We start from the raw sequence: 144,179 nt of genomic DNA on the forward strand, positions 1-144,179 counted from the left end.
TGAACGAAAACAACATCTTTTGAATTTTCCACCATACTACACTCTTTCTTGTGTAAGGGAATATTGGAAATGACATGTTTGTATATTAATGAAATGGAAATATGTTAATCAACATTGTATTACAATGGATTAAATAGAAATGACACAATGTTCTGTTCATCTACATTCACATCTCCACTTTCAGAGTAGCTGTTCAAAAACATGACATACAATACCCATACTCCGAGAGCCAAATTTTCTTCAGCTGCTTGTGAGCTCAGGTCTTGGAGCAACAGTACAAGGCAGAGAGCTGCAAGAGAACAAGAGGAGAATTCAGCATTTTACCTAATTGATCAAAATAATCCAGATTTACATGGGATAAACTTCCATTGACAATTACACCATGTAAATCTGGATTATTTTGATCAATTAAGCAGAACATTTGGTACCACCAAGTCCCAAGAATGCTATTCTGGGCTTATATCACATGTGACTTTTAACTGTTCCATCTGAAAACTGTTTTGCCTCTAATAATTTATATGTTAAATACGAATTTAAGCAGTTTTCAGCTAGCCTCAGTTTAAGAGACCATTGCTGTTAGCAGAATTTATTATTTACATAGCACTATCATTGTCAATATGTCCCATGCACAATTCAAACCAAACCTACAGGATTTTGAATTTTTCCTCACACATTGGCAACTTTTTATGCAAGCTTCAAGAAGAAGAAAAATAGTCCTTTTTACCATGCACATAGCTAGCAGATTACAGGGATAGAAGAAAAAACACTCATCAAATTATAATACCTTTTATTTTTTATATGAACTACCAGTACTTGTCATTATTGTATTCATATTTACTGTCTACACATCCTTGATTCAACTTGAATATCACTACACTGTTAAACTGCTTAAATCAAAGTGCTGCCACTCTGAATATTAGTGTTAAAGACCTAGTTTATCATGCTAAATGGATGCCATTATTTGTCTTTCACCTCAGAGGGCTTAGTTTATTACCTTCTAATTGGACTAAACTAATTGCCCTAGAAAGCTCTTGTGGGACACTTACTTGCAGAATTTATTGTTGTTATGCATGTGTATTATAACATCATTGGTGCACAACTATTTGAGATTCAGACATTTTCACTGAAAAGTTAACCTGAATTATGATTTGCGTTACTGCAGTTCGAGTCCCATCCACTCACAAAATCCTGTCATTCATAAATGGTGGTGCTTCCAGCTTGGATTGGCCAGCTCATCAGGGTCTATAGGCTTCAGTTTAAGGAGCTGCTAACATGAACACACTGTAGTATGGACAGGCTAGAGCTGCTAGGGTGCTGCTAGTTCTTTAGTCCTTGCTTTCTCACAATTCCACCCATGTGTACCGATAGGCAGGACAAGTTTTCCCACAATTCACTGTGCAAATTTTGTAGGGTGGCTCTGGTCAGGGCAGCACAAAGCACCATATGATAAGAGCCTCTGTACTCGTAGTGCCACTTGTGTGGCCTCTGCAGCTCAACTGCAGACACTCTCAGTTGACTGGACTAACTTAGGTTTAGAAAATATAAATTAGCTCCTCAGTAAAGTTGTACTCTAAAAGTAGTCTTACATTTAATTTCCTACTTTGAGGGTGCCTCTACACTAGGAACTAACTTAGAAGTTAACTTCGAAGTTAGGCACTACATTGAAGTAGCCAGCAGAGTGTCTACACCCATTTTTCTCTTATGTCCAAGTTAACTTCAAAGTAGCGAGCCTAGCTTGAAAGTCCTTACTCTATTCCCGGGAATGGAGTAGTACCCTACTTCGAAGTTTAACTTCAAAGTTATTTTAGTAGTGTAGACGCAACCTTAGTGTTTAATAACTTTAACCAAAATAATGTACTAAAATATTATCCTATCTAGTGCAAGTTGAATCATAACCATTATAAATTAGTAAACATGTTTTCCATCTTTTTTTATATGATTAGTCATTTAGCTGCACGACTGGATTGATAATTAAACAAATATATTTGTATTTTGGCCAATGCTCCAGGAATTGAAACAGGAGACAAAAAGGAGTTTTCACCAGAAAAGCTATTTTTCACTTGCTCTGTTTAGACTGGGATAGAACTAAAACAGCTTAATTTAAATTTCAAACTTTAATTAACCTGGATCTTTATGCAAATGAGTAGTCCAATTACTAAGGACAATCACATGCAGGTTTGCAGGAGAGAGAGTACGCTTGCATCTGTTTGTCCATCCGGAGCTAATTCCCCTTGAAGTCAATAGGAAAACTGTCAGTAAAGAATATCTAAATGGGTAAAAGCAAAGTACTGTATACATCCTGTGCATGATGCTGTTTTAATTTTAAAATTATTTATAGTTCAGTAGCATTTAGTGGCTCTTGCTAAGATTAGGGCCCCTGCATGCTAGACATTGTTCCTACCAAGAAGTGCTTATGTTTTTTAAAAAAAAAGCCAGAAAGACAGTGTGGTGGAAACTAAAGCTGAAATGAACAGCAGTATAGTGGCATAGCTGGAAAAAGCAGTCAGGTTACCCGAGTTCCAGGGTAGTGCCCCTAGTCATTGGATCATTCTACTTTTCTGCAAATACAATGCTGGGTCTATACCCTGTCTACACGTCTAGTTTGCATTTCAAAAGCAGTATCTTGACGTGGTGAGTGGCCGTCATTAGGCAAATGAGGCACTGAATATTCATATCAGCACCTCATTAGCATTTTTGATCTTCTGCATTTACATGCCCCTTCTGAAAGGGGGTAGTGTAGATGCAGCCAAAGTGTCACATATATGCCTTTCATAGAATAGTTAAAATAATTAACCCAATAGGCTTGTGAGAGATATGAGGACAAACATGTGATGGTTTTACATGTTAAAATTTACATGCATTACCTATTTCTGTTGCAGTTAGGGTTTTCTTTTCTTTGCTAATTTGTATAGTAGATTTTCTTCCACATTTTTATACTGTTTTCTCCTGTATGTTCATCCCAACAGGAATACAAACAGCATTCAAAGCTGATGCCAAAATTAAGATGCCCAAGTTTGAAAATGTTGCCCTCTACTTACAGTGGAACCAATAGAACTGATGTCTTAAATGTGTTGGTCCTATAGTTATCTAGTGCCTTTTTTGTTAAAAAAAAAAGAGCAGCTGGTACACAGACGACAACCCCAACCACCTACTCCCAGCCAATCCCATGGCTGGGGCTGTCCAGTGCTGGCAAGTACTGACACAAAAAAATTCACTGGCCTTACCATACAGTATAGAAACCGCCCCTCTCCCCCACATACACACTCCCAATGCCATGGGAAAATCTACACAGAAACATTCAAGAATGAACATAACATAGCTCAACCTATTGAAGCCCAACTGCAGAACAAAATTTTGAAGTGGGACATCCAAAAAATGAAATGGAGAGAAGGAGACAGGGACAACAAAAATAATTTGGAAAGAAGTCTGGGAATATGCGCAGTCAACATTTTTAATAAATAAAACTTGTGTGGTCCATTTTGTGATTCCACATTTCTGAGGTAAAGAATGAAAATATCAAAAATTAGCATAACGTTGGTAATGCAGCTATTTTAGTTCTATTATCACTGTAAGAGACTGTGCAGCATGCATGACGTGACTTGTTGAGATACATGACTTGTTGGGACGTGTTGCTTTTGAAAAGCAAAAATACAGCTTGTGTACTAAGAAGAGGCAGTTTGGTGATGGATAAGATCTGGAAAGGCAAAGCAATTAGCTTAAGAACGAAGCTGGGCATCTTGAAAACATGTGTATTCAGCAGCCTGTTGTATGGATGTGAGACACAGGTGATAACAAAAGATTCAAAAAGAAGAATATTGGCATTCGAAAGGAGTTGTTATAGAAAGATTCTGAGAATAGGATGGATGCAGGTCACCAATGAGGAATTATATAGGAAGATACAGCTGAAAGAGAACCTTCTGCAGAAGGTTGTAAAACGGCAGCTGCAACTATTTGGACATATTTGCAGAATGAACGATGAACGAAAAATCAAGACCCTAGTATTTGGCATAATGGATGGTTCAAATAGGAGAGGCAGACCCCACAGAGAATGGATAGATGATGTAGTAGATTGGTGCAGAGCTAGTCTATAGAAACTAAGCCGCTCTGCACTGGATAGAGAAAGATGGAAGGAAATAGTGAGAAAGGCATCAGACACCAACGGGTGCTGAGCCCACGGTTATTGACAATGATGATGAGTTTCCCTGAACTCCTCAGTATGTTTGGATTGTACAGAATTCACCGGATTTGCTAGCATCAGACGATTGTATTATATTTTCTGCTTGAGATTAATAAAGAGAACCATGTGAGGATCAACATGGACACGTTGGTATTGTTAGTGCAACAGGAATCCATGAGATGGTGCATGACTAGTTCAGTCTAAGCATCCCAGCCTGTTAGGCTCTTTGCCAATGTCTACATACAACAGCATCTCCTTAGAACACATGAAGGCAGGATCTACATACCATTGAACTGAGAAAGTAACTCATCCCAAACTCAATATGGAGCTGAAATTCCACACTAACCAGTTGGGTAGTTGCTCTGGCTTGCTGTGAGATAAAAGATGAAGAAGGAAAAGAAAGACAACTAGAACAGCTTGAGAGAGATGAGAATCCTGAAAGCATCCATCTTCCAAAAACACATGAAAGACGGCAGAGAGCAGTGAAAATTTTCTAAACAATCTGAAAAGACACCTGGAAAATATTTTCAGCACAATCTAAGCCAGTGTAAGAAGAGGATGGTACAACTTTTTTATAGACATGTATTTATTGTTATAACACAAGTTTTTGGTGTTGCTTATAAAGGTATTGTGATAGCAAAAAGTATTGTATTATTAGTAAGAACATTAAATTTACAGCATAATTAACCAGTGGAACAACATACCGAGGGACCAGGTGGATTCTCCATCACTTGCAATTCTCAAGTCAATATTCTGCCTTTCAGGGAGGTATTATAGCTGAGACAAGTTCTGAGCTTGATATAGGAATAGGTGAGTTTCTATGGCCTTTGTTATTCAGGCAGCTAGAACAGATGATCACAGGGTGGTCCCTTCTGGCCTGAAAATCTATGACTCTATAACTCAATTTTAAATGTGATTTTTTAACTTGACAGCATGCCTTTATCTCATTTTTCCCTTTCTTGTATCTCTTGGCAAAGCTTGTGCCCTTCTTTGGATTTATTTCCTAAAATAAATATTTCAGTGCTCTTCTGCTTAAAAAACAGATGCAGACAAATATTCACAGTAATTTTACAACAAAAACTCAATCTATATACCTAAAGAGGTAGACACATTAAAAGGGAAACAGATTTCAATAGCTGTATATAGTCTACAACAGATGTATTTTGATCATCACTCACAAACACGTTTTTAATATACTCATCACCACAGACTCTTTTACAAGAAGAAAACTTTTGAGTACTTGGGTATTTCATATACCATTTATTTTGATTTGTATCCAGCACTTATATAACAGAGTACACATAATATGCTATTATTGATACAAATATTAGATTAGTATCAGTCCAGTGATTTAAATAATGTAGAACCACTAAATTGATAAAATCATATACATAAGTCTCTCCAGTATTTAGAAGTAAAGAACATAAATCAAAATGTAAATAATCTTCTCAGCTGCAGTGCCTATTCAATGGAATTGGAACATTGTCTGATAGATTTCTGTTTCCAAGTTCTTTTTAAAGCAAACTTGATCTGTATAAAATTTATCAACACATGTTCAAAAAATAGGCTCTTTCTGAGGAATTAATTAGATTTTTTTCCATTGGACTTTTTGCACAGATTTTATACTTGTTAAAGTTGCTGGGTAGACTGTCCTGGTGAATTAAGCCCTCTGTTTATTCACAGAATTATTCATTGTCTGGTGGGACTACATGAGAAGGTGAGTATACAAGTTAATCTTCCATACCCATTCAGTCTTGACCTTTCTTTTGGACTCTCAGAACTTCTGATGATGAAGTTTGTCCCTCTGAGTCCTGAACAACCTCATGTGCCATAATCTTTAATAGAATCAAACCCACAAGCCACTGAGGTTAATGAAAACAATTGCTGTGACTTCCATGGGTTTGGATCAGGCCCATAATCCATTGGACGGCCCTGAAATGCTGTCTGTCTGTCACTGCTCACATGGGAATATATTCAAATCAGCGACTTAGATGGAAGAATTTTATATACCTCCCACTAACAATCCCTTGAGCCATGTGGTCTTCTCATAAGCATAACTTGGATTCATTACATTCTTTGAGCCTCAGCATCCTTGCTGGAAATGCAAAATGTTCAATTCTATCCTTGTATTTAAGGAAGGATTCAGATACCATGAAATGATTAAAATGATTCTTAAATTTAAACGTTCACAATACCACAGAAACAAGATTTTTACTGTTTGGAAAAAAAACCTAGTGAGGACTATTAAGCATACACAGTTTTCACTGTGGATGGAGCCATCGTAAATCCTCTTCAATTATTTAAGGCTGGGTTAAATAAGAGTGTGACAAAAATACAGGGTTAAATACTCCCCTGTATACATCATTCCCTTTGAGATTACTGGGGGCTTTACCTGTATAAGAATGGCAAGATTTAGCCCATGATAGTTGTTGTCTTATGTTATTTTGTACAGTTATGCCGAAATGCAACAACCCTGGCACAAAGCCTCAAGATTAGCAGAGGGAGCTAAGTGAGATTGGTGGTGGAATTTACACATAGGAACACCTACAAGACCACAGAAAAGGAAGCAAGACTGTTAGCACAGTCTTCTGCATAGTTACTGACATCTCTACAGCTACCCCACAGCTCTTCCAAGGTGATCTTAGGTCAGGGGATTAGATCTGGTCATGCACGGTCTTGGTCTGCTTTGGTTTGGCCCCAACAGCCCCATCCATGTTGGTCTATTCCAAATTGGCACAAAAACCCTGCTACAGAGTTCTGTGGTGTACATGCTCTCTGTGAAGCCACCACACACATTTTCCCTCCCTCCTCCCCCGGCCCCATCAGTCATACTGTGTATTTTAAATGGTGCAGAAAGCCTTGTGTAGGACTTCCACATCTGAGTGACTTATACCCTCATTGTACTGCAGTACTGTTCACCTCTGTCGTCATTTTGTTAGGTATTGAGGCAAAAAGATTACCTCGAGATTCATTAGACACAGCAACTCTATAGTGTATATGCAATACAAACACTACCTTAAGATGTTATTTTCTTAGCCTCTTTTGTTCCAGTTAAATTCTGAGTTTTTAAACAATTAGTGAGAAATACACTTAAATTTGAAAGATGGTGTCAAATCCTTAAGCATTGTCCCTGCAATTCAGTCCAACTGGGCAGATCCAATTAGAAGCAAAAATTTTGGGCTCTGGTTGTGGCTGGACTTGTGCAAGTGGGCAAGGTGGGGAGAAGACAAAAGCAGAATTCCTCCCCCCGGCACCCCTGCACTGCGGTCTTGATCCAACTCCCACTGGGGTTCCTCCTGTGGATTCCAGTGAACTCTGAATCAGACACCAAACTAGGACAGCAAGACAGACGCACTATCATCCCTAACCCCAACTCAATAGTAGAAACAGAGCTCACTGGGCAGAGAAGCCCATTGTCCTTCTCAACACTACTTTCCTTATAACTGCAAGTGATAAACAAAGCTAACAGAACTGTAGGTTTTATTGCTGCTGAATTCAAGCAGACAAGTTACATTCACCAGTCATGGAACCTGCAAGTTGACTATTGTGGCAGTTTATTTTTGTTTAAATATAAACAAACAAGTGTACATAGTAATTAGGTATAAGATCCAAGATTTTAGTCTGTGGTGTAACAAATTTGGGCATATCATTCGAGCAGGTCTAAATTTGCAAGTGGCCCCTATTCTTTTAACCAAAATCAAGCGTCAAGCGTTCTGGAACCTAGTGGTGCTTGAATTCTGGAGCTAGTCTGAGGATCTCTAGTGCAAACCTCTTTATCCAGCCCTTCTTTGCTATGCTTAGCACAGAGCTACCATAGTCACTTGATTTGACACTAATCTATCACAACAGGAGTATAAAAATAAGCCCTGATGATGATAAAGTTTCTTTTGTATCCTCAGAATACTGCAAATATAAGTCACACATTCTGTGCACAAGATAGGCCAGACGGGAATGAGTGTCAATTTTTTTTTACAGCTTCCTTGAGCAGACATAGTTATGCTGATTACCCTTCCTACAGTCTTTTGCTTGCCATTTCCCTCGCCTCTGTACCAAAACACAATTCTTTCCTCGCTTTGAAAGGTAAGGTGGACTTCTTCTCCAGTTTGTAAAGGTGACAGGTTCTCCTGCATTCCACTCCCAGTGGCCAGGATTAACTTGGTCATTCAAGCCTAATATGAATAAAAAAGATGAAGTCAGTGATATGCATTTTGCCTGCAGTCTGAAGGCTCCTGCTATAAAAGGAGGCAAGACTTCTATTCCTCTAGTGAGAAGTAAGAGAGCACACAAGGACTGCAAGTGAAATATAGTGTAACTTCTGGTAGGATAACTAGTACCATCTGAGCAAGGAGATAGCATCTTTTCTCTCAGTATTATCCATCCCAAAAATCTCTCTCCATTTCTCTATACTTTGGGTGCATCTACACTAGCCGGCTACTTTGAAGTAGCTGGAATAACGTCAAAATAGTACGTGTCGCGTCTACACATGCCGTGAGCTATTTCAATGTTAAAATCGATGTTAGGCGGCGAGATGTCGAAATCATTATTCCTATTTGTTCAATGTCAAAGTAGGGCATGTGTAGACGATCCATGTCCCGCTACGTCGAAATAGCGGGGTCCTCCATGGCGGCCATCAGCTGAGGGGTTGAGAGAGACACTCTGTCCAGCCCCTGCGGGGCTCTATGGTCACCGCGTGTAGCAGCCCTTAGCCCAGGGCTTCTGGCTGCTGCTGCAGCTGGGGGTACATGCTGTGTGCACGGGGTCTGCAAGTGGTTGTCGGCTCTGTGGATCTTGTGCTGTGCAGGCCGAGTGTGTCTGGGAGGGGCCCTTTAAGGGAGCAGCTTGGGGCTTTGCTGGCCCCTTATTTCAACGGGGAGAGCTTGTGTGTGTGGACGCTCCACATTTCCTTCCGGGGCAGCTCCTTTCGATGTTCTCCATCGCTACTTCGACATTGAACATTGATGGCACCAGCCCTGGAGGATGTGTAAACGATACACGTTGCAGTAGCCTATGTTCTTACGTCAAAATAGGCTACTTCGACGTAGTGTGCCAGTGTAGACGTAGCCTTTATGTCTAAGTTTTTTTCTTGTGCTATTTATCTTAATTTCCCTGGTAAGCAAATTCTGTTCAAGAATGCAACTTCAAACTTTATCCCAGCCTCCTTGTGGAAATATATTTCTGCCAGCCTTTTAACATTCATACAGGACTTGTCCAAACTAACAAAATAATTCATGCTTGAAAACATGTCAGCTAACAATTTTAATCATGGTATTTCACCTACTGCAGGTAGAGCTTAACACCTTTAAAACATTCATTTTTTTTCACCACAAACAACTATTATTTAAAATAGCTTTAGCTGACATTTTCAGACATATCCTAGTCTGGACAAGGCAAGATGGAAGTACGTGAACTCATTAAATTTGTTGGGCCTTACCCCCTTTTTTTTTTTTTTTTTTTTTACTAGAGCCTTAAAGCACTAAGATCAATGGAGTAGCTCTAGCACAGAGGTCAGCAACCAAAAGAGCAAAAAGAGCTAGTTTTCCAATTCAGTAAAAAACTCAACACTTCAAGAGCCACGACGCATGTGAATATGAGACAGAACTTAATAAGTAATATCAAACCATACTTTTTGTAGCCCTATTTTAAGAACAGCACACACACAATGATTTGTAATGTAACACATTTACCGCAGGACGTTCACAAACTTTCTATTTCTTCATACTTCATGTGTGTGTTTATTCCACTGCCTTCCTAACTTTCACTCCTGAACCTTCTGTCTCTCTGGAGGATGCTAGGGGGATTTAGCCAATGTTTCGAGATCACACATTGTTTTCTGTTTAGATAGGAGTTCATTTGGAGGCTTTTAGATGTTCATGATTTACTGAAAATAATCAGGAGGTCATTTTTTTCTTTGCAATTACAGTGTCTGGAGCTGCAAAGAAGTCCTTAAAGACCTGCATGCAGCTCTGGAGCTGCAGGTTGCAGACCCATGCTCGAGCATAAAACTCATTGGTGGGAGGGAAGGATCAAGACGAAATGTCTCTTTGCAATATGGATGTGCAGAAATGGACAGGTGCCTTATACCTTCCCTTTTATATATTTCTTTGAAGTATTCAATAAAAGCAACTGAAGAAAAAGGACAATGGACCAGCTGGACAGTTAAGCTGCATTCCTGTGTTCCCAGCTGAAGCCCACAGAAAGGCACTACAGTAAACCCCTCGAAACATGTGGCTTCAAGGTGCGTGTAAGTCACTTTAACATGAAATAAGCACAACTTGAAGCTGCTCTGTGGCTGTCAGCCTGCCTAGCTGCCCGTGGCTACAGGCAGCTAGGCAGGCTGAGATCCCTTTCTCACTGCCTTTCCCCAACTGTGTGGCTGTCAGCCTGACAGTGGTGCCACTGGGGGAAGGTAGGGAGAAGGTTTTTAGCCTGCTCAGCTGTCCGTAAGCAGGCTCAAAACCCCTTTTCCTGCCTTCCCCACCACAGTGCAGCTGGGAAAAGGCAGGGAGAAGCAGCCAGGAAACTGATCAGCCCTGTTGGACTGGTCAGTTTCCTAGGACCCGCAAGCTGTGGGGAGCTGGGATCCAAGTGTCAGCCTGGTTCCCAGCTTCCCACCCCGACTTGTGTGAAAATTTGAGTTACGTGGGGGTTGCTGGAATGCAACCCCCACATAACTTGGAATTTTACTGTAGTGCTCTCCAGTAGACAATCAGACTTAAAAATATTTTATATACTCACCTATCCAAAAGGGTTTCCTTCCACTGAAGTTCCACAGCCACTGCATGTGTTGTTTAGTGACCACACTTGTTAGACTTCCAAGATATCTAGACTCAAAAAGAGAGGACAAAATACTCAGAATTATGCAGTGAGATGTCTTTCCAATTGACTTTTCCATACTGAGTGTTTATTCTACCATAAGACACATATTAACATCGTATATTAAAGCTCGATGTTTGGAGTAAAGAATAGTTTATTTTAAATAAATTTATCAAAGATTTACTTTTAAAACTTATGTCCACCTGGCAACAAGAATTTGAAAATAGGGGGTTTAGTTTCTAATGTAAAATTTAAATTGACCCTGCTGTCACTAATCAATTACATAAATAAACATATAGTTATTTGATACTCATATGTGATATTTTAAACCCGAACTTTAATTCAGTCACATGAAATACTTTAATATGGCCTTAGAAGTAAATGTAATTATTTTGGTGGGTAAATTGTTTTGCAAGCAAAAATTGTCTTGTAGGTAAAGTCCATATACCCTACAAATACAACCATGTTCAGAAATCTGGTCACATTATGGCTCCATTTTGTAGTCCAAACTATCTTTAAACCATGTCCCAGGACCAATGCTAAAACCTTGGGTAAATAAAGATTAAATCCCATTTACATTTCAAAATGGAACTGTATTATAACTGAATCAGGAGACCATGGGAGTATAAACATTGAATCATAGGGTTGGAAGAGACCTCAGGAGGTCATCAAGTCCAACTCCCCTACTAAAAGCAGGATCAATCTCAACTAAATAATTTCAGTCAGGGCTTTGTCCAACTGGGACTTAAAAACCTCTAGGGATGGAGATTGCACCACTTTCCTAGCTAACCTATTCCAGTGCATCACCAACTTCCTAGTGAAATAGTTTTTCCTAATATCCAACCTAGAGCTCTCCTACTGCAACTTGAGACCATTTCTCCTTGTTCATTCATCTGTCACCACTAAGAACAACCTCTCTAAATCCTCTTTGGAACCCCCACTTCAGGTAGTTGAAGGCTGCTGTCAAAGCCCCACTCACTCTTTTGTAGACTAAATAGACCCATATCCCTCAGCTTCTCCTCCTAAGTCACATGATCCTGATCATTTTTGTTGCCCTCCATCGGATTCTCTCCAAGGTGTCCACATCCTTTCTGTAATGTTGGGGCAGGAGGTGGACAGGACTGAATGCAGTACTCTGGATGTGGCTTACCAGTGCCAAATAAAGGGGGATAATCACTTCCCTAGATCTGCTGGCAATGCTTCTACTAACACACCCCATATGTCATCAACTTCCTTGGCTACAAGGGCATACTGTTGACTCATATTCATCTTCTCATCCACTGTAATCCCCAGGTCCTTTCCTTGCTCAGCCAGTCACCCCCAGCCTGTAGCAGTGCATCAGATTCTCCCATATAAATGCAGGACTCTGCACTTGTGCTTGTTGAACCTTATTAGATTTCTTTTGGTGCAATCTTTCAATTTGTCTAGGTCACTCCGGACCCTATTCCTATCCTCCAGCATATCTACCTCTCCTGCTAGCATAGTGTCATCTGCAATGACAATCCATCCATCCCTTCATCCAGGTCATTAAAGATATTGAATAAAACTGGCCCCAGAGCCGACCCTTGGGGCATTCTGTTTGATACTGACAGCCAACCAGACATCGAGCCATTGATCACTACCCTTTCAGCCCAACAATCTAGCCTGCTTTCAATCCACTTTATAATCCATTTATCCAATCCATACAACTTTAGCTTGATGGCACAAATACCGTGGGAGACTGCATCAAAAGCTTTGCTACACTCTTGGTATACCATGTCCACCACTTTTCCCATAGCCACAGAGTCAGTTATATCATCATAGTCATAGCAGAAATTTTTAAGACTTGTTTGATTTACAGTTCTTTTCACTTAGTTCAATCAGCAATTTAGCTGACTCTGCTTACATATGTTTTAAACCTTGGAACCAAATAATTTAACAGCAGTATAATTCCTATTTTTAATTGGTTCATGAAAATTCATTAAAACTAAATTTTTGGCAGTAGAAAGCTGCTTCACTGAGTTCCATAAACATGTGATATACACCCTAGTGAGCATAGCAATAAAGAGATAACCTCTTATTTCAATCCAAACAATAAAAGCACCTGATTGTATCCAGAAAAAAATCACTTTTATGGCTATAATAAAATCTAATCTAATCCCAAGAGCGGTCACATGCAAATACTGACTAAAAATCATGCTTGTATGAAGACATTTCTAATAATAACATGCAGGCAGAGTTCTAGACACCCTAAGAAAATGAGAACAGTTCTGAAGGTGCACATATGATAATAGCATTAACCTAGGATGGGCTCCAGTCAGTCAGGAAATGACAAGATAATGATATTTATGGAGCTGCTAAATGTAACTCTAACCAAATCCTAATTAAAAAGTCTGTACTGAAGAGGACATACTCCTGTATTTAAAATACAACACTCATTTGGTTGCAAATATGTACATTTGTAATTTTTTCTGTGTTTTAGAATCCATGCCATGCATTCAAAAGCATCCATGACTCCAGCACAATCCGTCCAAACTAAGGATTTTTTTTTTTAACAAAATGGTGCCTTCTAAGGATATTCACAGCAATCTGCAAGACATTCTACATAAAGGATTTGCTGAGTTTAGATCCTTTCTCCAGTGCATTAGGAAAATTTTGTACCATTGTACCAAACTAAAACTGCCCAGTAGCCAGTTGATCCAGATACAGGAAGGACCCCTACAAAAGAGTGGGATCCTCGGGTGATGCAGAGCAGCTGTAACAGACTATACATCACATACTTGTTTGAAGTAGAGGAGCAATGGCTGGGACAACCCCATACTCAGCTAGCCCAGGCTGTCATGTGGTAATTTAGGGACATTAGCACCAACAGTAGTTAACACAGCCAAACCAAGAACAAGGGAGTTCCAAAAGCACTGAGCAGTAACTAAAACATGGTCTTAGAGCTGGTATTAATTTTTTGGTATTATGGTAGCACGTAAGAACACCAGACACAGCCGGGCTTGATGCTGTACATACAAAGAAAAGAGATGGTCCCTGCCCTGAAGAGCTACCATTTGAATTCTAGCTAGTAGTAAGTGCTAAAGCATGGAGAATGTAAATAGTTCTCAGGCCAGTGGACTAGAGGCCCTGATTTTCCTGGACAATCCAGCCCCTTCATGCCACTCAGGCAGTGCAAACTGCATGGCCATAAATGTCCCCTAGAAAATTCCCCTTGTGGAAGGAAGCTCCCTAGTGGCCTAAATCAGAATGGACTCCTGTGCAAGCAGAGCCATGCTACACTGCTGCTCAACTGATTCAATGTCCCCATCCTCCTAAGCTGTTCTAACTGTTGACGGGTCTGGGCCAGTGTTGAATTTGGGAACTGTAAAGGAGCTCTCTTCCCTTCATGTCAAGAGGAACTTGGAGGCAGGAGAGAACTGAACGGAGAGAATCATATTCATAAACAGTTCTTTGACAAGTGTTGAAAATACTTCTCTTACTTGAAAGGAAAGTTCCCTTTCCATGAGTAACTCTCTTTTTTATGTATTAAACAGTCTTCAGAAACCCATGCATTGACATGTCTACATGGTCTATTGGAGAATAATATTATGCCATTAGCATTGCAAAAATGATGCAAGCTCGGCAGGGCATTAGCTATTTTTATATAACACAATGAATCTGTTTCAAGGGAATCATTTTATTATGAATTTTCATGACTTGTTGCTATTAGAGGGGCTGGGCAAACCGGTTCCTAAGCCATCCAGAGTGGAGATTCTAATGGGCAAGTATCATGATTGTGTCAAAACCCAATGCTGAGAATCCTGTCACTTTGTAACTAGAGCCTAAATCTGATTGTCTTCAGGTTCTTTCCTTCCTAATGGCCAGTCCCATCAGGATGTTGATATGGACAATCCTATGCACTGTTAAAGTATTATGCTTTATACTATGCCTTAGGATCTGTATTTATGTCTCCTAAGTGGGATCCAAATGTGCTCCAGTATTTTCAGCTGAGATGGCGGCTATTAATTTGCTTGCACTGTCTCCAGTTACAAACGGAAGGTATCCAGTGCAAGGATGTTTTTAGAAAGGATCATTAATTCAGCCATTCATTCCCCATCCTGAGGTGTGGATGACATATAATTTTTGTACTAGTATAAAAACTACTTTTGTTAGGGGTGTGATTTTCTTTAGCATTATAGTTATAGCAGCACAACTGCTTGAGTGGATACTGATTTTTTTTTGTGGCTGGGTATAATTTCATCCACAGTAAGTGTGAACAACTATATCAGTATCACTTCAGAGGGGTACCTGTGTTTGTATCTTTGCAAAACAAAGCGAACAGTTCTGTAGCACCTTAAAAACTAATAAGCTATATCAGTATAGTTAAACCAGCAAAACATGTTTGTTTAGCCAAGACCTGAGTGTGTCTTCCAGGGACTTCTTAGAACCTATTTATTTAGCCAAATTTGGGTTTTCAACCTTTTTTCCCATTTGAGGACCTACAAACATTTTCAAATGGAGGTGCAGATGTCTTTGAAAATTTTAGATATAGTCTGTGGACACCCAGAGGGTTTGCAGACCCCAGGTTGAAAACCACTAAGGTAGATGCTATAGAGTACCTTTTTTTTTCCTTTAAAAGGAATTAACCTTACTTGGAATCTTACTGCCACGAGCCAGCAATACTGTAGCTTAACTTTTTTAAAGAAATTGTGCATCTACCAACAGCTGTTTCCATAAAATTGGGAAAAAGTAAATAATCCACAGAAAAGTTTTCTCAGTTGAAAACAGTGTGGTGAAATGATGTTTTATACATGTTCTGTAACTGGTTATTTCACTCAAATTCAAGTTAAAGCTAAACTCATTTTTGCTCTAACATCACCAGTAAAATAACAAGGGGCCATGCTTGCATTACTTTGGGAATGAAACTGCTGATCTGTTCCAGTAACAGAAATAAGAAAATAGAAAAATAAAGCCAGCACCTCAAAATGAATTTAACATCCTCTGAGACTGGGACCTGCACATCTGTAAGCCATTTGTTTGGGGTGGTGGTGGGGGTAGGGGAGAGAAACACTCATTTAACAAGATAAAGCATCTTCAAACTGAATTTTCTGACATTAATTAAATGATCACAACTCATGAGAGGCTTTTCTGGGTTTTTTTGTTTCGGTTTTTTTTCCTTTTCCTTTTGCTTGTTAGTTGGCTGATATAGTATGACTCTTCCTCTTGGAGTTCCATACCAACTCATACTCACCTCATTTAATTATCATATTACACACAGTTTTCCAGTGGGAAAGAAGTCCCTGCAGGTTGACTTTCCAGAGAACAGAGATCGGACTAATATCATTTAGGGACAGTTCTCTCCCAGCTAATGGAATGTTAAAGGGATTTCTGAGAGAAGGTAATCAGGATCTGCTGGCCTGACAGCTCTGGTTGGGATCTTATTTGGAAATGGAGAGGAAACGGGTCGTTATACGGCTCACATTACTCACCAGGCAAAAAAAAGTCATTTGCCAATATAAGAACATAAGAACAGTCATATTGGACAGACCAAAGGTCCATCTAGCCCAGGACCTTGTCTTCCAACAGAAGATTGTCAAAAGAAAACTGCCTCAAAACAGCAGAGAGATTAGTCGAGGAAGTAGAGCTCTCTCTAGCTTTTCCAGTGTGGAAGCAATAGGGTTGGGCAAGATCTCTCCCTCCCTTTCACTTGCAGGTTGGGAGGAAGTATGCTGTATTGCCAACCTCAAGCTTTCAAAAGATTACCAGTGTCAGATCCACTGAAATAATGAAGTTAACAAAAATGAGGTTTCTTTTATTGGCCTTCTCATTTCTGACCATTTAGGGCACATCTGGGTCACACTCTCCCAGCTTTTTTCTATAGCTAAGAGGCCTAGAAATTTTCTTTTTCAAAAAGGGAAGCTAAGACTCTGTTGTAACTGGAACCGGGGTCCAGGAACTGGAACTTTATGACCACCTTGAGACTCATGATAAAAACTGCCAGAGATGGTCACACTAGGTGACTTTTTAGTTAGGATAAGTAAATGGTTTGGATGTAATAAGAACTATGGCCTAGTCTTTGCTAGTTGTCCAGAGCAGACTCATTTGAAAGCCTGGAATCAATTAAGAAGCAGTTTTTTCTCTATGCTCCTCCTACGGTCTTATTGCTCAAAAAACATATACGCCAGTTTAGTCTCCATTACCCTCTTTTCAGCGCTCATTCCTCTCTGTGGTACCCTTTATTTTACAGAATAGTTGTGAGGCCCAGAGGAGTACTTGTTAGATCCAATCCACTTTCACTTCTCATGCAGTCTACCACTTTCCACAATTTGTTACCCTCCAGCAGAGCTGTAGTACTGCCAGAATTGCTCTAGTACCTGAAATCCAGGGTTGAGCTTTGCATTGGCACTTTAGAAAGCTGTGCTCTGGCAGCTCTTCCTGGGCATTATCAAAGCCCTGGGATAAGTCTGCATGGCAGCTGGGCGGTATGATTTGCAGCAGAGGTGAACAGAACTAGTGTGCTAAAACAGCAACATGGGTATTGTAGCACAGCCAGCTGGCCACCCAAGTTCAGATTCACGAGGTCAGGTGGGCTTTGACTTGGGTGGCTAGTTGATGCCACAACACTCATGCTGCTAAATTCAAATGAGGGCCCTAAGACCTTCCTTGTCCCACCTCTTCACACTCTCCCCACCCCCAAACCCTCAGCATTGGGAAGCAAGCTCAGAGTCCACTGACTGCATCAAGGGAAAATCGACTCATAGTACTTTAAGGTCAGAAGGGACCATCCTGATAATCTAGTTTGACCTCCTACATACTGTAGTCTACAAAACCTCACACCTCTACTCTTAAGATAGGCCCTAAATTCTGTCTGAGTTATCAAAGTCCTCAAATCAGGCTTTTAAAACTTCCAGTTATAACATATCTGCCACTTACACTAGTTTAAACCTACAAGTGGTCCATGCCCCATGCTGCGGAGGAAGACAACGTCCCCTGCCACATATCTCTGCCAGTCTGATCTGGGGGAGGGGAAGAATTCCTTTCCAACTCCAAATCTGGCCATCAGTTAGAAGTATGAAAGAAGTAGCTCCAGTAACCTGAATGAAGCAGGCTAGGAGCAGAGAGGGAGTAAAGAAATGGGCCACAGAGGTAGAGAGGCAGATGGAAGTGGGGTAGTTCATTCCCTGAAAGTCCAAAGGAGAATTCTGCTAGAACCTTCTGGTTGCTGCTGCCCCTGCCGTTACGCTTCTGTGGAGCAGTCAAAGGAATAGAAAGACTTGCACAGCCCCATCAAAATCCAGAGCCAAGTGAGGGGGAAGGAACAGAGGAAGTGCGCACAGGGACAGGTTCTAGTCCCCAGCTCTTCCCCAGCCATATCTTCAGGAGTGACCCTGGTCCAAACCATCCCTCACTCCAGTCATACCACCTCCCTCTAGTTAGCCAGTCGTAGCCCTCCACCCCTTGCCATCCCATGTTTATGTCCCTGGCCTCTCCACTGTCCTCTGTGACTTGTGCTTTTCATCTTGACGCAGCTGACTCAACAATTCCACCTCCATTACCCTTGTCCCAAAGCTTCTTATCCAGGTTGGAATCAGCACTCAGAGGGCTGCTATGGACACAAAAGGATCCTGAAGAACCAAGCTAAGGATCTTGGGGAATGACCCATCTACTTCCGTAATGCCCAGGCGCTTTATTCCAGGAGTGGGGACCCACTGGTCTGTGGGCCACACTTGATTCGTCAGGGTTAGCTGGTAGCAGGCTGCCAGACAGCTTGTTTACCTCAGCATCCAAGGGCAGGGAGTTCCACAGCTCCTAATGGCTGCAGATTGCTGTGCCTGAGAATGCTCAGATGAACAAACTTTCTGGCTGTCCACCAATAGTTAACCCTGAAGAACCATGTGCAGACCACAGGATGGAAATTCTCCACCCCTACTTTACTTCCTCCTCTCCTGCTTAAGTCAAGTTCTGTTTTTTTTAATCACAAAACTGTGAGCCCAATGAATGGCTGCTGGATGTGTAAGTAACTTAAGTCTCTGTGCACAGAAATACAATTTTTATAGGACTAACTGAGCCTGAGGCTCCCCTAAAGTAAGGATGAAAGCTGTGGTCCCACCCTGTTCCCATATTGTGAGGCTTACAGGATAAAGGGATGCAGACACAGTAGGTGAAGAGAATAGAAATGGAGGAAGAAATGCACCACCATACATATGCTCTCTTGGGCTCCAGCACTGTAAAGCTTATCAGAACATCACTGCTCTCCCAGATTCCACTGTAGGTAGAGAATGAACAAATTCACCCTCCTCACAGGGTTATGCTTGGATCAGACAATGCTAAAATCATGAGTCAACCACCCACACCCCAAAAAACAAAAAAATCATAAGATTATTTGGACATTTCATGCATTTAATCCATTTAATATCAGGTTCTCTTCATTTGCCTTCCAGTGTGAAATGAAAACTGGATAGGCTCAAACTTATCCCACAAGTTGGAGGGCTTGAAATGTTGTTTTTAAATACAAGCCAAAATTCTCATGGCTTCAGATAACTCCAAGAACAAGTCATTTAAGCAGAAAACCACCACCATATATGGTGAGACGCAATAAAATTCTAACAGCTGGCAACACGGTTATTGTTGGTCCTGCAAAGATGTAGTAAGCACAAAAATAGTGGGTCACAAGATGGATGGTGAAGTATATCAGAAATTGAATCTTCACTCTCCACTCCAACTCCTCATTCAGTGATGCTGTTCGGAGAAGTGTCACAGCTGCAAACACAGCATTGCAAGAATGGAAATCCTGAAGGAGGAGGAGGTAAGAATCCAACACAAACAAACATTTTGAGATTAACTTTTCTTGGATTTTTATGTTTATATTAGTCCTTGGACTGGGCCAGAACCCTTGGCTGTGAAGCATCAGTGGAACGGGCATTAACAGGATCAAGTGACCCGAAGAAGCAGCTCCATGAAGGAGCATCACCCAACTACCAAACAAAATGATTAATTTGAAAAAAGACTTACTGTTCTCGGCAAACCCGAGCAGCTGTATTCCAAGTGACTTTCTGATCTGTGACCAGGAAATAGCAGCTGCTGCCATGATGGCTCCATCCAGATGCGCATTTTTTCATACTAACATCCTGAAACAAATAGATTGCTCATGCTGAGAGGCTATATCTATATTGGCTCCTCCTGTTCAAAAGGGGCATGCAAAAATGGCCAATGAGAAATGCAAATGAAGTGCTGATTTACATATTCAGAGCCTCATTTGTATAATGACAGCCTCTCGCCGTTCCAGAAGTGCTGTTTATGAAAGCCAAAACAGCCGTGTAGACAGCGTTCCTTTGAAAGGAAGCCCTGCTTTCAAAAGCACCCTTCTGCCTGAAAAAAATTAGGAAGAAGGGTGCTTTCAAAAGAAGGGCTTCCTTTCAGAAGAACCCCATCTACATGGCTGTTTTGACTTTCGAAAATTACACTTCCAGAATGACGAGTGGCTGGCATTATGCAAATAAGGTACCATATATGCAAATCAGTGCCTCATTTGCATTTTGATTGGCTGTTTTTGCAAGACCCTTTCAAAAGGGAGGGGTCAGTCTAGACGTAGCCAGAGTGACTTGTTACTAGCATTAGCCTTCTGAAAGTGCTACCTTACATGCCTCTTCAAGATCCAAATAAACACAAGCATTTGTTTATATTAATAAAACTGAGGGACTTGTTTTTAATTCAGCATTTTCAACTTTAAAATATGCATGCAACATTCATCTAGTGGAGTAAGCATGCACAAGGTTGAAGCAATTACACTACATTCTGGGCTTTAACTTCCCATAGGGTGTATCCCAAAGCACCTCATGCTTTCCTCAAAAGAGCTTCAGGCTTCAGCTGTGGGATAGGAGATGACATGTTTCAGGCCTCACCCCCATGTGATGTGCAATGGCTCAGAGCTTAACCCCCTCAGGGTGTGCCAGGGCATGGGGCTTTTGCAGTGCTTCAGGACTCAGGGCTTTAGGTTTGTGGGGCTAGCCAGGGCTCAGGGTGCCTGTGGCAATGAGGACTTGGGGCTTTAAGCTACAAGGCTGTGGCTGTGTTCTTGTATCTTGTAGGTTTGAAAATACATAATGGAGCTCTGCTCTGCACAGCTCCAGGTGAATTTTAAACCCAGGACATATTAGTGGCAATTTGACCACTTAGCTGTTGCTAAATATACCTGGTACCATACTTGGAAAAATGAAACTCCAGTGCTAACTTCTATGTGCTATGCAAAGGCTGCTAATGCCAATGATTCTGTTGCACAGATGATGCAGTGGAGGAGTTAATATTAAAAATACATATGTAAGTTCCTGCTTCAGTATTGCTACTTCAAAGCACATCAGAACAGTAGCAACCCAAGCTGGTACCACTGGCTTGCCCTTTTGTCATTCAATAAAGTCAAAGATGTTTATGTTTTAAGGTAAGAAGGGACCATTATGATCATTTACTTTGACCTCCCAAACAATAGGCCATAGTATCTCACTTAGTAATTCTTGTATGAACTTGCACATACATTTTAGACAGGCATTCAACACTGATTTAAAGACTTCAAGTGACTGGGAATCTACCACAACCCCTGGAAAAAATGTTCCAATGATTAATTGCCCTCACTGATAAAATTTACACCTTATTCCCAGTTTGAAATTGTCTAACTGCAACTAGCAGCCACTGGACTGTATGTATTTGCTAAATTAAAGAGACCTCTGATATTGATTCCCTGTATGGGTACATAGAACCTATGATCAAGTGAGCTTTCAACCTTTCTTCAATAAATTAAATATATTAAGCCCCTTACTTCTCTCACTGTAAGGCATACTATCCAACCCTCCAATTATTTGTATTGGATCTTTTCCAATATATATGACAGAAGCAGCCAGGAGCTCCACTGTGCTAGGCACTGTGCATTAGGGGTTTGCTACACTGCAATTTAACCCTAACCACTGACCCATGCCAGCTGATTCTGGTTTGCAGAGCCCTATAGGCCTTTCCACAAGGTATTTTAGTTTATTGTAACAGAGGTTTCGAATTTAGTTGATACATTCAGGCTCCATTTTGGATGAGTTCTACAGTCATTGGGTCCTAGAACGGGCTCCAGCCCAAGCCCAAACACTGACTCTACAATTAAACATCTCCCATAATCCAAGACTCATGAGGCTGGGTCAGCTGGCCAGAGGTGGATGTTTAGCTGCAGTATAGACATAAGCAAAAAGATGATGACATACTCCTTGTTCCAAGAGTTTACAACCTATTTCAGACTGTATGACCAATACAAGATAGAATTAGTTGCCATCTCACAAAGGCCAGTGTGGAGTGACCATTGGAGCCAGCCAGTTTCCTTAGGGATTTAGGTCCTGATTTTCTGGTGTGTCTGAGATATGCTCAGAGTAAATATAAGGAGGTATGCATAAGGATGGCTTTAAGGGCTTTCTAGATGAAGAATTAGTGCATTGCATATGGGGATGTAAAGCTACAGCAGTCAAACCTTTTGCACACTAAGCCTACATCTACAATAGAGGGGTTTTGCTGACAAAATTCACGGAGTGTCCACACACAAAATGCGTTTTGTTGACAGTACGTTGACAAAAGTTGGCAGTTTTGTTGACAGCCTTCTGCCTCTCTCCCATGAGGCAGAATGCCTTTCTCCATGGAATCTGTAGACAAAAAGCTGTGTGGATGATCTGGGGGCCTTCTGTCAACAGACAGGGCTTTGGAGTCATGGGGCAACCTGTCTTCTGTGCTTCCGGTCAGCTGTTCTGTCAAGACAGGGTCGGACAGTCCAGCCACAATCTGTCAACAGAGTGGATCGCTTTTTCAATCCATTTTTGTGTGTCGCTGCTCTCTGTTGACAGAAGTTTTGTCTTCTGACATCTGACGAAGTGGGTCTTTGCCCATGAAACCTTATGCTCCAAAATTTCTGTTAGTCTATAAGGTGCCACAGGACTTCTTGTTGTTTTTGACGATACAGACTAACATGGCTACCTCTCTGACACTTGTCTTCCGACAGTGACTTCTGTCAACAGGTCACTGTAGTGTAGCTGTAGTCTAAAGGTTATGTTTACACAGCAGCCTTATTTTGGAATAAGCTATTCTGAAAGAGATCAATGAAACAGTGGCAGCTGGCAATAAGCTGGGTGCATGGATCCCTAGCCACACTGCATCCTCTAGTAGACAGGAAGGGGATAGAATGGTAAGCCAGTATTGCAGTACTCAATGATCCTGCAAAGGAAGCCCAGGTAGCCAGGCGTAGGGCTGCTTTGCACCACCAGAGCAGAGCAGAGCAGAGCAGAGCAGAGCAGAGCAACCCTAACAACATTGAATTAGCCCTTTATGCTTCATGTCAGATATTTGCATCATACCAACACGTCTGTTGGGGTTGCATGCATCTGACAGACTCACATTCCTGAGGCTTAACGATGAGGCAAAGCTGCTGCACCTTAAGACATTGAAGAATGTCATGTCAAGAAATAGTATTTTGACCATTTTTTGTTAAGCCTCCTTGAAACTTACCACAAAGAAACGTTCCCTTTACTCATCCAAAATGTAGCCTGAATGTATCAATAAAACAAAATCTTTATTACAATAAACTAAAATCTTGTGGAAACGATTATACAATTTCACATTGGAGAAGCTTTAAATTAAATGCACGCAAAAGGTAGACAACAGTTACCTTGCTCTTTGAAGTCCATAACTTCCATGAAATTCCATCACACTGAAATAAGCTTTGGGTGCTTTCTTCTAAATGCAAGAGCCCCGCTAAATCAGGAGTGCAGCTCTTTGGAAATGAGAGGATGAGGTCCTGAAAAAGGAAATGCTATTTGCACATTACAGCAAAAGATTTATTACTTCAAGAGTTTATGCAATGCTTAGGTGCCAACTTACTCAGAACCCTGGGGATGCTCAATAACCACTCCATCCCTGGCCCTGCCTCCCCCACGTTCCATCCCTTCCTCCAAGTCCCCTCCCTGGGCTCTTCCCACCCCTATTCTGCCTGTGGCCATCACCATTCCACCCCTCCCCTGCCTCTTTCTGTTCCTGCTCCTATCGTCCCTCCCCAGTGCCTCCTGCATGCTGCTGAACAGCTGATCTAAGGCAGGTAGGAAATTTGGAGGAGCAGTTGCTTGGTAGAATCTGTGGCAGGTGGAGGTGCTGACCCATGAGATTAGCAGGGGGTGCTGAACACACAGTATTTTTTTCTCTGGGTGCTGCAGCCCAAAAGCACCCACACACTCTGTGCTTGTTGTGTTATGCAAATACTAAATTGATTGAGTTGTTAATTTAGCCACGTACTGGGTCTAAAGAACCAGAAGCATAAATTGTGGAGGCAGGGATGTGGTTGGACTGGAGATCTAAGGTATTAAATCCTCTCAGATAACAACTTGAGTTAGAATCTTTGGTGAAAACTATGAAACAAAAGGTTTTTGTACCTGTTGAATAGAGTGTGATTCAGACATCAAGTCTGCCTTATCAGCTTGTGGAACTACTGTCTTCCTGGAGGAGATCATGTTTATCTTTGTCTGACCTTGATCAATTATTGACTCATTTGCCTTGTTTGCATTAGCTGATGAGGTGTCATCCTCAACTTTGAGAGACACCAACCCATGATACTTGATGTTTAAAGTAACCAAAGACAAACAAACAAAAACACAGAGGATTACTGCTCATAAGCAACTTCAAAATTCTCCTCAAAAATGGAAAGGAATTTTCAAACACAAATTATTGTCAATCACGGGGAAGAGACCCAAAATTAAAAAAAAGACAGTGAGAAAGTGAAGTCAGTATTAACTACATCAAATTATTAAAGTTATTGTACATGCAGCTAAGGTAAGACACAATAAGGAAATAATCATATAAGCAGCCTACATTACAACATTCTTACTCTAAAAGCCAGATTGGTGCCATTTCTTAACACAGATGAAGGATGAACCTGAAAAGACCAGACAGAAAAGTGAATTTGGCATAACTACACAACATAGAAATAGGTTTCTACCTGAAGCTTTAAATTAAAGTCTTATTGGAGTTGCCGAAGGTAGATGATCTAGGTTAGCAAACACTGCAGATTTTATTCCTGGTTTTAATTTTTTTCCCCTACAATGGAGGCAGACATCATCTGAATGGGCAGTTAAACCTGAGGCCATGTCCTACATTACAGGGACTACAGCAGCATAGTTAGTGCACATTAGCTCTGATGGCATAATCCCATAGGAGAGACAACATAATGGATAAGAATTTTCTGTCACTGAGGCATTCCATCTCCCTTAGAAACATTAGCTAAACCCATGGAAACATTATTCCATCTACCAAACTGTGTTCACGCTGGGAGTTACATTGGTACAACTATAGCCAGGCCTGTCCTAGGGGGATGCAGGGCCCAGGACCCAAGCACCAAGTTTCTAATGTGAAGGGAAGTCCTCCCCACACCAGCACCACCCAGGTGTTTCCTACTCTGCCACTTCCCCATGGACCCACCCTGTACTGCTTCTTCCCACCTTGACTCCATGCTCACGCCTCCCAGTTTTGCTCCCTCTCTGAAGTGAGCTGTGCCCTTGTTCCTCTGTGCCCTCCTCCTCCCCGCCAGCACCTCCTGATGGCACGCAATATCTGATCCACAGCAGACAGTAGGCACTGGGAGGAAGGAGGAGGTTCTTTAGGAATGCTGCTGGTGAGTGCTCAGCACCAACCAACTTTTGCCTTACCTCCCTATGGGACCCCCCAAAGTGTGAGGCCTGGAGCAGTTTCCCCTATTTGCAATACACAAGTGAATTTTCAACCCACTGCAAGCCATAGCTCTATCGATCTAAATTGCAAGTGTAAACGAGGCTCAGCACACAAAAGTGTGGTCAAGGTCTGTTTACCTAACCAGTTAAAGATCACAATCTGAACATGAAATCTGCCTAGCAAGGTGTCTGCAGGTTCCCTCCCACCCCTTCAATTTAGGTAAATTTATTTATTGTTTTAGGTAAATAAATTTATTTATCCTTGTTTATTTTTGGTACCTTCATGATGACATGCTTACCTGCTCTAAACTGACCTAGTCCTAGTAATTTCAACAGAGCTCTGCTGCTTTACCTCAGCTGAGAATCTCCCTATTGGAATCTGTATTATTTGATTTGTTGTTTGATACACATTTCCTTCCTTAAGTCCACCTGTCTCTCTCACATTGACAAATCCTCAATTTCACAGACTGTAGAAGATCAGTGTATTCTTAAAACCTCTTAAGTAAATTCAGATAAAAGCAATATTTTAAAAAAATATATATATTCCCATCCCATCACTATATGATAGATCTGCCTCACCCTTCTGCCATTTCTGACTGCTCTAAGCCTCATCCTTGACAGATTCACCAAGCTGAATTCCTGTAACACATCCCCTCTATGCACCATCAGCTCCTTTGAAGAGGACAGTGGGATTCCTTCCAAGTGAACAGTGTCAGAACTGGAGGGCAATGAAGAGGCTGAGGAAACTGGAAACAAAATGTCTGTCCCCAGTACGTTGTGCATGTTTTGGCCAGAAGAATGGAAAGAGCTGCATTGACCTGAAAGCATACAAGATGGCAGATGGTCAGTTCTTTTTATATGAGCAGAGAGCTGGTCACATTGACTAGGGCACTCGAACAGCTTGTCATTAAAACCTGGATGATTTTTCATTTGATGTTGCTGATTTGCTATTTATTCACTAGTCCTCATTTCTCTGATTTGTTTATATAAGGGAAAACCATTCATACATGGTATTGTCTGTCAGTAAAACAATTACAACTATTTTAGCAAAAGTAAATAAAAGTAACTCCCTGCAAATCAAATGCACTAAGAGGCACCTGTTCACGGTACACATTTGGTCAATAGATTTTCACGTATAATTAACAATTCTAGCAATATTTATGCCCTAATGTTTTTCTCTGATCCCAAACAAAATTTTGTTGCCCTATAAATGAGCATACCTATTCTGCAGCATCCCCTTTTGACCCTTATGTGGTTCTGTAGCAGCTGGCCTCAGTTACCCTTTGCCCAGGAGATAATTAGTAATCCCTGTAGGGCCTTTCACACACTAATGTCCATAGAATACGATTAAACACAGACTCTTTTGTCCTAGTCTCCCATTAAGTATAACCCCCTCCTCTCCTGAAGGTCTGTCTATTTTGAAGCTCCAAATACAGTCTCTCAGGTGTCCCACTGGGCTGTCTCATCTTTCTGATGCCTGTTTCATCTCTTTCACAGTCCCTTTTCTCTTCAACTCCCCCCTGCTCCCGTCCATCAACATAGCCCATCAACCCTGCCTGGCTAGTCCTTTCCCTTTTGAGTCCCTTGAGCTCTCCAACTTCTCTTCTTGGACATGGGCTCTGTGGCTCTTCAGGCCACACCTTCAGAAAGCTTCCCCAACGCTGCTTCCCTCAGGAGTCCTATCAGGAGCTCCGCACCTTCTCAAACAGCTCCTCAGTTATTTCGTCTCCAGCAGCAATCCCCAGCTGTTCAACTATTTCTCTCACAAAGCTCACTCCCTCTCCTGCCTATTCTTCTCTGCCTTATAAATTGCAGGTATCCTTCCTATCAATGAATTATCAGCAGCCAGTTGGTCCCAAGCGCCAGCTTTACTGGTCATTTGGGTAGTAAGTAATCAGTCAGAGATGCCTTCTTTTTCACACTTTGATGTGGTCCTATTTCCTTCTCAGCTCTAACTTAAACTGAGTAATCTAAATTTACATCAGTGTAAACAGTAGAGTGACCAGATAGCACGTGTGAAAATCTAAGACATTTTTGCATGTGGAGGACAGGGATGAGAGACGGGTATAAGACAAAGTATCTACTATTGGGACCTCTGGTCACCTGAGTCACTAAAAAGAAAATCAGACCCTGAATCTTTAAAAAATACCTTTTCAAAACTAACCCTAATTCATTTTTACTCATCATACTGTTCTGCTAGGTGACCAGAGAGTATTCTTCAATCTTCAAAGAATTTCGCTGTCTAGATAATGACCTTTTTTAATTAGTGGAAAAATACAACAGTATTGTAGAACAACTGGAAAAGTCATGGAACAGATCTTCAAAGAATCTATTTTGAAACATTTTGAGGAGAGGAAAATGATCAGGAACAGTTAACATGGATTTATCAAGAGCAAGTTATGCCTGGCCAACTGAATTGTCTTCTATGGTGAGATAACACTCTTTGGATGTGGGGAAAGCAGTGACTTCATATACCTTCATTTTAACAAAGCTTTTGATATGGTTTCCCACAGTATTCTTGCTAGCAAGTTAAAGTAGTATGGCTTGGATGACTCGACTATAAGTAGACAGAAAACTGGCTAGATGTTTGGGCTCAATGGGTAGTGATCAACAGTTTGATGTCTAGTTAGTGGACAGTATCAAGTGGAGTGCCTCAGCGGTCAGTTTTCTTCAATATGATCTGGATGATGGTATGCACTGCACCCCAGGAGTATCCTTAGTCATATACAGAATATGCAGCTGCATAGGGCACCATTAAATTTAGTGGTGCCCTAAGCTGGATGCCTAGCGTCAGCTATGGGAAATGCCTGAGACTCTGCTCTGCCTCCCAGCCCCTGTGGTCTAATTATTCCCCCGCACCCTCAGCCCTTACTCTGCCCTGGCGGCTCAATCCCACAGCCCCAAAGCCCCTGCTCTGCCTCCCAGTACCAGCAACCCAGTCCCCAGCAGCTGTATCCCCCAGCCTCCTGCTCCAACTGACCCCCAACTCTGGTGTTCCAATCCCCTGGTTCCCTATGCGTCTGCCCTCCAGTCATTTGCACCCTGCTCTGTCTCCCAGCCCCAGCAACCCAATCCTTCCTCTGCCTCCCAGAACCTGTGGCCCCATTCCCCTGCCCAGCCTCCTGGCCTCTCCTGCTCCTCCACAAGCTTCTCTGTCCTGTTCCTGCCCTACACAGTCCATACTCTTGCAGACTTGAGTGCAGCCTTCATCCCATGGACCTGCCACCTGAACTGATGGGACATGGCCTGTGCAGGCTGCACAGGGCACTAGAATTCATAAGGCTGGCTCTATATCAACCTCAGCAAGTTTGCAGAACACAATAAGCTGTGGCGAGAGGCAGATATGCTGGAAGGTAGGTTTAGGGTCCAGAGGGACCTAGACCAATTGGAGGATTGGACCAAAAGAAATCTGATGAGATTCAACAAGGACAAATGAAGAGTCCTACACTTAGGATGAAAGAATCCCATGCACTGCAATAGACTGGAGACTGACTGGCTAAATGGTTGTACTGAAAAGGACCTGGGGACTACAGTAGACAAGAAGCTGGGTATAAATGAACAGTGTGCCCTTGTCAAGAAGGCTAACGGGCTATTGGGGTGTGTTGGTAGGAGCACTGCCAGCAGATCAAGAAAAGTGATTATTTCCCTCAATTTGTCACTTGCCAAGGGTTTATTTTCTTTTGTACTTGTTGCTTTCTTCATGCTGTGTTTCCTAAGAGGAAGAATACAGTTATGAGAGAGAATAAAAGGTCTGCCATTGTCAATCCCATTTTCTTTTTTTTCTTTTTAAAATAAGCATGTTGATCTGAAGGTAAGTGTTGTTAACATTTGTTGTTGAAAGTAAGTAGCTAGTCAGCCAAGATTACTTCATATTTTAAAAGATGAAGATCAAAAGAGAATACCTCCTTTTGAGTCCAGAATTTTCACTACAGCTTTTGTCCTGGTGCCAAGAACTGCATTCACAGGGGAGTTCAGAACTACTTCAAAGACCTCATCATCTTCCTCTAATCCGTCATAGGTAATTGCTATATTCCACATCTTCATTGACATTCCTACCAGAAGTAAACATTTTAATTATTCTTTAATTGCTATCTCAATCAATCTGGGTGTCAAAAATATTAATTAACATGTCTACAGCTAGAATGGAATAGCTTGTGTATGCTATTGTGCTCATACCAACTGACTGGACTCCTGCTGTTCTCCCAAATAATACTAAGAGACCAAATTTGTTCCTGGACAATGACGATTCAGTTCATGTGCACACTGTATAACAAAAAGCTGCCTTAGACTTGGGAAATGAGGAACACAATACATAGAGTTAGGGGTTCCATTGCAATTGTAAAGAGAAATGTGATATATTCTTTTTATTTTAGAAGCTTAATTATGCAGGACCTACAATTGTTTAAAATATTTGCATAACTAATCAAAAATTACACTGACTTTTTGTACTATACTTCAAAAGCCAGATTCTAATTTCAGTTATAAATTTTGAGTAAGTCATTGGCTTTAACTGAGCTATTTCAGATTTACACCAGTGGAAATGAGACCAGATTCTAGTTCTAATTCAAGGGGTTATTCAGGTTATTAGTTGAAAGGCCAACAAATAATCATATATTAAATTACAGTGTACTGTGTGTATGTAGATATATATTTATACACCCACACAGAGATCATTAGAAGCGAAAGCATGATGATATGCAAAGATCTTCTTCTATACTATTCCTTTCAGAAAAGTGGTGTTTCAGTGGATCAGACCCAGCTTACTGATTGGGCAATATTGTTATAGAAATCTCTTGGATTAGTTCTATCTTTGTGTACAAAACTGACACAGAATGAATGGATATTCCACATGTATGCATACATGCAAAATACATATATGAAATATTCAGTTTTATGCTGACTCTGTTGGCCTCCCATTTGTCTTACTCTTCATTTCCTAGTTACCTTTCAACTTCATCTCCAGTCTGAGGTTATGGGTTCTTATCCAACAAGCAACGTAAATATTCTCAGTGACTTGGATTGGCTCCTATGCCACCATGAACTTCCATTGTAATTTATTGCTATTATTCAGCAAGTCCATCAGAGTTGTCTCTGAGCATGTGTTTTTAATATACATAGCAGATAAGTCTACCAAAGTTAACTAATTAGACTTCTCCCAACAAGTTAAAAATAAACCTGAACAGCAGCATCTTCTCAAGATGAGGCTTGAACACAGAGATGACTTTACACGATGCCCTGAACATTAGCAGCTCTGGGGTTTCTGACAGTATAAATCTAGGCAAAGGACCTTCAAGGGAGAAAGTCTGCAGTGGGAAAAGAAGTAATCCAACATGGAAAGCATGTGGTAGGAAGCTAATTCTGTTCAACAAATGAGAGGTGCTGGCTGGAAAAGAAGGGTGAGAGCTGCTACATCAGGATATCCCACAGCCAGTCTCTACCTGCAGACTTTTATGGAATGCCACTCGTGAACTAAAGCAGGCTTCTCGTCTAGCAGGAACCCCAGAGGAGAAAGACAAGTGTAAAGTGGCCTGCCTCCTTCGGGGTAAATCAAAGTACACTTCTATGCACCAAGTTCAGAGCATCTGCTTCCCAAACTAGGTGGACAGTGGTGGGGAGCATTCACAGTTAGGGGCACTACATTAAAAACACTTTGCCAACCATCTCTAGTTATGTAGGTCTGAAGAATGGTGCTTGAGTGCATCAGCTGATCTTAGGCATTTCGGTGAGAAAAGGTGGCCTCCTAGGTAGTTAAGGCCCGAATCATCTAGGGAATTTGTATACCCAGTCTCAACATTCAGTATGGCATATTTTAACATAAAATAAAAAGTCTAAAAACAAGGTCTTTGGTTTTAAACTGTGACCCAGAGTAGAAGACATCCAACTTTCTGCCAACACTGACACAGAGTGAGCCTCCTTAATACAATATTTTTTATCTTCTCCTGTTGCTGCTATTCTACCCATCTATTCTTCCCTCTCTGTACTGAATACTCAAATCAGCCATTGGGAAAAATCAGTGATTTCAGAAGCATGCTAGGACGTTTAACCTATTGTGTTAATTATTTTATGGACATCCACTCTCCCTGATCTGCCCCCCTCAAAAACAAAATAAAACAAAACCCAAACAGAAGTTTCTTGTGCTTCCCCATTATGCATCAAAGCCATAAGGCAAATGAAAATGAAACATTTCCAGTAAATTTTAATTTGTTGATTAGTCTTTTAACTGAACTGTCTTAAATTTTCCAATGTGATAGTCAGGCAAAGACTAAAGCCCTATGGCATCTCTGTAGCCAAAACACAGCTTGCACTGCCTTTGTCACAACAAAAGCTGAGATTCCAGCTGAGAGATTCCCTGCTGCAGACTCTACATGATTGGGTTGGAATTTGCTTATCACTCCCTCTTATCTTCCATTTTTCAGATGCAGATAAGTGCTTGAACTGTTTTCCCCATGAAACAAGGGCCATTTGGTTAAGGCTAGCACAGAGGATATTTCTTATTTCTTTTTTAATCGTGGTGTCGTTTTATAATTGTAATCTTACTCCTGGCACCGCTGGTATAATCTCAGCGGGCATTTCATGCAGCAGTATGAACACTTGAACTGCATTATCAAAAGGCAAGCTGTAGATGTAGGAAAGGTGAACAGGCACAGTTAGCGCTCACAACCCGGGCCTGCATCTGCAAAGGAGTTTTCTTGCCTAGTTACTCTTTGTATGTGAAAAAGCCAGGTTCTTACAGGAACAGCTCTGAACTCAGTCCACAGAGAGATGGAGTACAGTGATTTTAAGTACTTTGCACCCTCCCGATGCTGGTCTGCTTCACATCTTTGGAGCCTAAAGTTACTGTATGTAACAGCAGCTATATCTGGGATGCCCTGTGGGCTACGTCACGGCTTGGAATCATTATATTATTATTCGCTAAGGGGACCTATGGTTGCTTTCTGCCGTTTCTTGCTGGGGAACCCTCCCCAGCCTGGGCCTTCTGCTTTCAGGGCCTCCTTTACACTGCTATGGTCATTTTACACAGTATAAAGGAATCTGAGAAGGGGAGTAAACCTCACCCTATCTGATACACAAAACCATCCTTTTCAGTATCCAGATAGTCCTGCTTCCCATCTGAATTGGCACTGAAGTGCAACTTTTATGAGTTCTGTTATAAAGGACTCCATTACATTTACTAATGTACTGGTAGCTCAGGTATTGGCTGAACTAAAAATGTGTCCCAAGCTGCAAAATTCAAATCTGGATCTGGACCCAATCTTCAGACATGTTCTTATCTCAAATTTTCGTTTAGCTTTATCTTCAGTCTTAATTTTTTATTGACTATGCTTTTATGGGGAATTAAACACTGCATTACAATGTTATAGTGTTCTCACAGCAGTAATTCAGTACCACATGAAACCAAATCTACATTGTCTCTGCAGTTACATGAGCAGCTTAATGAAGTCAAGAAGTATCTTACACTTTGCGTTTGGAACTACAGTGAGAAATTAATTTCCAGTCATGAAGAAAGTTCAGGTCATTTATCATCTCAGTAGGAGAATGCACCACAGGGATGCTGCGTGGAGCACATCACAAAATTCAAATGGCAAGTAAAAAGTTTGTAGTAATTATATTATTCAGTAGCATTTCTTCCATTTTCGCTATTCACTAAACTACCATCCTGTACTTCTGCAAAGGATAGCAGATAAGCATCTGTCTCTTTAGAAAGAGCATAGTGAAAATTACGTCACCTCAATTCAGGAAATAAATGTGTCTGCTATTTGGAGTTCTCTTCTATACGCTACATCGGAAGCAACTCTTGGCAGTGCCTCCACACAATCTAGTATTCAGACATAAATGATAAAAATGTGAAAGCCCTTAACAAAGCTTCCATTATGCTTGGCAGTAATGGCCAGCTTTGTTGGCAGCCTCAGTGGAGAGGCCAAGGAACTAATGGAGACGGAAATCAGTCCTTTGCATAGTTTGAGTTTAGGGTGCAAAAGATTGCACTGGCAATGACCCTGCTTTACCTTTTCAGCTGATAAGTTAAAAAGCTTTGCTCTCCAGTATGGCACCTTTCACAGTTCATTAACTGATTGTAAAATTAAAATGAATATGCTACCCCATACCTGGATCAAACTGAATGAGCTTAGAGGGAGTCACAGTAAAATCCTTTCCCAATGTAGCTGACACTTCATTAACCTAAGAAGAAATTAAACAGAAGACATCATACAATGGAGAAGCTTGATCTTTCTAACTCCATTTAGTTTATTTAACCAAACCAATGCATTCTAGTATGCTGCAATCTACTATGGATATTCATTGCCATATTCAATCTATGAAGTTGCAAAAGCACACAGTGTTTGCATGGAATACTGTGACATTAAGGTAAGAGAAGAAATAGGAAGAAAAATAAACTTTGCTAGTTTAAACAGGGGAAAAAAAGCCAATTCTGACTTTGCCTTTGGGTTGAAAATCATAATATAAAAGCTTGCTTGTTTATCTTGTACTTTCTCTTCTCAAATCATTAAATCAAAATCAGCAGAATCTGGGGCCATACTTATGGCTGGGACCTTGAAACAGACACAGTAACTCCCTGAAATGCTGCTGCCACTGGATATGTGGCCTGGGTGATTGGAACTGGGGTTAACCTAGCCAGAGTACGAGCATTCCTACAGTCTTCCTGCGTTACTGTGTCTTCATTGTTTCTGTACTCACCTGTGTGGGTCTGGGGTCATATCCCATAGTTCTGAGCACTGATGTGCACTGGGCTTATTTCCCTGTCAATTGCAGAAAAACTGTCTGTCCAGTGGGGGAAGTGTGAAAAGGGTATTCGAGGATTACCACCTCTTCAGAGATTTTACTGACCCTGGTATTCTTGCTGCCAGGTTGATGGGATCTAGCCCATATTAAAACATGGTTTGGGCTTTAAAACACACTCCCAGCTCTGCCAGCAAGTTTGTGTTCAAAGTGGAAATAAGCCTCTGTTTGAAGGGCTGTGTGGCAAAAACCTGAGGAGGAACACAGGCTCACACGTCGATATACCCAGACAGTGCACTGTTACACTCCAGTGTCAGCATTGCTATGGTCCAACATCCAATCTTTCACTACAAGCCTTTGTATTCCTACGTGCAGAGTTATCAATAGACACCATTACCTAGTCAGGGTGGGCATATACACATGCATGCGGAAGCATGGGGAATCATGGCTCTCCGATACTTTTTGCAGGAGGTAGAATTGTGGCATTTCCACCTTGTATTCTTTCTTCTGAGCTTGATTTATCTGCCCTACAAGTGCCATATGCTCAATGCCAACCAGACTATGACCTCAGAGTGTAAACAACCCTATGCATGATATAGAGAAAATCAGCCTGAGATACACCATTATGGTGTCTTGCCCCCACTGAAATCTATGGAAAAAATACCACTGATTTCAGTGAGGATAGGATCAGACTCCATATTTTCAGTTAGGGCTCTTTACTGACATCCATCAGTTTGTAATTCCTGATCCTGCAGTGTTGTAAGCTGCTGAATAAAAACATGCTGGGCTAGCCAGGGAAACTGTGTTAGCTATGCACTAGCAAGAAAATGGTCTTGACAAACATGGCTTGAATCATATGACCTTTTCACTGAGCTAGGGCATGATTACCCGCTTACCAATCCAATCAAACAGCTCATGTAATTATAAGAAGGAGAGTAACTGCCTCAGACCTACCCACATTTTATTTGGAACCTTACCTTCACTTCAGCAAAGGCAGAGTCTATGGCATGCCCTGATCTGGTGATTTTCAAAGGAAACATTCCCACATTCTCACACACCTGGTACTCAGCCTGCTGCATTTCAATTTGAGACCACCTCAGTTCCAGACTGTAGGGGGGGAGGAAAGAAAATCTGCATGAAAAACTCTTTTGCAGTCCACACTGATCCCTCCTGCTGACTATGTTTTCCGTATAGGTGACATTTCTCTCTTGATTGTTGATTGAGTGAATACACATAGTAAGTTTCTGTTTTCAAATCATTGGGTTTGTTTATATGAGTGCAAACTAATTAGAGGTAGGAAAAACAGTCACATAAATTAAAACAAAAAGCAGTTCAGTAGCACTTTAAAGACTAACAAAATAATTTATAAATAAATTTATAAATAAATTATTTTGTTAGTCTTTCAATTATTTTGTTAGTCTTTAAAGTGCTACCGGACTGCTTTTTTGTTTTGATAGTATATCGACTAGCCTGTCTCCCTCTCTGTTACTATTACACAAATTAAGAATTCCAGCGGAGTCTTTACCTATGCAGCAAACCAAATGTCAACATCTCCTCAGGGTCAAATCCTATTCCAACTGGAAATTGTGCCATAAACTTCAGTGGGACCAAGATTTGATTGTAAGATTTGTTTGGCTTAGCCCAACACTGTCTCCTTCCTGATTTAACATAAGGCCATTTTTTTCTTCCCTCCATTTAGGTTTATTTTACTGTAACTCTACAGTCGTCTCCCTCTTCCTTCCTATTGTTCTGCCTGTATCTAGGCCCCACATCCACTCAGCATGTCCCACTCCTTTGATCCCCCTTTTCCCACAGGCAAATCTGGCTGCCTTTCAGACCAGTCCCCAGAAACTGCTAAATGCAAACTTTGTATACTATGCCTCCCAGAATAACTTAGTAGGGAAGCGGGCTTAGCTCACTGTAGCATCACAAGCTGAGAATGGTGGTGGAGAAGAACATGGGAAGAGACCAGGTGTAACGTTAGCTGGGGGAACTGCTGGAAATGGTTTCACATCACTGACTTAAAGGATAAAAACTGGTATAATAAATGTAGGCCTTGAAGAAGAGCAATGAGACCTTTGCAAAGTTTTGTGGAGCACTGGGAACTCCTGGATCCATTGGGGTGTACTCTGAAACCTCAGTGTCAATTACCCATCATTCATACATTGAGCTCTTCTTTGATAATGTCTTTACACCTTACTGTATCTGATGTGATTTCCCGAGTATCACTCTTGTCCCTCAGGGGTTATCTGCAATGGGTAACTGACTGGCATAGCTACAGCACAAACTCTATTCTGACATAGCTGTTCTGGAATAACTCCCTCATGGGATCACTCAGTTCCAAAGTAAAGATGATTTTATTTTATCCAGAATAAAATTACTTTTATTACAGAATTCAGTGCCCATATAGGAGAGTTATTTTGGAATAAGTAAATTATACCAGAACAGATACAGCGCAATAAATATTTTTCTACAGCTATACCAGGATATCCTCCCAGTGTACAGAAGGCTTAAGTTTCAGGGCATTGTAAAACATACTGTACAGCACTAAGAATAGCTGTGGCCACACTCGTCCCCTCCTTGGGATGGGGGGTGTTAATGAGGGATTTTGGAAGATGCTAATGAGGCGCTGGCATCAGTATGCAGTGCCTTATTAACATAGTGCCAGTTGTGCACGATTTGAAAGTGCCACTTTTGAAATGCACGCTGCCCATGTAGCCGGGGGCCTTTCAAAAGGACCCTCTGATTTCGAAAGCCCCTTCTTTCCATTTGGGTTTGGGAAGAAGAGGCTTTTGAAATCAGACAGTCCTTTTGAAAGGCCCTTGGCTACACGGGCAGAGTGCATTTCGAAAGCGGCACTTTCAAATAGCATGGTTAACGTTATGCTAATGAGGCACTGCGTATTCATATCAGTGTCTCACTAGCATCTTCTGAAATCCCTCATTAACGTGCCCCCTCCAAAAGGAGGGAGCTAGTGTAGACACAGCCAATAAGAATAGTGCCCTCTCAGCCTATCCACATTTCTGAGATGTCCATTGTCTGAGCCTGTAGCAATTCAGCATCATACAAATAAGTGTCTGTGGTTTCATTGAAATAATATGGTCTTTCAAGTCACCACAGTTTTTTGAGTGTGCAGTCATTGGATTGCACATTCACATAAGTCCAACATCACCATTTCAGTGCAGTGTTAAATTTGGAGTTTTTCATTAAAAACAAATGCCTTGATGCCCTAGGCAAACTCTAGTTTAGTTAATTACCAGACCTTTTAACTCCCTAAAATTCCCCCTGGATTTTGAATGTGAGAAGCTGTTATTTTTCAACTTCTTTCTTCGTAAAAAATGTTGTGCATTGGTGCTGACATATAATAGTTCCCAGATTCCTTCCCAGAGTGGAGTGAAGCAAAATGGCGGGTAGGTGGTCTTTAAATACTTAGTGAAATTGAATATGTATAAAAATAATTAATCTTTCAGAATGTATAAATACTATCACAAAGTGCTTAAGATAGCCATATTCACTTGAGGTTGTCTACAGAGACATCTATTGACTTGGTCCGGTACTGCAGTAACTTCAACCCCAACTATTGATGCCTTCTCTTACTATTCCATGGTGAACCCTATTCAGATAGCTCTTGTGACATCAAGCATTTCTCTTTTCCCTTCTTTTTTTCCTCCGTCGGGCCTGGCATGTAGATACCAAAAGTAGCACATGTAGGACATCCCTGGCCATCTTTCTTACACACTTCAAATTAAATAAGATGGCTGAACACACAGTCAAATTTTCAGAAATAAAATAGAAACATTTCTAGCCAAATAGAATTTTGCTCATTGAGGACTTTATCTGCCCCATTGCACAGGAACACAGAAAATTAATCTGAATTAACTGAAAGCACGAATGTAAACTACATTAGTTAAATTGCATTAAACCCATGTATGGGCACTCTGATCTAGAAGAAATATAGTCTTGATTCATTTTAGTTTAATTTACTTCCAAAGTGATGCTGTCCCCTTCACTGGTTATTGTGATCAGAGAGTATTTTATCTGAAATGAGGAAAAAAATGAATTGATTCCCCAGTGTGATACCAATTAATACATGCATATTGGCTTCACGGGATTTATCACAATCTAAAGTGAAACTTCAGTGGATGTCGGTTAAAATGTTGGCAGCACATGATTGGTTCCAGCTTTATCTCTCTTCCATGTACCATGCAAAATATAGCCCATACAGTTTTTATTACTAGATATTTACTATTTGTTGTTTTGGAAAGGCCATTGCTCTCAGCACAGACCTAGAGCGACCTCCATCTGCAAGAGGATGTATGTGAAGTGGACAACACTGTCCAAGGCAGTATTTACATTTATGGGCCTTTTTTTCATTTACATTAAGGCCCTTTTATACCGCTGTAAAGAGGCAATGTAAAGGCGAAAATAAGAGAGTGTGAGTGTGAGTGTGGTCATGTAGGCTACATCTACACTTACTGGAGATCAACCCCTCTGGTTCAATCTTCCAGGGTGCCATTTCGTGCGTCAAATGGCATATTCCAGGGTCAACGTTGACCCCAGAACTACTCCTGAGAAACATGGTATTAAGGAAGTTCAACGGGAGGAGCACTCCCGTCGACCTTCTGCCATGAAGACAGGCATGGAAGTCAATGGCTGCAAAGTCGATTTTTGGTATTCAATTGGAGAACCAAAAAATGTGTCGCAGCCGTCGACCTTCAAGGTGAGTCTAGGCACAGCCATACTGTAAAAAATGTGGCATTTGATTGAAAACTGATCCTTTGTATTTCTTCGGTCTAATAGCTTCCTCATTCTTCTATAGTCACTTATAGAGAATATCTCATAAGAACATAAGAATGGCCATACTGGGTCAGACCAAAGGTCCATCCAGCCCAGTATCCCGTCTGCTGACAGTGGCCAATGCCAGGTGCCCCAGAGAAGGAGAACAGAAGACAATGATCAAGTGATTTATCTCCTGCCATCCATCTCCTGCCCTTGTACTGAAGGCTAGGGCACCATACTTTACCCCTGGCTAATAGCTATTTATGGACCTAACCTGCAAAAATATATCGAGCTCTTTTTTAAACCCTAATAGAGTCCTGGCCTTCACAGCCTCCTCCGGCAAGGAGTTCCACAGGTTCACTGTGCGCTGTGTGAAGAAAAATTTCCTTTTATTAGTTTTGAACCTACTACCCATCAATTTTATTTGGTGTCCCCTAGTTCTTGTATTATGCGAAAAGGTAAAATAAAAATAATTTTTCTATATTCACTTTCTCCACACCATTCATGATTTTATACACCTCTATATCTCTTTACTCTTTTACTCAGAGTTTCTTGAAACAAGGATGCAATGTGAACCTGAGAAACTGTATCCACATTTTTTTTTCTCAGCTTCAAACCCACCATTGGTGGATTTGACTTAAGGCAGAAAGCAGTCCCAGTGCGCAAGGTGGGCACAATGTATTGAACTGTTTAGAATACAAAACTCTAAGTTACGTTTGGGGGGCAGCAGAGTTTCCAGTGGGATCTGTGACTTGAAACTCCAAACTGTCAGAATTCACCTTCCAGGATGGATTGATGACATACAGTAGGGTTTTGCCATTTAAATCCTTTTGGCTGAACCCTTCCTGGATAAATCCACCTGGGAAAGAGGGGAAATAGTAAAATAAATGAAAATCCAGCTAACCAAGAGTTAAGAAAAACCACATGGTTTGAATTTACTATTATAGAACCTGCGCTCTGTTAACTCCTAATATACTGTAATGTTGTGTACATAGATTTTCCAGAAATCCACCCTTATCCCTGCAGTGCCATTGCACTATTTACTAAAACCTCTCACAATTAGAGAACTCCCAGGTGACATCACAATGAATGACCTGAGTACAGATTAGTTTACTTTGTTCACCATTGATTATTGTTTTATCTCCCACTAAGATTATAACACATTTGTGATAACATCAGGTCTTTGCTTCAGGATTCATTTGCAAAATGAAGCCGCTTGAGTAGTAGCTACAAAGTATGTTACCAAGGTATTTAAGAATCCATTACTGACTTGTATTTGAATACTGGTACTGGAAACATCTTATATCCCAGCCTCCCAAAGAAGTCTGGACGCACAGTTCAATTTGTCCTAGCACAGTTACAGGAGCCTATATGTAGATGGGGCACATGGTTTGAAATCTGCCCCAGCATGTTGCAAGATGCTTTTGTGCATCATAGAACAACAATACCTGTTGTTATATTTTCCAGGTAGCCATAACGAGGACCTCGTAAAATCTTAAAAATGACCTGGTCCTCTTCTGTATCAGGGTCATATGCCTTCAAGGACCTGGAAGTAATGTAAATACCATAATTGCCATTTTTCAGAAGCTCCACATCCGAAGAACAACGAAGGTGAACAATTTTCGGTGCAGTTTTGTCCAAATGGTCCACCTGCATCAAAATTAAAAACAACAAATGTGCTTTTGTTTCACAGAATCAGACCTTACCCTTCACTTAACAATTTTTAAAATTGAGAACACAGGTACCAAAATAAATCTGAATCAAGGCTTTGGTAATCTGACTCACTGACCTGGTCAATATATCATCCACCATCTGAGCTACTTTCACATCTCCATCCCGAACCATATCTGACTTGCACTTCTGCTGCCAAAATCCAACGGGGGTTCCTGCTCCATCTACAACCCAATATCTTCCCACAGAACTACTTTCCTCATCCCCATCCATGTTCTAGCTTTCATGTGAACAGGAATTATGAGGACCAGAAATTCATTTGCTAAATCTGTACTTTGAAATTTCTCATGCTTTGCTCTACAAAGCAGTCTGGGTCAGTTAATGCTAACACATGCCAAAAAATACAAGAATTTAAAGTAGTTTAACCACTTATTTAACTTCTGCCTTAACCTCAACAGTATTATATGGGCTTAATGCTGACACAGGTGAGAACTCTTAAAGGTGAGAGAAACCAGAGATCAAAGGAAAGATCACAATAGCTGCGTCTACACGTGCACACTACTTCGAAGTAGCGGCACCAACTTCGAAATAGCGCCCATCGCGTCTACACGCGTCGGGCGCTATTTCGAAGTTAACTTTGACGTTAGGCGGCGAGACGTCGAAGTCGCTAACCTCATGAGGAGATAGGAATAGCGCCCTACTTCGACGTTCAACGTCGAAGTAGGGACCGTGTAGACGATCCGCGTCCCGCAACGTCGAAATTGCTGGGTCCTCCATGGCGGCCATCAGCTGGGGGGTTGAGAGATGCTCTCTCTCCAGCCCCTGCGGGGCTCTATGGTCACCGTGGGCAGCAGCCCTTAGCCCAGGGCTTCTGGCTGCTTCTGCGGCAGCTGGGGATCTATGCTGCAGGCACAGGGTCTGCAACCAGTTGTCAGCTCTGTGTATCTTGTGTTGTTTAGTGCAACTGTGTCTGGGAGGGGCCCTTTAAGGGAGCGGCTGGCTGTTGAGTCTGCCCTGTGACCCTGTCTGCAGCTGTGCCTGGCATCCCTATTTCGATGTGTGCTACTTTGACGTGTAGACGTTCCCTCGCAGCGCCTATTTCGATGTTGGGCTGAGCAACGTCGAAGTTGAACATCGACGTTGCCGGCCCTGGAGGACGTGTAGACGTTATTCATCGAAATAGACTATTTCGATGTCGCAACATCGAAATAAGCTATTTCGATGTTGGCTGCACGTGTAGACGTAGCCAATATAGAAAAGAGGAACTAGGTCTGGTTAATGGGAGGCAACTGAAAAAGATTCAGAATTCATGGCCAGGGAAGGATGGAAATCCAGCTTGCAAGCTTGTGAGAACAGAGGACTCCCTAATGGAGCAGAATTGTATGAAAGGCTCTGGTTCAGCACTAGGGCAGGGCTAAGGTTCGAATAAATTTGTGTAAGAGTTGTAAAATGTACATTCTGCCATGGGACAATCATAAACTATCAAGTTAAGTATCTTCTTCTGTATATGGCCCATGACAGATACATTAGACCTTCTAACACCATCCAGCTATACCCCGTACAGCTTTTTGTACAACAGACCTTTGAGGAAAATATGGGATTTCACCCTCAATGTAGCTGGGGTTAACTCTGGGGCCTTAACCCTTGAGGACTGAAAACTCTTGTTGTATTCATCTCAACTTAGTGTAACAAAGATGGTATTTTTCCTATTCTTATGTCTAATTCATTTTGAAATATTTACTCCAGTAACACATAGGGCAATGAGTTCCATTATTTGATTATCTTTTAGCTCATCCCTACCAGTTCAGTTCTAAACTGTTGAGTCCCTCAAACTGAGCAGCAAGTAAGCTCTAGCACTATCCCCATTGGAGCCATTACTTTTACACTATTAACCTAGTAATTTTATTCATAGTTTTTAAACAGTTCTCCTGGCCATACATACCTGAATGGTGAATGTCACCGGCTCCATTTCCACCTTCCCATCTACAATGAAGCCTACATTAGTCCTGTCTGTTGCAATAAATGTAAACCTGTCAATCTGGGAATTCCCTCCTCCATGTTTATATGCCATGTCCATGTTGTCCACATCTTGCTGGGTGAAATTGTGCTGTAGCAGCATCGCTCCTCGGTAGCACAGATGGCCGTATTGAGGGAGCTGTGCCAAGAGGAAAGTGAGGTTCTTGGAGGAAGTGTCTGGGTCTGAAAGCTGCAGGACATCAGAAGAAATGAGTGCCATAGTGCCTTCCATTAATCTTAACCCCTTGTTCCTAGACACCATGGGCAAAGCTTGGTCCACTGTCTCCAAAGTGATCTTGAATGTTCCATGTTTAGTCTTCAGTCCATTGCTGATGACAAATCTGGCAAAGAGAGGCAAGGCAGCCTTCAACATGTGTTCTTGATTCACCATCTACTGAAATGAAATGATAATACACACCTTTACACATGCCTTGCAGTGACTCTGAAACACACATCAAAAACTGGGTCACTGGCAGTATCTTTTTCTGTCTTCCTTTTGACTCAAACCCAGACCAAAGGGGAGATTGGTACACAATGGAGGGTGTATCTACCTCACAGTTTTTCAATGCATGAACTGCATACCGTTCACCAGGAAGACTCTCAATTGTGAAAAACTTCATTCAACTATTTTTGTCATTACCTGATTGGCAAAGGCATCTCCCCAGTTAAGCAGTTCAGCCCTCAAGTGGCTTGATAGCTTGGTAGTATGGCTCTCTCCCAGAGGTCCTGAGCCCAAATCCCAGAGGATGATAGTTTGCACTAACGATTACACTAACCAGATTCGTTTTGCAAAGAACTGTTCTCTGGGCTGATTAATTTTCTGTACTCCTGCTCCACCTCCCAAAGTATACTGCACTTTGTGTGCATGCATGATCATGCTTACAAGTGTAAATTAACAACTTATATTTCAAGCATAACTACAGGTGCATTCCCAACTACCTGCTCTTTCCTCTCTGCCCTGGGTTGCCATATTACGTTAGCCAAGTACAGAATAAATCAATCTCGTGATAATTTGTCTCACCTTGATCCGGAGGTTCAGAGGCTTGTAAATTGAACAGTGGGATTAAAAGAACCAAATGTTCAGAACTAGGATTGCAGTGGTTTACCTTGTTTATAAATGACCTTCATCATGGAAATGACTTGCAGTATTATGCAGGCTGTCCAACTAATACCCTTCACTGCTTATGTCAATGTCCAATGATTAGGGGCTGACCAACTTGTAAGCAGGCACTATGCCATCTGACAGATGGGAATGAATATAGGCAGGCCAGAGACTATATAGGAGTTAGAAGTAGTATGTTTACTGAGGGCAATATTCCCAGCAGGGGACACAGAGGCAGCTGTCTGTACTGACCTGAGGTTTTTGTGCCAATGGTAAAGGGGATGTTCTATTCATAATATAGATGGATCTGATATACTTCTGAAATAATAACACCGAATAAGTACAAAAGTGGTTTCATGGTTATGCAAGTCCATTTTTGGCCTCAGAGACAAGAAAAGTACAGCTGAGGGGCACAAATTGACATAGAAACCTTTTGGTGATCGTCCTGGAAGGGGGCCTGAAAAATCATTGACACCAATATTTACCAACAACATTTAGGAAGAACAGTTCATGTGCACAAAAAATTAGTCCAGAATCTTCTACGGGAAACTGGACAGGATCTGGGACCATATCAGATATATTAAATAAGGCAGAAAATGATGATGCTGATGTAACCTGGTCTGGCAGATAGTGAAGTAGGCTGTGTCCAAGCAGTAGTTATTTCTACACTTTTCCTTTTTCTACACTTCCAGTTTTTGCTTATTTCAGATTTCCTGCTGCTCTCTTTTCCCCCTCAGGAATAAAGAGCAGCCAACGTTCTCATCACTCTGATGAAATCTGGGGGAGAACTCTCAGGTTTAGTTCAAAGGACATGTCACATGGTTTGACTTCACCATTACCAAAGTTTTATGCTTTCTGCAGTTGCATGGCAATAGAGTTGGCTGCAGAAGCTGCCATCTGTCATGGCAGTTAAAAGATAAAAATGGAATCATAAATAGAGCCAGCTCATTACAAAATCGAGCCAGCGTGTCAAAATGGAGGACATTAGCATGTTCCTTTAGCATCCTGCTGCCAGCATCTGATGTCAGGTTGCTAATCATTTGAAGTCATCTGTCCAAACAAGCATTGCCAAATCTTTCTTCCAGGCCAGCAGCACCAAACAATGCAGGAAAAGATTATTACTGAAGAAAGTACTTTAGTGGAAGGCAAAAATCCGATCATTTAACCGCCCCCAGACACACCTCATATAATTAATGTTACCATTCCTTGTTGAAAAAAATAATCTGCTGCAGTATTTATATCCCTATACACAGCCAATTCTTTGCCAAATTATAACAGAAAGGACCATAAATTATAGTGATTCAAACTGACATATTTATTAAAATACCACCATCTTACATTCAGTAGGCCAGCCCTTCTACTCCACCAGTCCAGACAGAAAACTACGAGCTTGTCTACATGCAGAGTTGCACCAGTTTAACTGAAGATGTCATTTTAAAATTATTTAATTAAGCCAGTGCAAAAGCATATGAACATTTATTTTAGTTTAAACTTGATCTATTTCAGTTCATCTTAAGATAGCTAAGAACAGGTTTGAACTAAACTGAAAAGCCTATGTCTACACTAGGAACTAACTTCGAAGTTAAGCACTACATCAAAGTAGCCATCAGAGAGTCTATGCACATTTTCCCTTCAAAATTAACTTTGAAGTAGGGAGCCCAACTTCAAAGTCCTTACTCCATGCCCAGGAATGCAGTAGTGCCCTACTTTGAAGTAGGGTGTGTGTAGATGCTCAACTTCAAAGCTGCTTTTTGTAACTTTGTAATTTTTGTAGTGTAGACACAGCCAAACTGAAATAACTGGGTCCACATGATGTTGGCACCAGTCTAACAAACAGTGCAAATTTCTATACAACACCATAGTGCTTCATAACTGTAACAAAACTTCACAAAGCCACAGAAGTTAACACATGCTCACTCACTGGTATTCTTTTATGGAAATAGGCAATCAGGAGGCAACTCTTGCTGCTAGAGATAGTTGAAAATCAGAATGTCCACTTCTTAGGACATTCAAATATTTCACTGTTTGCTTTTGTTTCAAATTGGGACAAAAGGCCAAAATATCATTTTTTGCTGTATTAAAAGTTCAGATAACTTTGATCCAGAAATGTCTGAACATTTCATTTCAGCTAGGTTCAGTGTTGAACTATGCCTGTCACAGAGTCACACAGGACCTTTCCATGGGGCAAGCTTCCTCACTATTCTACTTCTCCCAGGAAACACTGTAGTCAGAAAAGTTCTGCGAGGCATTGCAACAGTTTGGCCACACAAGGGATGACTTATCATAGGTGATATGGTCCATATTGGGAGCATTAGCCCTTACAGGAGAATGGGGACATGGGGGCAACTAAACTACAGCTGTCATGAGGCATCATAGAAGCTCAGGCAAATTAACATAGAACTGACCCAAAATCAAAATGTTTTTGTTTGGTTCCACAAACTAAAATATTTTGATCTTGATAAACCAAAATGAAATACTTCATTTGATTCTTCCCCAAAGGAAAACCTACAAATGTTGGAAAAAATTGAAAATTTCCTGTGAAAAATGTGAATATTACAGAAATCCCATTTTCTGTGCAAAACAAAACAAAACCCCAACATGGACAATTCTCAGCCTGCTCTCCTCAAAGCTTGTCACTATTTCTTCCAGAAGATTATCTGCATTTTAATCAGCCTAACCCCTTCTCTCCCCAGAAGGCTGTGTGCAGTAGAGAACTTCTCTATAGTTATATTCTTCTGTTTTATGGCCTTTGGGGGTAAATTATGAAAACCATTAGGACATTCGTCTTCAGATACGTTGTTTTCACAAAGTACCAATCTTCTTCTGGCCTGTGTGGCTGGCTCAATACCTGAACCCAGAACTTCCATGTAACAGTGCATTTGATTCTCACTAGACTGCCCAACCAGCTCTAAAGGTGGCAAACTTTTGTTTGCAAATTCTGTTGTATTTATTGTCTTGTCTTGTGGAACCAGAGGAGGTTAATGCTCATCAGCATGTGAAAGAATCACTATAGAATTAAAAAATCTGGTGATAGAATTAATGTCACTGAAGATTTTTAAACAGTGTATTGTACATCACAAGAGTGCAGGGCACGAGCTATGTATATCACACAATACATTACTGATCATCATGAACACTACTCTTCCTCCATATAATACCATTGACAAAAAGAAGGTTGAGGCAGAAGTTAGTTAAGTGGTTAAACTGCATGACACACCCAGTTTTCTCCAAGGAATGGCTGTAACAAGAGCAATGAAAGAACTAAGTCTGTATCAAGAAACTGGAACCCAAATTCTCTGTGGAAAATGAGAGTCCACATGAGCGCTGACACCAGTATGAAAGAAATTGGGTGTGATGCCATGCAATTAAGCACCTGGTGCTAAAAATGACACAACTAAAGCTGGTGTCCTAAAACGTATACTAATGGGTCAGATCCTCAGCTGTAGCTCTCGAAATCAGTGCAGTTATGTGACCAGCTGAGGATCTGGACAACAGAGATATTTTATGAGAGGCTCACTAAAGTCTTATCTACACTACTAAGTTTTGTCAACAGGACTTATGTCAACATCCAAAAGTTGACAAAAAACAAATATCACCAGGCACCAGTTCTGTTGATAAAACAAACAGAGGTGTCTAACTGGTTCTTTGTTGGCAATGAAGGGAGGAGGAAAGAAACAAAAGTCTGTCGTAGGAGCGTTTTGTCACATAAACTGGGCCTTTTTTCCACCCAAAGTCTCATTGTATTGTTTTGTCGACAAAAGCAATTTTTGATGACAATAATTGATAGTTTAGACAAAGCTGAAGAGAACTGCATATAAGGCAGAGTAAGGAGAGGGCTCCTTGTTTCTTAGGAAGACAAGGGAACTGGAAAGGAACAAACGATGTATGATGTTACTATTAAAATCAATTAAACATTTGATATATGTCCTGAGAGGATTTTGGGGTGGTGTACCAACAAGGTATTGGAATATATATGACAGAAAATGGCAAATGGCCATTATATTGGTCTTAGCCACAGACTGGTAACTATAACAGCATTGGAAGGACAGTGTGTGAGTGTGCACGTGTGTATTTTTGTATCACGTTTAAATAAATGTAGGGTATTGTGTTTTACCCTGGAAAAGATCCCACATGCTTCTTATAAGCATAATACAGAATAAAAGGAATACCATTCTTCATCATCTGCAGTCCTGGGGTTCTTTGCCCTTTTCAGTAATATGAGAATGTACTGCTTCATATGGAGGGTGGTGTTGAACATTGAAAGATAAATTAAATAATTAAATACCTTTTTACAAGGGATTATAAAGAACATGCATTTGGAAAAAAAAACAAAACAAAAACATGTGGTACTGAAGGAATGTGCCTCCCATCTCTGTCTCCTCCCTACTGGCATTTTAAAACTGAGCCCATTGTTATAATTAACAAGGAAAACTTTATAGTTAAAGGTGAAATTCCAGAAGGGATGTCATTGAAGCCCCGTCTCCTCATTAAATTGTTATTGGCCATGCAGATTTGTATATTATACCAATATTTGAACCATTATAGGCAGATGAATACAGCCCATAATCTTATTTCATGGTTTTAGAGACTGTGTATTCATGAGACAGTGTCACCGAAGACTAAAGTCAAGATAGATGAATTGCCTTTTGTCCTATAAACATTGTCTATATGCTGCTAGCATCATCATCACTACCATCAGTTTTGTTATTAGCCAAAGTAACAAACAAGAAGGAATTCTTCAGAGCTTACCTGAACAGATCTTGCAGAGCGGATGCCTTGCTACTGTGGACATAGCAGACTGCCTGACCTGCTACATCCAGTTGGCTGAAACTTGCAATTGGGACTCCAGGATAGCTGACATACTCTATCTGTCCATACTGAGGTGGAGAGGTTATCACATAAAGAAGCTCTTCTGGTTTGTCAGTTCCATCAATTGCAAGGAGAACATCAGTTGTCAAGTAACCTTTATCCCCCTTAGATACCCTAAGCGGCCTTACAAAAACAGCAATGTCCCCTGCAAGATACACGATACCAAGACAGAAGTGTCATATTGATATCTGTATTTCTCTCTGAGCTATAGTTATAACTTTCTACTTAATGTAGGTACATGAATTCATGTTTTTAAATAGTGTCACTTTTGTCAAGGATAAATCCACAATACAGGTAACATCTTTTGTACTACTAATGCAATGATGGATTAGTATACAATGGTTATAATACAAAACTGGAAGTCAGAAATCCTGAACTGTAATCCCAGTTTTGCTATTTTCATAACATGCTTTGGAGAAATTACTTACCATTTTTCTGCACCTTGGTTGACCCTTGTACAAAATGAGCATACTACCCACTTTACCAAGATATGGTCAGCCTAGTTTAATCTGCACTAGAAGACCCCAGATGTTGCCCAGGATGGGGGCCAGGTTGGGTTGGGGGGCACACCCCTCCCTAAGTTTTCTCCACAGGGGCTGAGCCAGGCCCTTTGGTTTCTCCCTGGGGGCGGAGAAGAGGCTGCACAGGCCATGCACTGACAACTGCTCCAAGAGGCCAGGATGACAGGGGCCATGCTACCAGCCAGCAACTGATCACAGGGGCACTTGCTATCCTTCTGCGGTTACTCATGAGTACAACTGACTCCAGTACTTGCTGTCCTTCTATGGTCTTGATTGAGTATTACTGTCTCTTCTCTCCCTTTGTGCTTGATACAAAACAATCATATCCCAGGCATGTCCCATTATCCTGGCACAACCAAACCCTGACCTTGCTTTAAGCTGTGATAAGATGGGTACCTAATCTGATGGTATTAGCTTTTGCTGTTTAGGAAGAGTGCTTGAACAAATGGATTCACAGATGAACAAACACATTTCTAAAATATACAGGAACATTTATACGGGATTTGGGGGTCCTATGAGGTGAAGGATAAAGTATTAACTGGAGGCACAACTTTTTGAAATCTTAGGAAGCCTTCTTCAAAAATCATTAATTAGACCCAATTTCACAATGAGTTCCATGTGAGCAGGTACTACTGCGGACATGGAGGCCCCGTGAAGATAATTAGACCCTGTTCGTTGAAGGGGAAGGCCTAACAGTGAATCATAAATGAACAGTTTATTTTTTTCTGATCGCCTTGGTGTAAGAATTAGTCATGGTAGAATGCAAATTAGTCAGATCTTTACCTTTTGCCATATCCTTGATAGTTACGTAGCAGTCTAGTGGTGGTGATCTGTTGTCTCCATCCCACAGATGAAATGTGAAGCTGTCGTGGTTCCCAGATCCCATAGCTCCTGTGTGCACATATCTCACAAGGTTCATATCTATTTCCTCCTGGGTGCAGTTCATATCAGTTTGTAGAGTCACCCAGTCCCCACCCACCTAAAAAGAATAAAAACTGTCAGCAACCTGACATCATTCCATAAGTTTTCTCAAGTTAACTTTGCTCAGTTAGGAGACATAGCTCAGTTATCTACACCATTGCCAATGATAGCCTAGCTGTATTTCCCTTTCACACTTTACACCTCCTTCCTAATAAGAAATTTCAGTGGCAGGAGCTGGCAGGAGCTTGGCAGCTAAGTAGCCAGAAAGAGCTGGGCTAAAACAGATGTTAAGAACCAAACAGAGCTCCCTGATAGGACGTATTTCCTCATACTCAGCCTACGTTTTCCATTTCCTAATTTCATCCCATTACTCCTAGTTTTGCTCAGGCCCAAAGCCAGCAGGCATAAGTGAGGAACCTGAGGGGAGTTAGAGAGATTCTGGGAGAATTAGGGAACCATGGGCTCCTTCCCTGGAAAAATTTGAAATGTCAGAGGCAATTTCCTGCATTTCAGAAGAGTTCAAGATATTTAACACAGCTGTGCTATGCGGTATTGAGCAAGAGTTGTGTCCCAGTATAACATGCTGCTGGAACAAATGATGTTAAAATAACACTAGGCTCCCACTTCCAACATCTGTGTACAGAACCAAGTGCCACTTAACTCACAGAATCATGATACCTGGAATAAAACATCCAATTTGGTACATAAATTAAAAAGAAGAGGTTACCATTTCTGCCTTACTTTTGTTTGATTTTTTACCTTTCCTCAATAATTATCTTCCATCCTGTCTCTCTAATTTTTTCCTGTTCCTTCCTTCTCTCTCCTTACAGGTTGAAGACTTCTGACCTGATACTCTCTTGTCCAGCAACATCCATGGTCCAGCAGGGCACAGATGCTGCTGGATTAGAGAGTTCCTGGGCCAGAGAGCCCCAGCTGTTGGCTGGTTGTGGGGCCAGGAGTGGAGCCCTACCAGTAGGGTGGTGGCAAGGAGCCCTGCCTACAGCCCTGCAGTGATGGGGCACCCGGCTGGAGCCAAAGAGACCCACTGGCAGCCCCACTGCAGGGAGTCTGGCAGTGGGGGCAGGGAGCCTACAGGCCTGCTGTGGGTAGCCAGCTGGTGGGCTGGCAAGTAGGAGCCACACTGGCAGCCCCACAGCAGGGAGCCTGGCTGGCAAGGAGTCCTGCCAGGAGTGGAGCCCCCTCCCAGGCAGCCTGGGGGAAGGGGAGTAAAGTGGCAGCCAGGAAGAGAGCCCAGCCAGCAGGCTGGTGGCCCTCCAGGAGAGTCCAGACACCTGACCACCCCGGTCCAGAAAATTCTTTTTTCAGGACCACTCCAGTCCTGAGGATGCCAGACCAGGGAGGTACAACTTGTAACACTTATTTTCTGACCTTCCCTTTTCCCCCTAGTTACTGTCTTCTTATCTGATAGGTTCTCTTCTACATCGCTGGGGAGAGTATCTTTTGCACTGTCTCCTTCTACTCTCTTCCAGGTCCCTGAAATATCTCCACACCCTCTGGCCCTGGGATTGTTTGTTACCCCCATTTGGTCTAGCTCAGTGGTGGGCAACCTCTGGCCCATGGGCTGTGCGCAGCCTATCGTTCTATGTGTGGCCCATGAGACATTTTGTTTAGAGTACCCACCCGCAGGACTGCCAGGTTCTGCCAGTGTAGGTTTTTTTTCCTACCACTATTATGACTATTACTAAAGTGACAGGCATGTAAAGCAAGGGCATGGGAAGTGTGCTGATTGTACCCACACTGACTGAGAGCTATGCGCTCCCCCTGCATCTAATCCAAACGCTGCCATTGTTCAGTTAGCACCCAGCCAATTCTAGCTGTGCAAGCACAGTTAGCAGAAGTATCTACCCCGGGAGACCATCTTGTTTACAGCCATCTTGCAGCCCATTGAGATGAAGGAGGGCCACTCAAGTGGCCTGCTCACTAGCCTTGGTTTCCCATCACTGGTCTAGCTCTTCTCTCTCCACTTCTCATTGGGTTTCTTCCCCTTTGTATTATCCACTTTCAACCCATCCACTTTCAATCCTGAGACCTCTGCTTCATCTGACCCGAGACTCCCAACTCTATTATCAAAACCTCTGATTAAGGCTCGTACATGGTTCCGCTACCCAAGTCAACCAGCCATAGCAGTGTATTCCAAAACATGAATGACATTCAGGATAAAGAAGAATAAGCTTCTTTTTGTTCTAACACGAGGGAGTTGTTTGCTTGCTTGCTTTTTGTTAAAACACAAAGACTAACCTTGAGCTGAAGCAGCCCATATTCTGGAATTCTTTCAAACAAATAGTAAATTCTCTCTCTGGGGGTGTCTTTATCTTCAGCTGACAGAACAGCACTAGAAATTATCCGGGTTTCACCCATGTTCACCTCTATTTCATTCTTCCTGGGGAAAAAAAACCCTCATACACTGATATGAAAACAGAAAAGTAACCTTTCCAACAAGTGAGACCACTGCCAGGAAATGGATTACTCAGACGCTGACAGCAATAACAACTGCAGATTGAATGACTAGAGGAGAACACATTTATCTGCAAAACAGCAAGCAGAGAAGACTGGTTTCTCATAACAACAGCAAAAAGCAAAAACAACAAAAGAGATTAGAAGCAACTTTGGAATTAACAAGAATCAATTCTGTCTGCCCCCTCCACAATGATTTCATTACATGGGTTGACTGAGAGAGGCAACATGAACAAGGTGTTCATGTAGCTATTATATGCCATACGAATATGTGCTCTATTGGCCCCTGTAGGTGACTTAATGCATTGGTTGTTCAGTCGTTGGTTGGCAGCTCCCTGAAAATGAGCTTTCGCTAGGAACAGAGACCCATTCTGCTGGTTGCCTACACTTCCCTAATCAGACTTTCCATTGGCCCTCTACGATCAAATCACTGAGAGGCTTTGTTTACCACGTTTTGCTCATTGGCAGCCCCGACTCCCATGGCACAAGAAAACACAGAGTCAGGCAAGAAGGAAGTCCCCAGATCCTTTAAAATTCCCAACAAGAATTCTTCCAGACTAATTCCCAGTCTCCCTCTCCATTTCCTTCCTTTCAGCTAATACTTGCATCCTAGTTCTCCCTTCACGTAATTTTACTATTATTACTATTATTAAATATTACTTGTCTACAGGTTACACAAACTATATATGAGGCACTGACCAGAGATAAGTTAAGACACAATCACTGTGCCAAAGAGCCTACAATCTAAGACGACAAGCAACATACAAAGAGATTAGAAGATGGGTTATAAACAGAGCTGTTATAGGTACATTTAAAAAATATTAAATGTCATCTGAACCCAACTGTTCATGTACTTAGCAAGAACTAAAACAAAAAGCAGTCAAGTAGCACTTTAAATAGTTTATTAGGTGAGCTTTTGTTTTGTTCACCTTTTGTTTATTGTAAAGGATTTTGATCAAGTGGTTCCTCAGTTTCTTACAGAGCATGTTGCATAGATGTTCACTGTAGTCAGTGTAGGACGTTGATTGTAATGGGTTTTTCACTGTCAGTCCCTTGGGTACAATCTCCATTTTCTTGCATTTGGAGAGAAAGATGATGTCTGTCTGGATCTGGGCAAGTTTTTTCATGTAGTTGATGGATCTCCATTCCAAACGGCTAAATGTAGTGCCTTGCATGTTGAATAGTAACAGAGAGGAAGCTGTGCTAGTCTATACACTACCAAAACAAAAAGCAGTCAAGTAGCACTTTAAAGACTAGCAAAATAGTTTATTAGGTGAGCTTTTGAAAGCTTTTGAAAATTTATTTTGCTAATAAACTATTTTGCTAGTCTTTAAAGTGCTACTTGACTGCTTATTGTTTTGATAGTGTATAGACTAGCACAGCTTCCTCTCTGTTACTACTTAGCAAGAATTAGTTGGCTAATTCTTTCTGGTGTCAGAGTAGAGGGTCTTTAAAAGAGGCTTTGGGGTAGAGGAGAAACGCAGAGGCTTTACATTTAAGGAAAGTGTTCCACACAGCAGGGCTAAACAGAAGAAGGTACTGTACAAACTTGATTGTGCAGTACTCATAGTGATTCAGAGCCTGTTAGATCAGGAACAGCCTGTCAATTCTTTTCAAATCTGCTCACCTTACCAAGTGCATGCCATGTGCAGGCTATTAGAGAATGGGACTAAAGTGGGAAGGAAAGATGATCCAAAACCAAAGGGTGAGCAAGATTTCCCACTAGGGATGACTAATTATAAGATCTAATCACTGCCTGTCAAGACAGCAGCACGGTTACTGGGCACATCAGAGCGCAGAACATGAAATATACTTAGTCTGCAGAAACCTCCATAACTTACTCCAAAGGGAAAGAATGGAAAACGATGAACTGAACTTTATCCAAACAAGAAAAATATCAAGGGGTATTTAATCAGTAACTAAGATTACATCATTTCATTTACTAATGTACAAATTGTACCCTGCATTCTAAGCTATGGTTACTACTCTTGCTATTGCGTGCTATATACCTCTTTGTGAGTATGTAATTGTAAAATTAACTTTCATATTCCTTGTTTATCTCTGGGTTAATGAAGATGCACATTCTTAAAATCAATGCCTCTGTGTACAGCAAAAAGGTCTAGCAGTTAGAAATACTGTTTCCAATAACTATCTGCAGTTAAAAGGATGAAACTTTTCACAGAGGGATCATATCAGCGGAATATTTTCCCCACTCTCCTAGTCAAAATAAAAAGAGATATATGCTTAAATGCAATTTAATTTGTTTACTTGTAAAAGATCAGGAATCAGAGTGAAACATCAGTCATGTGTGTTCCTTCTTTCGGCATCACCCTGAGTCCAACTCATTTGTAAATCACAGTTTTGATGAGGGGGGAGGAAGTTAATTCAGCCCTTGTTTGGAAGATAAATTATGACTGCAAGAGAATATTTTTAGAAAATGTAATTGACTATGATGCTCAGGGCTTACTCAGTAACTGTCTAGAGCCTTTTAGTGGTGAAGAGTGATCTCAGATGATAGGGAAGGACTAGGCTCTCTGTTAATCCCCAGATCCTATGCAATTTTCACAGGGTTAGCTGATGTATACCAGTGGCCAGAAGAAAGAAATGGCTAATGTCAATCCTAATGTATGTGTGGCCAGCAGAGGGAGCATAAAGATCAGAGTTGATTTTGAATAATACTTTAACTAAGGTCTGACAGACAAAATGTTTTTGTGCCTACATATATATCGCAACAGCCTTTTTATAATTAATTAAGAAACCAACATGAAAACAAACTTTGTAATTTAGGGTTTTTTTTTTGTTTTGTTATTTTCAGGAATGCTCTCATTAAAGCATCCTAGGGTGGTATAGGCAGGAACATCCATGTTAGAATTAGTCTCTGGCTGTTTATGGAAGAATAGCCCCATTAATCTTCATTTTGCTGTTTTGATCACTATTGAATCATTTCATCTGAACACATCCCACAATTTGGGGTAGGAACATGTGGCTTACTTGCTCAGCATTGGTTTCTCATCATTAACTGGGATGACCTTTACCAGAATGGTTCTGAAGACTTTATGTTTCCCATCTGACAGCTGGAGTGTAAAATCATCAGTGAGGTTTTCAGAGTCATCATGCATGTACACCAGCCTCATTCCTGTCGGGGGGAGGGAGGGAGGAAGAGAGAAAATAAAATTTGTCTCCTTCATAATCTATTTCACGACATGTCCCTCTGCCTCCATCCTCCTCCTGCTCTCCCCAGCCCACCATGTCTTCTGGTTATGGCCAGTTTATTTCAGCAAGCACAGGAGAAGCCAAGTAAGCAGAAGCTGTCCATCGATGTACCAGCAATACAAAGAAAGCAGCATGACAAAACCACTTTGTTTGGAACAGGTACATTTTTTCCCTCCCCTCCCATCCACCCAAACTAAAGTTTCTACATGACTGGGGTAAGTGCTGCACTTCAGGAAGGCAGAGGGGGCTCCAGTCAGGTGTACCAGGATGCTTCTTGCTCTTTTTCTCCTTCCTCTCCCTCTCAGAGAACAAGAGGAAAGTACACAGCTTGTGTCATTTATCCCTCTGCCCTCTCCTCAGCCAGGAGTGAGAGGAATGCATGCAATCTGTGTACTTTCCCCTCACTCCTGGGTAATTAGGGGAAAGGGAAAAAGAAAAAAATAGTGTCCCACTACACACAGCTGTAGCCCCCCCGCAACCCCATCCCTGGCCTTCCCAAAATGGAGCCCGTGGACTAGGGGTTGGGGGGACAAGATGCTTCGACATCACACTGTGTGTCTTAACTGATCCTTAGGGAGGAAGGCTGCCATTGTGGTTGAGTCAGTAGCTGGGGGATCCAGGAGATCTGGTTTCCGTTCCTGTCTATGACACAGACGTTCTTCATGACCTTGGGCAAGTTATTTTATCTCTCTGTGCCTCAGTTCGCAGTCTGGAAAAGCATGATAATATACTTCCTTTCTCCTATTGTATCTGTCTTATCAACTGAGACTGTATGTTCTACAGGACAGGAACTGTCATGTTCATCCCCTGCTTAACACAATGGGGACTCAATTTCAGTTGCACCTCTAGTTGCCACCAGAATACAAATGAATGACAACCAGACCCCATATGTGAATACTCAAATTTTAGAGACTTAATTTTAAAAAAATTAATTTTAAAAAAATAAAAAAAAAAAACTTGGGCTATTTCCTCTCTAAATGGCACATTGAAGAAATTAGCAGAATGGATAGAGTTTACATATTTATGTCACTAGCACTGCACTTGATTTAACTTCCACAAAACTTTCTTTTACACTGATGTAAACTGTTGTTTTTGAAATGTCCTTATATTTTCTTAGAGAAAAATCTGATCTATCATTTTCTGAATTTATGCCAGTCTCATATGCACATGACTAAAGGGATTAAAGGGGGTTAAATAAGCAAAATTAATCCAGTACATTTAAAAACACAAACAAACCAGGACTGCATAAAGTTACCTGTTAAACCCAGATTTGTTTTCATGTACTTGAACAAGCTGTTTTCCCCTATACCATACTCATTTCACATGGCGGAGGCCCCTAATTTAAGCTGGACAAAGCTGTCCATTCTTCAATGACTAGCACTCAAGAACTAGTTTGGATGGATGGACAAGAGGAACTGCTGTAGGAACTTGCCATTTACTAGTCCATATGCAAACAAACTTCCCAAAGTTGGTTTCCAGATTACCTACTAGAATGGCCACTAGGCAGCTAGACAAAAGAGGACACAGAGATAATACTGCAGTTCTCTGCAGCGGACCTTTAATAGAAGAGTATGAAAGTGGTAAGGTCTGTTACGGAAAGGCAAGAGAAAGCAGCAAGCAACTGAGATGGAAAAATTGAGGTATATAGGATGAGTGCATGACACTTTTTTTTAGCAGGAAATTAGATACTAGGGTGATGGGTGACCTTATGAAAGAGAAAGCGAATACATTAGTCCTCAGTGCTCTGAGGCCTAAAAGCTGATCTAAATCACACAGGTGTAAATGTATCAAAATCATGTTAACTACTTAATTATTCTCCAGAATATCAATGTAGACGAAGACAATCTGCTTTCAATTAGCTGGTCATAGTTAACAATAGAACCCCATTTCATACCATTTAGGGCAAATTTTACCAATAACTACAAAATATCCTTAAAAATTACACCATAACTGAAATAGATACTGTAGCACAAAAAAGTGTTACTTAAAATATGACAACTAGATATTTTAGACCAGTCTTTTTCCAATGCAGTGAATTTTCACTAATGATTAGAACACTGTATTATTGTCCCCACTGGAAACTTGGGGCATAGGCTTTCCAGGATAAATTTCTTGAGGGATTTCCAAGGGATTAAGTATGCTGAGCTGAGAAAATGCCATTAAGATTTAATTTGCTATCCTTAAATTTTCCTATGAAACTACAACTAGGCCAGGTGAGTATATAAATAATGAATGCTCTTTGTATTGGCATTTTGTCTGGTATGAATTTTTTAATGGAACAAAAGGTCTGATGCAAAGGAAATGGTATATTTACCTTTCTTAAGAAGCTCCATGGAAAAGTCATGCACAATGTGCTCATGACTGTGGGGACTGCTAATGAATCTTCTGTAATTCATAATGTCATTGCCATAAACTCCATTAATGAGGAATCCATGCTGGGGTTGCTGGACAATGGTAAACAACAAGCGATCTTCAGGTACATCCAGATCAACCACACTGATTACTAATTCCTTGATTTGACCCTCCAGCACCTGAGTAGCAAAACAAAAAGCAAAAACCACCATGGGCTTTTTCAGTAGAAAGAGTAGTTTTATTTATTAAGATGGAATCCTTGTCCCTCACAGAGAGCAGTCATGTCCCTCTGAATCACCAGAGATTCCTCTGAAACCCTAATGAAAAAGCAAACCTACACTCTCTCAGTAAAGATTTTTTTTTCATTGTTTAAAACTGCTTCTTTGAGCTCTTTCTTATTTACCAGCACACTGCTTCCTACTATGGTAACCCTGATGAAGTCAATGGGACAGTTCACAGTAGTAAATGTTACACTTAGCAATAAGTATGTACAAGAATTGCCCCTTACAGATCATCAAAGCACAAGAAACCAGCTCCCCGATTCTCCTCTCTCTTGTGCCAATATGAGAATCCAGCCAGGTATGAGTAAGAGGATGCCATTTTTAGATCTTCTGATTCTCACCATAACTATTCTTGCATATGTTAAGAGGAGGCTACATGGCAGATCTACGCAGTTTGAAAAAATTCAGTATTGTGACACATTCCATATACTCCAGTTGCACATAAATGACATGACATTGATAAGAGGTGAATGCCTGAATCTATTAAGTCAGGCCAGGATTTCATCCTATGTTTCCACGGTACCATTATTTATTATTATTATTATTATTATTATTATTATTATTGTCAGCAGAAGACAATGCAGAAACGTTCTTCTTACTATCACAATGTCTTGTACCAAAGTATAGTACAGGATATCGAGCCAGGTGTGAATGTAAAATTAATTTCTTCCTGCTAGGGGGGGCTGATCTAGATAAGGGGGCCCTTGCGACCAAAGCTCCCTCTAATGTTTTACACCTGTAATGCCGACAGATGTGGGCTGTCAGCAGAAGGAAATGAACCTGCAACCATAGGGGCCAAAGCCCTATGTTCTACCACATGAGCTGAAGGCCAGCTGGCTCTCAGTCAAGGCTGTAGAGCAGAGACTCCCTAGTACATGGTTTAAGTGCCTCAGGTGCACATCCCTGTGTGGAGTTTTTCCATTCATGTGCAGAAAAAAATTTATGTGCACTGAAACATGTGCCAATGTGCACCATATGGAGAAATAAAACCTTACCTGGGGGTCCTCTGCTGATCAGCTGGGAGGCACCTGATCCCTCCTGAGCAGTGACACAAGTGCTCAGCTTACAGGGAACAGTGCACGTGACCCTCCACGTGACACAGCCCTGGCCTCAGCCTCTTCCCCTGCGCATCCCAGGTTGCCTTGTGGAGGAGAGGGAGAGTGTACAACAGCTGGAACAGCTGGTGGCAGTTCTGCTGCTTTAACCAGCTCTGCCCCTGCCAGTGGGAGAAGGAGCAGAAGCCCCAGCTGGGGGGGCTGACAGCTTCTGCAGGCCCCCACTCAAAGTAAGGGTGGACCCTGGAAGGGGTGTGACTTTGGCTGGAAGGGGTGGGGCTGGGGTAGCCCAGACCACAGTGCTGGGCCTCCCTCGCCCCAACACTGAGAGCCACGAGGAGCATGCCGTGCAGTGGTCCGGCAGCAACTTAAAGAAGCCTGGGGTTCCAGTCATCACTGCTGTTGCACGAGCATCATCCACTGCTGGGAGCCACTGGGCCCTGGGGCAACTGTCCTCTTTCCTCTCCACGGTCATCAGTCCTGGCCCCAACATGCCCCGTGCCCTTCCATGGAGCTGCGACTCTTCCCCACACTGCAGCAGCTCTGCCACCAGATGGAGCTGAGTGGTGGAGCTGGGAGCTCTGCTCCTTTCCCTGCTGGGAGGAACAGCAGCATGTGGCGAAAGTGGCGGAGTGCTGGCATCACCTCTGGGTGCTGTACTGCTCCCAGCTTCCTCCCCCGCCCTACTCTCCTGACAGGCAGCTCCACGGAGGGACTGGGGGCTGGTACAGGGTCTTTCTGATATGCCATACCCAGGAGGGGCATGCCAGACCTTGATGGACCCTTTCTTGCCAGTGCAGCGTACTGGGCTGCACTGGCTTACTTTCACCTCCGATACCACGAATCATACAAATCTCTGTGTGTGTGTGTGTGTGTGTGTGTGTGTGTGTGTGTACACAAACAAGAGGTTAGCTAAATACACATAGGCAATACAATAAATCAAGCCTGCCCAGGTAAGTAATTAAAGCAGTACTAAAGTGGATAATTGGTGCATTTCACTTTTGTGCAGAGCTCCAGCACAAGGTCTGTGCAAAATTATCACCTTATTTTACAGGCTGAGATGAGACTTGTTGTGGAATAGGCCTTGTGTTTTCCTGCACTGGGCTGAATTTCACTCAGCATGACAGGGCAGACCAAAAGAAGGGGGATAGGTTTGAGAAAGATGTCAATATGTATATTAAAAAGGAGTCTCTGGCTATATATTTTCTGGCACAGAAAGTCATTAGTTATCTAGAATTTTGTATCTTTCCTTACAGTTATATTCCGTGCTATGAATTCTGGGATTTCATCATTCGTTGGGTTGATCAGGACATAAAATGGGATCTCCACAGAACGATGCTTCCCATCAGTGACATAAATCATAAGCTGATCTGAAGTTGGCTCTGTTCTCACATGCCTGGACTGCACATAATTTATATACAAGGCTTTCAGGTGCTTCAGCTGAAATGAAGCTAGAGAATTCAAAGAAATAAGTTAATACAACATTTATTCTAATCTTCTTTTAACAAACACTGTAACTCATTAAACACTCGTAAATCCATACCCACTTGAGGTACTATCCATCTGGGTTTTACATAGCCTTCTTAATGCTGAGGAAGCTAAGGAATATGGATGCTAAATGAAACACACTACCTTTGTATCTACACCCATGGAGATGGGCATAATTATGTTTGTGTAGCTACACAGGCACAATTCCATGGGGTAGATGCAGGAAGGATTTTTTCCTTCAGCATGAGTTCCCCAAATGAAGTCAGCTAACCATTGATGGAAGCACTCTTCTGTTGACATAGTTGTGTCAACGGGGATGGGGATCATTAAGTTGGAATATTTATGTTGGACAGGAATGGGGTTTTTCTCCTCCCCCTTGACTTACGTCACTCAGTTGACTTAACTTTTAAATCTCTAGACCAAGCCTAAATAGCACATCTTCTCTTTTAATCATCCACTTTTAAGGTGAAGTTACATGTGGGAGGAATTTGACTTGTCATGTTCAATTTCTTTCAAAACCAGCATAGCTCAGGAAGGTTAGAGAAAAAAGAAATGCAGACTTTTCCCATATTATAAATCAGTTGGAATATGAATGTTATACCTGCATCTCAATGCATAGTATGCAGAGTAATATAAACAAGTCATTGTCATTTTGATATTTAATTTGTACTGGTTTCACAGTTCTTTTATGTAAGCTGTTGTAAAACTAGGCAAATAGCTAGATGAGTTGATGTGGCCCCTGGCAGACCTCCACAGGTGCCCATACCCTGGTTGAGAGCTATTGCTTCAGGTGGTACTTTGAAGTTGCGGCTTGGCCTGAAGGTTGGCTTCTCAACCCCAACCCCCTCTCTAGATTCAGCAACCAAGATGCAACTTCAATTACTGCCTACACAGCTATTGGTAGAGCACCAGCATGAGCCTCACTGGCCCAAATCTGTTGACACACAATGGGAGGTTTGCTGCTGCACGCTGTGTACACAGGGCTGACAAGAGAGGGCCTCGTGGCACATGCCACCAGAGGGCTCCAGTCACTGCTCCAGCTGAGGTAGTATTGGCAGTGGAAGGATCCCTAGGACTTTTAAATCACTGGGCCCCAGAGCCACTGTCTTCTTTGTTTTGCCCCACCCCCGCTGTCAGTGGCCCTGTGTGAGGACATACCCATGGGGGGTGGGGGATTACATTACATCTGAGGAAATGACGTAGCAGGGCAAGTGCCTCCCTCCACATACATCAGGGTGCTCAAGGAAACACTGTATTCTCCTGAGACCAAATGCCTCACATGGTGCCTTCAAGGATGGTGCAGCTCTGCACCACCTCTCACTCTGGAAGATGTCTGGTTTGCACAATCTAGCCCTCAATGAGTAAACACAAGTAAGTAGATAGATAAAGGTTTGCCTAAGTAGGGACTTTGTGTTGGAAGTGCCTAAATAACTAAGGAGAACAAATGCCAATGAACCTCATTGGGACTTGTGCCACTCAGTCACTGAGACCCTTGTGAAAAATCCTACCTACCTACACATTCAAAAGTGACTAGTGATTTGGGGTGCCCAACCTGAACCACCAGTAAAGGCCTTCCGAAACTGCACCACACTTGTGCTCTGAAAATTAGGCATCTTTAAAGTGTCTGAAGATGGACACCCCAAGAAATTGAGGCAATCAAAATCACCAGTCATTAGAGCCTATCCTGAGACATTCATTTTTAAAAAGTCTTCTCCACAGTAATTTAATAATGAAAAACAGACGTGTGTTGAGGAAGGGAGGGAAGGAGGGAAAAATGTTGAAGTGGCAAAGCAGAGAAAATCCATTTTTATATTGTCGTTTCTCACGCAGACTGCAGCTCAAATGTGTAACACTTAAATATGCTGAATTCATCTACTTGCTAATTCTTCGTCCTTACAGGGTTACGGTCCCTCTTTGAATCCCGCCAACACAGCTGCAATGCTTCTTATTTACACTTCTTATGTATACTTGTCCCACCCCGCCCCTCCGCATAAAATTAAATTAATGCGTGCACCTGCCAGGATTACATATCGAATTACTGCCTGGCAATCCATTGATCATGTATGTAACATGTGCGTAGTGATGGTCATGCCATTGTATCTACACATACCTATGCTTATACCAATGTTGCTCTTCTCAAACCCAGGAGAAGGTAGTATATTTTCAATATAACCAAACTGGGGAGGAGAAACCAAAATAAACTCTAAGTCATCTGCTGCGGTGTCAGGGTCAGTAGCAAATAAGTTGTTAGTGGTAAGGACAGCTGAGCAACCCTCATCCACAACAAACATGGCACCTAGACACAAATGATATGATGATGAGTATTATTTAACTCAACTTTCTGAGATATTTTACTTAAGAAATTGACACAACTGCTAATGGGAAACTGTGCTACAAACAAGCTGGTGCAAATGTTTTCTAATCACAGTGTCAACTGCATTTTCCAGGTGGGGTGGGGGTGGGGGTGGGGAGGAGAAAAAAAAATCACAAAACAGTTTTTACTGATAAGCCATTAAGTATGGTTTATGTGCTGCTCAAGATCAGTTGTTACCTCTGTTTGTCAGAGCATTAATTGCCTGAGAGCAGTTACGAATTGCTCATAATGAACAATTTTTCATGCCTCAGTGCTTAATTTCCCTGCTGGGACAATACTTCATTTCCAGAACATTGCTTGGGTGATAAGCTGCAAATTACAAAGCTACCCATATATATGTTTAAATGTTCCTTTGCAACATAGAACAGATACACGATGGCTACAGTAAGTGGCTTTATAAAATGACATTATAAAAGAAAAGATATGTCCATAGAAAGTGTGTCTTTATGACAGGCATTACGGGCCTGATCCAAAACTACTCAAAGTCAAATGAAAGATCTGTTGACAGATTAAATTTAGGCTGCCAACTACAACATGACTTTTCTTTCTATTTGTTTTTGATCCTTGCAAGAACAATTTAAAATCTGGCTTCACATGTAGTAAATGAATTAAGTGTACAACGCAGCTTTGACTTTGTTAATTAACAGCCTAAAAGTGTGAAATTCAGGACTATTTGGATCTGGGCTTTTGGTTCAGGACCATTTCTATTATTCTATTTATTAACCAAAAGCAAACGGAGTAAGTTTGCAAAGGGCTGAGGATGAGCCTCATTTTCTGCAGGTACTTGTGAGAATAAAAAGTGGGGGCAGATCTCAGTATTGAATCTCTCTCTAGGTGATATGCACACCAAGTCAAATAGCTAAGGGCAATTATTCAAATTTTCACTTGAAATTAAATTCCAGGGGCAAACTGTGCCTGTAGAAAAGAAAGGTGCCTGTTTGAAAAAGGGGTCAAAGGGATCTACACCTTTCTCATTGACATGTCTGGTCAATTTTTGGTGATAGAAAATATTGAGACTAGCTAACACTAAGGCTGTGGTCACACTAGCCCCCTCCTTTCGGAAGGGGCATGGCAATGAGGCACTTTGGCAGATGCTAATGAGGCACTGCCATGAATATGCATCCCACCGGTGTAACTGGGGGCCTTTGGAAAGGACCCCCTAATTTCGAAAGCCCCGTCTTCATAAAACTGAATGGGAAGAAGGGGTTTTCAAAATCAGTGGGTTTTTTTGAAAGTCCCTGGGGTACACAGGAGGTTTGTGTTCCAAAAGCGGCACTTTCAAAGGGTGCACAGCAACCATTATGCTAATGAGGCACTGCATATTCATGGAGAAACCTCATTAGCATCTGCCAAAGTGCCTCATTACCATGTCTCTTCTGAAAGGAGGAGCTAGCGTGGCCACAGCCTAAGTTATACAGGATATAAATAATAGACTAGAAATAAAGAGGAAGGTTTTCACCAATTGCAATGGATGGTGGCTGGTTGTCCACTGGGAATACACTGATGTTAAGGTCATATACTGGAAAGGACTCGTGAAGTGGTACTGGAAGAGGAAGAAGTCCATCATAACAGCAAGCATTCACATCCCCACCAGCTTCACCATCTGAGACAACCAAGGTTAATGTGTCAAAGCAAGGAGTCATGCCAATCTCCCCACCTGGAAAAATAAGAAACCAAAACTCGATGAAGCAGTAACGTGTATCAATTATAGGGAGTACACAATATTCTCTGGGGCCATCGTTAGAGAGAGACAGGATAAAAAACAACAAAATTCATATGAAAAGAACTGAAACTTCTCAGTTCTGTTTTTAGAGATTACAGTCTAAATCTGTACACAGCCCTGCTCTGGTGTAAGAACAAGATGAAGAAATGGTGTGTTAAACAATGCTGTTTACTATAATCTACTTTGTATCCTTTGCCTCCAGGGTCTATTTTGCATATGACTGATTAATGCTCAAAACCCACTTTGTCAAGGAAGGGAATTACTTGTCACAAATTCCTTGTGTATCAATGGAAGCAGGCCCATAATTTCAAAAACACTGACAATCCTCCCAGGGAGGATGAAAATGCACCCATGTCCAGGATAGAATTGACAGAAGGACTTATGAAGAAGATACAGTAACATGATGACAGGATGTTTTTTTATGGACTTAGAAATATTCATATCCATATGTGCTGCATAGCCTCAAAAATTGACATGGCCAGACATGGTGGTTTACTGCAATATGGGCAACTAAATATATTATGCGACTGCCAAAAATAATCTCTATTTTGCCCAAATAAACTGTTGGGGTGTAGAGTCCTTTCCCCAATACAGCTATGATGTTACAAATCACGATCAACACGGGCCATTGTCAACTGCTTCCTCTTATGTTCAACTTACAGCTGTTCCTTTAACTACAGATAGAAATTATAATGAAAAGGCAAGTGTATTCTCAGTTCTGACACAAAATTCACAGCTAAGCACATGCAGAAATGGAGATTCTGAAACAAGAGCTGGAACAACACATATATGCAAGGAAAACACTTTTTATCCAGGGGAAACCCCGGAAGAGAAATGAACTTTCAGAGAGCTGCAACTGGCCTTGATTTGCATGTGCAGTCATCAGTGCTCTTTTGACAAGCAAACACCTGGAGCACAAAATGAATCCAACCTAAGAAGCCAATGGAGAAGAAAGATTGCTTTGATTTTAAAAAGAAAACAAAAAGAACCCACTGCAAATACTATGGCTTTCTGGCAAACTACAGGATTTATCTTCGAAGGCGAAAGACTGTAAATTCTACAGAACAAATATGCCAGTCTACCATGCTGACAACTCAAGAGTCCCTCAAGGGGCTGGTATTGTTCTACTGAATCTCTATTTTCATTTCTGGAGTATAAAAATAATTTAATTTATCCAAACAATTGTGAAACAAGTTCACACTTGCAAAAAAGTGTTATGACCTTTTTTGACATATTAAGGAGCCATATTTTAGACTAGGTATCAAACAATGGTTAAAACAGATTTAGAGTGACTGAAACCATAACTGTATAAACTGGCTATGAGATGGATTTCTCATCCAAACAGGCAATGAGAAAGTTTGTTCCTGCACATTTGAGCCATAGCCACATTTCACAGCTGTGTTTGCATGTGGTTATTTATGTACTATAGCGTAGATGCAGCCTTTCAGCATCTCCTCGTGAGGAGCTACCAGAGTTATTAGGATTTATACAGGATCCCTATCTTGCTGCACCTCCAATTCAATGCATCTAGTTCTTACTTACTAGTATGCTTGTAGATAACTACTCCAGAGACAACATCCGCTTGTGAGAAGCGATCCACAATGTTACCAGCTTTCTTCACAACCCCATGAGAGGGCTGTCGAGCCAACATAAACATCAGTTTCATGTCATCGCTGTCTGCATCACTGGCATAAATGTATTCTGAAGTTATGACAACTTCCTCACCCTCTGGACATCGCATTAGGGGAAAGAGGCCATCTTTCATGACAGGTGGCTCGTCATTTACAGGTTGCACCTAAATAAAAAATCACAAAACAGTTTCATGTAATGTACACATCACTTCATCACTAGTCCTTGCAAGCACAGTTCACTCACTGGGAGGAAACACTGGGCAGGCTCAACTCAAGTGAATGATTAGACTTGCAGTTACACAAATAGTCCAAAAAGTTGGAATGAATAATATGCATTTATTTTAAAAAAAAGACAGATGCAGATGGGAAACATTTAACGGCTAAATAAACAAATACATAAATAAATGAAAAGACAAAGAAAATTTAAGGACCCCATCTTGCATCAGGCTGCATACACTGCCAACTATCATATCCTAAATTAGTGACTGCTAATCATTATCTTACACAATCAAAACAAAAAAGCAGTCAAGTAGCACTTTAAAAACTAACAAAATAATTTATTAGGTGATGAGCTTTCGTGGGACAGACCCACTTCTTCAGACCATTGCCATACCAGAACAGACTCAATATTTAAGGCACAGAGAACCAAACACAGTAATCAAGGTGGACAAATCAGAAAAAAAAAATTATCAAGGTGAGCAAATCAGAGAGTAGAGGGGCAGAAGTGGGGAGGGAAAGTCAAGAATTAGATTAACTAGATTAATTAGATTGACTCCCCCCCCACTTCTGCCCCTCTACTCTCTGATTTGCTCACGTTGATAAGTTTTTTTTCTGATTTGTTCCCCTTGCTTACTGTGTTTGGTTCTCTGTGCCTTAAATATTGAGTCTGTTCTGGTGCGGCTATGGTCTGAAGAAGTGGGTCTGTCCCACGAAAGTTCATCACCTAATAAATTATTTTATTAGTCTTTAAAGTGCTACTTGACTGCTTTTTTGTTTTGATAGTATATAGGTTAGCATGGCTTTCTCTCTGTTATTATTTTACACAGATATTAAACCCTGAGACCCTCATTTAAGAGGATCTCACAATGAAGTCACAACAGTCTGACTGAAGTCAAAGGGAATTTTGTCCAAGTAAAGACGAAGAAGACAGCAGGACTCAGTCAGCCACCTGAATTTTTTTCTTTTTTTTCTGCAGGAGCAGTGCTATTCCTAACCCATAAAAAAGCTAATGCATGCTGCAGTATCTCTTTGATGGGACACAGACAGGGACCTCTGGACATATAAAAAACATCCGGATTACATGTGGCATGGGTGAAAATCAAAAGGTGATAGGCTTTGGAATTTTAGGCCAGGTTCACTACTTATGTATGACAGTAAAACTCCAACAATTTCAATGGAGATGCATCAGTGTACAGGAATCAATTTGGTTTTTCATCTTTACAGTGCTTGGGAGTTTACTACAGCAGCAGGAAAATTATGCCTTTTTCAACTCATATTCTGGGGTTTTGTAAGACATCAAGTGGTATAACAAAATGAATATAAAGTGCAGATAATGCTTCTTAATTGATTAAACCAGTGGTTCCCAACCTTTTTACTAGTGCTGATTCACCCTCCCAAAACTGTTCGCAAAATCCCCATAAAAGCCAGTTCTAGCCACTAAATAAACTTCATTAAATGGAAAAGGAAACCAAAACTTAGATTTTTGGACAGCAATGCAAACATTATTGGAAGATATTTAATTTCAAAATAAGTGATTGCAACTTTGTAATTTATTTACAACTTATTTTTTATGATAATTTTTATTTATCTTTTTTTTTTCATGGACCCCCTGCAGTGCCCTCGTGGACCCCCAGGGGTCTGCGGACCCAGGTTGGGAACCACTGGGTTAAACAAAGAGAAAGTGGGAAAAACAAGCAAACAAAAAAAAAATCCAAACTCCACCTACTGTGGTCTAAAGTTTAGCACCAGATACTGACAATCAGGACAATATCAGCTGGGCTACCAGCTCATTGCATGATCTTGACCAAGCAACTTTACACCCTGTGCTATAGTTTCCCCACCCACAAAATTGGTATAGTAGTGATCTACCTTAAAGAGATATTGTTTGTATTAAATAATGGGAAGTGCTTTGTGGTTCTCTGATTAAATGCAACACAGAAGTTTTATCATCACTAAATGTAATTATGGAGCCTGCAAAGCCAGTTAGGATTGTTGAAATGATCACTTAGTGCAGCTGTTTTGATTCAGGTCCAGCCAGAGGAACTGTGCATGCACATGGGTGTGTGAGCATGTATGGAAGGAGAGACTCCTTCTCCATGTGGCAATTCCTCATGCACAGACACATGAACAATTCATTTCTTCAGTTCTTATGATTCTCCTCTTACAATATTGGATGTTTTCTTAAAGTCCCTTTTTCTGGAATCACGTGTTCCCACATTAGCTTTCATTAAAAAGGTGAGTTTCTCACTCTTCTGACTTTAAAAAATGTTTGAAATGTGCCCCAATTATGAACCAAAGGTTCAAAACACAGATAGTAAATAAAAAGAGCCCCAGATACGTATGTTTTTAATGCTAAAAATTTTAAAGCTATTCTCATTATTTTGAGGGCACCTGACTTACGATTTTTAGCACTTGGGATTGCAACACTGCTAAATCTCACATGTGTAGTTCCCTATTGCTAGTGGGATACTGTGTAGTTGCAAACCAGAGCATGATTTGTGGGGGAGAAGGTTTACTAGATGATCTCTCTACTAACAGGTGGCTCACCCTATGGAAATATTTAGCAACTCTGGCTTTACAGAATAGCTGAGACTGAATCTAGTTCTTCTCTAGCAATCGTACTTTGATGTTAATTAGCACCTAAGTACACATGCCATCCGCACGCCAAGCATTTCTGCATATTTTTGTCCTGTAACAGGGTGGGTTGCCCTTTTGAGACTAAAAGTTTGAGCTCAGCCAACCCTTGTTAAGTAAGATGGCACACCTGAGCAGTGATAAGGTGAGTCCCCTATAAAAACGACAGGAAGCTGCAGAGAGAGGGGCCACATTCAGCAGAACTTGGCCAGTGGGGTCGCCACTGTGAAGCCTGAGACAAAGCAGCAAGAGGGGGCCACTCTGTGCCCCTGGAAGTGGCGTGGCCTCAGGCAGTCGGCCTTAGTGCTGCCCAGTCCATGGCACACGCCCTGACCCCAGCCCTGAGAGGCACACGGAGCTGAGCTCTGATGGCAATTCAAAGTGGACCAGGGCTCCAGCTCCCACTACTGCTGAAGTAGCAGTGGCAGCAGCTGGAAGCTCTGGGGCACTTTGAAGTGCCAGGCCCTGGGCACAATTGCCCCTCTCCCCACATCAGTGGGGCTGGCTGTGGAAGAGCTGGAGGGAGAAGCCTGAAGGCCAGGAATAGCAGATTCTATGGAATATAAAAAGTATCCAGCCACATATGGCTGAGAATGGCCAGTGAAGGTGGGGAAGAATTGCAGAATGGAAATTTGGGAGAGTTAAAATGCCCCAGGACAGAGTTTGGGAACTGTATCTCATCCCAGTAAATTGGACCCTGGTAGAAAGGACATTACTGAACAACAACAAAAAAAGCCTGTGTGAAAATTTTGAAGGAGCTCCTTGAAGAGAAAAACTGAAACAGGCTAGAGCAGAGCAACCTCTGGCCATGATGGGGTGATCTGGAAAAGGTTGTGTGATGATACATCCTTTATATTTACAAACACATAGTACATAAGATTTTAGGGGGACAATGTCAGATGAAGTCCGGCATCAAATTTAAGTTTTGCAGAAACAAAAATTTACAAAACTTAATGGTCAAAAGATTTTGCGATTCTTTTTTCGTTCCAAAGAAAAAATGGTATAAACACTTCCTTGCAGCTTTCACAACCCCAAGCCAAGCATTCAGTGGACTTATTAGGATCACAGACAAGTTTTTTGTTTTTTATATATATATTTTTTGTTTTACATATATAATAAAAATAGAGGATATAACTTTCCTTTTTCCTTGTAGGTTTGGAAGTCACACCTTCAGACAGAAAATCATCTCCTTTACTCTCTGACACATATTCCGGGCTTAATTCTAGGGATTCATTCCTGACAGTAGTGGCTAAACAGGAGCAGGTGCAGATGTCTCATAACTACTACCTGCCAAATTTGCTCTCTAACCAATACTGTCACATAAACTCCAAAGCGAACAGCAAAAAGCCCATCTAGTCTAGCTCCTTCCAACTTCTGAGGTGCTCTGAAGACTTTCAGAACTGATGCTTTATAATTTTTTGCATGGATGAATGCCTTCCTGAGTACAAGCAGGGAATAGCACACTGACCTTGACCTGTAGGACAAACTCTAAAGAATTAATGCCATCTGTGGCTGCAAAGAGGATGTCATCGTGCAGAGTCTCAGAGCCATCATGCTGATACCTGTGGAAATTAAGTTTTTCATTAATTTCATGTGCACAGTGTGTGTTTGCATCAAAGAGAATAGCAGACACTGCAGGAAAATAGGTGATTGCGCCCAAAATGGAAAATTCACCCCATTGAAAAGGGGCTTTTGCACTACTTATGCCCCTTGTTTGGGTTTATATAATTTTAACAGCCTTGCTTGGGCCCCTCTACAGTAGGGCTAGCAATACTAACTAACTGTCCACCCCAATGCAGCATTTTTTTCTGACTCGGTTTTACGGCTTGCTACTCATTCACCATGTGGTGATGATGTATTATTATGTGTTAATGCAAACTGAAGAATCTTCAGAGTCCATTGTAGGCCAGAGGCTTATTTGGTGTTAGTTTGCTGAGCTTCACAGAGGTCAGGCTACACCAGCTCACACAAGCTGGGGACCTTGGCCTCTATGTTTTTTGTAATTTAACACCCGTTTGATAGTGAGAACTAACAGTAACAAAATTAAAAGAAGGAGCCTTTACTCACCTGACTTTTAATGTGTGCAGGTCCTTGCAGGTGAACCTGTCACCTTCTTTCATGGGAAATCCATCCAGTTCCACCACTCCATGAAGTGGCTGTCTCTGGAGGTAGATGAAGAGGTTCTCCTGTTTTGTGTCCATGTCTGACATCAGAATATGGCTCCCTGTAATGGTGCATAGTCCCCCTTCTTCTACTTTTAAGTTATTTGTAAATACCTGCTCAGAAAAGAAGAGATGAATTGTCATTTTCCTCTGCACCTTTACATTTAAGCTAGAAAGAGCTCTTGGATTTAAAAGATGCAACACAATAAATATCAAAACACCAATAGATTAACTCATCTGTTATATGCTGGGAGGACATAAGGAGTTTAGGACAATGGCTGGGTCTGCACTACAGAGTTTAATCGACAGAAGGGGCCTTCTGTCGACATAACTCAGGGAGTGTCTGCACGCTTAAAGCATTCTGTCGACAAAGTCTCTACAGAACTCTGCTTTTTCCTCAACAGTATTATCCCTCAAAAATTTGAGACATAATAATCTCTGGACAGAGTACTGTTGATAAAAGTGCAGTGTAGCTACTTCAGTCGACAGAGAGGACTTCTGGTTGCTGGACAGTCCTCTGCAGAGCTGCCATTCTGCTTTCTGGCACCAGAGGGCAGTGCAGTCTGGCAGTTCTGTCCAAATTGTGTGCGGATGCAATGTGTTGATAGCGGTTCCATCAAGATTTCTCTTTTGATAGTAACGTCTGTCAACAGATGCTTCTAGTGTAGACATAGCCAATATGTAATGCAAATATTCCTCCCAGCCACCAATCAGTAACAGATGGATCATTACAGCAGTATCTGTCTAGTTACACCATATTTATAATTCAGAAATTTCCTCCCTCCACACCCCCAACCGATGTACCTCAGGAGCTTGATTGTCCACCGGAAGAACTGTAATATTAAAGCAGATCCCATACAAGGTGCCTCCATGCTGATTGCTGACTGAAAAAATAACCTGGACATGCTGAGGTTCAGGCCCAATGTCCTGGACTGGGGGCATATAGGCAACTTTCATATAGTTCACAGCATGCTGCAAAAAGCAAGGGGAAAAAAGAAAGGAAAATAAAGGTGTGGTGTAATTTAAAAGCCTTGAGTACATTTGCAAAAGGATAACCTTTTCCTGGGGTACAACAAGAAGTCCTGTGGCACCTTATACACTAACAGATATTTTGGAGCATAAGCTTTCGTGGCCCTCCCTTTCATTGGGGCCCAACTCTTTAAATACCCACCTGGAACCCGCCCCCCACTCATGCATCTGAGAAGTAGGACTTTGCCCACAAAAGCTAATGCTCCAAAATATCTGTTAGTCTATAAGGTGGCCACAGGACTTCTTGTTGTTCTCGAAGATACAGACTAACACGGCCACCTCTCTGATACTTTTTTTTGGGTATGATCTGTGCCCACAACATCCCCTTCTGAACCTTGGCATCCCACATTTCAACTATTGGCACAAATCTGAACAGCTGCTCCTCTAAGTATGAAGTAACTAGATAGAGATGTGAAGACCAAGATTTGTGGAGGTGCAATTTACAAATGCAAATAAAACATAGGCGCTTCAGACTGGCTGAAGATATGCCACCCACAAAGTCTTTTTTTATACCATGACTTTCAAATAATCACCACCACCAATGTGTAGCTTTTAATAATATGCTCACTACAGTATCTGTAAATCTCTGAATTTTGGAGATCTTTGCATTTGTCATTAGCAATATTTATCAATTGCACATCTTTTGTTTACCAAATAAGAAGACATTAAAAGTAAATTAAAACTATCAGCAGACTCTCCCCTCCAGAAACAGATCTTTACGCACTCAGTGGAGTGTTTGCAGGTTCTGGATGCAAATTAGAAGCCTATCATGAAATTTGCTTGCAACATTCACCATACAATATATTGCGATGGCGAGACAGTTTACAAGTATCAATAAGAATGGCATTTATTGAATTACAGCATAAAAAACTGCAACACAAATTATTTAAAATTAAAACAAAGATGTGAATGCACAGAACTACTCCACCAGTGTCCAACCAGTATCAAAGAATCTCAGAGGCGACAAGAAATCAGACTGATGGGTCTTTGGAAAGCCCAGACTATCTGTACATTGTATCCATCCCTTACCCAGACATTATGCCAACTCAGGTCAAATACTCTGAATCACGTAAGTGCAGTTTCTTGGTCTCAATAGCCATTCTGCTTACTCGTGTGAGAAGTGCATCACAGTGAACACTTCTTTAAAAATCTAAATTTAATTATCCAAATATTGTGTTTGTTAAACTGGGATAGTGATAGCACTGGCTATGGTTGCATCTCACTTCTGAGCCTCACGAGAGCCTGGCTATGTCCACACTAGAGAGTTTTGTAGACAAAACTCATGGAGCATCTACACGCAAAATGCATTTTGTTGACAGAAACTGTCAACTAAAAAGCTGTGTAGATGCTTCGGAGGGCCCTTTTGTTGACAGAGCAGATCGAAAGATCAGTCTGCTTTTCTGTGTAGGTGAGATCTGTTGAATGAAGTTTTGTCTCAACATCTCTTCCGACAGTAAATTCTGTAGACAGATGCTTCTAGTGTAGACATAGCCAATGAAAGGAAGTGACTTGAGAAAAAGTGAGAGCACCACCGGCATAGGTCTTAACTAGGATATGGTTCCAATAGGGTATCACTTAGCAACAAACCTGAGTGAATGATCTCAATGCTGGAGCAGAGGGATCCTTGACTAGTTTGGGTATGCTGTCTGTCATAAACAACTTTCCCGCATCTGAATGGCTGTACAAAGACACACACACAAATTATGCACTGATTAGCAAAACTTCTAAAACAGGAGACAAAATAATCCTATAATTCAGTCTTGTGCTTCAGCACTACCAATCAACCACTAGCTGCATAAAAAGAAAATTCATTTTCTTTTCTTTTTTCATCATGTCTTTATTGACATCATCATGTTTTTATTTATCAACTGTCTTTATTATGAATTTCAAACTGTGGCAGAAAACTGAATAAGTCATAGGCAGGCAACTGAAAATAAAATGTATTTTACAATGAACAAAGACCAGGATTTCTACCTCGCAGTGGCCCCATACACCTATGATGATTTACACTGTAGAAGAATCTGGCGCTTCACATACCTTTCCCTAGACATTTGCATTTTTCTTTTGTCTAGATAAAAACTCTTTCTATGTTACATCAAATTCTTACTATTTTTCTGTTAACTGTACAGATAAGAAGCTCATGTGAAGGAATTTCTGCTAATTCATCTCTTTTTTAAAAGAAAGACACAAGAAAGTTTCTACCTCCTAAGTATCAATCTCTTTGCACAAGAAAAAGGCAAGAGAGTCACCCTTTTTTCTTTCCAAATAACTTGTCCCATGTATTGAAGACAAACACAGCTAAAACATTTTTGCCTCGGCTGTCTACCTATGATATTGTTATTACATTTAAACAGAAGTTTCTTCCACTGGAACTTTGTTAACCAATGTGCATAAAAATTACAAATCTATTAGTTTAATTTTTATATATGCACAAAAAGACCCACCAAGGAGATGTTTTATTTACTTTGGGAGCTTCAGCATGATCCTTATAGGTTATTCTGTTTAACCTCTTGAAAACAACTTCTGCTATTTTCTTTGCAAGGCCTTTACAAATTCCCGTGTCATTCCTCAAGCCATTGTTTTATTAAGATCACATATGCTCTTCCTGTTCTTACCATTATTAGCAAAACCTCATTCATGTCTTACAGAACAGTCTAGAGACATTTTTTCCCTTTTTCCGCATATTAACACACGCATATTAACACACGCATATTAAAAGACCCATCTCCCTCCTATAATGCAGATTCAACTGCAGTTCTGATTAACCCACAAGGCTAATACTGTGAAGTGACAGACTGATTCTCTGTTGGCTGGCCCCCAAACAAAAATGTGCTGATCCTCTGCCTCAGCCACATCACAGTAGTGAGCAAAAATCTTTCCTCTTGGTAAATTGCGGAGGGCACTGGTTCCAAACTCACCAAAGAGATAAAACATTTGTAATATATAACCCTCTGGTGAGTGTAGATTACAGATCCCTCTCTGTGTCTGATCCATAGAAGATAAGAATCTATTACAGTATGGCTCTTCAGCCCAAGCTATGGTAGCTCATGTTTTTAGCTCTGCATTCCCTGGTTCAACACCTGGTGCATCGGCCATAATGATAGCTGCCACATATACATATGGATTCATTGGACACAAAGTCCATGGGGGCAGGGAAACACCCAATGAGCCACATTGAAACACAGTGTAAACTCAACCAAAAACAAGACAAATCATCTTGGCTGTCTTCTTCCTCTCTTTTAACCACCTGATGTTACTCATCCTGTCCTGTTACCTTAGGCTTTATCCTAAATAATTATTAATTCACTAGATCCTGATCCTTCAGCTAACTCCACACAGGTAGGCCCAGGCATGCAGAACTGGGGACCTCGTGTGTGCACCATGGCAACAGCCTTTGCTACGAACATGGTGCCTGCTATCTCCTGTGAGGAGGAGCATATATCCATTCTCACATACCTATGAGTAGAAGAGAAAAATGGGAAGGTGGTTACTGTGTAGGTGAGTTCCCTCTCTTGTGCTTCCATGTCTATAAACTGGAGATGTTTTTTAGTTAGATGAGCTATCTTAGTTTCTTCAACAGACAGTTGACGGGTAATTCCAGATGCTTCTTTTGGAAGCTGATCATCCACTGGATGAATGTGCACTATTACCACCTAAAGTAAAGAACACAGGAAAATTTCACAGGGTTGACAGAATACACTAAATGCCAGAAGAACTCTTAGAACCATGCTTAAAGGAAACCACCAGTGTTTATTTAGACCATATTTAAAATATTTAAGCAAATTTTTTTAAACAGAAATACATTTTTTCAATTTAATTTTTCCTTTATCATGTATGCAACTGTAATATTGGTTATTCTTAGGCCTGCTGAAGATATGAGGGTGCAGAGGAGGCAACTGTCCCAGAGCCCAGTGATTCAAAATGGCCCAGAGCTCCCAGCCACCACCACTGCTTGCTTCGCAGCAGCTGGAGCCCCAGGCCCTCTAAATTGCTATTGGAGCCCAAGTGGTGTGCTCTGGGCAGCCATTAGGGTTGTTAGGGTGAAGGAGGACAGAGCTGTATGGTGCAGTCTGGGCAACACTGAGTGTTGGTTTTGCCCAACTCTGCCCCTTCTACCTGATGCCCAGAGATCTAGCAGTTCTGTCACACACACATACCCTCTGCTTATTCTGTCTTGTTACTTGTTTGAGGACCTTACAGTTAGAACTGGTTAATACTCAGAATTTCTGGTTCATGGGAAATTTTGATATTTCAAAAGCTCTTTTCATTCTTATTTGGAAGTAAAATGAATATTTCTGAAATTTCCTGCAGACCAAGGACAGAAGCCAAAATATTTCGACCAGTAGAAAGCAGCAGCAGCCCTTAATGATTTCATATATTCTGTTATTTTATTACTATGACATTTTCATGAAATAATGTACAAATAATAAAAATGAAGTAAAAAGCCTTTTTAAAAACTCATACATTTTTAAAATTCTGAAGTGAAAATTTGGAAATCAGAAATGAAATTCCAAAATAATTTTTTTAAGCAAATAACTCTTCTGCAAGAATTAAAAAGGCTCATATTTTTCAAAATGCTTCAATTTAGATAAAAGTGGCACTTTTCAGCAAAAACCACATTTTGAAGAAAAAAAATTCTGACCAACTCTATTTACAGTTCACATTGTTTAGCTATTTCAAGATTGTGCATAAGCCCTGGGTGTCAAATATTCAGGAGAGACAAGAGGGCACCAAATCTATTTTTTTAAACATCCAAAAATAACTTCCAGACTAATCTATAAAATATAACAGCACTGTACAGGAGTGTAAGTTTTAAATCCACAAATCTTGGCAGTGTGTCTCTAAAATCAAAGAAATATTAATTTCAGTCAGCTCAGTCTTGAGGTGGTATAAATGGCGTGAGCCTATTGACATTAAAGAGTTTACTGCCAGCTAGTACTAGCTGAGGATCTAGCCCTTAAAATGAACTTGCCTCTTGATGTTAACGTTCGATACTCTCCATAAATTTCTTTGAGAACTGACAGTATTTTTCCATCACACAAAGATTAAAGAAAATAGGATTGATGAGTTATGAAAAAAGGGAGAACTGGATCTGAATGTGGTCTGAAGAATTTTGTTATTGGTAATAATGTGCATGTGAAAAAAGATCCAGCTTGTTTTTCACATCCTAGGCTGAACTTTTAGGACTGAGAGTTAGAAAGAGGAAAAAACACAAGTGTAAGAGTGTGACAGGGAGGCCAGGTAAGGCAGGGGTTAAATAAGGCCTGTTGGCCCTATCAGCCCCACCCTGGTTCACCTGCGCCAGTGTCAGGCCTGGAGGGGTTTCAAAGGAAGGAAGCCAGCCCAGTTCGGGGCTGACCCGCCAAGAGGCGGGAGCTGGCTCTGAGGCAGCAGGCCCCAAGCCAGAGCCACCACCTGGTCATCGGCCACCAGAGGGCGCAGCCCAGGACCCTCGCCCAGGCACTGAGGGGAGTGGGGAGCCTCCTCCACAAGGGAATCCCTCTCTCGCCAAAGGGGGAATTAGATTCTCGGGGCCATGCCCCAAACTTCACCCAGAGACTCTTGAGTGGGGCTGAAGACCCACCCAACAGGCCCTGGCTAGGGGGCGCAGTCCCTAGGCCACCTGGTCCCAGGTGCAAACCACTCACACAAGGTTTTCAACAATCCAATGTTGATGTTGTGACGTTTACTCCACACTTTGCTAGAAATCCTACCTGTGGCTCTGACAAATTGGGAGGGTCATGGCTATCACACAGGACAAACTCAAATGAATCTTCAAATATTTCTCCTCCAAAGTGGCGGTAGTAAATTAGTCCATTAAATAGATCTCTCTGAAGGAAGATAGTGACAGGATACCCTGTAGAATCAAAGAATAAAGAAAACACATTTCATAGAACTGTTTATCATTTTAATTGCTAGTAAAAATTAATCTCATTTTTATCCTCATAAGGGACTTGTTATACTGTTTCTCATCTTTATCCAATGCAGCTACTGAAAAAAGTTAAAAACTCCTTTATAAGCACCAAATTTTCTATACCCCCAGAAGAGACACTGGAGCTGGGTAGCATGGCACTGTCCTCCCTAGACCAGTACCACCATGGCTGCCACAGATGGCCCGAGTAACCTCTCAGACCTCTGCACTGAGCCCCCTGCCCTGTGCCCCCAAACCCTGCCCTGATTCTTCCCACCAACCCCTGACCTTAGCCCCACCATATACCCACCCCCCATCCTACACTCCCCCACACCGTACCATGAGCACACAACTCCTGCCCTCACTCCTGCAACCCCACTTCCTGTTCTGAGTCCTCAACCCTCCCACCTAATCTGAGCCCCCCACATACCCAACCACTGGGCCTGAGCCACCCACCCTCTGCCCTCACTCCAGGACTTTCTTCCCCCTGCCCTGAGTACCACCAACCCTTCCAAACTCTGCCCTCACTTCTTCCTGCCTTGAGCCCTGCAGACACACCCAACTCCTACCCTATAAATCATTTACACATACCATGTACACTTTCCTTTTAGTTGTTTTTTTTAAAAACAACACATTACTACAGTTAAGGACCCAATGCTAGGCTCATCTACTAGTAATAGTGATAATAATGTAAGTGCAACCCTAGTGACAGCTCTGAAGTCCAGTGATGAGTGAAGAAAAGGTGAATTTAAACAACAAGAAGAAAAAAAAGACTATTTAACAAATCTAGCAAAGGGATTCTGTGTTCAGGTATGGAGTAAAAGAACGCCCTCCACACTCTCCATTTAACATCATCAGTACCATACTCTAACTTTAAGCTTGCTAGGAAACTTCTCAGCAAGAAAGTCTCTTGACCACCCGACTTTCTTTAGACAAAAAGATTACAGCAAAAAATGCTCTTGGATTGAAGTGATTCTGGGTTAAATTCAGCTCTTGGTTACACAGATGTAAATCCAAAATTCAGCTCAAAGGATTTACACCAAAGTAATCATGAGCACAGTCAGGCCCCCATAAACGAAAGAAAGTTCATCCTGCTGTGGATTTCTTAGATTACCTATAAGGTTTGGCCCTGGTTTCTTCATGATTTCTCCAGCCTGTGGTGGCTTAGTAATATTAAAGAGTATGTAGTCATCACTGGAGTCCATGTCAGAAGCTCGAAGCATGGAGCCCTGGATCAGAATGGTCTGCCCTTCAGACAGAGCAATTCCAACATTGCTGATAAGGAAAGGGGGGCTGTCATCTTTAGGCAGGATATTGATTGGAAGCTTATGGCGAATACTGTGGTGACCATCAAAGATCCTAAATACCACAAAATCCTTTGTAGAGTCACTGTCATCATGGTGGTAGCGAACAACCCCAGCCTTAAGGTCAGAGACCGTGAACATGAATCCTTTCCCTCCTGTCAAAACAAAGAAAGATGTTTCATGGATGTGCAGCTCAGCTTCACTATGGATCTTAATAATGTGGGAAATACATGTCTGAGGTAGAAAAATTCAATCAACACCACTTTAAAACAGCCTCTGTGATTTTCCTCTTTTCTCTTAATGTTTACTTTACTGTCTTACACAGGCATATTTAGATATTTATATTTGTGCACATCTGAAAATTCAACCGTATTTTTCAAAAAGTTTAATGGCTTTGCTTTTATTTGAACAACAGGGATAAATTTCTTTTATTTAAACAGTTTCCCAAACAACACAGCATCGTGCGAGCGCATAAATACCAGAAAGTAAAGCTGACAATTACAATGACAGGGAAACAGAGCAGTCTCATTTCATTGTCAAGCCAATTAAATTATAAAAAATATCATAAACAGCAACACTGCTTGCAATCAAAATCTTTGTAACCAGATAGGCACAAAGAGCTAAAGCAATTGAACGCTATCAGTTAGCCACTTATGAAGGATTTTCTTTGTTTACCGGATTTTTTTATAATATTATATGTAAGGTCAACAAAGGGAATAAACTTAATTGTTTATTCAATAAAAGTGAAGTTTGGGCCTATTCATCAACCTTTTCCACAGGGGAGCTCAATCCATATGGGATTTGGATCCAGACTAGTCATGGGTTTGTGTTTCTAATGTATTTTGCAAAAGTGAAAAACACCTTCAGTTCTGCTCTTTTCTACAAACAGCATAGACCAGTACAACAGAAGCTTTGGGGCTCATTCACCCTCCAGGGACATCGGTTTTACACTGGCATAATTCATATTGATTTCAATGGGAATTAGGGGCCTAACTACTTTTGTGCATTCCTCCTGTAGTGGATCAAATGCAAAAATTTGTAATCAAATCCTTAAAGAGGGAATGGCAATTTACCTCTGACAGTGAGCCGTCCATGCTGTAAGCCATTGATTGTGACCAAGCGAACAGCCCTGATGTTGTCATTGTCCACTATTTGAAACTGTAGCCATGTGATTGGTCGGGACTGCCCTTCCAAGAGATCAAGACCTGCAAAAACCAAAGAATAGCTTCAACAGAGTGTGTTTATAACTGGAGGACATTTAAGGCTATAAAGTATATTTATGGCAGTGTTTTGTGCAAAAGGTCAGGAGAAAAAACAAATTAAATTCCATCCACATAATTGCATGCAAATAGGCATTTCAAAAGTAACCTCAAGCTCTACTATAAGCTCTCATTCCAAGCACCTTCCTCTTAGTAAATGGTCCTGAGATGTTTGCTATAAAGGAACAATACAGTCTGGTTGCCAGTTATCTAACAGATCAACTTCCTGCCTAGGTACTTTCCTGACAATAAATCAGCTAAGTTGTTCCTGTTGAGACTTCATAGCCTTGAACGTCTGGGAGATGGGAAACTGGAGTTAGTATATTGTCTTTTGTTCTGGTACTCACTTACTTCGTCAATGCACTAGTGCTCTAAGTTGATTGGTCTTCAAGGTACAATGGATGGCCCAAATTTTTACTTAAGCACATATTTCAGGTTGGATTAGATAAATGGGGCACTTTTCTTTAAGGGCATGTTGGAGACCGTACTTCTCAATATTTCTTTGTTTTGTGGCAACACTGCCGCTACTGTTATCTTCACGTGATACAGAGGAGTTGGACACTGATGCCATTTATCTCAGAGGTCAGATTCACCTCTTGATTTCAAGAGAGTAGCAGTGGTGTGCATTTGGTCCAGGGTGTGTTTTCAGGTTATATTCTTGCAGTGTAAATGTACCCAGGGGGCTTTGTGACTAATCCACAATGACATAAATAAATTAGCGTTTATCAAAACAGCAGATAAGGCTGGATAAGCCACACAACAACTCTCGACACCACCCTTCTCTGTCCCTCTCCAACAGAATTTATTGGCCTGATGTAAGACCCAGATCATCCCTTACTATAGCCTTTCAATAAATAACACCCAGGTAAGCCAGAAGATACTTGAGCCTACACCATAGATTTGAAGGCCAAAAGGGACCATCATGCTCAGCTAGTCTGACCTCCTGTACAACAGACCATAGCATTTTTCCAAGTGATTCTTGTATCAAGCCTGGAAATTCTGGTCAAATTGGAGCACATATTTTCGAAAGACATCCAATCACAATTTTCAGACTTAAAATTACAGAGGATCCACCATAACCCTCAGTAAGAAGTTCTGATGGTTAAGTATGCTCTCAGTCGAAAAATGTACTTTATTTCTTGTTTGAATTTTTCTAGCTTCAGCTTCCAAACACAGACTCTTGTCACATACTTTTCTGCTGGATTACAGAGCTATTTAATATCAGAGGAGTGAAGTTCCTCAGGGATTGGCCTCAGGACCAAGCTTATTTAATATTATTTTAATATTTTTTATTATTGAACTTGCGAAAAAAAGTCAGAGTATGCTAATAAAATCTGCAGCTGACAAAAAGTTGGGAACTATTGCCAATATGGAGGAGGATCACAACCTCACACAAGAAGACCTGGACAACTTTGTAAACTGGAGTAATAAAAATGGCCATGCATTTAGGGCCAAACTACGAGAAATATTGCAATAAGCTGGGGACATATCAGTTGGACGAGAAAAAGGTGGGTGTTCTGGTTGATCCCAGGATAATTTTGAGCTGCTAATACATTGTGGCCGTGAAAAAGGCTAATGCTGTCTGAGGATGTCAGTAGGTGTTTCCAGTAGAGAAAGGAAAGTGCTTGTGCCATTATACAAGGCACTGGTGAGACCTCACCTGCAATAAAGTGTGCAGTTTTGGTCTCCTGTGTTTAAAAAGATGAATTCAAACTGCCCAAGGTACAGAGAAGAGATACTAGGATGATCCTAGGAATGGAAAACTTACTTTAGCTTGTTTAGCCTAACCAAAAGGCAGCCGAGGAGAGAAATGATTGCCCTCTGTAAATACATCAGAGGGTTAAATACCTAATGAGTGGAGAAGAGTTCTCTAAGTGGCCATATGGACACAAGAATAAGTGGATATAAACTGGCCATGAACAAGTTTAAGCTTGAATTAGATGAAGGTTTTTAACCAGCAGAGGAAGTTCTGGAACAATCTTTCAAAAAGAACAGTGGGGCTAATATATTTTTTGGCTCTAAGACTGATCTGGATAATGGTGGGGATAGTATGATGCTTGCAAGAGCATGACCTGCAACTGCTAGAAGCAAATATCTCAAGCAAATAGTAATGGGACACTAGATGGGGAGAGCTCTGAGTTACTATAGAGAACTGTGCATTATTCAGTCACCCTCCAATCTTCTTTTCCTAGCCCTCTTTCTATTACTTTATCCCTTAATTCTCTGTAGTCCCTAAATATGATTCTCTAAATGTGAGCCTCCCATCACAACTCCTTGGGGCTTTTCTGAGTTGTTAATCATCACTTACTAATTATCTTCTGCCACTTTTAAAAAAAATCCGTTCTCACCTATTTTGTTTCTCATGTAATTCCCTTTGCTCCTTGTATATTGATCTGTGCAATCATGCTTTCCAGCTGTTCATTCCTAAAGATTATGTCATAGGCAGAACATCTTCATTTTCTCACACCCCCAATTTTCCCTTCTAGCTCCTATGACTCGGTCACCCCAAAACAGAGAAGGGGAAACAAATAAACACACTCTCTTATACATCCCTGAACTTTGGGCTGCTCAGACTGTAGATCTGCACTAGAACTTTGTAACTTTAACCCAACTCTACAGAAAAGTTCATTTTGTAGTAAATTCACTCAATGAATTTCAATCTAACCTGTATTCCATGAAACCCGAGGAGCATTTGTATCTGTTGTTCTGATGGAGATATGCACAGTGATTGGTGAACTCCTTTCAAAGTAAAAGTCATGAACCTCCAACTCCATCTGTCATATAAAAGGACATACCAATGGTTGAAAACACAGGTTGAAATACCTTTTCTATGTGCATACAAAGTATATGCAGCAGGAAGATAACTGAAATATAATGCTCTATAGCTGTCAAGAGATTCTGATATTATAACTAAAAGAGTAAATCTAAAGTGATTCAGGATGTCATTAGACCCTGCCTCCCCTAGTTTTCTGTACCATCTTATAATTCTATTTTCCTATGTTGTGTTCTTTACAGTTAATGTGGGGAAAATAAGATTAATTATAGTCGTAAGTTTATATAAAGTAACTGGAAAAAGACATACAATTTAATTTGCACTAAGGCAGGCTATGCTTACACAAGGGTTTTGCAAGAGCAAAATAAAGCTTTGGGGGTACAGTTTCTTGCTCAGCTGCTGCTTTGTAAGTCTGTCAAAAGCAATATGGTAAATAAAAGCATGAGAAAATAAGCTACATGAGGTACAAAAATAATTTAAAAAAACCAAACTCTTCCCAGGAATTTGCAAAGATGTGCCTATTGGGCAGATATTTACTTACATTTTCTTCAGGCAGCTGTTATTACAAACTGAGCTCCTGTCAGGGTCTCATGACCATGCTGAACTAAAATAAACAGACCCTATCTGTCCAGTGGGATCAGAGTCAGGTACTTGCAACCACCTACTGAGATCTCTTTCTTGACTTGTTCTCAAATTGCTTCTGAAAATATATAATTTCTATCCTCCCTCACATCTTCTGCTTCCTTTCTTCCTCCCACAGCTATTAATGTACTATTCTTTAATGCCATATTTATGTAACACTCAACACTACAAAATATTTATATCAAGAACACCACATCAAAGATGACGTCATACAAAAATAAGTAAAACTTGGTGGAACACAGCTACACACGGCTATAGCATTGGAAATGAGGTGTAATTAAAGTATGCAAGATATGTCTAATCTCAGCCTCACACCTTGGCATTCCTGATAAGATTAGATTGAATACAGGTCTACACTTCACTGAAAAGCTGCAGCAGTGGTGTGGCCACTCCTCTGTAGCGCTTCAGAGAAGATGCTATTGTGTCAAGAGAAGAGATACTCCTAAAGCATACTCCTGGGTCTGCAACTGAAATAGCAAGAGCAGCCATTTTTTTCAGTTACAAATCCAGTTACAAAATCAATACTTCGAGCTGCAATGCACATGAATATGAGACAGTCCTTACTAAGTGTCACACTGTACTTCTTGTCACCCCTATTTTAAGACCAGCACACACACAATGATTTGTACCAGTTAGAAAGTTGTCACCCCCATCTACAGACTTTGCCCACCTCAGCCTCCAAATCTGTCCTCCTGTCCCCAAGCTTTACCCCCATCCTGCAAACCTGCCCCCATCCCTCAACTTAATCCCTACCAGCCCCAAACCCACCCACCCCATCCCCAAGATCCCCTCTGAGCCCCAAACCTGCCTGCCCTCCCCCAAGCTTAACTCCCATCAGCCCCAAACCTGCCCCCCTGCATCCTCAGGATTTAACCTGCCTGAGATGATAAGCTCTCCACACTGCTCCTCCACAGCCACTGCCTCCCTCCGCTGCTCCCCCCCCCGCCGCCTCCTTGGCAGTGCAGCTCTGGCAGTGCACACTCAGCCATCCCTCCCCCCCAGTTCTCCTGCAGCCTTAGAGTTCTGCTTCATGCAGTGCATAGGTGGATCCCTGCACTGCCGGCTTCCTCTTTCAGGGCTCCCTGCCTCCATGGACTCCACTTGCGGCTCTGGAGAGTGCTGCCGCTTAAACAGAAAAACTAAATCCAGTTTTAATGGCAGGCTTTGTTTAATCAGCGGCAGCCTCCAGAGCCACCTGAGGCGTCAGTGGCAGCAGAGCTTGGAGCAGCAAGTGGCTCCTTAAGGAGCCGCAGGTTGCCAACCCCTGGCATAGTTAATCCATCTCAGCAGGAGATGGTATTAAGTCAATAGCTAAAGTCATCCTGTTAATATAGTACTGCCTACACCAACAGTTAAGTCAGTGTGACTGAATTTCCCGGGGCTCTGGATTTCTGACACTGCTGAGCAATGTAGTTATCTGATGTAAATGTGTTGTGTAGGCTTACCTTATATAAGTAGTGAACTGCAAAAGAACGCCTGGTTTGTGCTGAACTGGAGGCAAACTGATGGCTCAGAATGAGTGACACACACACACACCCCATGACGACGTACAGCTGAGTAGTATACTCAGCAGATAGTAACTGTACCATTTAAGATTCAAAAGCAATAATCAAATAAACACAGGGCTTGAGTCTGATCTCACATCAAACAACACTTGCACTGGAGTCAGTGGAGTTACAAGATGTAAGACATATAAATGAGATCAGAACCAAGCCTATTGTCGGGACATGCCACTAGTTCACAGAAAGGATTTTCAGTCGATAGACAGAGAATGTGGATCTTGTCCCACCAGGTGTAAGAAAGCATGAAAAATGTCTGTTGGGAAGTTCAAATGATGTAACTTGGGCAGGGACCTAGAGAAATAAGATCCCTTAAGTGAGATATTTTGGTAAGTCATGGTTGAGCATTTCAGTAGATGGAGGAGACATTTTAGTGGGTTTACTTTTGTTCAGCAGGGTCACAAAATTCTCTTTTATGGGAGTCCCACCAGTTATATCAGCAGCCTTCAAAGAAAACTATAATTAATGTGAAACTTTGTGAGGTATATGTCATATTAACAAAAAATCATTTTCCTCATGGATACCTCTTAGAAATGAACACATCCATCTGTAACTTACTGAAAGCTAGAGGCAAAAAAATAAGAGGCTCCCTACATCCTATTGTTACCTCATAATTCCTCCTCTCTGTGTGGCTGGTGTTTGGAGGCTGATATGCTATCAGCATCTCACTGAGATCTTTCCATGTAAAGGAGATGATAGGCTTGGTATGGTCTAACAGATGAGTGACGTAACCTTGTGAGGGTAGCTTGGTAATGTTGAACACCAGCAGGGATTTGGGTGTTTCACTATCTTCAGCATCCACTGTTGTTGTTGTTATAGGGCTCAAAATAAACTGGTCCACCTCCAGGATGAACGTAGACATGGAGGCAGCTCTGGGGATTTGGTTGGGAATGGCACCTTTGATTCGGATAGGGAGCCATGCATGCTCTGTCTGCGAAAAGAAAAAATGTCAGGGCAAAACACAGTACAAATAAGATTTTATTATATTCAGCATATTGTATACCTAAAGTTCAGCACTTGTTCATTTCCTTTGTTGAACTGGGTCGTAAAGAACTAACCCATGTTTTTCAACCTTTTCTATGTTGGATTCCCCCTGCCATTTTATGGGAAGGGCAAGATAATCATGATCCCCACACTGAGAACCTATGAACTATTAAGGAGCTGCTTTGCCTTGTCCCCCTTGAAGCTTCAAGTCATGCCAGGATTGGAGGAGAGTTAAAAAGGAAGAAAACTCCACTCAGATGATGGCAGTCCTGGGTAGCTACTAAGCTGTTGATCTCCCCTGTTTCCCCAAGAGAGGTCTGCCAGCCCACTGAGCCTCTGCTCTTGCAGAGAGAACACAGGTCCCCTGGGCTAAGAAGTGGGAAGAGACTGAGAGTTATACTGGAGACCCAGTGGACTTTGGGTTAGATTGTGACATTCCCAAGGCCCTGTGAAGTGAGAGAGATCAACAGCCTGACTGAAGCGGTTTCCAGATTTCTTTCTTTTACTTTATACTTTTATTTAGCTTTGTTTGCCATCTATGGACTGTTTGTTTCACCTGTGACCCAGAGAGGGGAAGAAACAGCCAGCAGGTCTGGCTGGAGAATAGAATACAGGCTCCTTGAGACTCACATGCTCCACAGCAACTGCAGGGGTATGGGGATATGCTCCCTGTTTAGCTCCATCTTGAGATCCTGAGGGCCTGAATTACTGTCTACTTTTGAAAATCTGGTCTTAAGTGATTTGGTGAGGGGAGTCACATTATTAGTCAATAGCAGGGCCAATAACAGAAGCCTTGAGTCCCATACTTTAGCCACTACACAAGCTCTCACTATGAGCTTATTACACAAAGACTTTCAGCTACTGATAATGCTTGTGATGTTGTACATAATCATTGTTCCCATTCCTCACCATCCCATGCCTTCCCTATACACCCTCTGTTTTATATTCAGCAGTTGCTTCAGCATGGGGCTCAAATGTGACGCCATATACTTCAATAGATTTATGACAAGCATTAATTTGGCCTGCTGTCTACTCACACAAATACAGTCATGAACATGACAGAATGCCATAAGCCACACAGCTATATAAAATGCTACCTTATGCAAAGTTTTGCTTCTGCTGTCTGTGAGGTCCAGCCTGATAGGGATATAATCAATGTTGGGTGAAGGAGGGTCAAGATGCTGGTATCTAATTCCCATCAACAAAAATTCCTCACAGCTCATGATGGTGTTCTCAATCATCTTCAATTCGGGAACACAGTTTCCACTGCCACATCTTTGGCTGGTTCTGTGCTCTGTAATCCAATAGAAGCTGTAGTAAAACATTTGATTACACTATAAACTTGATAAACAGTACAGAAAAGCTTAACCAATGTAGCTCAGCTAAAAGTGCCATTTTATCCCTAATGTCCTCCTCCTCCTCTCTTTCTGACTGTTAGCTGCTTCACCACATCCATTTTATCTACCAGATATTAGCAATGTGTTGAAAGGAAACTGTTGTGGCAAGTATTCTGTCCTCTCTCTGTGCAATTGTGAAAACAATTAAAGCATGGCATACTGGATCTGGGGAAGAAGCTATGAGGTTGATCTCCACGAGGCTCTTCTTGCTGAGTTTCTTCAATGACAAGTTGGCCATGAGCTGGCAGACCAGTTTCTAACGAGGTCAGTCTGATGGAGCACTCCAGGTTTGTCCTCTTGTCATAGTCAAAAGTTAGTATATTCTTGTCAATAACCCTGGACAGTCCATAAAATTCCGGGACCTCCAGGTCAGTGGAGCTCATTTTGATGATGTTACAATCTGGCTCAAGTATTTGTACCTGAAGGATGAATGTTTCTGTGAAAGTTTCAGTTTCCGTAAATCTGTCAAAGATAAAACATAATTAGTTATATGTCATTCCAAATTTCTCCATTACCTACGAAGTCAGCATTATACTCAATTCTGAAATGTCCCATTTTTGCAAATCTCCTTGTCACCTCATAACTACATGATCAAGTTCTATGACCCCGGTAGTGATGCAGAGGCCTTTCTCCTGACTCACCCTAGTAGTAAGGGCATTGACTTGGAGATAGAGTTATTTCCATGGACTCATCCTAAATCAGGTAATTCCTTTTCATTTGAATGCAGGACAATAAAGGATATGGTTGTCTCCTCAGGCAAATAGAATTTAAAGTAAGAAGAAAGGTGTATTTCAGGAAACAACAGTGGGAATAATCAAGCTCAGAGAATTATATGGCTGGTGCCATGTAAGTAAGCTCTGAAGGTGTTCCCAGAAACACGTGTGAATTTGCACCCTCTCCATTGTGTGTGTACTATGCTAGAGAAAACAGTGTATGAATGCTACTTATTTACATACCACCATCTCCAGGACACTGACAATGCATGACACTGCTTCAGATTTACAACAACTGAAGCTTATCAGTGCGTTCCCATCTTGATTATTTCAACTTCTTTCTCTGAGGCATCTCTAAATCTCACATCCCAAGACTCTAGTAGGTGCTGAACATTGCAACCTACCTTTTCGCATGTATAAAAAATGTGATTATGCCACTTTCATTGTCAGACCTCACTGATGTGCTATTCATTTCAGGATCCAGTTCAAAATTGTTCTTCTCATTTTGTAAAATTTCCCAGGAACTTGTTCCACCTATCTCATGGACCTGATTTCTTTCTCCATTGCCCACACCTACATCCCTATTCTAGTTTCTTCCTCTTCCAATACTGGCTTCTGCTCTATTGCTTCACAAAGCCTTGCTGCTGATGATCCATGAATTTTCTTTGTAGCTCTTGCCATCTGGCTGTGCTTTTCTTTACCTCCTCTGTGCTTGTTAATGAGATCAGTCAGAAACACTGTATACATACCTCTTTGATCTGTCTTCTTCTTCTTCTGAATCGTGTGATCCACCATTACAATGTTTGCATGTTTATGAAAGTTAGTTGTGCAGGTCACATGTGATAAATATCACACCTTTAAACACCAAAATGGACAGAGGACTCTAAAAAGCTCAAATCTCAGGGAGAAGGCCAGTGAAGGTCACCCAAGGAAGAGAAAGTAACAAGCAAAGACAGGTAGTAAGAGATAGAGCCTACAATGAACCCTGACATGCTACATATTCCATCAAGGGAAACATTCTGTCCCTCCATCCCTCATTCTGCACACTGTAATCCACTCCTGTTCCTATATGTTATTTCTAAGGTGCATGAACAAGAAGGACCATCCAATGGCTAGAGAACTAGGATCTTGGAAGGTTCTGCTGTGCTGCAGACTTCCTGTTTGACCTTTGTAAAGTCACTTAGCCTCTCTGGACTTCAGTTCTTCTTCTGTCAAATGGAGTTCATACTACTGAACTATCTCGTGGGGATGCTGCGAGGATAGACATTAAAAATTTGTGTTGCCCCAATATCATCTTATATGAGAACCTACGTGCCATAAATAGACAAAATATGGTAGAGTGAGAGCACGCAAGTTTGATGTATTTTTTTTTCAAATAAAGCAAATTATTTATAGCCTCAGTGTAAAGGACAGGGCTAGATCTATTGCACATGGCCTGAAACTGAACAGCTGTTAAAGAAGAAAGGGACTGCTCTAATTTATACCAGAAATTATTTCAGATCATGATACAGCAGAATCGCCTGGGTATAAACTTTCAAGACAATATGTTTTTGTTTTCCATCCAGAAAACAATATCTAAAGAGGGATAAGGAAATTTATTTATGTCTTGATTTTCATCTCCTTGCTAGCATTGAATAGTATCTTACTCCACAAGAAAGTCCACTGAAATCAAAGGAACTACTTGTGGAGGAAAGAGCTGCTCAAGGGGAAAGTGGAGGAACATAATCTGGCCTTTAATCTCTGTGTAGTACTTTAAGAATGTGATGCAATTTGTAAGTACTGTTGTCAGAATTAAGAGTAACAAGAAGAATCAGTTTCCGTAGAATACAAATATCTCAGTGTTTAGTAATGTCAACAAATACATTATCAGTGTGTTTCCTGTATATATTTTAACAGTCAAAACTATATATCACAGCATGGTCATGTCTACACTACCCAAAAACTTCGAAATGGCCACGCAAATGGCCATTTCAACATTTACTAATGAAGCGCTGAAATACATATTCAGTGCCTCATTAGCATGCAGGTGGCCGCGGCGCTTCAAAATTGACACGGCTCGCCGCTGAGCGGCTCATCCAGACGGGGCTCCTTTTCGAAAGGACCCCGGCTACTTCGAAGTCTCCTCATTCCTATCTGCTCATAGGAATAAGGGGACTTTGAAGTAGCCGGGTTCCTTTTGAAAACAAGCCCCGTCTGGACAAGCCATGTGGCGGCGAGCCATGTCAATTTCGAAGCGCCACGGCCGTCCGCATGCTAATGAGGCACTGAATATGTATTTCAGCACTTCATTAGTAAACGTCGAAATGGCCATTTGCGTGGCCATTTCAAAGTTTTTGGCTAGTGTAGACATAGCCCATGGGTTATTGGTTAATGATGCCTGGGTTAATGTAAGTAGCTACTGCAGTTATAAATAGAGGAAATTTTATTTTCCTGAAAAATTGACTGTTTTTTCTTTATGAAAGGCTGTTGTTTTACTAGTGATGATAATACAGAATGCTTCAGTGCTGCTTACCTGTACAGCCGAAGCATGACCATGTCTTCATCTAAAATTGGACAACCACTATGGGTATACTTGACTTCATTAGGAAGGAAATGACAGTCAAATACCTATTGAGGTGAAGAGAATAGATAAGTAAATGTAGTCAAGAATGTCAGGCTCCAGAGTTGCCTCGTTCAGTTCTCCTCTAATTGTCAGAGACCTGCTGTCAGACCAAAGCAGCTTTTTAATCTGTAGTTTGTTTGTACAACACAGGATTCACACTTTTGTTGTGCAACATGTATCAGGCTAGCAACATCCTGAACAAACTTCACTGAATAAAAGTTAAGAGTAAGTGAATTAAGGTTACTATCTTTATACATCATTGTATTAGAAATGCAAAATTTTAGATGAAATTATACAGAAGATAATATTAATGCAACCTCTAGAAGGTACAGTATTTGGAACATCCAGTGTCTTTTGTGAACAAAAAGCATGAAGTAATTTTCTTAGGAAATATCTTGGGGTGAAGTAATGCAAGTTCTCCCTTCCCAAGCTGGATGTTTGAAGATACCCATTGTGGAGGTGCTACCAGTTCTGAAAACTCCATCTCAAAAACCTGCAAACTGTATTAAGTGTGAATTAAGTGTGTTGTAAGCATGATGCACTTGAAATGAAACTATGATGAAATGGTATTCCCAATAACTCCCCTTGGGTGGAAGGTTGGAGGATTGCTCCTGCAAGAATCCATGTCAGGATCGGTGGTCATTCTGTTAAGCTCATTAGCATGCATATAGGTTCATTTATTATTTTTAATATGCCTTGTCTGCAATTTTTGTAATGTCAGCAAATGCCTTAGTGTGTTTCTTGTATATCTCATGCAGGAGGAACCGTGTTGTTTTTATAACAGTAGCAATTATATCTGTTAACCATTTCTAAAGGAAATGCAAACAGGTGTCCTCAGGCAACCTGTCTCTGCTGGGAAATCCACAGTGAAGACAGGAACTGGAAATACACCAGTCAGAAGGGAGGGACATAGTTGTTCCCATGCAGAAAGGCAATGGCTGGGGAACCAGAAGCTTGGAAGTGAGAGTCCTGGATGGACCATTGAAAAGAAATGCAATTGCAGTTGCTATGAAATGTGGTCAATTTAACAAAAGAAGCACAGACATATTGGGCACAAAAGGGCTGCTGACATTCTACTATTTTAAAAAGTATAAATACAAGTTAGTTTCAGTCAAAGCAGCATGCACTTAAGTTCCATTATCAACATGCTTGAATGTTTTCCGAGATAGTAATTAATTAATTTGTGCATCTACTCAAATGCTTTGCTGAACTAATGCCTGATGTGAAGACATAAAGCTGCATATCACCAGTGTATCTATCACAGGAGGCAATTCTGTCCTGAAAACTAGGCCTCCCATAATCAAAAGCAGCACTTTTAGCATTCAGCAATAGGTCAAACCTTAGATCACAGAATAGAATAGCAGGAGGAAAATACCGCCTTTTGTTTCTTTCAGTAAATTCCACAAAACTATAATTTACATTATGAAAGCATTTACATTGCACCAGGCTGTCAACCTTTCAAAATGCCATGTGAATTTCTGCTGCATATTGTTCTTGCAGACTTGAAGCTGGGTAGTAGCTCTAAGTTGTTGTTGGGGCTCTTCACATTATGTCCCTGACTTCAGTTTTCATACCTGGTCAGAGAATAACATTAGTCTAGTAACTAAAGAGTTAATTTGGTCTCCAAGTAAATACAGGGGAGTTCAGATAGACTTCACTGGTTACAGTATCCTGGAAATAATCAATCCAGATTCATTGTTGCAACAAATGTTTTACCCTTTTACTAGAGTGGGGCTTGGAAGGTATTGTGAGAAATGCTCTGGTTAAGTATTGTTTGAATCTACTGTTCTTTTGAACAGCTCTTTGATGTCTTTGAAAAACGAAGAAGCCTTCAAATATGTGCCTTGTGATTTTTTTCCAATGTGTAATATTGAGGTGAAGATCTTTATCTGTCTTCACTGGCCTGTTTTCCTTTTAGTGATGACTTTGGTTAACATACTAAATTAATCAGTGTTGTGAAACACATGTTCTTTTTATGAAAAGAAATGGCATGCAAATATTATTATAATTAGTGAACTAGAAAGTGTTAGTTGAAGTTCTCAAATCTTGATGTTAAGAAAGAATACCCAGCTGAAGTTACAACCATTTGCCTAAACAACAAATATGCACAGTGCATAATTTTTAAAATCCCTTTCTGCATGCTAGCTCTCCACAGTTTAGCGCTGTACATTGAGTCAACATCTCAGCTGGCGCAAATCAGTGTAGCTCCTTCAACATCCATGGCATTATGAGAGTCTGAGAACCCAGTTTTCATCATACGTCTCCGGTTTTAGGCTGTATGATCCACCAGACGATAAGGTTTATCTTATGAATAAATATTTTTACAAGACAACATTAGTTCTTGTTCTTAACTGATAGCAAAGGAGATTTAAAAAAAATGAAGGCCCTTTCCACACAGGCCTCTTACCACTGATAGACAGTGATTATAAAATAAAGGCACAATCTGCTTTGCCAAAAGAAACATCTGTTTTACGTTTCCTAATATGTTTTCTTTTTATATGAACAGGCAACTGTAATTGTCCATAAATTTCCTAAGTAAAACCAAGGAGAGCTAAATCTTTTCCTAATTACTGTCTAGCTTTGTTTTTTCCACTTCAACTGCTTTTCAATTATAATTTATAATTAAATTGTCACACATTCCTAGAACATTACACACTTTAATGACAGTAAACCATATCAGACTAGAGACAGTTTCTGACTGCAGAATTTCCTGGTTGACCGAGCATGTGCAGCACCAACCAGGGACCAGCATGTTTCTAGCCCTGATGCAGGAGTGACATCTGCCTGAGTCTGCAGGCAGCCTCTCATAAAAGGATTAAAAATCTAGAGAGTCAAGCAATCAGCTGTGTGGCTCCAAAGCCAATAGCAAAGTAGAGCAGGTCCCTTGGCACTAGACTAGAGGGCCTGATGCTGCTGCTGCAGCTCTAGGGTGCCACCCTGCTGCCTATTGATGAGGAAGGTCACCATCACTAGTCCAAGTGGGTGCCCTCCCAACTGCTCTAGATGCTGGGGGATTGCAGAGGAAGGCTCCTTGATTTGGTTGTTGCCTCCTACAAGTAGTCAAGGTAGAATGAGGACCCACCACCATCTCAATGGGGCAAAAAGTTTTATGAGTAGGGCCCTGGTCACTGAAGGAAGAGGAGGAGGTGACGATGAGAAGTCAGATGCTGGCTCTGCTTTCCAGGTGTTCCTGGAGAAGTGGTTCCTCTCTAGTGCTTGGCACTATTCAGGGTAGAGCTGCAGCTCAGGTTGCATTATGTTGCCTTCATTCCCTGCAACGTATGGATTCAGGCAGTCCCAGAGTAAGTTACAACATCTTCAGGGTTTCTGTAACTTTCAACAAGCTGCCTGTTCCCCAGGAAGCCACTCCAGCCCTGGGGATTCACTAGAGAATAGAGGAGTCTTGGTTGGCCATTCTCCTCTTTTCTCTTACCCATGCCCCTAGCATCAAAGGATCCAAAAGTGTGGGGAGGCGGGGCGATGAGTAGAGGACGAGAGAAGGAATAAAGAAGCTAATGCAGGATATCTGTACCACATGGGGATTTTCCTGAGCAGTTAAACCAATTCTACAACTGCTTTGAGTCACCAGAGTATTGACTGAAGAAGCTGTAGTGGGAGCAGGATATAGGGGAATAATACCCCAGCCCCACTACTCCAGCCTTCTCCCTTTGCCCTTGTTTGTGCACGCATAGGCTCCTAGAGGAAAAAAAGTAACTCAAACTTTTGGTGCAGTTTAGATAAGCAACTCTGGTGTGAAAAAATTGTTATCCAGACCACAGATACTTCCAGAAAGCAATTTTCTCTCGGTAGTTTGACACATCTGCTTGCAAAATCAGGAAGCAAGGAGATTATACGTATATTAAAGTTAATCCTACCCTTTCAAATTATGGTGGGAAATAAGGTTTGATTATGGTTTGTTTTGTGTTTATTCATCCTTTATTGGTGCCAGTTTGTCCAGGCTTATTACTAACAAGAGCTTCTTTCTAAAAATCTCGCATGGTGGAGTTTACCAGAAAGCTTAGATGAAAGGTGATACATGAAGTACACTTTGATGTTGCTACATATTAGAGATTTAAAGAGAAAACAAAATCCTTTTATATACTTCCCATCTGTTACTAATCTTGTCATTGAGAAGCAGAACAAACAACACTGCATGCAATGCGCTTAATGTATGTGATTATTATTTTTAATAGCTCCCCATGTGGTTACTGTGTGTGACTAAGATGTAAAGAGTTTTAACCTTCTAGACATTACCCTGGGGACACTGGTTATTCCTACTGAACACAAACAAGCAGCTGGTAGACTACATGCTGACTCCTAACAGAAAGTTTTGAAAGACCTGCTCATTGAGTTCATCACAGTGGAAACCAGATACTGGTCAACTTCTCCTTCACATGAAGGTTTTACCGTATTCATGAAAAAAATATTTTCAGCACCAGGGAAATAATTCTCATCCAACCAGCTATTTTAATGAAAAATTAAATTTAATTTACAAAGGCAATGTAATACTATATCTGTTAATTACTATCTCACTCTTTTAGATGACTGTTCCTTACAAAAAATTATTTCACGTCAATAAGATGCACAGACATATACACACACAAAACCAAGAACCAACAGTGCAGTAAAATTCTGGTTCCAAATACCTGTGGAGTTAGTTTTCCAACCCTCTGTGTTATTGGCTCATTAGTCACAACTTCCACTTTGCAAGTATCTTTCTCTCTCGGGATGGAAAACTGCAGGTCATCTTCTGACAGGAAGACAGACTGGCCTTTTATCACTTTCATCCCAAGATTGACGCTGATAAAGGAGGAGCAGACGCATCTCAGGATAACAGCAAGCAGTGGAAATAAACAGCTGTTCTCAAAGAGCTTCATATTATTAGGGAAATCCAGTTCCCTTCAACTAGTAAAAGTCCTGAACAAAAGAGGTCTTCTCTTTCTTCTCCCACAGAGCGTCACCATATAATCCAGGGGAACAACTTTAGTCACAGGCAATAAAGTGCTGTATGTTTTCTATTAAGGTTTGCCTTTGTGATTGAAATGTGGACAAGGGCACCTTTCAAGGTGCTTTAATAAAATTTGTTGCTCAATTGCGACAAAAATGATGTATGTGCGTTCAGGGTGCTTTAAATGTGTGCTAATCCTGCAAAAAATAGAAGAAAAAAATGGCATGAAGCAGCGAATATCTATTAGAAAGGCAGGCAAAGAAATCTTTCATCAGTCCACAACCATAGTTCATGACAAACAGTAAAACAACTTGCCCTCTGGGCAACATTAAGTGCGGTGGGAAAAAAAATGAACTATTTAAAAATGGCACCCTCTCACGCAAGTCACTTACATGAATTCCAAATTGTTCTCACTGACTTCAAGTGTATGCACACTGAATCTGGAGTATGTGTAGAATACTATATTCAACTACTTTTTACCTCTGTTAGCACTGTACAGCCATCACAGCTATCAGAGACTGAGGCTACATCTACACTACGATAAAAATTCAATTTTATTAAATTTGATTTTATAACGCTGTGTTTTATCAATGTGATTTTGACTATCCTCACCTCCCTATGAAGTTGAGTTAGTTCTGCCACATGGAATTGATGAACACCAGCTGTTTCAGCAGTGCATTGTGGTAACCTATCCCACAGTTCCATCAGCCCTGAGGCATTCTAGGTTTTTTTGCTGGTGCAGTGTGGGGGAAAAAATGCTCCACGTCGTTGTGGGTATGTGATGTCTTATTCCCACATTGCATTGCCCTCATTCCCCTCCCATAGAAAGCAAACAGCCATTTCAAGTAGTAATGCTTGTGTGCAGGAGGAGGTTTAATCAGAATTGGGGAATTTTTGCCCATTACCTCTGGAAAATATGAGAGACTGGAGTGACTCTTCTCTGAGAGGGTGGGGACAGAGCATATGGGGAGGGGATGGGGTAGGAGGCGTCTTCTCTTTGAAATGCTTTATGACAGACATATTGCCCTGTTGTCATTGTCTGTTATAGATTGGTTTTAACTCATACTGCCACTACCCTTACAACAGTGCACACATACACATTCACTCCATATGCCACTGCCATTGTCTCCTTTGTCTGTTCCAGTTAATAGCGTCTCTCAGCTTTTAAGAATGCTAGCCTTGTTTTTTCAGTCACTTATATGCTTATTCACTTATAGGGTAGAAGGGATCCTTTCCATCACAGTTAAGCAGGAAAATGAAGCTATCAAAGCCAGAGCTTTGACATTGACATTCTCCATTCAGAATAAGGCCAGTTTTAAATCTGTGAATTATTACTGAGAGTCATTCAAGTAATCAGTGGATAAAATCATCTCAAAGCAAGATGGTTTGTCACAAACCAGCAGGAGCCCAAAGAGTATTTGGAAACAGTCTGATCCTTTTAAAAAAAATGTGTGCTATTCTTAAATGCTACCAGGTGTCACTTGGCTAGAAATACCCATCCCAGACTCTACAAAAGGGTAGTGAAAATTCTTTCTAAACATGTACGTTATAGGAACTTAGTAAGGCCTAACCTTCCCCTCAGATCCATCTGTGCAACTCTCCCTGACGTCTGTAAGAGCCCAGCACCTGTTCTGGGGGAAGAATTTGGCACAAAAATGTCTTAAATCCCTTTGCACAATCAAATGGCAGGATTTAAGAAAGTCTGTAAATAACTACTATGTGCTTTAAAAGAAACTAGGAAATATTTCTGCATGTGCTTACTTATTTAGACCTTGTAAATGATACATAAATATTTGGGCATTCCATGTGCCTGGTTCTAATGACAGCTAATCTCGTGTAATTCTGGACTAACTCCATTGACTTCAGTGGGCTTGTACTGTTAAAACCACCATAATAAATTGGCCCAATGGCTTCCAGTTACAGCACAGAATACCCTTTAATTGCTGGAGGCTGAAATTAGTGGGAGTTTTTTCTTGATTTCAATAGGAGCTGCATCAGGCCATAAGAGCTGCACTTTGTGTGTGACAAAGTCTCTGGGTGCCTGGGAGTTCTCACTTAGAAGCTGCATTTGTAAAGAAAGTGAGTGAGTGTGGAGAGGGTGTCTAGTGTGGGGTGGAAGCACGATTGGTTTATCTGTAATGAACAACATTAAAAAAATGCGTAGAAAAATACATACTGGAAATAAAGAAATTAAAAAATGAAATAAGTCCTAAAATTCCTTCAGGAAAGAAACTGATTATTACACTAGTTGAAACTTGGCCATGGGCAAAAACAGGGACTTAGAGCTGCTAAATTATGTAGCTGTCACCTTAGAACATGCAATTAACACAAGCACAGTTCTGGCCAGTTGTTGTTTAATATTCTAGTCCCATTCACCACAAAACACAGATTACAGGCCACACAGAAACCAGATACTTAGTATAGTTTTATCATTGTATTTTGTGATGTTAAGAAACAATACCCCTCTTCTTTCCTTTTTCTAATAGCTCCTGCATGGTCTTCTGTATGTTATTTGACAAAGCTAAAATCAAAGGACAATAGCTATTTCAGTGCATGATACTTTACTCATTCTTTCTCAGCAATTTTTTTTCTCAATCAGGGAAATCATCCCTAAGACAGAAAACTGTATCAGATATATCCAAGTCTTCCTTGTCTACCTCGACAGTGCCACTCTGATCTAGATCACAGAAAAGAGATATAGAAAGGACCTGCCCTTTTTTGCACTATAGCTTATCGTGCAACAAGAGAACATTATATATACAAATACCAGAGAGGTAGCCATGTTAGTCTGTATCTTCAAAAACAACAAGAAGTCCTGTGGCACCTTATAGACTAACAGATATTTTAGAGAATAAGTTTTCATAGGCAAAGACCCATTTTGTCCCAAAATTGCCGCCCACATCTAAGAAGTACGTACATTGTCTTGAAACAGTTTTCAAGATAACAGGTGTGCTATTCTGGCATCCATGTACACCTCATCACAGGAGGACTTCAGAGATGCCTTGAAATAGGGCTTTATTTTGGCATGTGGCACTGTTTAGACAGCGCCACATACTGAAATAGCCTATTTCAAAATCTACTCTAAGTAAGCTTATTTTGAGGTTAAGGCACTGTGTAGACATAGCTTCAGTAGGAAGCGCCTGTTATTTCTGATTTCTTGTGTTCCTTGTGTTTATGAGACTGACTACAAGCAAAGAGATTTTCCTTTTAATTCTCTGAATGAGTATCATCAGTAGACGGCTGGGTTATGCCAACACGCAACACAAAAAATCAACGAGTCCTTATGTTTCATTCACATTTAATTTGGTTTATGTTCCCTGATTTACTCCATTTACTAAAACCACACTCTGAACATAATCCATGTGCATACAAATGTCCCTCACCTAGAAAACCTACACTATTTGCAGATCAAACTGAACTTGTTTTCTAGCATAGCTTGATTTTGGGCCTCTCCAAAGGCATAGTGCCAATAATACTCCATTGTACTTACTTGGATTTGTTTCTTTTATAATGCCTGGGGAGGGGGGCAAACCCATTTCAATTAAAGTCTCTCACTCTCTTCATGTTTAATGAAGTTAGAGGTACAGCAGCTGCTCTTAAGTACTTGCCATTTTCCCTGAGATAAACACATATCGTTGCTTCATTGTCTGCAGAACTCCCTTCCCCTACCAATTACTGTAGGCATCCCATTAGAAATATTAATTATTTTCTAAAGCAACTGGAACACTCTTAAGGGTCATTGCTGTACAGTATTTAGAAATTAATTTTAAGATTATTTTTATTGGGTAATCATCAGATAGCACTAATTCTCGTGTGTCTCAACTTCATTGTTCTTAACATAATACAGCAACTGTTGTGTGAACTATTGGTGACTAGATAAGTCTAAGATATTAGACTGTCCAAGAGAAACAATGTTGGCTTGAACACTGAAGTTCTACATAGCATCATAGGATCCTGAAAGTTCTACCAGGGAGTCACCAGACAGCAATAATTCGGGTTTAACTTCATATTTGAAGGTAGTTGAGTCTTGTATTATTGCACTGTAATGTCAGTCATGAGCATATGTGCTTAAATCCTACTGTTGAGCCCATAACCTAATGGCTCTGGGGTGATCATGCTGCTGAAAAAACAGTATTACCAGTACTGGAGAATAGATGTATAACTGAAGAGGAGAATTGTATGGAAAATAGCACAGGGAGAGAGAAAAGGGGGATATGGTAAGAAATAGTAACAGGAAAGAAAAGAGGAAGGAAAATCTGTATTTTCTAGTAGGTTCCCAAATACCCTTTGCTGAAGTCTAATGACTGGTGTACCTGCAGAATTCACAGGGCAGGTATTTGCAAAATAACTAAGAAGAGAATTTAAAGCTCAGTAGCTATTTGTATGAAGAGGGAGGGATATTGGACACTCTGGGTTCTTGCAATCATGCCGTGTGCTTTGACTTATAAAGTCAAGGGCACACTCAAAGTGCTATGACATTTTACAGCAATGAGATTAGATGGGACAACAGAAAGGATAACCATGTCTTGCACAAAAGCAGGAAGGTAGGCCATCAAATGCCTCTTGAAGTGGAAACCCAGCACTGGAGAGGGAAGAGGCATGAGCAAGGATGTGTGTATTGGGTGTTCCTCATCCTGCAAGCATGTGGTGTAACAGACAAATAGCAGCCAGGTTTCTTAAAAGTGGAAGTTGTAGGGAACTTCCTATCACTACATACTAGTAGCAGCTGGAGAGGCAGTAGTTGGAGGAAGGTTTTAAATGTCAATTTTCCAACCTTCCAAAAAAGATCAGCTTTTGAATGCTTGAATGCTAACAGTAGTGAGTATCCCATAAAGGGAAGGAGGCAGTGTCATCTAGCGGTTTGAGCAGGAAGTGAGCAAACCTGGGGTCTATTCTGACTTTCCCACTGACTTAGGCTATGTCTAGTCTACAGAGATCTTTCAAAAGAAGCCCCTCCAAAAGATCCCTTCTGAAACAACTTCTTTCAAAAGAGCGCATCCACACACCAAACAAGTGGATCAAAAGAGTGATCTCCTTCAAAAGAGAGCGTCCACACAGTCCCCTCCTCTTTCAAAAGAACAGGCCGGGAATTGAAAAATCAGGGCCCATAAGGATTTGCTCTTTCAAAAAAAAAGGACCCGTGGAGCATCAAACACGTTTTCTTTCGAAAGAAGCTTTCAAAAGGTAGGGCTTTTCCTGAAAAGGGGAAGGAAGAACGCTTTCGAAAGGTGCACAGCATTCGTTCGAGTTACTTTTGAAAGAATGCTTTTTGTGTGTACATGCTCCATGGGCTCTTTCAAACAACCTCCCTTCTTTGGGAAAAACTTGCTAGTATAGACGCACCCTTAGTGTGTGACCTTCAAGTAAGTAACCAAATTGTTCTGTGCTTAATTTTACTCCTACCCCAGTGGAATAAAAATAAAAGGTGTTGTATACATGCATTGCATTGTTATTAATAATTACAGGTACTCATTAACCTACAAAGGTGAACATATTATTTTATCAGAGGGGTAGCCGAGTTAGTCTGTATCTTCAAAACAACAAGAAGTCCTGTGGCTCCTTATAGACTAACAGATATTTTGGAGCATATTTTAAGCATTTAAAAAGTGTCTCTCGTCAGAATTATTCCTGGCTGGTAAAATGTGGTAAGCTGGGAATGAAAACTGTGTAACTCATCATTTTTAGCAATGTATCTTGATCAGACAGATTTCCTCACTCTTCAATATACTTGCATAATACATCTCCATTATGCCAACTTCATGTGCATCTCCATCATACCAACACAATGCCTCTGGACAATACATTTATATAAAAATAAGATGGAAAACACCCACAGTTAATCTTCACCGCTGGCTTTTAGAGCTTTTGAAATGCTGCTATAGGCATCACAGCAATAGCAGCTATAGACAAAACCTTTTATTAAGCCTAGTCTGGTTTTTTACCGACTTGCATAAAAGTCAGATGAATCTTTCATAGGTTGTGTTGCAAATTGCGAAGGAGGTGCTACCATCTGCACTGACCACCTTAGTGCAATAATTGGTCCCACAGAATGCCACATGCATGAAAGAAGTTATCTTTGTACAAATTAGACTATTGCAGAATCATTTGTAATCCTGGTAAATTGAGGAAAGTGAGTATTTTCCACTGTATAGTTTAACTTCTCTTTCTGCTCACAGAATATTGACAACCCAAGCATAGTTTCCTCTAGTTTTTTCATTATTCAAATAATAATGACCATTTGATTGTGGCCATTTTAAATGAACATTTTAAATTTGGTGCTCAGATGTGATTGGTCAGATCACATTTCTTTTCCTTCCCTGTGTGAGCTCACTTCTGGTGTGAATGCTGAAGTTTACTTGCTGTGAATATGTTTGCTATTAAGCTGGATCACTTGAATTATTGCAGAATGTGAGTACAACATAATAATCATCACAACTGAGGCATTAATTTATTTTAAATGAATGTTTCTATGGACATGTTTGCTGCATTGTTTGCTTATTTCTACATACAGCATAAATTCCCACAGCAGAAGAGGGTTTTAAAGCTAAAAGGCCTCAGATATCGGATTAAAATCCAAACCAAATCATCAGTATACAGACATTCCATGTGCTGTGAACAGCTAATGGGGATAATTGCGTGGGAAATTCATTTTCTGGGAAAGTTCCCTAAGTTCTCCCTTATTCAGGCAGGAATTCACTCCATAAAAGAAAATAATCAGATTCTAAGTTCCTTGTACTTGCATTACATTTTCTCCTTAAGAGAGAGAGGTTGCCGGTTTTGCAACTGCAAGGGAGAGAAGCAATTAAACAGCTTTACAATCTCCGTGTGGAAAATTAAATTGTGGGATCATGCTCCCACCAACTTTTCCCTACAGTGGGCCTTAAATCACCAAGCACTAAATTAACTTCTAAACATGGTTTTACTTAAGATTAGGAGAATTTAGAGCAGAGGCTTTTTTTATGTGTTCGACTACTGGGTGAAAACTTCCCAGTCACAAACCTTAAAATGCCAGGGAAGGATCATAATGGAAATGTCGGTGGACCCTTAAGTACAATGGAGGGTAGTGGACACTGTTAAAATAAGAGAGAAGAAAAGAGGACAAATGAATTTAGATCACAAGCTCCTTCACTACAGAAGCACAGATGCAGCAGCAGTACAGCACAATCAAGGGCCAGTGCTTCATACGGACACACTATACACGGTAGCAGTGGAGATGCATTTTGCTCATTGTACCTAGTAAATTAGCCAGCACTGAAACAGTTAATTGGCTCAGTTAACAGAATTCCCCAGATCATAAATTCCAAAAAGTTTTTTGAATACTCCTTTTGGCATGTACTGTGTAATTAGCAGCAGCAGCTTAGTTCATTAATGCATCTCAACACAACACAGAACAAGGCTGAACAAGACATAACCCAAAAGCTGAATTTTGGAGATTAGCTCTGTATCAGTGTAGAAAGGGAAGAGAAAAGCACTGTCTTAAAATAATATTACAAATTACATTTGTAGAATTCAGGTCGAGAGAACACAGATATGAATACAAACAACAAATATTAAAACTTAACTCAAGATTTCTACTGCAAGATAAAAATCTGTCCTTAAAATACGCTTTAAAAATCCAGAGTCTCCTGGCTAAAACAACTATAGATATCTGAAGGACTTTACCCTGCCTTTTATTAAAATAAAAAAAACATGTTCAAGTTTTGGTACCATATTTATCTCTTTTTGTGCATTTCATCAAAAAAAAAAATCCAAAGAAGCCTTGCTAAGAAACATAGCTAAGCCCCTATGTTTTAAGGGGGACTAACAAAATCTAAATTTACAAAGCTTTATTAGTGTGCTGGTGGTTGAATAAAGTGCTTAGAAATACATATCAATTAGTTTAAAAAAATTAAAAAGATAATATGATTCACTTGGAATCTTTCACTTCTAATTTTCAAAGGTGTACTGGTAAACCCACTGATAATACAAAATGCCTCTTTTCCATCTTAAATTAGAATGAAGCTTTCATTCTGAATACTGTAAATACTGCCTGTAAGTCTTGTTGCAAAATTTAGTAAATGCACTAAATAATACCTTATGCATAAATGCTACAACTTTCAATTTCTACAATATTATTCAATAGGAGAGGAAGGACACAGAGATGGTACTTACAGGTAGCAGTAGTCCTTCCAGAGTCTGAAGGCAAGAGGATACTCATAAGGGACAGAGAGAATCAGTCACTGACCCAGTAATCTCCGATTTAAAGAGCTTGCAGAAAGAGGGAGAGAAATCCAATGAGGGCTGGGAGAGAGAGCTGACATTCCAGTCTTTCTGGTTAGCTTGGGTTTAGTTTTCTTTGTACTAAAGATCCACATTAAAAAGTCTCTTTGCCATAGTTGCTTGCCAAGCTTCGGATGACTTGAAAACTTCCGGAGTAGAAAAGCTTCAGGGCTCCCTATGATAAGGGCATTCTAAGGATGCCTTCAAATGTTTACACTGAGAAATGTTTCTCTGGCAATGAGCCCCAGATCTTCCCCTTCTGCTGGTTGAATCTGTTAGAACTAAGAACAGAGCTCCTGTCTGCTCCTCTCCCTCCCCCCACCTCCAGTTTTGTTAGATTATTGTGTTTGGTTTTAGTTATGTGCTAAACTTCGGTAGCAATTAGCTCAGTTAGGAATTTCTCCACACTACTCCGTTCTCCACCGCTAAAAAAGAAACAAGAAGTCTTTATTCAAATGCAGATAAGAACACAGCCTCCATAAAAGAATAAGGTCTTGAATTTATATCATGATGGCTAATAAAATCAAAATCAAGTGTATTATTGTTGTAATGTGTTTAGATTCCAAGATAGATTCATTCCTCCAGTGGACATATTTCAACTGGCGGAGACTGACATTCATCGCTCTGTCAAAATATTAATATTAAAAACAGGTTTCTTGCAAATATTCTTTCATATTACAATAAAGCTCAGATCCCTCCCATCTGAAATTACAGGAAATGGAGAATATGCTCACTGGCAATTTCCCACTAAACTTTTCCATCCATGTATGGAATAATTTTTTATGTCCACCCAGGCATGTGCCACTGTGTATTGCCAGCAGATACAAGAAACCTAGCGGTAGGTGCTCTACTAATTCACTGGGCAGCATTTGACTCAATCCTGATCAGCCACACAAGTGCGCACAGCTTAGCGGGAACACTGCTCACTGGGCCAAATGTTGCAAGGTATTGAGCACTTAGCACCTAAAAGGACTGGAGTCTGTTTTCTCTTAGCCTTTCACCTCTAGGCTTCCAGTTAGAACGCTGCCCAAGTCAGAAATGACTAAAAGTTGTTGCCATGTGATGGCTTTTTGGTGTCCCATGATGACAATTAGGCTGTGTCTACACTATGAGCTAAAATCAGTTTTCTTAAAATTGATTTATTACTGCTGGGTTTTATCAATTTGATTTTGAGCACCCTCATATTCCCTCATACTCCCCACAAAAGCCGAATTATTGCTGCCACACACACATAGCTTAAATCAACTGCTGCAGCAACGTATTGTGGGAACCTACCCCACAGTTCCCTGAGCCCCATAGCATCCTGGCTGTTTTCGTTAGTGTAGCATGGGGAAAAAATGCCCCGCAAGCAGATGTGTGTATCTGATGACATCTTCCCACATTTCATTCCCCTCTTTCCCCTGCTGTGTTAAAATAACATCCCTTTTTCCAGACGGGGTCTGGCTTGGCTTTGTAAGAGATGTGCTTTTTATAATTGAGGGGAGGGGTGGGTTAGTAAAGCACTTAGGAATGGTTAGAAAAAAGATTTTGGGTTTTACAACCAACGGGTTTTGAAAACATTATGCAAACACACTAGATCTTTGCAGGCTTGGATCTGAATTTGGACCTCCTGGCAAAGAGGTCTTCTTTTAAAGAAGCCAGATTTGGAACTGGCAAAGAAGACCCTCAGAACAAGAATATTCCTCACTGCAAGCCTTACTTATAGAACTGTGGTAATTATATAGCTACTACATTGCCTTCATTGAGACTGTTATAGCTAGGGGTGACTAAAAGACCCCTGGCTAGCCAGCACCTGAAATTCATGACTGCCCCGGGAAACCCACCACCTGCCCCTATTAACAGCGTGCCTAGGCTTGGATGTAGGGTTTAATCCACATGTGAATATTGACCTTCTGGAAAAGAAGACCCTTAGAAGAAGAATATGGTTAAGCAGACACAAGTGCTACACTGAAACTGCAATGAATCACTGTAACACTTACGGCTTGGGGTGGCTAAAAGATCACCAATTATAGCCAGCCCTGAAAATCGTGACCTCTGAGGGAGACTTTCCCCAGGCAGCTAAAAGACCCCCAACTATAGTCAGGTCCTTGGCCTTTGGTTAAAGCGCATACAAAAAGTTCCTCTTGGAGGACAACCATGCTAGTAACAAAGCATTTTCTTCCCTTGCCCAAAAATTGACTGACCGTAGCTGGCTACAGGACCCCACCATGTGCAAGCTGCCTGGTACCTTGCACAGCACATCCCTTTATTGGTTCAAGGTCAAGCCACATGATGTGGCTGGGCGTGTGAAAGTTACAGACTGTGTGGTGCCTCCGCGGGGAGAGAAGGGAGGGGACATGGGGGTCAGGGTAAAATGTAAGTGGCTGAAAAGAAGTTTCTCATCCAAGCACGACCCCCACCTACAGAGTAGCTGCCACATGATGCAGGCGAGGGAAAGTTCCAGAATGCGTGGTGCCTCTCGGGGAGGGGAGGAAAGGGAAGGGATATGGGGGGCAGGACAACGCGTAAATGGCTGAAAAGAAGTTTCTTGTCCTCTCAGACAAGCATGCTCCCACCAACAGCATAGTTGCCACATGGTGCATGGGGGCAGCGGCTGGCACCAAGCAGCGCAGAAACGAAAAGGCAACTAACAGAGGCGGCTACAGAACCGCAGACCCCACGGCCACACAAAAAGAAAGGAGATTTTTTCAGTCTCTCATGAGCCTACAGTCACAGGCTTCTGGGTGCTGAATTGAAACAAACAGTCTTCCTGTTGTCTAATTCCTCTGCACTTGAGAGCAGTGGAAATGGAAGAGGCCAGAGAGGAGAACTGTGGGGCATTGTGGGGAACCTACAGAACATATCTGGAGGCTAATTAATTCAACTTAAAGACATGGCGCTTCCTCACTACTCTTCATTCGGAATTTTAAAATCGAACTGAACGCTACGCCCATCAGGTTACTATGATATTATGATATCCATATTGTATCAATTTTAATGCACCATAAATCCAGGTAATGGAATTTACAGGGGAGATAGACACTTGGAAAAATTGAGCTAAATGACTCAAAATGAGTATTATCTCATAGTGGTGACTTAGGCTGACATTTACTCTGATTGCAGCATCAGCAGAGGGGCCAAGCACAAAGGGCATGGAGACTGAGGCCTGGTCTACGCTAGGAAACAAAGTCAATCTCAGATATGCAATTCTAGCTATGCCATCAGTGTCACTAGAATCGACGTATCATGATTGACTTTGTTCCCTAGTGAAGATCGGGGCTTTTTGTGCTCACGCCAACATCCCTTACTCCACACAATAGCATGGAGTACCAGGGTCAACAGTCAAGCCCAGAGAGATCAATATCAGCACATTGAACACCCCCCATCGCCCCCCCCCCATATAGATATACCCTGAAGTACGCTCTCAGTTTACAGTGCAGGGTGTTTCTCTAAACCAGAACTGAAATCCAGCAGGAGGGCAAAAAAGGAAGCTTGTTTTGCCTCTGCCCCACCCATGCTTTGGATAACCAGAAGGTTTATCACTTCAGTATTCACAGTAAGCAAACACGAGCAAATTCATCCCTGCTGTAACCCCATTAACCACCATGTATTTTCCCACTTGTACTTCATGCTGAATTTGCACACACACACCCAACCCAGAAGCAGCATGTTAAATTCAAACAAAATTAATCAGCATGATATAAACATTAATTCCTAACACTGTTGTGAAAGAAAAGCTTCCCCAGATGTTGTTCTTGCTCAAGAAGAAGCACAGCTCAAAGGCACATTTTTAAAAAATAGCATTAAAATTGAAATAGACTGAGAAACCCTTACCAAATGTTTTAAGAAAAGTACTAAGCAATAAATTTATATCAAACTTGGCTCTCATGTCCTCGTGGGAGTATGCACTGTTATTTGGACCTGTAAAAAAAAAAAAAAAACTTTGGATTTTTCAATTTTTTGCAGTAAAATTTAGAATGAGTATCTTTCTCCTGCAAGTCACACAATGGTTTCAGTTATTTTGCTTCAGCTGCTGATCATGTCTGCTCATTAATATTCTACTTCTAATTAATTGTGATGGATGGTCTCTCCACTTTGCCCAATGTCCATGTTTGTTGTCTGGTTAGTATCCACAGAATTGTGTTACATGTATGCTGACCAAAAATGCAAGTATGTTGATAGGCCTGGTTTTAAGAAGTAACATCATCCTCTCAGGCAAAAGATCACCTCCAGCGTAAATGGAGGCCATTCCCTTTAGTATAGTCAGTGTAGATTTCCTGTGCACACCAGATGCAAAATTGCTGTCTCACTCTTTATTGTAGTCTGTGAGGTCTTGAATCTCTTGTTTACAAATGCCTAAATCATACAGGGAATGGGCTGTTATCCATAAAGGATACATAAAGGAAGACCTACTCTTCTACTCATCTAAATGTATGTTTCTTATTAATTAGCTACAATGCTAAGAACACTGGTGTGAATGTCAACAGCCACCAGGATTTTTCAGACTTTCTTTAAACAGAATTATAGTAATGATCAGTTGTTTTCATCCCCGGCTTTTATTTTGTAAAAAGTAAAAATGCCCCTGATGCACAGTGAAGAATAAAATTAACTGGGGGTGTGTGGGGAGGCAAAGAGACAGTTGCTTGAGGTCCCAGGCTTTCAAGGGATCCTGGAGCTCCAGCTCTGTGACCGTTACTACATGGATATGTTAAGCCTGTGTAATGTCTGCACCTCACTATGGCTACGTCTACACGTGCACCCAACTTCGAAATAGCTTATTTCGATGTTGCGACATCGAAATAGGCTATTTCGATGAATAACGTCTACACGTCCTCCAGGGCTGGCAACGTCGATGTTCAACTTCGACGTTGCTCAGCCCAACATCGAAATAGGCACAGCGAGGGAACGTCTACACGCCAAAGTAGCACACATCGAAATAAGGGAGCCAGGCACAGCTGCAGACAGGGTCACGGGGCGGACTCAACAGCAAGTCGCTCCCTTAAAGGGCCCCTCCCAGACACACTTTCTTTAAACAGTGCAAGATACACAGAGCCAACAACTAGTTGCAGACCCTGTATATGCAGCACGGACCCCCAGCTGCAGCAGCAGCAACCAGAAGCCCTGGGCTAAGGGCTGCTGCCCACGGTGACCACAGAGCCCCGCAAGGGCTGGAGAGAGAGTATCTCTCAACCCCCCAGCTGATGGCCGCCATGGAGGACCCCGGTATTTCGATGTTGCGGGACGCGGATCGTCTACACGTCCCTACTTCGATGTTGAACGTCGAAGTAGGGCGCTATTCCCATCCCCTCATGGGGTTAGCGACTTCGACGTCTCGCCGCCTAACGTCGATTTCAACTTCGAAATAGCGCCCAACACGTGTAGACGTGACGGGCGCTATTTCGAAGTTACTGCCGCTACTTCGAAGTAGCGTGCACGTGTAGACGCAGCTTATATGATAAGTGGGAGAGGACTAGAGGATTCATTAAGCTGTGGATCAGACAGACCTACCCTTCCAAAGCCCACACTCTCTTCAGCCCTAAAAGCCCAGGGCCTTTCTGACAATTACACACAGGAAGCGAGGCCTAACTCTAACTGGATTGAGTTATGCCTTTCCTCAGCACTCCAGCAATGAAATCCAACCATGCAGGCTGGTCCAGCTCCCTCCCACTGAAGCCAGTGACTTAAGAGGTGCAGGAGTTGGAGCTAATCTACACTATTGCAGAAGATCGACTTGCTTAGAGTCAATCTTCCAGTGTATGATTTTGCCCGTGCACGAAATTGAGCTCTCGCTGGTCAAGTCAGCCCCCGTGATCCTCACGAGAGGCAAGGGCAAGGGCAAGGAAGGTCAACAGGAGTAACTCTCTGGCTGACCTTCCCCTGTTAGGACAGACAAGTTAGGCAAGCGTAGATACGTCAATTTTAGCTAAGCAATTGGTGTAGCTAAAATTGCGTATCTTCAGTCAACTTTTGTGTGTAGTGTAGACTCAGCCTAAGTGGAATGCTTGGGAAGGTGGCTGTGCTGACAGAATGCCTGATTCCACACATAGCTGATCAGTGCCCTCAGCTCTGACAATCTTCCATGAAGTCACACAGCAGCCTGCAATGTTAGGCCCAAGCATTTCTGAAACCTGACAGGACTTTGCTGAGAGATAACGTCAGACAGAATAAGTCCCCTCAACAATGGAAGCAAGGTGAGAATACGCTACTGCATTTCCTCAGAATGGAAGTAACAGCCGCAAGAGCAGCTACACTGAAGCACTGCGTCCTCTCCCCCTTAGGGGTAGTGAATATTGTCTCTCTGCCCCTCCTTTTCATCCATATAAAAATAGATTCCTATGATCTTACATGGGTCAAAGCAACTTCACCTGCAGTCAATTTGTTTGCTGGGTAGTTTGCTGCCTATCTGCATTAGAATGTGTTTTCTGGAGCATCATCCAGCAAGCTATATAAAACACTGCTTGTTATTTGTGGTTTTAAGCTACCATGCTAATAAGGAGTCACTGGTTATCACATTCACCGTTCCGTGATCACCAAACAAGCGAAAAATAAAAGACAAGATACAGTTTCCTTGCACGTCACATTTCCTCTACCTCCTCACACCACATGCAGCAATAAAACCCAGAATTAATTATGCAGTTTACAGTCGCATGCTTGATGCTTCCCATAAAGTTACAGATTCCTAAAGGATGCTATTTTTTTCACTCAGGGCACACCTGCACTTTAAATGCTGCCTGCAGCTGCACCACTGTAGTGCCTTAATGAAAATGCTCTATGCGAAGCGTAGAGCTCTGTCCCATTTTCTTAATCACTCCACCTCCCCAAGAGGTGGTAGTTACGTTGGCAGGAAAAGCTCTCACTGACTCTCACTGGGGACATTAGGTCAGTATGTGGTGTGGATTTTTTTTTTTTCTTTTTGCACTGTAGACTTACCCTGTGGGACCCTGGCCAAATCACTGAACCACCCTCTGTTTCAGTTCCCCAGCTGTAAAATGGGGATAATCATTAACTAACTAAACCAGTTCTGACTGTTATGATATGGAGAGTCAGAGCCACAGAACCCCAGAGCAATTTGTATTATTACACTGCATAACAGAAGGATTTAACTGCTTCTGAATTAGAAAAAAAATAGCACTGATACATACCACTTCACTGAAGTACAGTCCTAAAGGATTCCACACTAAAGTTCCAATCAATAGTGATCAAAGCAACAGCTGTTTTCTTCCTTGATAAATATTAAAAATAAAATTATTTCAAAGGAGTACTGTCACAGAAACCTGACCACATTTTAAAAGGTCTCTCAGGTGTCCAAGCTCTGGGAGATATTTTCAGCTTCTGTAACAATTAACCTCTTAATTTATGAAGCCATGCCTTTGCTGTGTTGCCTAAAACAAGAAAAGCATGTAACTGTGACCTAAAGTGATTTTTAATGAGGGCGCATTTCCGTTACCATCATAAAAAGGCATACTTTTATTCTTTGGGGAACAAAGGAAGTTACCTGTGCTACAGCTACTGAACAGCTAATTAATTATCGATTTTTAACCCCTCAATGGATGTTTCAAACCAGTACAGGAAGTATTGCTGTGTAAAGACTTTGGGCCACAATCAGTGCAGGCATAACTGTCTTGATATCAATGCAAATTTCATTTGTGTTGGGTGACAGGAATTCCAAATCTTATCTAGCACAGAGCAATGCAAGAGAGGAAGGAAGGTCTTCAAGTTAAGCACAGCAATGGCGTCAGGCACTCTGGCTACAAACACCACCTCTTCCACAAATTTTTGTGCAAGATTTTTGGGCATATCAGAACCTCTTCATATCTCAGTTTCCCTCTAAAATAGGGACAATATTTACCCATCTTCTAGTTATGCTAATTCATTGAAGCAATATTTTACCCTCACCACACTAGTACAATCTCACTGACTTCAGTGGTTTTACACTAATATAATTAAAGGCAGAATTTGATGTACTAAGGTTCCAATTTCTATAATCAACTGCTAACTTCAGGAATACAATGTTTCAAAGCTGTTCATGGGCTTGAATGCCAGACTAGGGACTTTATTTTCAAAGTGCTTTGAAATCCTCAGATACAGAAAAGCAAAATATTATTACGTCTCAAAGTCCCATGAGAAATGCAGAGTCGTTTAAGTGTGTCTACTGAATAAGAAGCTTTGCTCTTTAAAATAATTCCAGTTCACTTGCACAGAACTAAGCTAAAATGAAGTGGGGAAGGTGAAGAAAGATGTTGTTTTTGCTTTCTTTTACAGTAAACAAAAGAGGTATTCTTATTAACCACAGATTTTTTTAAAAAAAAAGTTCTGTTTGTAAAGTTTCACTACAAAGTTAAAACTTTACTTAAAAATATCCCTACTTCTCTGTTACCTGGAGGGAGAACATGTATCTTTTGGTTTTTGCCAATGGACATACAGCATGAGTAGCACTTTGAAATCTTTGGGCACTCGTTTTGTTTGCTGTTGACCCGAAAAAGATAGTGTGAAGGGTTTAATCACAGAGATCCCCTTTTGGGATAGGAGCCCCCCAGCAGAGTAACACAGGTCTGTGTAAACAGCTTAGCTCGGGGTGGGGGGAGGGCTCGGCTATAGGGACCTGACAGCATCCAAGAACACAACTTTCGAAAGGGATCAAAACCCCAAATAAATCCATCTTACTCAGTAAGAAAGATTTATACAGCGAACACTCATAAGGTCAGCTCTCTGTCAATGAACGTATGTGCAAGTGTGGCTCTCCCTGTCTGCAGGTAACAATACTGCACTTGATAGTATATAAAAGTGTTTTAATTAAGTATAAAAAGTAGGATTTAAGTGCTTACATGTGAAAAAAGACCAAGTTAGTTATTAAGCCAAAAAAAAAAAACAAAATACGCCATTAAGCCTAATACACTAAAGGTGTGTCTACACTAGAATGCAACGTCAAAGTAGCAAGCCCAACTTCGAAATAGCACGTGCTGCGTCTACACACGGCACATGTTACTTTGAAGTTGAAATCGAAGTTAGACGGTGAGACATCGAAATCACTACCCCATCAGAAGATGGGAATAACACCCTACATCGAGGTCTAACATCGATGTGGGATGCACATAGACGATTCGCATCCTGCTACTTTGAAATAGCAAGGTCCGCCATGGCCGCAGTCAGCTGTTAGGCAGAGACCCGCTGTCCAGCCCCTGCAGGGCTCTATGATCTCTGTGCCCAATGGTTCTTAAAGCTGCATGGACCTGGAAACACCATAGCAGGAAGTTGACACTGTGCAGGCAGCAACCATACCACAAAGTGCCCTTGCACGGCCCAGAGGGAGACCATGGCAGCAAGCCAGCACCCTGAGTTCCCCCAGAGCTCCCCCCCGCAGGCCATCCCAGGGCTCCCAGGCCTCCAGCTGGTAGGGCAGGAAGTGGGGCCCTTCGTGGACAAATTCTGAGCTCTGTGACCTGCTGGGGCTCTGAGGGGGAGGAGGAGGTGCTCCACGTAATGGGGAGCAAGCGGCAGAATGCAGAGTTGTTCGCCCGGTTGGCCGAGGGCCTGGCCGCCCGTGGTCACCCTGCCCACACTCCTGACCATGTCAGGAGTCAGGTCAAAGAGTTGCAGCAGGGTTACACCCCGTCCCAGGACTCGGTCAGTGGGTCTGGGGCTGCCCCTGCCGCTTGCCCCTATTACTGCGATCTCAAGGCTATCCTGGGCCCCCAGGACACCTCCTCCTCCTCCCCACCAGCCACCCTTGACACCATGGCCAATGAGCCCCAGCAGGCCTCGGAGCCAGGGTCGGGTCTGGAGGCCAGCTTGGCACCCCCAGGGCCAGAGCCAGGACCCTCCACCCTGGCCACAGAGTGGTCCAGTTAGGAGGGGGAGCTTGTGCTGGACATCTCTTCCCACAGCTGCAGCCAGGCATCCACCAGATGGGCCTCCCCTGACCATGGCAGTGAACCATTGGGTACGTACCCCACCGGGCACACACTCCCAGGGCATGGGGCAGGGGCACCACTTGACTGGGCCCCCCACCCCACATCCCCTGAAGACACCAGCCTGCCAGGGCCCAGGCAGACCATAGCCCAGGGATGGTGTCAGAGCCACCAGTGCCCATCAGCACCTCACCCCGGTGGGAGAGGCAGACCACTGGAAGGGGCCACCCACAGGGTCACTGCACGCAGTGATGGGGAATGGGGGATGGGGATCAGATGCCCTTGAGGGGATGGTGGGGTGGGCCACAGGTCAGGGCTCAGTACTCATGGCCTCCCTCCCCCTTCTCCCCTGTTTCCACAGCTACACCATCCATGGTCCCAGACAGCCCCCTGAGGCCCCTGGACCACCACCCCCAGGGGCACCATCTGCACCAGGACAGGCCCACCCCTGCCAGGGCCAGAGGCGCACCACCCAGGACCCCGAGGTGGCCACTGCCCTCCGGTGCCAGGCAGACATCATGGATTGGAGACTCCACTTGGAGGAGTGGGAGGCCACCTGGCACCGCGAGGCCTGGCAAGACTTTATGGCCACCTTTACTAGGTGGCCACCACATTTGAGGAGCTGGTGGCCCGACTGCCCCCTCCATTGTCTTCCATGCTGCCCTCCCTGCTGTCCCGCTTGCCACCCCACCCACCAGCTCTGCAGGGCAGGAGCCCACTACGCCTGTCCACCCCTGCCCCAGAACGATGGGCCAATGTCTGGCCTGCCCACTTCTCCCCTCTGTATATAGTTGTCCCTGCCCTGTATATATTTATTATAGTTGTCCCCCATCTATAGTTATGTTCCATGATTCTGTTTGTTATTGGTTTATATGCACAGAGGTGAGGTTTTTTGGTTATTTAAACAATGAAGCAGTTTTACTTTTCAAAAACCCTGTGTCCCGTGTGATTTCGGTGAGGGCAGTGTGCGGGTGCTAAGGGCGGTATGCAGGGGACCCACCAGGGATGGCCTGGGTGGCACTCACTCGGCCCCGTGGTGAACGTACTCCCTCAGGGCTTCCCAGACACGGACCCAGTCTGGGCAGGCCTGGTGGCTAGGGGCAGCAGCCGGCTGGGGGTAACCTGTTCCAGCCTCCAGCACTCAGTCCTGCACAAAGGCCTCCCCCTTGCTTTCCACCAGGTTGTGGAGCGTGCAGCAGGCACCCACAACCTGGGGGATGTTTGGGAGGCCCACGTCCAGATGGGCCAGGAGGCAACGCCACCAGCCCTTCTGGTGCCCAAAGGCCTGCTCAACCACTTGGTGGGTGTAGTTCAGTCATGCATTGTAGTGCTCCTGGCTGGCATTGAGGTGGCCTGTGTAGGGGTGCATAGGCCAGGGCTGGAGGGAGTAGGCCACATCCACCATGAGGCAGAAGGGTACAGTGGTGTCCCCCAGAGGGATCTCCCTCTGGGGAATGTAGGTCCCCACCTCCAGTCAGTGGCATAGTCCTGAATTGCGGAACACACGAGTGTCATGGGTACAGCTGGGGCAGCCCACCTATGTATCCTGGAAGCAGCCACAGCTGTCCACCATGGCCTGCAGGACCATGGAGTGATAGCCCTTCCTGTTTATATAGTGCCCACCACTGTGGTCCGGGGTGTGGATGGGGATGTGGGTCCCATCAAGGGCCCCAAAGCAGTTAGGGAATCCCATGGCAGTGAATCCTGTGACGGCCGCATCCAGATCTCCAACTTGAATGACCCTCTGCAGCAGCAGGGCATTGAGTGCATGCACCACCTGCAGGGAGGAGACATGCGTGCCTGTGAGGGTATGCAGAGTGGGAGCCCCCAGACCCCCAACCCCCCAGTGGGTTCAGGCCCAGGTCTCCTTACCTCCATCACAACAGCCCTGACTGTGGCCTCACCAGTGCCAAACTGCTGGCCCAAGGAGTGGTAGCTGTCTGGAGTGGCCAGCTTCCAGACTGCTATTGTGACCTTCTTCTCAGTGGTGAGGGCACGCCACATCTGGGTGTCCTGGTGCCTCAAGGCAGGGGTGAACCACTGGCACAGCCTCATAAAGGTCGGCTGGCTCATGCGGAAGTTCTGCAGCTCCTGGTCATCATCCCATTCCCCCATAAACAGGTGCTCCCACCACTTGGTGCTGGAAGGGTACCTCCAGAGCCGGCAGGGCATCCGGCAGTGGGGGCGGGGAGCAGGAGGGCCCAATGGTCCGGGGCGTCCCCTTGTGCCCTTGGGGAGGGCTCCCCTGCCAGGAGCTGCTGGGCAGCCGCCTGTGCAGCATCTAGCAGGGCTCCTGCCCTGCAGGAGGTGGCTTGGAGGGCTTCCAGCTGCTGCTGGACATCCATGTCTGTGGGCTTGAGGTCTGTGAAGTTTGTGTCGCCAACGCAGGGCTCGTGCAGTGCAGGCCAGATATGTCTGGGAGGGGCCCTTTAAGGGAGCGGCATGCTGTTGCCCTGGAAGGGCTAGTCTGCCCTGTGACCCCATCCACAGGCTTTCTTGGCCCCTTATTTCGAAGGGGGGTGCTTGTGTGCATGTGGAAGCTCTGCTTTTCCTTCCAGGGCGGCCCCTTTTGACGTTCCCCATCGCTACTTTGACATTGTACATCGACGGCACCAGCCCTGGAAGATGTGTGGACAATACGCGTCGAAGTAGCCTATTTCAATGTCATTACTTTGAAATAGCCTACTTCGACGTCGTGTCTTAGTGTAGAAGTAGCCTAAGAGAGAATGTTTTAGATCATAATTCTCATCCTAGTCCTTTCCTCACATGCAATTCTTCACAAGCTAGAGTTGATCTTTCTCTGACTTATGTCTAACAGCAACATTCATATCCTCTTTGGGTGGAAAGACAGTTTCAACTGCTAGCTGAAGATGACTGCTGATTGCTTTGACTTTCTTGACTTACCCATCCCCTAAACAAAATTTTCCCAGGACAGGAATCTTCTGTTTTATCTCCCCATCCATCCAGGGAAAGATACCAAATTCAAGACGGATTTCAGGACTAATCGTGGTTTGGGTTTACCGGAAAAACAAAACCATTCACAGAACATTGATTTGAGTACAGAGTCATTATGTTTCCAGAGTATCACTAAGGGCCCTCATTAGCACATTCAGGGTTATCAGATTTCTAACTTCAGTTATAAGAATGTTACATGCACAGAAACAGAATAGACACATTCAGTATATCGTAACTGTAAAATATGTTACATGATGCATTTTACCTGAAATGTCTTCAAGTAATGCATATTCATCAGCCTATTTTCATAAAACACTGCACATGTGTGTGTTTGACAGATATAAATATTATGCTGTGAGACAATCAGGAAACCATCCTACTTACTATAATCCTAAAGCAGGGCAATGCTCCCAAGATAAAATTTGCAAATATTGTTATGAATAAAAAAGAAAAGCTTGTTTTTCTGGTATTGGGATGTTACTGGATTTTTAAAATCATGATTAAACCATTTCTGTGACCATTGTATTAAGTTGGCACAGATGTACAAGTAGCATCAACATACTGTTGACAGGACACAGCACTTTTGTTGATGGCCTTCTGCCTCTCCCCCACGAGGCAGAAAGCCTTTCTCAACTGAATCTGTCAACAAAAAAGCCATGTGAACGCAATGGGGGGCCCTCTGTTGACAGATGGGGCTTCCAGGTCACCTGGCAACCCTGTCTGTTGTGCTTGGAGTTGGTGGTTCTGGCAAGAGAGCGGCTGGGCAGTCTGTATGCTGTCTGTTGACAGAGCGATCTGCTTTCATGTGTGGCTGCAATATGTTGATAGAAGTTTTGTCAGAAGATATCTTCCAATAGTAACTTCTGGCAACAGATCCTGTAGTGTAGAGGTAGCACGAGTATGGTTGAAAAATGTCAGTGTTTGATACTTATGTATAGCAACATTAATGTGAAAAAACACTGGAGTAAACCCTCAAAATACATGGTTTTGAGTTGCACTTAACTTGCATTAACATGCACCTCCACCCCCAGGACTTACCTTTCAAAAGGAGCTCCAGGTGCTCCTGCTGCTTCCCTGGCTGCAGAATGTGAGTTTGGTCAGGGAAAAAAGCTGCTCCCCCACCCCCAATTTACATGAAATTTGAGTTACACAAGGGTGCGTGGGAACGCAACCCTTGCATAACTTGAGGGATTACTTTATATAAATATATATTATGCATAACATTCATTTTGTGAGCCTGGGAGGGCTTTACCACATGGAAAAGGCACATAGTAGATGTAGGAAAAGCAACATCATGATTTCAATTTTATGCCAGAAAAGAGAATACAATAGAACAATACCACAAATATGGTCCCAATTAATATACCTGCACGAAACTCATCTTTACAGTGAGTGAAACAGGGTTAAATGAAGACACCATCTTTGCTTCAGCAAAGAGTGTTCTGTAATTATACTCTAGACAACCCTACACAACTATCCTTTCTCCTAAATCAACATGAAGATGGAAGATTGACTGAGAATTTTATTGACCAAATCATATGGCAAATTTTCCCACTAATTCCTGATCCATGGAGGACCTACAATACTGTGTATTTTGTTATATTTTAGATGCTATGTGACTTGGGTATGTGACCATTCCCTTGATTTTTCCAAGATGCTAGTCCTATGGAACAAGTTACTTGAGCATTGAATTCTGGCAGCCAATCTACATATTTGAGATCTCATTTGAATTATTTCAATGCGTGATTCTCTCACGAGAGAGAGAAAGAAAGAGAGAGAATTTCAGTGTGGCTTGCAACCCAGTCAGATAGTAGGAAATTTAGGGTGGTTGAATCAAGGCCTCAGAACTTCAAATCCTTCCACACATTGTGTTATTGGTTTGTTGTTCGAGTATTATAAACATGCACCAGTGAGTCACACAATCATCGACTGTTGCTAACTTGCAGCAATTGAGTATGTTGTTGGCTTAGTTACAACAGTCTCCCCTGCATTAAAAAAAACAAGTTTTCTCTTTTTTTAATCCAACAACAATGCCCATAGTCAAAGTCAATTTACATTGTTCTTAGAAAATTTCTCTTCCAAGATTTTATGTCATATATTTTAATCCTATAAAAATATATGTAAAGTCAGGGAAAGAATTACTGGGTAGATCCTCAGCAGACACCAAGCAGTGCGGCTGTGTTGAAGAAAATGGAGTAATATCAAATCACTCCTGCAGAGGATCTGGCCTGTGGACTGAAAAATATAGATTGCTGTCATCCAGAAATTTGCACTACAATATTTATTATTTTGTATTCTCCCACAAGGTTTGAAGGAGATACTCTATCTGTTCTCTTCATAGAGTATCTTCTTCAAAGTTCTTCTGCTGGCAAACACAATCATTGTACATCAAGCATTCTTGTGTTATTAAAAAAAAGAGAGCCACTGATTGTAACAGTGCTACTAATTTGAGGTTAAGAATGGCATGTTGAAAAAAGTCATTGTAGATCTGCTGGCAACAACTTCCATAATAGCATTCCCTTGGCATTAAGCAAGTACAAAAAAACCCAAATAACTACATGTGCAGAATACTACTAATATAGAGGTCGGAACTCATCTTTTTGGCAAAGAAGATTTATACTAGGTTGGGGGCAAGTAAATGTTCCTTCACCTGATCAGATGAATTGCTGACTTCAGTAAAATAAAGTATTTATACCTTGCTCCAGGCTGGGTATTTTAACCCCTCTATAATTCTGAAGTTGCTAATAGATTTTGCGCTAGATGCTCAGCTGTACAGCACTGCTGTGTCCACACTACAAAAATCACTTAGAATTTGCTTACTTTGATGTAACAGACTTCAAAATTGAGCATCTACACACACCCTACTTCGAAGTTAAACTTTGAAGTAAGGCACTCCTCCATTCCTGGGAATGGAGTGAGGACTTTGAAGTTGGGCTCCCTTACTTCGAAGTTAACTTCAATGTAAGGGAAAATGCATGCAGAGTCTCTGCTGGCTACTTCGAAATAGTGCCTAACTTTGAAGTTAGTTCCTAACGTAGACACCCCCCTCATGTTTTGGCTGAGAAATAAAGGTGACTTTCAAAAAGCTTTGTGCTCTCTTGTCCCTATGGCTGCCAGTTGGCCCTGATTTAATTTGTGCAACCATAGGACTTTAAATTATACTATCTTCTACAGTGACCCTGAAAAGTCATGCCATCTGGGAACCATCAAAATGGAGCATTATGTCTATACCCCAGCTACTGGGGTATTGCAAAGGGCTGAGTAGATTCAGCTACATACCAGCTCAGGATTCCTCAGCTGTCTGCTTGTGGAGGTTTTACAGGCTTGGTATACTGTACTGATAGTAAGCCAGGCCAAGATCTGGCCTTGTGGTTTGTCTATTTTCTATCCTACATCATAGGATAAGAATGTCTTGAATGCGTAGTGTATCTGCAGGAAAGGGAAATACTGGTGCATAGCTAGTTTCCTTTCTGTAAGGGAAACAAGGTGAGTTTGGGTTTTTAATCGTCATGACATAAATTTAAAAGGGCGGTTTATACCCATTCTTGTTTCCTACATTTATGAAGACTCTTTGGAGGATACAGTCATCTGCCTCTTCTTCTTGCCTGCTTTTGGCATAAGACTGCACGACTAGAGAAACAGGAAAAGGCCATCGCTTTCTTTATACCTGTTGGTCCTATCACAGGGCTGTTGACAGCAGACGTAAATTTTAGCCTCTGTAACTTACATTGGGCTGGCATACAGCTGGCCCAGGATGAAGGGAAAAGTCACTTTTATAATCCCCTGTTGAATCATGCTGGCTGCTCATTAATTAGAGTTGACAATCTGGACCTAAATTGCCTCTTGAAGTTGCATACAAAAAAATCATGAATTTGATGCAGTAAGTGGAAGGAAGCAAATGAAGTAATTAAATAAAGGTTTAAAATGACCAGACCAAAAGAAGAAAATAGACCACAGCTTGTGTAGTGCTGGTCCCCTCTGTTATGTGCTTAGTCCAGGATGGGAAAGATGACAATGTTACTTAACATTAAAAGTTAATGGAAAAGAGAAATATTCCAAAAACTCATTCAGTCATATGGCAACTCAGCAATAGTCCCACACTGAGTTGTCCACAATTATGTTCACATACTTTGGTACAACTGCTCTCAGGCACCTTTAAAATAGGCTGTTCTTGGTCTCTCCAATCACTCTGCCAAAAGCTATCAGATCAGCTGACCTTCACCAAGGAAGCCCAAAGAGCAGCGTTCCCTGTAAACTGTGTGCTTGGGCAGCCACCAGAACAGATTTAAATGCTGCCCAGCTGATCAGCAGAATGCCCACAGCTGGCAGCATCGGTTTCTACTTGTGCTGCACACCCACATGTCTCTGTGCACATAAGAAATAGAGGGACTGTTGTCACGGAAGGATCATTCCTGGACATCGTAGTCCTAAGCACTGAAGACCCCGAAAACATGACTGGATTTCAGAACAGGTGAGTCCAGAACAATTTAGAACAGAAGCCTGAACAAGGGACTTTTTTTTCCCCATTAAATGAAGGCTGACCTTTCATTAAAGACTGGCTGCTTCCTGGGAAACAACAGTTTACAACAATATGCTCACACAATCCGTACACCAAAGCAGCCAGCCAGTTTGATGGAAGCTGACAAAGCTGAAGGAATTTTTACATTATTGGTATTAAATTTAAAAGGAGGGAGATAAAAGAGTTGTAAAAAAAATTGGGAAGCATTTTATGTGAATAAATCACTTTCCAGCCACAGTTTCTGTGCTGTAATATGTGACAAATGATGAAGTTCAAAATCGTTTTCTAAAAAATGAAGTATGAGTTGCACATGCAGACCACCACTTAAAGATAAAGAAACAAAACCCTACAGTCCTTGGGATAAACCTCAATATTAAATTGTAGTCAATCTGACCTATTTGTATCAACAGTGTCTCCTTTATTTCCCCGTTTGTAAGCTTTTGTGGGTACAGCCTAAGCTGCTGTAAAATGAACTGAAATCAATGGAGCCATTATGAATCACACCATCTGAGAATCTTCCCCAGAGCTGTTTGAAACTGTAGGCTCTTCAGGGCAGGTACTATATTTTATTACGGGTGTGTATATCACTTGGCACAAAAAGATCTTGGTCCTAGTTGAGGCTTCTGAACACTGAAGTTTTATTTTTTGTATTTGCTTTGTACATTTTATGCAGGTCTTTCTGCTACCACTGAATGTCAAAGCACTGTAAACTAATTTTGAAAGACTAAACTGTTTCATTGGGTGGAGGAATAGCTCAGTAGTTTAAGCACTGGCCTACTATCCCCAGAATTGCGAGCTCAGCCCTTGAGGGGGGCCATTTAGGGATCGGGGCAAATAGATGGAAAAAAAAAATCTGTCAGGAATGGTGATAGGTCCTGCTGCAAGGGCAGGGGACTGGACTTGATGATCCCTCAAGGTCCCTTCCAGTTCCAGGAAACAGGTATATTTTCTCAGGAAAATATACACACATGCAGTTACAGCCGTGTAGTATGCCAGGGAAGCGCAGTAAACCTGCAAATGTTCCCTAGGGATGAACACACTTAAAAGCATAGTATATAACATACTCATTGCAGATTATAGTTATAAAGAGCTTTTTTAATAGCACAAAATACATTTAGAAGTTATTTTAATTAGTAACTTTAACTCTAACAACATGCATGTAAAGCTCTTTTACTTGAAGGCCTGATCAATTTAGAGAGAACCATAAATATTTAGTTGTTTTATAAGATGCAGTCTGCTGCAAAGGTGCAGTTTAAACATCGTGGTGGGCCTATTTAGGGATCAAGGTTATCATTTCTTCAATCACACAAGAAATGCTGTTATGTCAGTGATCTTTCAACACTGTAAACTTCACTATCAATGGGAAGATTAAAGCATTTTGTCTGAGTGAATTTAAAGGGAGGATTACAGAATTTACGGTTTATATGGTTACGTGTTACACAGCACAAGCTTTTGTAAGAGTGAAATTCCAGATCAAATTGATAAACATTCAATTTGATCTTCAGAGAACTTGTGGTTAACCCCCTTCCCCATTTTCTCCTTTTAGTCAATATATTTTCAAATGTAAATTAAGTCAAAAACTGTAATGAACCAAAACATTGAATTTCAGAAACACTTAAGATTTGCTGGGCAAAAATACAAAGCTACCCTACAATCCAAAGGGAACCTTCTGAACATGAAATTCACCAGACTTAAACGCACCCCTCCCAATTTTTCTTTAATATGTTGCTAAGAATGTTTATTCTTTTATGAGGTAATTTACAAAGGACCTGGAGGTGCAAAGTGTTCGGTGTTTTAAACTCTGCCATGTCTTACTACCTCAAGGACCAGGTTAAACCATTCAGCTAAGCCCAGAGTAAGGGGCATGTTGCACCACACCAGAAAAGGAAAGGAATTGTGCTCGTTACTTTGATTACTTCCCCCCTTTGCAAGGCACATCTTACTCCCAGCCATGGGACAAGTCTGCAACACTGATCCATTAAGTGAGGGGAGAGATCCGAAGTATCTTCTACTCAAAGCAGCAACACTAGGGCCATTTCTGCACATGCCACTTTCTCCAGCATGCTACTAAATGGCCCAAAATATGCTAATGAGCATAGGGTATACAGCATACAGCTGCCCTGTAGCAGCTCCAGGGGCTAGGGGGGTGGGAGAGGTGACCCTCCCTGCCACAGCCCTCAGCGTAGAGGGAATGTAGGTAATGGTTGCCCAGGAAGGAGTACTGCAGAAAGGGCTCTGTGGGTCATTGTGGAGCAGAAGCTAAATGTGAATCAATCACATAACACTGTTGCAAAAAAAACAAATGTCATGCTGGAATGTAAGCAGGACATTCATCCCCCAAAGCTATTAGTAGAACACCCAGAGTTAATAGGGGCTTCTAGTTTTAATTCTGCTGGATTGACCACACTAATTCCTGGTAACAGGAGAACCTAGCATTGTGAGTAAGGTAGCACGTCTGTATAAATTGCTCTCAGTAAAACAATAGACTGCCTCCAACCTGCCTAACTAGTTGACCATCGAGAGAGAGAGAGAGAGAGAGCGCGCATGCTTCTCCTACTCACAGAACACGCATTTCATCAATAGTATTTCTGAGGCCTTACTGAATTAGATTCACGGAGCTATTTGCTGTGCTATTTTCAGTCCTGCTAAAAAGAGCTTACCACTCCAGGAGCAAAACCTCTTGCAAATACTGAAGGTAAAGAAACACCTGTGTCTTCACTATGGAATCTCAATTCCAACCCAAAAATCAATAGTATTTCTTAATCCTTCTGAACATCGACCAATTCTGCAACAGAAGCACCAGCTGGATGTATGACACTTGGTCCTACACCAGCCATAGATTATACACAAAGCTAGTAGCCCCCACAAGAGCAGCCCTACACGAACACAGAAATATGGCTACACGTCCACCAGTCTCAACTCATCAACCAATCCACAAGTTGTATTTTACTTGCAGCCACACAGCAATGGAGGAGAGGGGGAAAAGAGCACAGGTGAGCAAGGGGGGCCAGGGTTATGCAGGAAAGAGGCAGGCAACGCAAAAGAGGAGACTGGGAGTAGAAGGCAGTAGGGACTGGGGGCATGGGGCAGCATCAGCTCCAGCCCCACAGATCTGGGTCCTCTACTCTTGGAGCAGGGCAGCTTGTTGCTTTGCTGGGAGCCCTCCACCCGCCCCGGGAATGAGTCATCTCCCCAGTGCATGCTCCCGTCTGCTTTAGCCAGCCGCACAGAACAGCACATGGAGCAGGCAGCATGAGTCCCTGAATAGCACATAGGGCCAGGGCTGGCACAGGTCAGCGCTCGCCAGGTGAGGGTAGCGGGAAGGGAGTGAGCCTCACATGGATATTCACTCGACTATCTGTTGGCTCTGTGCCACCTGAGAATTAGTCTGTAGTGGGGAAATCCCGGCTGCCCTTTTAGGAAAGTGTTCTGCCTATTGCAATTGCCTGTACAGTGTGAAGCACCCCAACAAAGGGCTGAGGACCAGTCTCAAAGATTTTGTGACTAGAATGTCTGTATGCTGCTTCGCCATACAAGTCCTCTCTGTTATAGGACTAACGGCCAAACTGGAAATACCGAGTCTCTAAGGTTTAAAATGCTATTTTTCTTTGTGCCTTGTTTCCTCAGAGTGGCATGGGAAAAGAACAGAACAGGATTTTCAGGAGAGGACATTTTGCTTCCTTAACAAAAGAACCCTAAAAAGCCCGGGGGAGCGGGGAGAGTGCACAATGGAAATTTTTTTCCTGCTTCTTTCTAAGTCTTCACGGAGATCTACTGGGAAAGATGTTATGACAAGTGAAAGACTAGTGAAGTTGTACTCCCACAAAATGAAGACTGTAGGCTCAGCAACTCAGAAGGGAAAGAGTTTCTGAATTAGACTGTTTAAAATACTTGGCTTTTTCCTTAGTAAACATTTGGCTGAAATAATATCTTTGTTAACATATCTTCCTGTCAATTAAGGTGTAAAAGCTTAAAATAAACTTTTGTACCCCCCCACCCTTAATGCCCACCAAAACAAGAGCAGACCAGTCGTGACATTCCTGATATTTCTTAAGTAACAATGAGCAGAAGCTTTTTAAAGAGGAGGAAAAAACAAGCAAACAAAAATTAAAACACACCTTTCAGACCTTCCTTACACACATAAGAAATCTTATAAAACAACCCCTTTTTAAAAAAAAAAAAAAGAATCTTTTACTGGTCCCTTTTAAAAAGTCCTCAAAATATCCAGTGTTGACAGGATGGAAGATTTTGACCTACAAATAGAATGAAAATTATTTATTTATCAAATTCCTCCATATAATGCCCATTTAAGAGAGTACCACAGGAACAGTCTTGATCAAATGATAAATATACAAAAAAGCCTACATAATCTGGAGTTGTCTGTGGTGATTAAGAGCAGTGCAGCTATGGACTAAACATTGTGACACATCTTCCAAAAATCTCTATTATTCTTTTTTTTTGTTGTGTAATGGCCCATGTGTTCTAAAGTCTCCCCTCCAGATCCCTGACCAAATGCCTGATCAACCCTCTAATAGAAAAGGGGAAGAAAGTCCTGAGGTTCTCTTCACATAGTTTCTTCAAAGGTCTCATCACAAATGGGAGAGGGTAGGGCTTGGCAACAGGTCAAAGCAGGAAGTGGGCTAAGCCTCCCAACCCAGCAATTTCCGGAGATTTCCTTAAGTTCAAAGAGTCGTATGTTCATTCACTGTAAATAAAGACTCTAAAGACTATTGTTGTATGTCTTGAACTGTACTGAGTCATCAAGTTCATTAAACAAATTCCAAGAATAGCTTTGGAGTTCAGACCCCATCAAGCAAGGAGTAAAGTCTGTACATAAAGAGCAGAGAGAGCATGTGTGTTACACTTTGTATTTCATCTGCCAAGACACCATTTCCTTCTTGCATTTTCCATCTGCCATGTCAGATGTGACCACAACATAAGAGCCCTATACTGAAAAAGAAAAATCCCAAGTTTTCCCATTTAAAATCAGCTTGCTAACCAGATGACAAAAAGACAAGCATTTACTGGACTTCTGGCTCCAGAACATGAGCTTGCCAGCATAATACCCATGCCTAGGCCTCTGAAGCATCTGCTTTGAAAGATACGTAAATGTGTAGTGGGGGTAGTCTTCAAGAGACAGGTAGGTTGTGTTATAATACAACCCTGAGCAATCATGTTTCCTAAAACTACTTTAAACATGACTCTGTGGTAAGTATTGACAAAGGGAGCTGGTTATCAGAAAACCCTATTAGAGACATGGGTTAACTAGCTGACATGACACTAACCGCTGTGTATCTCTGTCTTTACCAACTGCTATATCAGGTTTAACCACATGCTAACTCCTCATAGTAGTAGTAGGCATCCTTCAGTCTGCATAGACTATGGATCGCGCCCTTTAAAGTTTCAATTGAGGACTTCATTTACAGCGTCTGTTGTGACTATGAAGACCCACACGAGAGTGACAGTCCTTGCTGCATCTCTTGCAGATGTAGTGGGTGTCTGGCAAGTCCTTATTGTGCTTTCTGTGCACTCACTTCTCCTCTACTAGCTGTCTGATCTTCATCTTGCTTCCTCATAGTTGTGTTTTAATATGGTTCAAGTTTCCAGTGAAGACAAAAGTCCTATGAAGACCTTAACTTTTCCATACATGACTTGGGGTGGAATTTCCCAAAGCACCTAGGCCCTGTAAACACATAAACCTGCTCCCATTCCTGTTATTGGTCTTGGGCTACTCAGCAGCATCTGACCAGTTCCCCTTCCCGCAGCTGGTGTTCTTCAGTACTTTGCCATATAACAATAAACAAAATCATTCATTCTCATTGGGTCACAGTTCTTCCTTTCTGAGGTCTGGGGGCTTTGCCATTTCAATCCCAGTCCTTCATTTCCCAGCCTCCCACGAGGGTAAAACAGTTCATCTTCCTGAGCTGTCTTCAGCTGTCCACAGCCTGCTACAAACCACGGACGGCTTCCACTTACCGACAGTTCCCAGGACCCCTTTTCTAGAGCTGCAGTTTCTCTCTAAATTGTCAGTCGTTGCTGAAAGGCTTATCCGACTGCTTCTCTCAAGAGCACAGGCCAGATTCTACTAGCTAGACCAGTGAGTGAGCTATTTCCAGTTGCAACTGCTCCCCACCCCCACACTTGGCCTTCAGTGACTCTCAAGGAGCTCAATCCCGTTTATAAAGTTCTTCCTGACAGCTGAGGTGAGTTATTATAATTAAACCTCCCTGAGATCTTCCATTGGGATCACCAATTATCAGTAAGTTGATAGGTCATAGGCAAGGCAGAGCCCAGCTTCCCAAGAAGAGTCTGTGGCAGGTACTTATCTCACTCTGATTTTTGATTGCTGTACACAGCCACCACTTTCATCTATGGTACCACTCTTCACAACCTCAAACACAGGCATTCAACAACAACAGTGAAATTCCACCTCTCAGAAATCTCTTACCCACTCCTGAATAAAATTTCAAAACAGGATTAAAAGACTAAGGACTTAGATTAATTTTATTTTCCTACACAGCTACATAATCTCCTGAAATAGCCCCCCAAAGTGTATGTTGAGTAAGGCAACAGAAAACATTAATCATTTCCAGTACCCTGCACTTTAATTAAAGGTTTACATTTGATAGGCTGCACACTTACATGCTTTAAAGAAAACTGCTTTTTACAAGTCTTAATGCCATTCATTTTGATTTTTATATAGAAGAAAGAGTTCAAAAGTTTAAAACCATGACAAAGATGAAATACATATTACTCCACCAATTTGGACATTGAACTCATGGCGTTGGTTTGATCTTTAATTCAACATTAATGAAATTGAAAAGCCAATACAAACTAAAATGAACACTAGCAAATATTTGACCAACATCAGTGACAGATTGATGATAATGCCAAACTACTTTGTTAAATTATGGCAGATGCAATAAAAAATTGCAAGCTTCCAATTGCCATGATAGCTGATTTTCTCTGTCTGTCTGTTTGTCTGTCTCTCTCTCTCTCTCTCACTCACACACACACACACACACAGTCCTTCCTTCAAAAATGAAAACACAGCATAATACAGTAATATCCCAGTGGCGTTGGTGTTTAGCAGGCCTGCCAATGGGGAGGGCAAAGAGGACAATTGCACACAGGCCTGGGTGATTTAAAAGGCCTCAGGGGCTCTTGGATGGCACCCCTGCCGCAACAATGGTATCAGCAGCCAAGTAGCCTGAAGCCCTTTTAAATTGCCTGGTACCCGCAGCAGCAAAGGCAGCAAGGTGGGCCATAGCCACAAACGAAGAACTCACTGCCTAAATGTTGGATGGTCTGCATCCATGTGCACCCAGTTTGAACATGTGTGGGGAGGTGGAGGGCGGGACATTGACTGTTCTGCCATGGGGTCTGGAATTGCTGTCAGCAGGCCTGGTGTTTAGACATCTGTGGTAATCTCATTAGAAATACCTTAGATAGGTGTTTCTCAGACTGTGGGTTGAGACCCCTCATAACCCTGTTTTAGAGGACTAGTGTCAGACATGCTGGGGTCCAGGGGAAAAAGCCAAAGCCTGAGCCAGAAGCTGAAACTATATGCTGCAGACCAGGACCACTTTTGTCAACTCCACACTTGGGTGGCTCTTGCAACCAGGATTTTAGCATCTGGACAGGGCATATCTACCCCCCGCCACCCCGCAGCCCTCTCCACCCCTGTGGACACCCACTCAGAAGCAGCAGCACCAAGTGCATGCTAAATAAGTGAGGAAGGGAAAGGAGAACAGGGGAAACATACAACATGAGGGGATTTATCTGTTAGCACTGTTTGCACTGATCAATGTTTGGGTTATGCCCTTTGTTTTGTTAATGGTTTTCATGTTGGTTTATCTCTGGTGGTTTGGTGTGTTCATGGTATCTGGCCAGATAACGATTTATTTTATGAAGAGTGTTTATTATCATAAGCATGTCACAGCATATCTACTATACATTTGAGAGTCTGTCTGGGAGCAAGCAAGTCTGTCTGTCAGTCCATCTGTTCGTGTTTATTTGTTTGTTTATTCAAGAGCTCGTCCTAAAGGGTAAGCACGAGGACCACTAAATTTGGTATACAGCTTCGCTCGTCATAAGGTAAAGCAACATAAGAGTTTGGTTATTGCAGGACAATGGGATGTGCCTGAAATGCAACTGTTTTTCATAACACAGAAAGGGGGCGGTGCTAGCAAAGACAGTTATAGTGTATAATGACAGCAATGGACCAGAAGTGGGGACCGAGACAACCATAACCCCATTGGAGCTGTCGGGGGCAGCAGTGGAGCAATGCAGCCACTGCTGTGGCCAACCCCAGGGATCCACTGCCCGGACAGCATGGCCCCCACAGCGGCCAGCCCCACGGATCTGCTGCCTGGACAGCATGGTACTCAGATACAACCAGCTCTGGGGAGCAGCCACCTGGCCAGTGTGGCACCCACCATCCCATAGAGCCTTGGGGAGTTGCTGCCCAGGCAGCAAGGTTCCTACCATGACCAGCCATAGGCAGTTCACACCTGGGCAGCCTGGCCCCCACTGGCCCCTGCACACCTACCCATACAAAACCCCTGCCCTGAGACCCTTCTGACCCCCAATGCTGACTCCAGCACATCCGCTACACAACAACCCCCACACCTGACCCCTTCTGAGCACCCCCCAGCCCTGACTCCTGCACCCCTCACACTTACAACACCTCTCCAGACCCCCTTCTTTAGACACCTGAACAATGCTAGGTCAATGTGCTAGTAATGTAATGACAAGATACAGCATCAATCCATATTGTAAATCTACAGTTCCTGACACACACTCCCTTCCCCATTTCATAAGCAGACATGTTACCCATAAGTACAACACACGGTAATCAGCTGTCACCTTAGATTGATTGAAAGAACAGTACCTCATATATCATAAATATTGTGCACACACGTGCTATAAAGACGCCATTCTTTGTCTTGCATTAGCTCATGTTAGTGTATAATGGGGGAACAAAGAGCATCCCTCATTTGTGTTGCCCAGGTACATCCTGCACCAGCTGTGTTAAACACTTTCTGGTTAAACATATTGGTTCCACTGCTGAAACATTACCATCATAGTTCTATTCAGGCACAAATGACCCACCTTTGACTTCATAAAGGTTGTGAAGTGCATCATAAGCCACAATAATTCAGAGCGTTCTGATGACAATGGAAACCCGACAGATCTGTAGGCAGCACCGGACACTTCAATCCTTCAAATGCACATTCAACCACCAGTATACGTCTTGTGAGAGGATAATTAAACCTTTACCCAAGGCCTCTGAAACCAATATATGATTTTAGAAGTCGAAGCAAAATTGGATACATGGGGTCCTCTAAAATAACACTAGGGATTGTATTTATGACACTATTCCCTGGGAATAGTGTACTAGCTTGGCCCTGAATGTAGATTAGTAATTGTTGGAAAAATGTAACATCAGCGTGAACTTCTCCAGGGCAGACCATGTTAAGTCCACAAACTGGCCTCTGTGGTTCACAAAAGAGTCTGCCTAACAATGCAGTAGCACTCTTGCAGTTTATACATTCCTATTGTCCTTGAGGAGGGCACACTATGGGCACGTGAGTCCCATCAATAACCTCAGTGCAGTCTGGAAACCTCATTCCTTCAATACCAGCTATTACTTCACGAATATTGTATATGCCCATCACTTTGGGGGACACCATATTCTTGATTTCATCAGAAGCCTCTGCTACTGCCTTAACCACAGTTGACTTTCCAATGCCAAAGAGGTTAGGAATATCACTGCAACAGTTATATCAGCTCCGTTCTGGGCTAGTATGACCTCTCTGATGCATGTGTCATGACCAGTGTTCCCTGTAAGCGGAGCACTTGGGCAGCCACCCAGAAAAGAGTCCAGTAATGCCTAGCTAATTAGCAGACCACCCACAGCAGGCATCATGTGTTTCTATAGGTGGTTCACATCCACACATCTTGGTGCACACAACAGAATTTATTCTGCCCATGTATAGAAATAATTAGAGGTAACACTGGTCATGTCACTGGTCAATTAAGTCAAGCCAGTCAGAAAGCTCCAAATATGCACCTTCCTTCATGTGAACGTTCTGGACTAACAGCTGGTCATCCCAGGGCTGCATGACAATGGGATCCCACCAGGCTGTGCTCGAGGCCCGGTTCCAGCAGAATCTGTGTACATAGGGGGCATTACCAGCTATACCAAGAGTCATAAGCTACTGTCAGTTAGCATGTCAAATTTTGCATGTCTGTATCTCCCTGTTCCTCTTTCTCCTCCTCCTCCAACAGATGCTTTTGATAGGTCACAAAATGTTACCAAAATGTCTAGCAGCAGCTTATGGAGTCTCTGCCCATGTCCTAAAAGAAGAGTGAAAGCCTAAGTATGAGAAGCTTTTCAAATGGTGACACCTCCATGTTGTGGTCTCTGGTTCCTGGGAGTGTGCAGACCCAAAAGACAGTTTGGCAAACTACAGCAACCTCCTTTGATGTGCAAGATGAACAGTCAAGTTTTCCCACTCTGCATCACAACCCCAGGACTAGAGCAGCCCCAGCTAGCAAGGGTGCCAGGAAGCCTGGGATATGGTGGCTTGACTGGGATCTGCTTACTGCAGATGTTTTGGGGTCCTCAGATCACCAACAAGCTTGGCCACTTAGAAACCTAGGGCCCACAGACTCAAGGTTCCACTAAGTCTGGGCTTACATTCAAGTTAACTTCAGTGGTGTAATACTAGAAGACTGCAATGCATAATCACAGCCATATTTTGCAGAGTGCTTTAGACCCTTTTTATAAAAATGTAAGTAATTATTTATTATCTCTGTTATTTCACAAGATCACTGAAGAGACCATGTTAACTGATATATTTAACTCTCCAGTCTGTTGTTTTCTCCAGATCTATGAATACAAACCTAACACCGACAGGAACCTAACCATATCAGTAACTTTGCTCTCTTTTCTTCTGCAACCAGATGAATCTCTATACACAAAAGAGCCACCAGAGAGTTCAAGCGTGAACTGTGGAAAGGCATATCAGATTCCCATCACTGCCACCAGTTTATCTGGCCCAGTGGTAAAGCAATTTGTTCTGTGTCAGTAACAGCATGCATGACATCCCACCGATAAGGCAGCTCTGGGATTTGATTTATTTCTTGGGCAGTCCAAGATGAAATACCAGATCTGTTATATCCTTTCATGGACACAGCTGTAAATTACAAAATCAGTCCCCCTTTCACTCCCCCCTAAACAGTCTTATGAAAGGCAGTGGAGTTGTAGAAAAAAAAAGGAAAATGTCTTCAACGCACAGGTCCACACAGAGCTACTCTCCAGGATATTGGTGGAAATTGGCTCAGTCTGGCTAGCTGTCTTCTACATGACTGAGAACATACAGATTTTGCTGTAAAAAATCTGAACATAAAGCAATTTCAGTCTCTGAAAGTTTGAATGGGAAAAAAGGGAAAATCTGTAATAGCAACAGGTAAAATCTCCCCAAAAGCTGCTAGTTTGTCCAATGAAATAGGATATTAAAGCACATGCAAGAAGTATAACTGTAATGTGACACATTCTCTTCGTCTATGGGAAATCCCACAAGCAGAAATTGGGTAAAATCTCCATAGAACCTTCTCTGTATGTTCCCCTTAGGGCAAGAGATTTGCAGCTTCAGTCCAGAATCAGAGGACCTGTGCAGAACTCCAGCTTCCAGAATCTTTGAGTACCACCAACAGGGATCTGCCCATTCATACTGCTTTCTGGGACCCTGCTTCCCCCAGACAGACAGACAGACAGACAGACAGACTCTCCATTGGAACCGTAACTGTTCTAAAACTGTCCCAAGTGGGGCTAAAATCCCTTGCTCTCCCTTACACTCTTTAGGCCATATGGAATGCTTTTACTGTGACTAGGTGAAAGCAGTTACACTTATCCAAAAGGTAAACTCAGGTATCATTTGTCAGAAAGCTGCACTGAGATTAAAGGAGGAGCAGAAGTTTAAAACACTAGCAGGGAATTAGGATGCTGTATAGAATTTACATCCCAAGGAGCACCAATACCCCTGGTTTAGATTAGCAGTGCCTCACTCTGGCAGCTGCACCGTAAATCTAAAATTAAAACTCAGTTGTACATACGGCCCTTCGTACTCTAAGTTTCCAAGAGCACACAACAGAGCAATGGTTAGTGAGATACTCATCGGGCTATGAGAGCAGAGTTAAAGGCAGCAGCTCAGCAAATGATGTCCTCAGCAATTCCTTATGCACAACTTTAAAAGAGAACAGATGGTTTGCCAAGTCCCCTGGATTATTATTTATGATTTGTATTGTTACCCCTTTTGACCCAAGCTGCTAGCTAAACTCTGGGATCTTGTAGTTGTGCCGATGGAAAGAAAAATTGATGATGGAATCCAGTACCTTTGATGCAATCTTGTTTATTTACAAAGAAAGCATTTCTGCAGCAAAGAAGATCTCAAGAGATAAAGCAGCATGCGGTGAAAAGAGTTTCACTTTCTTTTATTACAAGGAAGCCAGGCTTTCTTGTATTTCAGAAAAGAGTCACATGCCAGCCTTTTTCCTACGTTAATATTTCCAGTTTCATGCAGACGTGTCACTTCTGAAATCTGTCCACAAGGAAAATAGTAGAACTCATGCAACATAAATGAAGCATAGCAACTGCAACAAAATCCCCATCACAGCAATTAGAAACCAATCCTCCTCCCCTAATCTCTGAAACCGAACACTTAGCACAAACAAGTCACAGCAGAACTATGTAAGTGCAGCTGTCTTTGGCAGGGATCTTCCACTCATTCATGTCCTAATAACTATTGGACAGTGGCAAAATCTGGAGATGAACAACTTTTTTCTTTTCTCTCTTTTGTCCTTTTCTTTTAATGGATCTGTTTGGTTTTATGCTCAATAGCTATATTTCTGGGTCCTATTGACATCATAATACTTGCAATAAAGAGATATCACTATATAAGGTGATATCAGTATAAACATATATAAAAGGTAACTATAGCTGAAGTACTCCTACTGTTACTACAGTGTATCTCCAGGACAGCAACTGTGAGAAGTTCTCATATAGAGGGGAAAGGAAAGATCCTTTATATATTCACCATCACCTGCTCATTTGGATAGGGGTCTGTCAAAGCCTGGCCTTAAATAGGTTTGAAGATAATTCCTCTAAAGACCTGTGGAATTTAGTAGAGATTATATCATTTCTATTACATGTTAAGCCCATGTGGCTTTCTGTATCAGTGACATATAAAGGTTCTCACTGTGTATGAAGTTATACACTTTTCCACAACTACCATCCAGGAATAATAAATAATAGTAAGAGCTGAAATGCCTCCAGAAAGAATTTATTCACCAAGTATTATTTGTCCATCAGGATGCATGAGCAGCTGGAAATTTTGCTAGATATCCTGTTCTCATGAGAATTTGAGCCTACTTTTGATGGCATAAAACAGTAGGATATTTTGAATTATCTCTGGGCCTTTTGGATGCTGTCTGAACATAGACATTTTTGAGGTTCCTTTATTACTAATAAAAACAATACTTCATTTGGGACGGATTTTTAAAATGTTTACCTTGGTTTGCAAATGTCTTGATTTTGAGATGTGTGGTAATGGTTACTGCCAAAATACATGTCTTAACAAGCTAATCTAAAGCATCAGGAAATATACATTATACAGATATCCTAAGGCATTACTTTAAAAAAAAAAAGTCCTAGTTCAACTGGAGCATTATACCTACAGGCACAGATCAACATAAAGCAATAAGATTTAAATACTCAACCCAGGAGACAATTCCTGTAGCATATATTTTTTCTAATAATGATACTGGCAAAATATGCAAGAGGATATTACAGCTGCACGCTCTTATGAAATGTTAATACCACTGTGACCCCTTCCCTGTCACTGTGCACATCAAAACATGCACTTTAATTGGCAGGACCTCAGCGAGAAGGGTGAGCAGATGTCAAGATTTTACAGAGACAGTTCCAATACTTGGGGCCGTGTGTTACATAGGCACCTATTACCCCACCCCATCCCGATTTTTCACACGTGCTCCCTGGGTACCGTATAAGTGAGGGCAAAGAGGGAGAGTGGTGCAAGAGAACACCCCATGGTCTAACTTATGGACTCAAGTTTGATCGCTTATTTGAAAATGAAATTGAGACATGAGGAAACTGAACACTGGTGGATGAGCCAGGCAAATACTAGCTAAATACAACTAGGAACAATGTGAATTTATTGAGTCTGATCCTAGCATGTGTCTAAGATACACAGAGCATATGTCAGGGGTTGGGGTGTACAAAACTGGTTTCACTCACCTGCCCCTTTGATTTTTCAGGCTAGTCCCCCTCTATTGAGTTAGAGCAGACTGAGAGTTGCAACCACCACAAGGGGCCAGACACAGAGTCGAGGATGAGTGTAATGCAGGGGCATCCTGGCCATGTGCCTTCTCCTTCAGCCGTGTCACTTTCCCCTATTGAGCCAGAACCATATGGGCTGGGTCTTAAGAGCTACTATGTTTACTCTGCACTACAGAGATTCCCTGATACGCTGAGATGGTCCTTCCTGATCTGACATAACCACCAAAATAAACTGAAGGATGTGTCCTGTGCTCTCCCAGAAATAAAACAGAGGAGCTTAGATTATAGAGACAATGTAGAGCAACTGAACAACATCAAAACCATTTTGATACAGAAAAAGAGACAAAAAGTGCCTGTCCTTGTGGCCAGCCACACCTCACAGTCCCCCAAAAGATCAGAATTAGTTACAAACCTCAATGATCTGTCCCCTGAGGAGCCACTCCAACCTTGTTTGCTGCTTGCTCATTTGGTATATTACCCCTTACTAATACTAGTTTATTTACCCATCATTAATTTCCTATTAAAACATGAGAAATGTGTCATATGAGAACAAAGTGATAGAGTTTGAAAAATACTTTTTAAAAAGAAACCAACGGAAAGGCACACATGACCTCAAATGGTGGCTCATAAATTTTTCTCATTGTGCAGGTAGGAGATGTCTGGCTCCTGCCTTCTTTCCCTGGGAAAAAATGGAAGTAAGTTTGTAAGCACCTAGAGGATACCAGGATTATAAGTAATAGTCAACATTTGTCAAGAACAAATCATGCCAAACCAGCCTCATTTCCTTCTTTGATGGAGTTACTGGCTTAATCAACAGAAGAGAAGCTGTAGACGTACTGGCTGTGGCCACATTTGGCCAAAACTCTGAAATGGACATGCTAATGGCCAAACTGAAGAATAGTAACAAGGCACTGAAATGAGTATTCAGTGCCTCATTAGCATGCTACCAGCCGCGGCAATTCGTAAGCGCTGCTTTCAAACGCGTGTGGCTCTGTTACACAGCAGTCTTTTTCGAAAGGACCCTGCGCATTTCAAAATCCCCTTATTCCTATCAACTGATTTTGATGTTTGCAGAGTCCTTCGAAAAAGGCCCTGTGTAGCCGAGTTGCGTGTGTTCGAAAGCGACACTGTCGAAGTGCCATGGCCAGCAGCATGCTTATGAGGTGCTGAATATTCATCAGCACCTCATTAGTATTCTTCAATTTGGCTATTAGCATGGCCATTTCAAAGTTTTGGCCAAGTGTGGCTACAGCCACTGTGATTTCATAAAACTTTTGACAGAGTACCACGTGACACTCTCACAGCAAGATGGGAAAGTGTGGACTAGGTGAAGTTACTATAAGATGGATACAAAAATGTTCAAAAGGCCATACTGAGAGAATAGTTACTAATGGATTTGCTGTTAAACTGTGAGCGGGGGGGGGGGGAGACAATTGAGCTTATCTGTTCCATGTTATCAAATTCAATCTTACTTTATCTATTAGGACAAACAGTGGTTTTCTTGGTGACTGTATGGCTTGAATTATTGCTCAGCTTTCTTTCTATAGCTATGTCTACACTAGCCCTGCCTGTTTTGAAAGGGTGCTAATGAGATAGTTTGGGATATGCTAATGAGGCTCTGCAATGAATAGGAATAGGAATAGTGGGATTTTTGAAGTGTGTGGGGTCGTTTTGAAAAGGACTCCATTAGACGAGCCATGCATGATCGAAAGAAGCACTTTTGAAGTGCCGCGGCCGCCATTATGCTATTCATTGCTGCACCTCATTAGCATATCATGAAGTGTCTCATTAGCAACCCCCTTTCAAAGGGGGGCGAGCTAGTGTTGACATAGCCATAGAAAGAAAGGTGAGCAATAATTCTAGCCATACACTCACCAAGAAAACCACCATTTATCCTAAAGTAGGATTGAATTTGATAACATGGAACAGATAAGGAAACTGAAATGGTAAAGTAACTTCCAAACAGAGATAATGTTATAGGTGTAGCTAAAAATCTAAACATAGTGCAATATGCATTGATCCACATGTTGCAAATAAAACAAACAAAAATCAAAGAATTCCTGAAAAAGTGGCAGGTAAGTTCTCACACCAAAAATATTATAAGTATTGCATCCCAGGATGCACTATGGATTAGAACCTACACCACCAGTTTCAGTGGAAGCACAGCCAGACTCTATGGCAGGTAAAGCAAGAGGAGCCAAGATCAGAGAACTCATTACAACATTCCTTTCTTACAAATGCGAGAGAATCTTATTTGTTATTAGTGCTGGTCCTTAGGTATTTCAATGAGTAACTGCAAAGATCTTTGAAGAATTCCAGACTATACAACTTATAGAGGGCAATGTTTTAATTGTATCTGGAAAACACACTGAATTACTAGACAAGTCTTTGGAGAGCAACGGCAAGCCACCAAACACTTAACTTAAAGGTCAGAAATGGATGAAATAGAAGTTCTCTGTACTGCACATAATGAGAAAAAAATAGTCTACTTGCAGATCCAGAAAAAATAAAAGAGTTGAAATGGTCCCTTTGCATTGTAAAGAGAATTAGCTAACATTTATGGAGACGATAATCTAGTTTGCAACATTCATTCAAAATCTGAGGGACACTAAGCCTTATAAGCCGCGTCTACACGTGCACGCTACTTCGAAGTAGCGGCACTAACTTCGAAATAGCGCCCATCGCGGCTACACGCGTCGGGCGCTATTTCGAAGTTAACTTCGACGTTAGGCGGCGAGATGTCGAAGTCGCTAACCTCATGAGGGGATCGGAATAGCGCCCTACTTCGACGTTCAACGTCGAAGTAGGGCACGTGTAGACGATCCGCATCCCGCAACGTCGAAATTGCCAGGTCCTCCATGGCGGCCATCAGCTGGGGGGTTGAGAGACGCTCTCTCCAGCCCCTCAGCTCACTGGTGGCCGCGTGGAGCGGCCCCTTAAAGGTCCCCTCCCCCTCCCTTCCTCTGCAGGAAGCTGAGGGAACTTGCAGGCTGCAGCCTGCACACGCGGCCAGCCTGCACCACCCTCAGCCCCCACAGAGCTGCGATGGCTGGCCGGAAGCCCCCCCAGCGCCCCCAGGGGACGCCCCCCAAGGGGAGCCAGGGCAGCCAGGCTGGCAAGCGGCAGCGGGGCCCCTCCTGGACGGAGGCCGAGCTGCGGGACCTGCTGGGGCTGTGGAGCGAGGAGGAGGTGCTCCAGGTAATGGGGAGCAAGAGGCGGAACGCGGATGCGTTCGCTCGGCTGGCCGACGGCCTGGCTGCCCGGGGTCACTCTGCCCGCACTCCTGACCACGTCAGGAGTAAGGTCAAGGAGCTGCGGCAGGGTTACTCCTGGGCCCGGGATGCGGCCAGCCGATCTGGGGCCGCCCCCGTCACTTGCCCCTTTTACAGGGAGCTCAGGGACATCCTGGGCCCCCGGCACACCTCCTCCCCTCCGGCCACCCTTGACACCTTGGCCGACGAGCCCCAGCAGGCCCTGCAGACGGAGTCCGCCCCGGAGGCAAGCCCCGCACCCCGGGGCCCCCCCCCGGAGGCCACCCCCGGGACATCGCGGCAGGAGGAGGAGGAGGAGAAGGAGGAGGAGGGGGGCTCCTCCTCCGCAGAATCCGGGCTGCAGATCCTCCTCCTGCCATCCCGGAGCAGCAGCAGGGCCTCCGCCCCCCGGGGATCTCCGGACCGTGGGAGCGGACCGACAGGTAGGTACCCCCCTCTGGTGGACACCCCTGGGCTTGAGGGGCGGGGGTAAGAGATATGTGTCCAGGGCCCCCCACATGCTCACATGGCCATGGCCCCAAGGACACCTGTGCCTATGGCTCCTCAGACCGCATGCTGTGCAGGCTGAGTGTGTCTGGGAGGGGCCCTTTAAGGGAGCAGCTAGCTGTTGCCCCGGAAGCGCTAGTCCACCCGGTGACCCTGTCTGCAGCTGTGCCTGGCATCCCTATTTTGATGTGTGCTACTTGGGCGTGTAGACATTCCCTTGCTGCGCCTATTTCGATGTTGGGCTGCGCAACGTCGAAGTTGAACATCGACGTTGCCGGCCCTGGAGGACGTGTAGACGCTATTCATCGAAATAGGCTATTTCGATGTCGCTACTTCGAAATTAGCTACTTCGATGTAGCGTGCACATGTAGACGTAGCCATAAAGAGCTGTCAGAAAATAACTTAGCCTGGCACTACTTCAGTTAAAAAAGCACTGATCACTAGCCCACCAGTTTAAAAATATTGTGATTTAACTAGGCCGTTTGCATTCTCAGTACATGCACCTTCCATAAACTAGGTGAATTCCTTTTACATACAGAAGAGCCAATTACATTTACATCACAATACCTTTATAAAACAAAGAAATGTATTGAACTGTACTGAAAATGAGATGTAGGCAATTATATTTGATTGTTTTAAATTACATCAATGTAGCTAAATTAAATGAATACTACAGAAAAGATGTAAAATTGTGAAATACCAGGAAGACCCTGGCAAACCCCAGGATGGGACTTTTTAAATTTGACAAGGAACTATGTAGTGTCAATATGTAGGGTCAGGGCACTCCATGCATTCAGTGTAGATTTCAAAATAATAAACAAGCTCCAGAATGGTGATTACCTATATAGATCACAATATACAAAAGCAATGAATACCAGAGACCACCCTATGTTACAGCTCTGTCCCTGTACACTCCACCTGTCCCCTGCCCAATCCCAACATTACACAAACCAAAGATTTCTTCATACTAAGAGAATCCTCTGCTACTCATCAGAGCACCTGCAAAGTCACTTTAGTACTTTTACATGAGACAAACTCTGGCACTTTGTGTTTAAGAGCCAATCATTTTCTTCTTACTTTTTAATAAACAGGGCTAGATTTCCCATTGTGAAGCACCTGGTGTAGGTATTTACACTAGTGCAAAGTGGATGTAAAATGCATTCTGCCTTAGTGGCTTTGCACCCACCTTGCACTGGTGCAAGTGACCACATAAGATATGGCCTGAAGTTATTAAGGTTTTTAACTGTGTACTAGAGTGGCTCTACAGTGAAGGTCACACATTCCACTTCGCTCTTATTTTAACTGATGCCAACAGCAGGAAGAAGTACAACAGAGTTTATTGCTCTTGCTGAGGCTGGAATGCTATGTTGTTTCTTAAGCAAAGGTTGAAGGTTTAGAGAGCAATTAAATTTTATGGTGCCGGAAGAAACTAGTTGGGTTTATTTTTAAATCGCTGTCTCTTACATTTTATTGTCACTGCATGATGGCGATTTCTTCCAGATTCTATTGCAGTGGTGGGCTTCAAATCATAGATATGGTCAGAAAAGTGACCATGTGAATATGTCGTCTTCTTATTGAAGTGTGTATTCCAAATTGTATCAGTCTGTAGCCTGCTAGGTGACTTTGGGCAAGTGATTTAACCTCACTGTGCATCAGTTTTCCAGCCTATGAAATTATGTTCTTTGTAAACCATTTTGAGGTAGTATGCATTATCATCATCATCACGGTGTGCTCTTTTTTGACACAGCGGGCAGTAACAGTTCTTAGAGAATAAGCTACGTTCTGCAGTAGTTGGTGTGTCTTCATTAAAATGCAAATGAAGCATATTTGTTACTGTCGAGGATATGCTAAACAAAGGATACTGCTTAAATATCAGTTTTCAGAATAGAAAATAGCAAGCAGCTCCTTGTAAATCAATGCCAATTTGACCTAGAAGTCTTTGAGAGACAATAATCAAATCTTTCACAATGCTATTTACTAAGGCTGTCAAGTGATTACAATATTATTCACAATTGATCATGCCATTAAAAATTAATTATGATTAATGGCTCTGTTAAACAATGTTTGTCTTAGCAATAGCCTGAACAAGCAATAGGACAGAGTAGACTTACAGTTCTAAGGTTTTTCATTGTTTTGATTTTCAGTGCAGTAAAGTATCAAAGTATCAAAAAATTCTACATTTGTAAGTTGCTCTTTCACAGTAAAGACTTTGCACTTACAGCATTTGTATGAGGTAAACTGAAAGATACTACTTTTATCATTTTTACAGTGCAAATATTTGTAATCAAAAGAGTTAAGTGAGCACTGTACACTTTATATTCTGTATAGTAATAAAACAAAAAAGCAGTCAAGTAGCACTTTAAAAAGACTAACAAAATTATTTGTTAGGTGAGCTTTCGTGGGACAGACCCACTTCTTCAGACCATAGCCATACCAGAACAGACTCAATATTTAAGGCACAGAAAACCAAAAACAGTAATCAAGGTGGACAAATCAGAAAAAAAATTATCAAGGTGAGCAAATGAGAGAGTAGAGGGGTGGGGGGGAGTCAAGAATTAGATTAAGCCAAGCATGCAAATGAGCCCCTATAGTGACCCAGAAAATTCCCATCCCAGTTCAAACCATGTGTTAATGTGTCAAATTTGAATATAAAAAAGTTCAGCAGCCTCTCTTTCAAGAATGTTGTGAAAATTCCTCTTCAATAAGAAATCAATGTCTTTAAAAATGTAGAAAAACATCCAAAATATTTAACACAGTTCAACTGGTATTCCATAATTTAACAGTGTGATTAATCCCAATACATTTTTGAGTTAATCACTTGAGTTAACTGTGATTAATTGACAGCCCTATTATTTACAGGGTCACTTTCAACAGAGGCAAGTTTCAGTCCTGTGTAGTTACTCAAGATTGAACCTGTGGGCCAGAATTCTCAGCAGATATAGTGACGCCACTATCACCCTATTTCCTTTTGAAATTAATATAAACAAGAATACTGAACACAAATGAGAAGGAAAAGTTAGTCTTCTTGGATTCTTAAGTCAGACTTTAAAAAGGAGGTAACTTCCAGTACCCTTATGGCTGTGCTGCTGTTTCTTTCAACATTAAGGGCAAATGGTCCTTTTTCTTAGGAACTGCAACAGATCAAGGTCTATGTAATCTCAGGTTTGTTTTCCAATGAGCAGCTCTTTTGAAGACCCCACACAAAACAAGGTGAGACAAGGGGACATTTTTTATCAAGTAATTTCTAGATTAAAAGATAGCGTTTTCAGCAGGGAACTGGTGACACATCTAAGGATGTGACTGTCAATACTGCAACAAAATGAAATGAAGTAAAAAGCCTGTGAAATAAAGTTAAGGACCTGATCCTGCAAGATACTGTATGTCTTCAACTTCCACTGAATTCAGATTTAATA

General features: G+C 41.9%; 1 protein-coding gene across 12 annotated transcripts; it reads right to left on the reverse strand.

Annotated features, from left to right (window-relative positions):
- Nucleotides 1-4,611: 4,611 nt before the first annotated feature.
- On the reverse strand, nucleotides 4,612-105,489 carry FREM1 (FRAS1 related extracellular matrix 1). 12 transcript variants are annotated; one of them, XM_074994915.1, is made up of 38 exons: nucleotides 105,175-105,489; nucleotides 104,023-104,093; nucleotides 96,722-97,220; nucleotides 91,986-92,080; nucleotides 88,921-89,222; nucleotides 88,461-88,657; nucleotides 86,987-87,310; nucleotides 84,071-84,179; nucleotides 81,220-81,351; nucleotides 79,957-80,301; nucleotides 78,646-78,788; nucleotides 76,388-76,584; nucleotides 74,519-74,609; nucleotides 72,707-72,874; nucleotides 71,808-72,016; nucleotides 71,209-71,302; nucleotides 66,799-67,051; nucleotides 64,993-65,190; nucleotides 63,270-63,455; nucleotides 60,926-61,122; nucleotides 58,298-58,514; nucleotides 55,762-55,906; nucleotides 52,555-52,696; nucleotides 50,158-50,353; nucleotides 48,734-48,998; nucleotides 42,809-43,223; nucleotides 40,644-40,845; nucleotides 39,910-40,054; nucleotides 35,394-35,523; nucleotides 33,786-33,858; nucleotides 29,583-29,732; nucleotides 26,260-26,498; nucleotides 24,843-24,890; nucleotides 24,391-24,570; nucleotides 23,634-23,762; nucleotides 19,964-20,079; nucleotides 10,913-10,998; nucleotides 4,612-8,346 (listed from the first exon to the last, which is right to left on the reverse strand). In XM_074994915.1, the coding sequence occupies exons 3-38, from the start codon at nucleotides 96,950-96,952 to the stop codon at nucleotides 8,147-8,149; spliced, it is 6,549 nt and encodes a 2,182-aa protein (XP_074851016.1). In that variant the 5' UTR covers nucleotides 96,953-97,220; nucleotides 104,023-104,093; nucleotides 105,175-105,489; the 3' UTR covers nucleotides 4,612-8,146. The 12 variants fall into 12 exon arrangements, 10 of the variants coding, with proteins under 10 accessions (XP_074851016.1, XP_074851017.1, XP_074851014.1 ...); XR_012645658.1 differs by lacking the exon at nucleotides 104,023-104,093 and adding an exon at nucleotides 13,427-13,570 and having other exon boundaries at nucleotides 8,296-8,346; XM_074994916.1 differs by lacking the exon at nucleotides 104,023-104,093 and having other exon boundaries at nucleotides 26,344-26,498.
- Between the last annotated feature and the right edge of the window lie 38,690 nt (nucleotides 105,490-144,179).

The sequence above is a fragment of the Carettochelys insculpta genome, chromosome 5 (assembly GCF_033958435.1).
Source record: "Carettochelys insculpta isolate YL-2023 chromosome 5, ASM3395843v1, whole genome shotgun sequence".
Taxonomy (NCBI): Eukaryota; Metazoa; Chordata; order Testudines; family Carettochelyidae; genus Carettochelys; species Carettochelys insculpta.

Excerpts from the sequence above, each read along its gene's own strand:
- FREM1 (XM_074994913.1), bottom strand. The coding sequence starts at position 96,952 with ATGAAGCTCTTTGAGAACAGCTGTTTATTTCCACTGCTTGCTGTTATC. Across the intron at positions 33,859-35,393 it reads CTGCCTTTGCTGAAGTGAAG|GTTAATGAAGTGTCAGCTAC; the intron begins GTAAGGTTCCAA and ends ATTTCTTCTTAG. Across the intron at positions 23,763-24,390 it reads AATCACACTCTATTCAACAG|GACCTCATCCTCTCATTTCC; the intron begins GTACAAAAACCT and ends TTCCTTTTTCAG.